Source organism: Ananas comosus, linkage group 4 (genome assembly GCF_001540865.1).
Source record: "Ananas comosus cultivar F153 linkage group 4, ASM154086v1, whole genome shotgun sequence".
NCBI classification, from domain to species: domain Eukaryota; kingdom Viridiplantae; phylum Streptophyta; class Magnoliopsida; order Poales; family Bromeliaceae; genus Ananas; species Ananas comosus.
The window spans coordinates 12,273,493-12,417,209 of NC_033624.1; the positions used below are offsets into that span (position 1 = coordinate 12,273,493).

A 143,717-nucleotide genomic window follows, 5' to 3' on the forward strand; every position below is an offset into this window, starting at 1 on the left:
AAAATTTTAAACTTATAATTTTAAATTGAAAATTTTAATTTTTAAATTTAATTATTTTAATTCACTCTGAAATTAAACATTAAAAATTTTTAATTTCAAAATTAATTTAAATATCAAATTTTAAATTTAATACGGCAAATTTAAATTGTGAAAGATATAACGAATATCAAATTTAAATTTAAAAACTAAAATTATCACATTTAAATTTAAATTTAAAAATATCAATTTAAAATTTAAATTTTAAAATTTAATTTTAATTTAATAAATTTTAAATTTCTGAAGATTATAATTTTTACAACATTTAAATTTAGATTTAAAATATATATATCTTCTCTCTTCTACCCGGCAGATATTCGCACCACTGGGGTGGGAACAGTTCGTTCCCAACCCATGAACCGGTAGGGTACTTGGGTGGAAATAACTTGTTACCACACCCACCCAAATAGTGTGTTTGAGTAGCAAAAGCGGGATCAATCCTAATCTAATGCTGTGTTTGAATTGGGTAAAACAAGAGGGGAGGATAAGGGGGTTATCCGCCCTCTTGTACCGAACACCATTTGGGTGAGTAGAGCGAACATACTATTCCACCAGGGGTGGGAACACCCCCGGATAGAGAGAGAGAGAGAGAGTAGAGAGAGTAATTTATTTTAAATTTAAATTTAAATTTTTTAAAATTTATATTTTAAATTTTATTAATTTATAATTTAAAATAAATTTGATGTTAAATTTTAATTTTGATATTTTTAAATTTAAAATTTTAATTTGATATTTTTAGTTTTTAAATTTTAAATTTGATATTTTATATCTTTCAAATTTAAATTTGGTCTTAAATTTAAAATTTGATATTTAAAATTAAAATTTTGAAAATTAAAATTTTAAATTTTAATTTCAGATTTTAAAATTTAAAAGTTAAAATTTTTAATTTAAAATTATAAGTTTAAAATTTAAAAATTTAAATTCAATTATAGGGGTAATATTATTATTTACTATTTATAACCATCAACTATTTCTCTTATTCTCAATAACCATCCAAACACAATTTTTTTAGTTCCGGCTTATACTCATATTTTTATCCAAACAAAAAAATACTTTTGTTCTTATAAAAATTCATACTTGTACCTATCCCCGTTATAACTAGTTCCTACTAATTTTCGAACCAAATGAAGTTAGTCTCTAAACTTTACAAATTTTTTCACTTTGGTAACTTGGTTTGTAATTAATCTCTTCTCCTATATGCATATCCCATCATATCAAGCCTAATTTTACCCCTCTCGATATCGTCTTCTATACCTACAGCGATCTCGACCTTGTATAAGACATTAATTATGTTTTTCAGAGTATTCAATAGCTTGATGAAGTTAGTGAAACTACCTAATTCTTCCAAATACTTAAAAAAGTTGGTGTTTAAATTGAACAAAGTTATTTGATTATTATCGTGGTTTATATGATGAGACAAAACAGACATGTCTTATTTTACCAGAATTAATAAGAATTTTTATATGATTGGACCTAACTGAAATAATATACAATTATTCAGATCGCAAAACAAAAAAGATAGAGACCAAAATTAAAAAAAAGAAAAAAGGTTGAGAGCCAATTGTTCACAATCTAAATGAATGAAGTCGTAGCATGCTACCTATTTTTCAAAAAAAAAAAATCTTTTTTTGAGTGTACAAGTTCCATTTCTCTTGCTCATCTATCATGTTCAAACCTTAGTTAGTTAATTCGCATGTAATACGCGAATAATTCGCGACTAATTGGAAAAACGTTTAAAACGTCCCGTCTACGAATTTTTTCGAAAAAATTGGAATAAAACGTGTTTTTTTTCCATACTCAAAATATTTGCGATCAAAACGGTATTCGCGAATTATATTCGGAAAAATTCTGATTTAGCGGCGGTGAAACGATGAAATTTTTCAAAAAAAATTGGATTGGGCTGCCGTGGAGATGTAATTTCTCGAACGGGCGTCGCACGACCACCGCTCCGCAGATCCGTACATCTTTCCCGAGCAGTCGGGCAATTTTGCTTCTTCTATTTTGAAGAAACCATGGAGATGCAGCAAGCGGACACGGAGCAAGCGAAGAAGAAAAGAGGTGGGACAAGGGCGACGAAAATCACGGTGCACCGTGTTGGGAAGAAGGGTGGTCCCCGAGGACTCAGCCTCGTGGACCGCGTGGGGTGGACACACCGCGTTGGGAAAAAGCGCAGTCCACAAAGTTGAGTGCAGCCTCGTGGACGCGTGGGGTGGACGCACCGCGTTGGAAAAAAGCGTGGTCTATAAGGCTCACTCAACCTCGTGAACTGTGTGGAGCACTCTCCCTTTGTGTTTAACTGTTTATACTAGTAAATTACCCGCGCGATGCTGCGGATATAAAATATTTTAATAATAAATTTTAATTAAAATATTCATATTATTTTAATTTTTAATTATTAATTATATAAATTTAAAAATAATTTGAATAAAAAGAATGTAAATTGGTTTATGTGCTACAAAATTTTTTGTAAGAACTTGCAAGTAACTAAATAATTTTATAAAGAAATATATAAGCAAAAAATTATTAAAAAATTCATAAGAAAAAAAGGTTGTTGGGAGAAGCTCTTTTAGTCTTCAACTCTTCATACATAGGAAAAGAAAAATTTTCTATAAGATTCACTATTCAAGGTTCTATAAGGTTTCACCATTTAAACTAAAATATAATTTAATAAATATAATCTATATCATATAAAAATACATTTGTAAAAAATATTTGATCAAATTTTGTATAAATTTTAATAAATATTTTATTTAGTTAACCAAAATTAATCATAAAAAGTTAAAAAAAACTATAAAAATCAATTAAAAAATTAAATTTGAGCAGTCTATTGCAAAGGGTCTTAATAGTTGAGAGGGTCCTCACATTTTTTTTGCCAAAACATCTTTTGCTAAAAATGTATAGAAACTTCCTAAACTTTTAATTTTTTAATTAAGGTAATTTTATCAAAAAATTTATAAATTTTGTTAAATTCATTAGTAATTTCGTTAGATTTAGAATTTTAATTTTTTTTGGTCATTTTAATGTAACTAAGCATAAAAATTACAGTAAGAAATAAAACTTGATTGGGTCTTAATTCAAAAAAATTATAGTTGGGGGTTATCTATATATGTTTATTTATATTAAAGGAAATGATACTATTTGATGCACCAAGTGTATAAATAAATTTTGTGCACTTTATTTTTGAAAATCTGATATAAAAATTTAAACTCTAGTAAATTTTGATATATAGACATTTTATATAGATAGGTCGCATTTATAAAATTATATTTTAATTTAATAATACTAATTATAAAAAGTTAGGATTAATATATGTAATATTTATAGACCTAATTATAAAAAGTTAGGATTAATATATATAATATTTATAGACCTAATTATAAAAAGTTAGGATTAATATATGTAATATTTATAGACTGGGTGCGGGCAAAGTTTTTCTATAAATAAAGAGTGGGTAGGGAAGAAATCATTCGGGTCTATACTTGTATTTAACATCATACTAATAAATCCATATTGCTGGAACTTAAAGCCTATAATATTTTGTACATAAACTTATTATAAAATGTAAATTATATTTATTAAATTATATTTAATTTTAAATTGAAAAAATAGATTTGATGTATATTATATTTGTGTAGATCGGGTGCATGCAATTTTTTTAAAGAGAGACAGAAGAGCTTTAGGAGGACACTTGTCACCTCCTAAGGGCCTTGAGGTGACCCAACTCTCCTTTAATGGAGTAGTAAAGTAATAGAAGTAATATATATATATATATATATATATATATATATATATATATATATATATATATATATATATATATATACTATGCTATCGGATGCATTGAGGATCTGATGCTTCCAACTTTTTGACCATTGAATTAAAAATTATACGGTTGGGATGATTGCGGTCCTCTAGAGTTGAATTGTATCCCTAGGGTTGAGTTGTCCCCACATGGTAATAGTATTAATCCAAAAATTAGAAATGATCAAAGGAGTTGATCTAAGGGCCAAAAAATCGAAAGCACCAGATCCTCTATGCTTCCGATAGCATCGCAGCTTTACTATATAAATAGAGAGAGAGAGAGAGAGTGAGGCTACTATGCTTCTGGAAGCATAGAGCCTTTTGTACTTTCAGATCGTTTTCGATGTTGCGGTTTTCGAATCGTCGATCGGCTCTGTTAAACTTGATCTAGAGTATTTGAAGTACTTAGAAAATAAATTTTATAATTTTTCGATATCATTTGCCTAGTGATCGAAGGGACTCAAATCATTAATTTTAATGGCCGTGGTGAGCCGTTTGCAAGTTTAACGGCGTAGAAATATCCAAATCACGTGAAATTTTGATAGAAAATTCTTTATACTATATAAAATAAGATCAATATCTTTGAACTAAAATTTTAATGTCATATTATCACGTTTTATAAGATTTTTATTTTCAGCTGTTGATTTTGAACCCCTTAGTTCACTAGGCAAATGATATTGAAAAATTACAAAATTTATTTTCTAGATACTTCAAATACTCTAGATCAAGTTTAATGGAGCCGATCGACGATTCGAAAGTCGCAACATCAAAAACGACCGTGCTTCTAGAAGCATAGTAGCCGCACTCTCTCTCTCTCTCTCTCTCTATATATATATATATATATGAGTCACATTGCTATACTCTTATGAGTACGATCGCTTCGTACTCATAAGTCGTTTTCGATGATAGAGCTTCCGAATCGGCGATCCATACCATAAAACATTATCTAGAGCATTTAAAACTTCTAAAAATTAAATTTCATAATTTTTCGACATCATTTACCTTACGATCAAAAAGTCACAAAATTGACAATTTTTAACGACCGGTATGGGATACTTGCTAGTTTAACGGTGTAAAAGAATCGAAATAGGTTGAATTTTTGATAGAAAATTTTATTCACTATCTAGATAAAGATGAATAACTCCGATCTTAAATTGAAGAGTCCGATCATCTATTTTTAGGACGTCGTTTAATTTTGACCATTCATTTTATGCCCGCTTGATGGACTTTATTATGATTTCGAAAAATTACGAAATTTATTTTCTAAAAATTTTGAATACTCTAGAATTTTTAACGGTGTCAGATCATCCATTTTTAGGATGTCGTTTAATTTTGACCGTTCATTTTATGCCCGCTTGATGAACTTTATTATAATTTCGAAAAATTACGAAATTTATTTTCTAAAAATTTCAAATGCTCTAGATCATTTTTAACAGCGTGAATCGTCGATTCGGAAGCTCTATCATCGAAAACAACTTATGAGTACGCAGGGCTCTATACTCGTAAGAGTATAGTAGCCCTACTCTCTCTCTCTCTCTCTCTCTCTCTCTCTCTCTATATATATATATATACACACACACACATTATTTTATATATTATTTTATATTATTTTATTTTTATATTTGTAAGAATTATAATTATTTATGATAATAGCATAATTCTAAAGAAAAATAATAATTTAGTAGACGAATTTTTATTTCTAATTTTTAAATAATAAGAGTAAAATTCTCGTATAAATCGCGTATATGAAGTATTAACGAATTCGATTTTTAAACCGTATTTTTTAACGAATTTAAAAATTAAGATATAAATTTTAGTCGTATTTTATCCGTACCGAATTTTTACCGTATCCGAATTAACTAACTATGATTCAATCAGGAAATATGTACAATAATCACGACAATTATGACTTAGAAGTTTTTAACCTATGATGTTGACCATCGAGGTTGGTTTACTATATCTTTTATTATTTACTGTAATTATGTTGGCCAACACGACCCACAGTTGCATATTATGAAATAATACGAAATAATATTGTACTTTAAAAGCTTAGCCCGATAAAAAATAATATTTAAATATTTTTATATTTAACATTTTGTTCCACGTTTGGTCTTGAAACTTTTTGTAAGATCAAGACTGAACTTTAATTAAATTTAAATAAAAAAAATTAATAATGCTAGGAGCCATGGGGTACTATTTTGACCACCAGAGTAATCCCAATGTGATAAAAAGGCGGAGTTAATCGAGAACTAAGGATATTCCAGAAGCATCACCCATTAAATTTAAAGCAAAAAAAAAATCTTTCGCTCGTTTTTCTTTTGGAAGAACAGTAGCAGCAGGTGAGCACTCCTCTTCCACACTGTTCTCTGATCTGATGGGAAGAGGGGGTTGGCTATTGGTCTCCTGGGTCTAAGGGAGGTTGCTATCCACCTAATCTTATCTTGGTCCATGAATAAGCACTAGCTCACGCATGTACTCGCCGCACCTTTTGCCTTCCCCCACCTCACCCCTAAAATAATATTTTTTTGATTAAACAGGAATATACCTTATTTGATAAAGAGAGTACAAGTTTAGACTGCAAAGTTTAGCTCGGCTTTGCCCAAGTAGGGTCAGTAAGCTAACTTGTGAAGATACATCAGAATCAGTAATAAAAGCTGGTAGAATCAAACAATCGAGCACACTAGGACCCCAGGATAGACTTCCAGAGCTTAACAACTGAGACAACAGTCGTTCCCAATTCTCATACGTAGAATGCCGATTACTGAAGATTCTTGCATTCCGCTCTTTCCAAAGTTCCGAACAGGCTCCAACAAAGTAAAGGTTGAAAAGTGTTTTTGCTGCTGCCGCCAAGGACTCTCTACCTCGCGTCCATCTAGTCGAGGTGTCTCCAACTCGATTGACCGTTAACTACCTCGCGTCCATCTAGTCGAGGTGTCTCCAACTCGATTGACCGTTAATTCAGCAGTGACTGGGGTGCTAGAGAGGAGTCGGTTCCACAGAGACCTTGCATAGTTGCATCGAAAGAGGAGGTGATCCAGGTTTTCTTCGTTGGCGGAGCATAACACGCGTATGGATGGTCCCTGTCAACCTCGTTTTGCTAGTGAATCAGCTGTCAAGATCCTGTTCCCCGTTACTAACCACATGAAAACTTTAATCCCGGGTGGGATCTTTAGTTTCCAAAACTGAGGTGATCTGCAGTCATTCACTCCACTGAATGCGAAGAAGTCATAAGCACTCCGTGTCGAGAAATGGCCAGCTGAGTTCCACCTCCAGACAATGGCATCTTCTGATTCCCCATGTAATGTAATGTTGGAAACTAAGGCTTCCAGATCTTGGAGTTCTTCTTGTGCTGCGGTGCTGAAAGGTGACCTGAACCCCAGCGTAGAGTGCGTGGCGAAGCGTCGAAACCAACATTTGACAGAAGTCTGCTTATGCACCGATATAGCATGTAATTCTGGAAATTGCTTTTGCAGCGAAAGTTCTCCATACCATCTGGAATTCCATAAGGATGTTACCTTTCCATTACCTAGAGTAAAGTTAATCGAAGTAGAGAACGCAGCAGCTGTGCTGAGCATCGCCTTCCAAATTGGGGAGCAACCAGTTGGCTTAGAACGATCAAGCCGAGGTGGTCTATGTTTGTAATGTTTCAGCCTAAGTAACCAGACCCAAGGGAGAGATGAAGAGTTATAGAATTTTCAGAGGCCCTTCATTAAAAGGGCCGCATTAGTGTGGCGCATGCTTCGAATGCCAAGGCCGCCTAATAGCTTTGGGCAACACACATTCTCCCATTTGACTAAACAATGAAAGCCATTAGTAAGCTTTGCACCCCTCCAAAAGAATCCTCTGCGTATCTTGTCAATCGCCTTTGTTACCCAAATTGGTAGTAGGAAGGTAGAGCAAAAGTAGGTGGGTATAATAGACAGGACGGAATTGAGCATAACAAGACGACCCCCCCCCCTTCCAACCTGCAGTCTGTTGTCACATTCTCTCCCCTAAAATAATTTGAACAAAAAAAAAAAAAAAAAAAAACTAAATTAGGAGGTTAATTTATTTTGTAAAATATAATCGGAATCCCTTGGGCACAACTGTACAACATGTTTGGTCAATTGTTTCAAACATTCTTAAGATTATTTTGTTTGCTATCTCTCCATTATCTTGGTTCCAAACAAGCACTAGGTCATGCATATATGCAATCACTGCACCTTTCCCCCCTAATAATAATAATAATAATAATAATAATAAAAGAAAAAAAATCTAAGATGTTATTTTTGAAGAACACATTTCGTACTCTTTTGAAAGTGTAGAGGTTTTTATACTTATAAGTTGTTTTCAATGGTGCAACATTTTCGATAATCAATTCAATTAGGCATGATGTATATATTATTATTAGAACTATTTGAAAATTAAATTTCAAAATAGGGTACATCCCTGTTTAATCAAAAAAAAAAAAGAAAATCAAATTTCATAATTTTTCGATATCATTTATCAAATGATCAAATAATTTAAAAAATAACTATTTTATTAGCTAATGTGGCGAGTTTGCAAATTCGATGGTATAAAACAATCGAAGTTATGTGAAACTTTAATAGAAAAATCTATATAACATCAGGATCAATACTTTCGATTTGAAATTTAAGTTTTTTATTTCTCTTCATTAGTCAAACTTGTTCTAGCTAAGTCTTGAGCTAATATGAGCCAGTAGGCCACATAATTTGCAACTATGACCACAACTCGGATCAAATCGCCCCCAAAGTACCTCTTTAACTCTTCTGAGTAGAAGTCCTGACAAGCTCAAATTCTCCTCCGATAATGCTTTACGAAATTCTTTCAAGTGTTGCATTCGGTCCAGCATAACGCAGAGTGCCTCGAGGACTTCTCTTGATTCGCAAAAATGTTTTGATTAGATCTTGCCTACTAGTTTCCTTCCTCATAATCTCCAGCTTATACATAGTTGGTCCTCAAGTTTTAAGTCCTTTGAGCTCCCAGAATACGAACTTCTCAGCAAGCGCAACAAGCCGTAGTCTTCAAAGACAGCAGCACAGCATTCTACTCGCGAAGGCATGGTCGTCAAGTCACGGCAACCACCATCCATAATAATATATGGTTGAGTTGTCATGCTTTTCATGCTCACTGGTAGCTTGTCAATGAGCTCGTCTAAAGCGTGACAACACCATAGATTGATCGATCGAAGATTGGAGAGGTGACAAACAGTTTCAGGTAACTTTTGGACTCCAGAAAATGATAGGTCTAAGTGTTGCAAGCTCCTTAGATTACCGGTCGAACTTGGTAGGGAAAAAAGGCTCTTGCAGGAAGAAAGGTTCAATGTTAACAGATTGGAAAGGTCACCAATGGATTCTGGTAGTTCTTTTAAAGATTCGCATAGCATTAGGTTCAAAATCTGTAGATTTTGGAGGGAGCCGATGTCGAATTTGACACTTCCGGGAACCCGTGTTCGTACAATTATCCGGCGATAATTGTGTAGTGGTGTTATCTTGTGTTTGCTGCCAAAACATCCAAATTGGAGTGTTTTAGGGCAGTAGGTGACTCGTGACAAGAGTCGGTGAGTTTCGGGACACTTAGTGGGTCCCGACGGCGTCCCGGTGTGGTTTTCGGGACTTCCGGCGTATTACGACGATCGGTTTGGGAAACCGATTCTCGTGGGTTTATTTGTGGGTTTATGCTTTTAGGGTTTCTTAGCTATGGGTTAGACACTAACCCAGTGGACCCTCCTTAGGTCCTGTGTGACATTCTTTGCAGTCAGGAGACAGCCGGAACAGTTTGTCGACAGGTGGGTACTTCGATCCGATCTGTCGTACAGTGGTGCAGCCCATCGGTGATGGTTTCTTACCTTGCCTCCTTTGTTTATTATCATGCATATGTTATATTGTTGAGCTTTGTCACTCTATTGATTACATTACACCCACGTCTGTTGATTATACTCTAACTCGTGTGTTTGGCATACTTAGTATCATGAGTAGGAGTAGAGTGGTTCTATCCGCATTCGTATCTGTTGACTCAGTTTGGTCTGTTGTGCATTCCGTATTGTTGACCTAGTTGGTCTGTTTGTGCATTCCGTATCTGTGACCTTAGTTGTCTGTTCTACCATTCTCTACTCCAGTTATTTCCATATTGATATCATACTTAGGATAGTAGTTGACTTTATCTGCTTACTATATCTGTGATTTGTTGGCGAGTTCCCTCATTGTGGATATCTATGACCTATTCGGATCGAGTTGCTGACAGTTCACTAATATCTGTGATTTGGCTTGGGCGGTTCCCGCTATTGTGATATCTGATGACCTAATTCGGTTTGATTATGCTACAGTTCTATCCTGGACATACGTAGGCCGATATTGCTTGATCGGCTATTCGTCGGTGGCCCTGAGAGGCTGGATCTGTCGGTAGTTGCCGATGGAATGATCCTTTTGAGCCATACTAACATTGATCGCCACTGCAGATACGCATTCACGAACACCAAAGCGGCTTAATCCACCGCAAGAGGGTCGTTCTTTTCCCGGAAAAAGTGGTTGGAATTGCCAACCGTGAGTCCCAGGGCTTTATTGCGAGCGGTATATGCTTCTGACGCCAGGGCTCGTCATTTGCGTAGGAGTCAGGTACTGATGCTTCTGACCCAGGGCTTCTATTGCGAGCGTCAGGTACGTGGCTTCTGACCAGGGGCTCATTGCGAAGGTCAGGGTTACTGTACTTTGACCAGGGGCTCATTAGCGAGGGTCACGGACAGGTTGACAGTGTGGCATGGGCCTGAAAGGTCTTCGGACAGATAGCGCGCGAGATTTGGTACTTTTGAGCTTATCTGTCAGTTGACGCCTGCATACAGTGACTGTATGTTTATTTTCGAAAGTAACATCTCTAATCTTGTTATTGAGCTACTGTATTTATTTTAGCTGCATCTATACTTGTCGCTCCTTATTACTTTCATGCATCTTACTGTACACATTATGTCTATCTAGTTCTACGTGTTTGTTGTGATAGCTCTTCCTGATCTGGGTGAGTATCCATAGCTTACATCGCTCTGCGTATCCAGGGAGGGGAGACATGTTTACATGTTCTCACCTCCCCACATTTTTCAGGTATCTGCGGGCGTGAGGGTTGAGACGAGGCTGAGGTACGCGTGTAGCGGTCGATAGAGCTTCCGACCCAGGTTATTCGGTTTATTTTTACCCTTCTTATTTCGGTTGATGTTAGTTTAGTTGGTTCATGTGGTTCAGTGTTCTAATTTACATTTGAAAATGTGAATTTCTGAATTTTGTAAAATAAAAGGTTTCTTACCACCGGGTAGCGTTTTAAAAGATAAAGGTTTCCGTTGTAGGAAACAGTTTTCAAAAGAATTTTTCGTGAATTCTATTTAAACATTGAATGTAAAACTGTGATGTTAATGGTGAATGTATGATGTATAGGTATTCTTTTATATCTCATTTGGTTGTGTTGTTTCCTGGCTATACTCTTGTACTTGTGCGACGCGTGCAAATACAGGAGAACTCTGTCGCGGTGAGCAGTGGATTCCCTGTATTTTGTGCGGATCTGGCATACCCTGGGATCAGGTTTCCAAAAAAAAAAAAAAAAAAAAAAAAATCGCTGTGTTTTAACCTAAAAGGGACCCCGAGGCGTGACACTAAACGAAAGGAGGAAAGGAGACCAGTTTTGGGCTGTGAGCTTGAGGATCCAAGCATGTCCGTGGGTGATGGGCATGATAATCGAAAAAGTCACACAAGAAGAAAAATGAAGGGTGAAACATCATCATTCTCGCAAGAAAAATAGAAGGGAGGCCAACGGTCATTCTCAGGTTGACCAAATCAACCTGCGTACTCTTTCTGCAATATTGTGATTAGGACTTTCCCTAAGACCTCTATTGTGGTTCAAAAACTAAATTTTAGAAAGTAATAGGGAAGTCTAATATCATAAATACCCTTCTAAAAAAATATATTATAAATAATCTTCCAAAAAAGAGAAACTTTTAAAAATAACCTTTACACTGAATTACAGTCAATTTTGAATTAATGGTAAATAAAATTCCAACTTTACTCCTATTGTCATTACCATCTTAAAATATTTAATTGGCTATAAAATCATATATGATTTTATAAACACCCTTTTAAATTTATAAATAACCTACATTAAGAGATAAAATTTTGTCAATTAAAAAAATATATATAACCTGACAAGTTAAACTAAAAAAATATAAAAATAAAAAAGTCAAAAAATATCAGGCAAAAAATTCTTTAAAGTATTAGTTGACTCATAAAAATAAGGTTAAGCACTTTATTTAAAATATAACCTAAATATATATGCATGATGTGAACTAAGTTATTTGAACATGCACGGATTTCTGTGCTTTGGCATATAGAATTTTAAGATTTTCACTTTATTTCAAAAGAAAAAATTGCGTAAGATTTGATTTCATACAACAAAAGAAGTTCCACTTTTTGCTCTAGGTTTTCTATCTTAATTTTTCATATAAATATGCTGTTAAATAAAAGAGGAAAATATATGCTCACCATACAGTAATAAAATGATGTATTTTCCTCTGTATTTTAATATTTTAAAATAAATATTATCATGCTAAAATACTTTTGTAAAGGATTTTGAAGTTAAAGACAAAATGGACATTTCAACCACATTTATGATAATTAAATATAGGGATATTAAGAGTATATTTGAAAGATAGTAAGTATTTGTAGGGATATTAATTTGTGATATAATTAAATTTATAGTGGTATCTATGATATTTTTGAAGTTTAGAGAGGCACGAATGAAATTGACCCAAAATAATATTTGCCATCTTGAGAACAAGAGACATTCTGGTATAAGTTAGAACAATAATAAATTTGTATTTGGATGTATTTCGAGGGTAAAACTGTACGTAGACCCCAACACTTTGAAGAGATCTGTTAATTTGAGACTTAAAAAAATAGATAAATAATTTAAATTAAAAAATCTTTTATATTTTTAATACTCTCAAAATTGATAGTTTATTGATTTTTTTTTTTTTCAATTTATATACTTTGTTGCATAACTTATAACTAACTTAATCTGCAAACTTATTTTTGCTAAGCTTTATAATTGAATTCAACAGTAATTCTAAATAGCTGGATCCATTTAACGCAATTATGGCAAAGTGCAGTACTAATTAATTATTATCTTTTTACGTAGAGTGTTCACGAGATATGAGATAAAATACAAAGGATCTTTTTGTTAAAATAAGTCTTTATTTCACTGTAATGCCCTATTTAGATACATAATAAAAAAGTTCCATGGAGTTTATATTCTGTAATTTTGGTTTGAATGAAACAGAAAATTCGGTAACTATAAAAAATTTTCATAGCTTTGATTTTAAACTGTTTGGATACATATCATATAATTTCAGAAAAACTCTAACAATTAAAATTTTATGTAAATTTAAAATTTAAAATTTAAAGTTTAAAATTTAAAAATTAACTATTTTTGATGACTCGTTTCCAGTTTGGAACTTTGTGTGTATAGTGAATTTGATGGCTTTATTTGCACAATAAGAAAATTGAATTTGATTTGAATTTAGAATATACTATTTTGATTTGAAGTTAAATAATATAAAATAATTGTTTTTCTTCAAAATCTTCAACTACCATATATTAGGATTTTTAATATTAATATTCAACAATCTCAATTACCTATTTGCACAAAAAAAAAAAATTCCTTTATCTCATAAAGGCCGGCGCTGGCTACAGCGACAGAGGAGGAGGAGAGCGAGGGGCTCTTTGTTTAGAGTTTCAGTAGATTAAGTAAGGGAAGAAGGGGAGATGGTGATCAATTTTTCTTTTTTCTTTTTCTGTTTGTATTTAGGTCGAATAGGGTGGATGGAATGAGTTGAATAGAGTAACATTTTATTTTTGGTTAGAGTGGACTTTATATTTAGGCCTTTGTAGTTTTTTTAAAAAAATTTTGTATAAATGGAACACTTACATAAAAATATCCAAAAAATATGTTTATATAACTAATTCTATTTTAGTGGCAAAGAAAAAATTAGAATAATTATTAAAGCTAATTTTAAATTGAATAAAGGAAATAATAGAATACATAAGGGTGTATTTGGTTCCGAATAAAATCATCCTGTAACGATCCAGCCCACTAGCAACAATAACTCGTTGGGCCCAACAACCGGCCAAAATGCTTAAGCTCAGTTACCGTTAAGGCCCTGACGTCCTCGTCAGTCCAATCACACACACACAGTCCAAGATCACCAAGCGATGTGAGACTCGTCTCGCTAGCCCGTCATCCAGACCCTGGCTCAGCCGAGACTCGCCACACATGTCCAGCTGGTGAACCGGCTCTGATACCAAATGTAACGACCCAGCCCACTAGCAACAATAACTCGTTGGGCCCAACAACCGGCCCAAAATGCTTAAGCCCAGTTATTATTACTAGTGTCTAAGTCTCTTATAAACCCAATGACAACCCCATTTCCATCCGATGTGGGATTATTGGGGTGTCACACACCCCGAAATTTTTTTCATTTGAAAAGTCAAATTCCCGTGTTTCATTACTCGTAAAAATATTTTCTCGAATTCTTTTTTACATATTATAAAGAGAATGAGGGTTTTTGTTTCCCCTTGCTTTGAGAGGAAACACGCGGCGTTGAGCATGCGCAACAAAAGCACACAGTTCACGAGGTCTGCTCCACCTAGTGGACCGTGTGAGAAAGGTTCACGGTGGACTTATTTCTCTCATTTATATATACTAGTTGAGTGTACGTACAAATGCACATATATAATAATTATTTTAATATATTTTTAAATCAATAAAAAATTTATAAATCATATTTATTCAACATTTAAAATAAAATATTCTGTAAATTTATATATTATATTTTATTAGAAAATATCTACAATATCCTATATTATTCTTTTCTTTATATACATTAAATATTTTTATATATTTTTGGATATCTAATAAATCTAAAATTTAAGTAAGTGTTTTAAACTAAAAGTATAAAAATTTAATTGACATTTCTTTCAAAATTTAAAATTTAATTTTGATCCATTATATAATTAAATTTTTTAATTGTTAATTCAAGTTTGATATCAAAAATCAAAAGTAAATTTAATTCACAATTTAAACTCAAATTTAAATTTTAATGTAAAATAGATGGATAGATTTAATATCAAAAATTAAAAATTTAATTTAATTTACGATTTAAACTCAAATTTAAATTTTAATATAAAATAGAAGAATAAAAGTGCTATTTTTTAATAGATTGATCATAACTGTTCATTTTTATTTCAAATATTTTTTATTAATTGATCATAACCATTCATAGAATTGAATTTATAGATTGGTATAAATATTTTTTTAAAAAAAATTGATCATAACCGTTTCGTTCTTATTTGAGATAACTTTTTACAAATTGATTATAAATTTGTACACCATATTATTCCAAAAATATGATTTACAAATTTATTAACCAATCTATCTTTTAAACTATTTCCATTGTAATATGTTGATAGTTTCAAAATTTAAAATTTTAAATAATTTTAAATTTTGAGTTGAAATATAGATTTATAATAGATATTCTGGCAAAAATTTGGATAAGCATGAATTTTTTTCTATTCTAGAGATAAAAAAATTTAATAAACTTTGAATTAAAATATAAATTTACAATAGATATCTTTCGGTTGGCAAAAATTTGGATAAATATTTTTGTTTCTATTTTGGAGATAAAGAGAAATTAAATGTTTGTTTCATTACTTTATTTATTTTACGTGAGGAAAGAAGAATCATTTTTTTTTTCCGCCAAAAAATTGGTATGTCGATAAACCGAAATTTGAAATACGTGCTTTTATATATAGTGTAGATAGATAAATATAGAAATAGATATAGATTTTATCAATTATATAATTAAATTTTTTTAATTGTTAATTCAATTTTGATATCAAAAATCAAACATTAAATTTAATTCACGATTTAAACTCAAATTTAATTTTTAATGTGAATAGATCGATAAAAGAGCTATTTTTTAACAGATTAATCATAACCATTCATTTTTATTTCAAATATTTTTAATTTATTGATGAGTTTAAATTTTTTTTTAACAAATTGATCATAAATTTGTACATCATATTGATTCAAAAATATGATTTACAAATTTATTAATCAATCTATCTTTTAAGTTATTCCATTGCAATATGTACATAGTTCCAAAATTTAATATTTTAAATTAATTTTAAATTTTGAATTGAAATATATGTTTACAGTAGATATTCTGGTAAAAAATTAGATACGCATGAATTTTTTTCTATTTTAGAGATAAAAAAATTAAACAAATTTCAAATTAAAATNTCTGCCAAATAAAGAGTCTGTCGATAGACCGAAATTTGAAATACAGGCTCTTATATTTAGTATAGAGTAGTTATAGTGCACATGCGATATACATCAAATTTAATTAAATTAAATTTATATTTATATTTTAAATTTAAATTATTATTAGTGGTATATGTCTATTTATTATTTAATTTTTTTTCATACTTTAGTTTATTTCTAAATAAGAATTATGTATTTTTAATTTAGTTATACTGTAAATATTTTTCATATGTATTTCATAACAAGCAAATTTTTATTGAATTTGATCTTGATTCAAAATTTGAATTAATTAAAAATATTAAATTAATAAATTCACATTTAAATTTATGAACGAAACTCAAAATTTTAAATTTATTTTGATTTCATAATTATAATATTAGTAGTTATTGGAGATATAGATCTATTTATCAATTCACAGTAGATATTCTCTAATTGGTAAAAATTTGGATAAGTATAAATTTTTTTTATTTTAGAGATAAAGAGAAATTAAAAGTTTGTTTCATTACATTACTTATTTTCCATAAAAAAAGAGGAACCAATTTTTTTTTCTAACTAAGAAAATGGGTTTATTGACCGACCGAAATTTGAAATACGTGTATTGATATATAATATATATATATATATAATTTTTACTATATATATAAATTATACAATATTTTATTTATAAATATTATTTATTAATTATATAGTAATTAATTTTATAGTATCGATTATATATACTATTATATATTATATTAAATATTTATAGTATAATATATTTTAAATATATTTTATTTATAAATATAAATTATAATACTAATGTATGTAACATGATAATTATTATATATCAATAATTATATAATACAAAAAATAAAAAAGTATATATAATTGTTTTTATTTATATATATATATATATTTTTTACTTTTCAACCAAACAATCGTAATAGAAATCTATTTTTTTTCCTACAAATTAAACGCAATGTAAAACTTATTATTCTCCGAAAATTATTTTTTACTGAAATTTTTCTTATAGTTTTATGTGAAATCAAACAGCCCCTACGTAAATTTGATGGTTTTATTTGCGGATGAAGTAAATTACGGTGTAGGCGAAACTGCAAGAGTTTTTTATTTCAAGTTGGCCGGACATTCCATACAATCGGATATAGTTAATATAACACTATAGAAAATGAGCAATGATTGGACTAGTATTAGAAAAGTACCCACTAAAACACATTTACTAAATACAAAGTCATAAAATAGAAACTTGCAGAAGAACAAACATTCTGACCAGCAAACATCAACACATTTTCTTAATTTCTTTTATGGCCATTGTATTGATTGCCTTTTTTTCTTTTTCTTTTTTTTTGCTTGAGACCAATATAAGTAGTACAATATTCCAAATCAAAAGGCTACCGGAATTCCGAAATGCGCCTAATGAAGTCTAGATCATCAGCGTCCATGGGATCCCACCAGTAGAAGTTCAGACATTTTACGAATGTTATGCGCTCCGCAAGAGTTTGTAGAACAGATGGTCGAGCAGGGTCGTCAGAACTTGCCAAGTGCACAATCTTGAGATTTGGAAATGCGCAGCGCGGCAGAGAAGATAGCAGCAGCTCACTGTTAGCGCACAAATATAGCTGCTCGACGGATGGAAAAGATGAGGGCAATTCTTTCAGTTTTGGGCAGTCTAGTAGCCTCAACTCCGACAAACGAGGAAAAGATCGTTGCGCTGCTGACGCTTCACACCACCCCTCTAACTTGGGCATGTGTTCTAATCTCAAGTTCTCCAATACTGGGAATGCATCATCACCTGCACCATAGAACTCTGAGTCCAGGCTCGTGACTGCTAGGAGAGAAACGAGATGCAGGACTTTAAGAGCAGGCAACTGCCCAAGCGACGGAAGAGACTTGACAACAGGAAGCTTCTCGAGAGAAAGTGTCTCTAGGTTATGCAATTGACTTGTTCTTGGGAGGGCCTTACATCTGAAACAAAAAGATAAGTGAAGCAAAACAAGATTTGGAAGACTGGACTCCAACCATTTCGGAAAAATTTTGCCCGGGTAGCGATATATCCCCAATAGGGTCAAATTTTCGTGCGGTTGGAGGCCGTTGAGGACTTCTTCGGCTACCCCAAGTGAATTGATAAGACCTTGCCTGGCTTTTCCTTCTACCTCAGTGCGCACGCAGGCTTCCATTTGCTTCTTGTAAGTATCCAAGTCCCATGCTAATGATAGTGCATTAAGGCCATCCATTTCTATTAAGTTAGCCTCTCTAGCCTGCTGGAAATTCTTCACATTTTCTAGGCTAGTAATCAATAGGATGCCTTCAAGATTAAGTCTGTTGAGCTCCTTGAGGCCGCACTCTCTCTTTTCGTAGACATCAAAGAGCAGTAGGTCCCGAAAGTAGCTTGGCTGTGTAAGTCCAGCAGGCATGCACGTTAATCTATGGCAATGACCTGTGCGAAGACATGTGAGATTTTTCGCGTTCTTCTTGTTCTCTGAGAGCTTGCGTAGAAAGAGACAGTGTCCTAGATTAATTGATCGAAGATCTGAGAGGCAACATATGCTTTCGGGAAACCTTTTTATTCTGGTATTTGCGAGGTTTAAGGTCTGCAAACTCTTTAAATGACCAATGGAATTTGGTAGGAAGACAAAGCTTGTGCAATATTCAAGATTCAGTGCAAGTAGATTAGAGAGATTGCCAATGGAGTCTGGTAATTCTTTTAAAAATCGACATCCTTGTAGGTCCAAAACTTGCAGATTCTGCAAGAAACCAATAGATTGTGGCAGTATTTCAAGGTTTGTGTATGACAAATTGAGATACCTTAGGTGTCTAAGATTACTAATTGAATTTGGCAATTCTTTGATAGGGTAGTATTTAAGATAAAGTGCTCTTAGAAGCTTCATACTAGAGAAAACAGTTTGAAGAATCTTTAGCATCATATCTTCCTTTCCTATCTGCACAAAAGGATGTGATTTGAGGAAGTAAAAGGTTCTCAACTTTTTGGCTTTATTGACAATCTCTAAAACCGATGGTATTATCTCTATTGTGTAGATAAAAGATGAATAACGTGTCGAAGGATATATGTCTCTTCTATTGACAACTTTGCCGATGCTTGAACATTCTTCACCTGAAACAAATTGAGCGAGATCATGAACAAGATCATGAATCACGACGGCACCTATCATATGCCTAGGTTCCTCGAAAAGTGATCTCGATAATAGCTCTTCAATATATTGGTAACCCACGTCTTCCAATTCCATACTCTCGTTGAGTGACCGAACAAATCCTTCAGCAATCCAAAGTTGGATCAGGTCCTTAATTATTATAATAGTATCCTTTGGAAATATGGAGCAATATGCAAAGCATTGCTTCAGGTGCGACGGCAAATGATTATAACTCAACCTTAGAGCTGGTAAAATCTCATTCTCTTCTAACTTCCAACTATCATTGTCCCGAACAGCCAACCACTCACTTTCCCTTCTCTTAGAGCGCATCAAGCTACCTAAAACCTTCGCTGCCAGCGGGACACCACCACATTTTTTCACAATCTCCTTTCCAATGGTAACTAAGTTTGCGGTCTTCTCACAAGCACCTATCCCAAATGCTCTTCTCTCAAACAACAACCAACAATCATCCTCAGATAAAGTCTTCAAAAAGTGTGGCTCCACCGTGGCCATTACTGAGGCAACTCTACTACTACGGGTGGTCACTATAATTTTACTTTCGGTCGCACCAATAGTTAGCAAAGTCCTAAATTTGTCCCACTTCTCATAATTTTCATTCCACACATCATCCAGCACGAGCAAAAATATTTTTTTCTCAAGCTCCTGTTTTAGTTTAGACTGCATCGACGCCATGCTTGTGAGATCACAAGCATTTCCCGTTGTATGCTCTATTATCGATCTGACAAGCCTTTTATGGTCAAAATCATCAGAAACACACACCCATATTCTCTTCTCAAAGTGATCGCTTATTTGTCGATCATTATAGACTAATTGCGCGAGTGTCGTCTTACCGAGCCCTCCCATCCCAACAATTGCTATAATCCCGAGATCACCTCCAGGTGTGTCCACAAGAAATTCGATGATCTTTTTCTTATCTTCTTCCCTACCATAAACTTCCGATTCAATTACGAAGGAGCTAGTTTCTTCTCTCACCACATTCTCTTGCCTACAGCATGTTACTACACATCTCTCTTGCAAATGAAACTTAGATCTCTCCTCTGCAAGCTCATCTAGTCTCTCCCTTATTTCCCTTATCTCCCTAGCTATCTTTAACTGAAACATAACTGAGTTAGGCAATGATAGCACTCTACTTACCGTTCCCTTCATCCAGCTAGTAGTACTGCTTTCCGGATCAGTTAAACTCCTCTTCCAGTTCTTGGCGAAGTCCTCGTCCAGCAGATCGTCGATATCGTAGGCCACATCTTTGATGCGTCCCAGCCACCCTCTGAGAGCTCTCTCCTGCACTTGCCTCCCCTCCGCATCCTCGAGCACGTCGCAGATGGTGGAGAGGGTGCCCTCCAGCTTCTTCAGCTCGGCGCCGACGTCCATTACTTGACCAAACTCGCCTGTGATTCGTTCTCTCAGTCTGTCGACCAGCGAACTCAGGACACCGGAAGCTACTACGTCTGCCATTTTTTTTTTTTTGATGTAATCAATCAATTGATCGATCAAAAACTGAATGAAACTAAGATGAATAAGACTAAACGAAAAGAGGAGAGGAGACCAATTTTCTACTTCAGAGTAACTATGTAAAACTAGAATGGTCAAATTGAACGAAATTAAGCTCGAATAAGACAAAAGGAAAGCAGGAATGGAGGCCAATTTTGTTCTGTAAAAAAGACTTTACTTGTGGGGGTGATTGGCCTGAGAATATAAAAAGTCATTCATGAAAGAAGGAAAATGGAAGGCGGCGAAGCATCATCATTCTCACAAGAAAAATAAAAGGGTAGCCAAAGGGCATTTTCAGTTTGACCAAACCAACCTGCGTACTCCTTCCGCAATATTTGATTAGGACTTCCTCAATAACTATCGCCGCCGCCGCCGACGACAACGCCACCATCCAACAAGGGGGGGGCGCCCGCCTGGAAGCAAAGACGAAGGCTAGGAGTAGAGCACCGTTTGTTTTGAGTACATGCAAGTGTACCCCAAACTAGGCATCCTAAGTGGCTTTTTAAAATTAATTTTCTGTTGAATCACATTTGGGATCATAATTTGGCGAGCTTTGTTAGTTACATGCAATATTAACTCTATTCAGGAAACGCATGTGACTCTTTTGTTACTGTTACTCCTTTTGTTACTAATTTTATTTAAATATTTTGCTTTTTTTTAAAAAATAATAATAATAATAATAAATCCTCACTTTTAACAAATTATCAGGAGCATAAACCCTCTATGATGGGGGTGCATATAACTATATTACTATTTTGATTAACCTTTCACATGTCCCATTATATCAAGGTGACCGCATATACCAAGTTTTTTATCAAACTAGTATAATTAAATTGTGATTTTATGCAACTATGATTAGTTTTTTTTTATAGTTTTTTTTTACTCGTAATCTAATATCTTATTTGGCCCCCGAGTTGACACAGGTAATGATTGTCCAGCCTTTCAAATTTTATAAAAAAAAGATTAATTAATATCAATTTTAAAGACAATAGTATCCGGTAAATAAAAAAAAAAAACTGTATATCCCCTTAGTCTTAAATTTTGGTTTTTGTTGCTTCATATTTTGATCTCCCAACTAGGTTAAGTTTTCAATTTGACTACTTTACTAATTACCATTTTCACCTAATTAATTGGAAGGGGGATATTCTAATCATGGCCAGCTTAATCGGAGGTAGCCCGAATATAGCGAGAGGGCGTAATTAACCGGGTACCTGCGGGTATCCGGGAAGCATGAACTTCTTAATCTTTGGTTCTTTTAAGTCTATTTAGACTAATAAATAGGAACATTTTCTCTTTACTTATTTAAAATTTCTTTTTGTTTTTCCCTTGTTCATTTTTCTGAAAAAACAATTATAAATAATATTCCAAAGGAGAGGAAATTTCAAAAATAACCTTTACACTAACTTACCATCAATTTTAAATAAACAACAAATAAAATTCCAACTTTACTCCTATTGTTATTACCATCTTAAAATATTTAATTAGCTATAAAATCATATATAATTTTGTAAACACCCTTTTAAATTCATAAATAACCTACATTTAGAGGCTGTTTGGTTGCACGTATTTGCAACTGCACTGTAGTTATAAATACATGCAACCTCAATTCCTGTATTTGGTTTAATGCAGTTGAGTCCAACTGCTGCAGTTACAACTGCACAAAAATGTTCAAATGCTATAGTTGGAACTACATTCAAATTAGCTGCAGTTCCAACTGCAGCAGTTGGTGAGGAATAGAATTACCCACAAATTAACAATAATAAATAAATAAATAAATAAATAATATATATATGGATAAATAAAAATATTTGTAAATAAACACATACTAATAAAAACTTTTAGGCGACATAATAAAAATTTTTAGGCGACACAAGTTTCGTGCAAAAAATTAAATTTTATTATTATTCGTCCAAAAAATTAAACTCATCCAGCTAGTAGTACTGCTTTCCGGATCAGTTAAACTCCTCTTCCGGTTCTTGGCCAAGTCCTCGTCCAGCAGATCGTCAATATCGTAGGCCACATCTTTGAGGCGTCGCAGCCACCCTCTGAGAGCTCTCTCCTGCACTTGCCTCCCCTCCGCATCCTCGATCACGTCGCGGATGGCGGAGAGGGTGCCCGCCAGCTTCTTCAACTCGGCGCCGACGTCCATCAGCTGACCAAACTCGTTTGTGATTCGGTCCCTCAGTCTGTCCAGCAGCGAGTTCAGGACGTCCGAAGCCACTACGTCTGCCATTTTCTCTTTGATGATTCTTTTCTTTTCGTATCAATCAATCAATTAAAAATTATCTGTTTCAATGTAATATATAAAACTGCAATAGTCAAATTGAATGAAATTAAGATGCATAAATATCTGACGAATGAACGAACGTTGCCGGTTGAAGAACAGGACTAAACGAAAGGAGCAGAGGACACGAAGTTTGTGCTGTGAAAAAGACTTTTGACTTGTGGATCCTAGCATGTCCGTGGGTGATTGGCCTGAGAATATAAAAAGTCATACATAAAGAAGAAAAATGGAAGGCGAAACTTTATCAATCTCACCAGAAAAAAAAAAAGAGGCCAATGTCATTCTCATGTTGACCTTATCTGCTTGCGTACTATTTCTGCAATATTATGATTAGGTCTTTCTCTAAGACTGTGCGTGGTTCCACAACCAAAGTTTAATAACTCTTGTCTTTTCAAAAATAAGAAATATTCTGATATAAGTTAGAACAACAATAATTGTATTTGGATGTGCTCTGATGAGGATAAAAATGTATGCCGACTGCTCAACTATAGAACATTTTAGCATTGACCCCTCAACTCCAAACCTTTTTTTCTTTTTTTCTTTTTTTTGATTAAACAGGGATATACCCTATTTACAGGAAAACCTTTTTTTCTTGGTTTGACTCTCTTTCGACTTCTAATATTTTTATAATTTTTTTATTTCGTTAAATTTAAAATCTTTGTTAAATTTAATAGTTCAATTAATATTGGCAATTAATTAATTTAATTTTAGTTGCTATCAAATGGTAAAAGTTATTAAATTTAATAAATTATTAGTAAAGTTAATAAACTTTTAAATTTTTTGATTAAAGTTACTTGATTTGAAAAACCAAGAAAAATTAAGTATGGCCTATAGTTGAGTACATGTGATCTCCCTACATTCTTTGTTTTTCAAGAGCAGTTTAATTATTCTTAGTTACTGAAGGAAAAAATTTAGAATGGACCAGGTATAATATTGCTGATGATATGGCATCCCCATCCAGTCAGATAGCTCCCTTTCGATTCACCCGTCCCATCTTGATTATTAGAAAAATATTTTTATTATGCTTTTCTCTTAAAAAGAGAGATGTGATTTGCTAATTATTGATAATATAGTGCAAGTGTAACACAGTAAACTTTTTTTATAACGGTAGAACCAACAATAATAGTCGCCCTATCCATTCAGATTTCAAACACTCCGGCTTCTGCCACTCCTTTCGCAACTTTCAGCCCATTTCGTGTAGTAGAAGAGCAAAAGCTCTCGCGCGCGTCGTGTGACCACCCTTCAGGTTGAAATTTAGGTTGAAATTTGGGCGGGAATGTGGGAACAAAATTTATAGGAGAAATGCTACCTATAAACCCAAAAAGGAATTTATATCACATATCCCATTTATCTAATAGATTAAATTATTTTATAAAATAATTTCATCCATTAGATTGGTGGGTGTATATCCTCCAAAATAAAGTGTATAAGTAGAATTTACTAATTTCTAAACACACATTTATATCTATACCATGGTAAGGTTACTACGAATACTCCGAATCTAAAGGTGGTTAACCAATATTAAACTGGTATGATTTCATTTATGGATATAAAAAATAAAATTTGACTAATTTGGATTGAGGTATGATTTTTATCTGCGCCCTACCCGATTCCAAACACAAACCAATTTTATAATATATAATATAAAAAAATTTAAATTTATGCTTTGAAAATTTCAAATGATATGTTTTGAAATTTGATAAGAGAAATAGTCGCTTTCGGGTTTGGACTTTCATGTTTGGTTTCGGATTTTGATTTTTTGTCGGGTTTCGGTTTTGGTTATAGATTTTTAAAATTCGACTGTTTCAGATTTGTCTCCAGATTTCGATTTTAGCTGTCCAGTTCGGATTTGAATTTTGGAAAACCAGTCCCAAGTCCGACCAATTGGCATCCCTAATACCACGACCCCTGCCCCTTTGTTTGGTAGTTAGATAAAAGAGATTTATTAATTCAAAACTTAAAATATATATATAAATAATTAAAATAAAAAGAGATCTTCTATATAATTTTCCAATACTATAGTGCATTAAATAATTTTATTCAATTTATATAATTCTATTGCCCTTTTTATAAGCAATTTATTCTGCAAACTTGTTTTTGTAAAGTTTCACAGCTGAATTTACAGCTAAATTCAACAGTAATCCTAAAAGTAGGATCCATTAAAGACAATTATAACAAAGCGCAGGGGACATTAATAATATAATATTTGATGCGGAGGGTTAACGAGACACGATGTAAAATGCAATGGGCCTTTTTGCTATTTGACCAATTATTTTAGTGTGAATTAAATGACGGGTTTTATTTTTCAATTTCTAAGAAAATTTTTAGTTAAAAGTTTGTTTGGGTGGGAGTGAGGTGGAAGTGGAAAGGGAGAAATCGTTTTCGTCATGAAAGATCATTTTCATTGTTTGGTTCGTCGTAAAATATTTACGGTCGAAACTCGAGTTAATCTGAAATTGTGTAATTGACTTCGGCCCATCGCAAGCCGAAATCAATTACTATGAAATAAGATGAAAAAAATATAATAAAATAATATACTAGGTAAAAATCGTTACATTTAAATATATTTAATTATGGTACTAATTACTCTATTATTCAGTTGGCATATTTAAAATATTATAAAATTTGATTAGTTAAGTTTTAATATTTTCGTTATTTAGTTTGTAAAATTAAAATAAATAAAAATTTATTAATTAAGTATTAATATTTATTTTACTTTAATTTTATTGTAGTATTACTATAATTTATGTATAAAAAAATAATTTAATTATTTTAAATTAAATTTTAATTATATAAAAATATAATTATATTATTTTTATTTATTTAAGTCAACAATAAAGAAAGAAAATGGAGGCCGAAACTTTTATTCAATGCTCACAAAAAAAAAGTTACAAAAATTCTCATAGTTGCCTTATCTGTCTTGCTACTATTTCTGCAACTATTTCTTGATAGGAATCCTCGAGCACGTCGCGGATGGCGGAGAGGGTGCCCGCCAGCTTCTTCAGCTCGGCGCCGACGTCCATTAGCTGACCAAACTCGTTTGTGATTCGGTCCCTCAGTCTGTCCAGCAGTGAGTTCAGGACGTCCGAAGCCACTACCTCTGCCATTTTTTTTTTGATGTTTCTATTCTTTTCGTATCAATCGATCGATTAAAATTTATCTGTTTCATCGTAATATATAAAACTACAATAGTCAAATTGAATGAAATTAAGATGAATAAATATCTGACGAATGAACGAACGTCCCCGGTAGAAGAACAGGACTAAACGAAAGGAGCAGAGGAGACCAATCTTGTGCTGTGAAAAAGACTTTGACTTGTGGATCCTAGCATGTCCGTGGGTGATTGGCCTGCGAATATAAAAAGTCAAACATAAAGAAGAAAAATGCAAGGCGAAACATCATCACTCTCACACGAAAAATAAAAGGGAGGGCAAAGGTCATTCTCAGGTTGACCAAATCAACCTGCTTCTTTAATACTATATTTGGCTCGAAAACTAAATTTTAGAAAATAATAAGAAATATTTTCTCACTATCCTTCAAAATAAGTCTAATAACATAAATATTCCTATAAAAATTGTAATATCATAAATAACCTCCAAAAGAGACGAACTTTCAAAAATAATCTTCACACTAACTTACCGTCAATTTTGAGTACACGGTAAATAAAATTCCAACTTTACCAATTTTACAATATATAATATATAAAAATTTAAATTTGTGCTTTTAAAATTTCAAATGATATGTTTTGAAATTTGATAAAGAGAAATAGCCGCTTTCGGGTTCGGATTTTCATGTTTGGTTTCAGATTTTGTTTTTTTGTTGGGTTTCGCTTTTGGTTATAGATTTTTAAAATTTGACAGCTTTAGATTTGACTCCAGGTTCTAATTTTGGCTGTCGAGTTCGGATTTGAATTTTGTAAAACCAGTCCCGAGTCCGACCATTGGCATCCCTAATACCACCAGGTCCCCCACCCCTGCCCGTTGTTTGGTACTTAGATAAAAGAGATTTATTAATTCAAAACTTAAAAAAATATATTAATAATTTAAATAAAAGAGATCTTCTATATATTTTTTTTGAATACTATCAAAATTAATAGTGCGTGCATTGACTAATTTTATTCAATTTATATAATTCTATTGCCTTTTTTATAAGCAATTTATTCTGCAAACTTATTTTTTAAAAGTTTTACAGCCGAATTTTCAGCTAAATTCAATAATAATTCTAATAGTAGGATCCATTAAAGATAATTATGATAAGGTGCAGCCGACAATTAATATAATTTTTGATGCAGAGGGTAAATGAGACACCACGTAAAATGCAATGGGTCTTTTTGTTATTTAGCTAATCCATATAGTTTTGTATTTTCTCACTTTAATATCTTGTGGTTTAAACTGTATCATTTTAGTATCTTGTGGTTTCATTTTTCTTCTTTCATTATCTCCTCCGTTAATTTTTTCATTAAATCAACGAGAAATTTAAAACTATAGGGTACTAAAATAAAATTTCGTAAACCACAAGATACTAAAGTGAATATTCGATAAATAATAGGGGGTATCTGAAGTTTTTTTTCTACATATTTTCACGGGGAGTTAATGAAAAGGATAAGGGAAATAGGAAAGAAAAACCATAGGGTACTAAAATGATATACTTTATGCCACAGGGTATATATTTTAACGGAGAGTTAATAGAGGGTATAACGGAAAGAAAAAAACGAAACCACATGATACTAAAGCGGGGGTTTTTAGTGCAATAGTTCTCTTCTAAAATTTTATTTTAAAAATAAATCTATTAAATTTTTATTTATAGATATAGTTCTATAAAAGCGGTAAATGATTCACCGATTTTAAAAGCGGTGAACTATTCACCGCTTTCTTTCTTTCTCTCACTTCTTTTTATAATTTTATGATGGTAAAAGCGGTGAATGGTTCACCGCTTTTTCTGTTTTTCTACTCTTAAATAAAAGTTATGAATGCGGTGAATGATTCACCACATTTAAAGGTTTATTTTTATAATTATTTTTTTAAGAAAACTATTTTTATAATTATAAAAATTGATAAGATTAGTTATAAAAAAAAATTCTACTAAAATGATACACTTTTAATCACAGTGTACTAAAGTGAGAAAATGCTAAACCACATGGGGATATTTGAAATTTTTTTTATTATTTTAGTCTGAATTAAGCTCACTGGGAAGTTTGGATAAAGAGTATAATTAAATGCCTACACCGACGTACTGTTCATTTCTCAGAAATTAGAAATCATCTTGTATATAGAATACATCATCCTAAAAAATAATGATAACTATTAGCATTTTGAAAGAATCAAAATCTAAAACTATATTTTCTTTCAACGAAACAACTGTAATAGAAAACTATATTTTTTTTCGTACAAACCAAACACAACATAAAACTTACTTCACTACAATAAAACTAAGCTATAGCGACACTTTTTAGTGTTCCTAAAATCTAAAAAAAGTGTTGCTGGCAAAAAAACCGACACTAAAAATAGTGTCGCTATATGTGCAGTCCCTAGGGTATATAGCAACACATAATAAAGTGTCGGTATATCCCAAATAAGTGCTGCAGTTTAGTGACACTTTTTTTTGCTTTTAGTGACACACATAAGTGTCCCTAATTTTTTTTTAAAAAGTATTATTTTTTTTATATAGTGACACTTTATAAGTGTCCCATTGTCATTCAATATATAATATTTTATTTAAACATCTATTCTAGTATTAAACTTTAGTTAAACTAATCTCATGTACATTAAATCGATGAGACTAAAAAAAAAGAATCAACAAAGTTCCTTAAATTCTCGTTAAAATGATAAAACTAAAATCAAATATCTATACGTTACAACAATAATATACACTCATATGTTGTAGTACTTATAACAAATTAAACTCTCTAACTAAAAAAAATATAAAAAATCAAAAATTGTTTGATAACAAAAATTAAAAAGTGCATAAACGAATTTTGATCGGCCCCACGACTATATACTTGAACCTGCACATTGAAAAACATTTGAATTAATTCAAATTTTTGCAATATCCTTGATTTGCCAAAGCATTAAAAAAAAAAAGAGACTTGTTGAAATTCTGTCACATGCATCTATTAACAAAGTGTACACAATTGTTGCAGAACTTGAACTATAACGGAGCTTCGAAATAGACTTGTCATTGTTTGTCGGCACCCCCCCAATATTTTTTCTTTCCCTTTTGATTTGTGTTATTTCTACTAAATTGGTTGGGGGTTAAGTTAAACATAACTATCAGTTAACTACCTAATACTAATTGTCAACAAATCCCACAATTTTGACAAACAGAACTTGTAAAGCCACTCAAATTAATCAAATCACCATTAAACCTAACAAACTTGCCACAATTCAACACGCAAAGGAAACAAATTAATCAAAACAAATGAAAGTTGCGGAGGATGTGCGTACATTCAGGATAATTACGGATATATATTGGGGGGTGGCACATTTCTATAGATTTGTTGGATAATATTTATGTAATATTCTAGAATAACCTAGTTTGACCAGAATAATTATAAGTTCTGACGAACGTCTTACATATTCTTTAGCTATAAGAGGATAAATCCAATTATCCCTCATTTGTCCCACCCAAACAAATTTACATCATAATCAAATTAGTATTTTAAGAAAAAAAGGCACAGATCAAACTAACGATAGCAACTCAATGAAGTGATTGTTCCAATAGAACATATCAACCTATGTTATCATGGTGTTGGAGGAATAGATCAAACTAATTGCAAACAAAATCTAGAGAAAAGAAATTACTTTTTCCCTACCTCAGTTAATGCTGAATGGATACTTTCCCTCTAGGCATCTAAGTGGCCACTTAATGCTGAATGGATATTTGGGCTTTGATTATTTTTTTTAAAAAAAATTGAATATATATGGGACACTTGTACAAAAGTGTTTTTAAAATGTGTCGCTATAACCTAGTTTTGTTATAGTGCTTTTCTTCAAAAAATTTTTCTATTCAAATTTTTGTTTCATAGTTTTACGTGAAATCAAACTGCCTCCTACCTGAATTTAATGGTTTTATTTGCCAATGAAGAAAATTACGATTCAAGCGAAACAGGAAGAGTTTTTTTTTTTTTTTCAAGTTGGCCGCACATTTCATATAATCGGATATAATTTATTAATATAATACTATAGATAACAAGCAATGATTGGATTGGTATTAGAAAAGTACCCACTAAAACAAATTTACTAAATACAAAGTCATAAAACACAAACTTGCAGAAGAGTAAACAATATGACCAGCAAACATCAACACATTTTCTTAATTTTGGCCATTGTATTGATTGCCAATTTTTTTTTTTTCTTCCACTTGAGACGAATGTAATTAGTAGTGCAATATTCCAAAACAAAAGGCTATGGGAGTTCCGCAGCGTATCTGATGAAGTCTAGATCATCATCGTCCATGGGATCCGACCAGTAGAAGTCTAGACATTTTACGTATGTTAAGCGCTCCGCGAGAATTCGTGGAACAGATGGTCAAGCAGAGTCATAGGAATTTGCCAAGTGCACAATCTTGAGATTCGGAAATGCGCCGTGTGGGAGAGAAGATAGCAGCAGCTCACTATTAGCGCACAAATAAAGCTGCTCGACTGACGGAAAAGGCGAGGGCAGTTCTTTCAGTTTTGGGCAGTCTAGTAGCCACAACTCGGACAGACGAGGAAAAGATTGTTGCGCAGCTGATGCTTCACACCACTCCTCCAACTCTGGCATGTGTTCTAGTTTCAATCTCTCCAATACTGGGAATGCACCATCACCTGTACCGTAGAACTCTGAGCCCAGGCTCTTGACTGCTAGGAGAGCAACGAGATGCAGGACTTTAAGAGCAGGCAACTGGCCGAGCGGCAGAAGAGACTTGACGGCAGGAAGCTTCTCTAGATAAAGGATCTCAAGGTTATGCAATTGACTTGTTCTTGGGAGGGTCTCACATCTGAAACAAGAAGATAAGTAAAGCTCAACAAGATTTGGAAGACTGGACTCCAACCATTTTGGAAAATTTTTGCCCGGGTAGCGACATATCTTAAGTAGGGTCAAATTTTCATGCGGTCGGAGGCCGTCGAGGACTTGTTCGGCTACCGCAAGTGCATTGATCAGACCTTGTCTGCTTCTTCCTTCTACGTCAGTGCGCACGCAAGCTTCCATCTGCTTCTTGTAAGTATCCAGGTCCCATGCCAACCCTAGTGAGTGAAGACCATCCATTTCTATTAAGTTAGCCTCTCTAGCCTGCTGAAAATTCTTCACATTTTCTAGGCTAGTAATGCCTAGGACGCCTTCAAGGTTAAGTCTGTTGAGCTCCTTGAGGCCACATTCGCTCTTTTCGCAAAGGTCAAAGAGCAGTAGTTCTCGAAAATAGCTTCCCTGTGCAAGTCTAGCTGGCATGCGCGTTAATTTATGGCAATGACTCGTGCAAAGACATGTGAGGCTTTCCGTGTTTTTCTTGTTCTCCGGGAGCTCGCGTAGAAAGTAACAATGTCTTAGATTAATTGATCGAAGATCTGAGAGGCAACATATGCTTTCGGGCAACTTTTTTATTCTGGTAGATGTGAGGTTTAAGGTTTGCAAACTCTTTAAAAGACCAACGGAATTTGGTAGGGAGACAAAGCTTGTGCAACATTCAAGATTCAGTGTTAGTAGATTGGAGAGATTACCAATGGAGTCTGGTAATTCTTTTAAAAATCGACATCCTTGCAAGTCCAAAACTTGCAGATTCTGCAAGAAACCAATAGATTGTGGCAGTGTTTCAAGGTTTGTGTATGACAAATTGAGATACCTTAGGTGTCTAAGATTACTAATTGAATTTGGCAATTCTTTGATTGGGTAGTATTTAAGATAAAGTGCTCTTAGAAGCTTCATACTAGAGAAAACAGTTTGAAGAATCTTCAGCATCATATCTTCCTTTCCTATCTGCATAAAAGGATGTGATTTGAGGAAGTAAAAGGTTCTCAACTTTTTGGCTTTATTGAGAATCTCTAAAACCGATGGTATTATCTCTATTGTGCATATAAATGATGAATAACGTGTCGAAGGATATATATCTCTTCTGTTGACAGCTTTGGCGATGCTTGAACATTCTTCACCTGAAACAAATTGAGCAAGATCATGAACAAGGTCATGTATCACAACGGCACCTATCATATGCGTAGGTTCCTCAAAAAGTGATCTCGATAATAGCTCTTCGATATATTGGTAACCCACATCTTCCAATTCCACGCTCTCGGTGAGTGACCGAACAAATCCTTCAGCAATCCAAAGTTGGATCAGGTCCTTAGCTATTATAATGGTATCCTTTGGAAATATGGAGCAATATGCAAAACATTGTTTCAAGTGCGACGGCAAATGATTATAACTCAACCTTAGAGCTGGTAAAATCCCATTCTCTTCTAACTTCCAACTTTCATTGTTTCGAACAGCCAGCCACTCACTTTCCCTTCTCTTAGAGCGCATCAAGCTACCTAAAACCTTCGCTGCGAGCGGGACACCGCCACATTTTTTCACAATCTCCTTTCCAATGGTAACTAAGTTTGCGGTCTTCTCATTAGCACCTATCCCAAATGCTCTTCTCTCAAACAACAACCAACAATCATCCTCGGATAAAGTCTTCAAAAAGTGTGGCTCTACCGTGGCCATTAGTAAGGCAACTCTACTACTACGACCGGTCACTATAACTTTAGTTGCGGTGGCACCAATAGTTAGCAAAGTCCTAAATATGTCCCATTTCTCGCAATTTTCATTCCATACATCATCCAGCACAAGCAAAAATCTCTTTTTCTCAAGCTCCTGTTTTAGCTTAGACTGCATCGCTGCCATACTTGTGAGATCGCAAGCTTTTCCTGTTGTATGCTCTATTATTGATCTGGCAAGCCTTTTATGGTCAAAATCATCCGAAACACACACCCATATTCTCTTCTCAAAGTGATCGCTTATTTGTTGATCATTGTAAACTATTTGTGCAAGTGTCGTCTTACCGAGCCCTCCCATCCCAACAATTGCTATGATCCCCAGATCACCACCAGATGTGTCCACAAGAAATTTGATGATCTTTTTCTTATCTTCATCCCTACCGTAAAATTCCGATTCAATTACGAAAGAGCTAGTTTCTTCTCTCCCCACATTCTCTTGCCTACAGCATGTTACTACAGATCTCTCTTGCAAATGAAACTTAGATCTCTCCTCCGCAAGCTCATCTAGTCTCTCCCTAATCTCTCTAATCTCCCTACCAATCTTTAATTGAGAAATAATTGAGGTAGGAAATGATAGCACTTTACTTACCGTTTCCTTCATCCAGCTAGTAGTACTGCTTTCCGGATCAGTTAAACTCCTCTTCCGGTTCTTGGCGAAGTCCTCATCCAGCAGATCGTCGATATCATAGGCCACATCTTTGAGGCGTCGCAGCCACCCTCTGAGAGCTCTCTCCTGCACTTGCCTCCCCTCCGCATCCTCGAGCACGTCGCGGATGGCGGAGAGGGTGCCCTCCATCTTCTTCATCTCGGCGCCGACGTCCATTAGCTGACAAAACTCATTTGTGATTCGGTCTCTCAGTCTGTCCAGCATTGAGTTTAGGATGTCCGAAGCCACTACGTTTGCCATTTTCTCTTTGATGATTCTTTTCTTTTCGTATCAATCAATCAATTAAAAATTATCTGTTTCAATGCAATATATAAAACTGCAATAGTTATGTTGAATGACGTTAAGATGATTAAATATCTGACGAATGAATGAACGTCCGCGGTAGAAGAACAGGACTAAACGAAAGGTGCAGAGGATGACCAATTTTTTGCAGTGAAAAAGACTTTGACTGGAGGATCCTTGAATGTTGGTGGGTGATTGGCGTGAGGATATACAAAGTCAGAAATGGGAGGCGAAAGGCCAAATATCATTCTCATGTTGACCTTTTCTACTTGCGTACTATTTCTGCAATATTTTGATTTGGACTTTCTCTAAGACTCTGTCCGTGGTTCCAAAACCAAAGTTTTAGAAAATAACTCTTATCATTTCAAAAATAAGAAATATTCTGATATAAGTTAGAACAACAGTAATTGTATTTGGATGTGCTCTGACGAGGGTAAAAATGTGTGTGGACTCCTCAACTGTAGAACATTTTAGCATTGACCTCTCAACTCCAAACTTTTGTTTTTTTTTGTTTGACACTCTTTCGACTTCTAATATTTTTTAAAATTTTTTTTCTTTTGTTAAATTTAAAATCTTTGTTAAATTTAATAGTTCAATTAATATTGGCAATTAATTAATTTAACTTTACTTGCTATCAAATGGTATAAGTTATTAAATTTAATAAATTATTAGTAAAGTTAATAAACTTTTGAATTTGTTTGATTAAAGTTATTTGATTCGAAAAACCAGGGAAAATTAAGAATGGCCTATAGTTGAGTACATGGGATCTCCATACATTCTTTGTTTTTCCGGAGCAGCTTAATTATTCTTAGTTACTGTGGGAAAAAATTTTAAATATAATATTGCTGGTGATATGGCATCCCTAACCAGTCATATAGCTCCCTTTGGGTTCATCCGTCCCATTGTCATTATTAGAAAAATATTTTTATTATATTTTTCTCTAAAAAAGGAAGATGTGTTTAGCTAATTATTAATAATGTAGTATAAGTGTGACACAGTAGACTTCCTCATTACTGTAGAGCCAACAATAATAATTGTCCTATTCATTCAGATTTCAAACACTCCCGCTTCTGCCATTCCTTTCGTAACTTTCAGTCCATTTCTTGCAAAAGAAGAGCAAAAACTCTCGCACGTGTCGTGTGACCAGCAAATTTGGGCGGGAATGTGAGAACAAAATTTATAAGAGTAATGCCACCCATAAACCCAAAAAGGGATTTATATCATATATCCCATTTATCTAATAGAGTAAACTATTTTATTTGTTATATAATTTAATAAATAAAATAATCTCACCCATTAGATCGGTGGGTATATATCATACACTCCAAAATAAAGTGTATAAAGAATTTACTAATTTCTAAACACACATTTATATCTATACCATGGTAAGGTTACGAAAACTCGGAATTTTATATAAGTTCGAATCACAAGGTGGTTAACCAATATTAAACTGGTATGATTTCATTTATGGATGGATATAAAAAATAAAATTCGACTAATTCGATTTGAGGTATGATTTTTATCTGCGCCCTACCAGGTTCCAAACACAAACCAATTTTATAATATATAATATATAAAAATTTAAATTTGTGCTTTGAAAATTTCAAATGATATGTTTTGAAATTTGATAGAGAGATATAGTCGCTTTCGGGTTTGGATTATCATGTTTGGTTTTGGATTTTGATTTTTTGTCGGGTTTTCGGTTTTGGTTATAGAGTTTTAAAATTCGACTGCTTCAGATTTGTCTCCAGGTTTCGATTTTTGCTGTGCAGTTCAGATTTGAATTTTGGAAAACCAGTCCCAAGTCCCACCAATTGGCATCCCTAATACCACCACCCCTGCCCCTTTCTTTGGTACTTAGATATTTATTAATTCAAAACTTAAAATATATATAAATAATTTAAATAAAAGAGATCTTCTATATAATTTTCTAATACTACCAAAATTAATAGTGCATTAAATAATTTTATTCAATTTATATAATTCTATTGCCCTTTTTATAAGAAATTTATTCTGCAAACTCATTTTTGTATAGTTTCACAGCTGAATTTACAGCTAAATTCAATAGTAATCCTAATAATAGGATCCATTAAAGACAATTATAAAGTGCAAGGGGCATTAATATAATATTTAATGCAGAGGGTAAACGAGACACGACGTAAAATCCAATGGGCCTTTTTGCTATTTGACCAATTATTTTAGTGTGAATTAAATGAGCGGTTTTATTTTTCAATTTCTAAGAAATTTCTTAGTTAAATGTTTGTCCGGTGGAAATGGAGTGGAAGTGAAGAGGGGAGAAATCGTCTTCGCTATAAAAGATTATTTTTATTATTTGGTTCGTCTTAAAACATATACGATCGAAATTCGAGTTAATCTGAAACGACGTAATTGATTTCGACCCATCGTGGGTCAAAATTAATTACGGTAAAAATATATGAAGAAAATATAAAAAAAAAATAATATACTAGGTAAAAACAATTATATTTAAAAATATTTAATTATGATACTTATTACTCTTTTATTTAGTTGGCATATTTAAAATATGATAAAAATTGATTAGTTAAGTTTTAATATTTTCGTTATTTAGTTTGTAAAATTAAAATAGATAAAAATTTATTAATTAAGTATTAATTTTTTTTACATTAATTTTATTTTAGTATTACTATAATTTATGTATAAAAAAATAATTTAGTTATTTTAAATTAAATTTTAATTACATAAAATATAATTATATTATTTTATTTATTAAATTATTTATTATTTATATATAAATTATAGTCTTATATCATACACTTTCTACCAAACAAACAATAGAACTAATAAAATTTTATTTTAATAACTACGAAATAAACAACGAAAAAGAAGTAGTTTTAACTGAACTCCACTTCAACTCAAAGTTCAATTTCGATGAAATAAACATTCTATTTGTTTGATTCCATATAAAATAACCTCGAAAAGAAATTTTTAATTGAAAAGTAGAATTCCAATATTTATTTGCGCGTAAATTTTTTTTTTTACATGTATGGTGAAAAAGGGGGGTTTTTGTTTTCCGCTCTAAACCAAGAGAAAAATGAAAACCTCGTCGGAAGAAAACGCGGCGTGGGAGGGGAAGTGGGCACGAAGTACAGTCGACCTCCTGGACCGTAAGAGAGAGGTCCACCGTGAACCTATTTCTCTCCCCCACTCTTTTTCTTTTATATATACATATTAAAAATTGTATTTTATTTTTAATATAAATATAGTATTATAGAATATTGTATTTATAAATATATAATAATTTATTTTATAGTATTAAATATATATTATTATATATTATATTTCATACTTAATTAGGAATTAATTTCGTACAGATCCCTGTAAATATAGTGAATAATAAATATATTTCTACAAAGTTTAATTTTTATATATTATCCCTACAAAAGTTCTCATATTTTCAAATTAAAATTTATATATAAATTTAAAATTTAAAAATTAATTATTTATGATGGCTTGCTTTCAGTTTGGCACTTTCTTTGTATGGTGAAATTGATTGCTTTCTTTGCACAATAAAAAATTGAATTTGACTTGAATTTAGAATTTACTGTTTTGATATTAAGTTAAATATTATAAAATATTCTGGAATGCGCGATGGTGTGGCGACGTCGCACCGAGATACCGTTTCCCTCACTTGTATGCTGCCGCGCATCACAAACACCTCGCTGTCGCAACCTGGTTTCGACGTTTCGCTGCGCGACCAAACTTGGGTCATTCTGTACCACTTGGAATCCATGAACAAGACGAACTACACCGACTTGAGATATTGATCCACAACGTCACTTTATCGGCTGAGGATGACACCCCCTCATGGCGCTGGTTGAACTCCGGTACGTTTACCGTTCGAAGCGCATACAATTTCCTTATGTTTGATGGAGTCAATGCTTCAAAAACTGTTTTCCTCTGGCGTCTTAAAATCCCTCTTAGAATCAAATTGTTCATTTGGCTAGCTGCACGAAACAGACTTCTCACGGCCGAATTTCTTGCAAAGCGGGGCTGGCACGGCCCCTCAATATGCCCTCTCTGTTGCAGGGAGGTAGAGACACTCAACCACTTGTTCTTCCTATGCCCTTACGCCAAGTCACTTTGGAACCGACTGCTTCGCCGACCGCTGCTGCTCCAAATGTTGACGTCTGACTACGCTGCTGAGTTAGCCGACCGCTGGAGCAGAGCTAGAAATCTACTCTCTGGCCAATTCAAGGACCATTTCGACCTCCTCTTCACGGCTTCATGCTGGGAATTATGGAATGAACGAAATAAGAGACTATTCGAAGATCAACTCAAGCAGCCTACCTTCCGGAGCCAAAACATTCTCTGCACGGTGCGATCATGGAAAGCCGCACTCGGGGACATGGACAGCATCTAGGAGTGTGCGCTTTTTGGGGTTTTTTGGGGCTTTGATTTTGATTTTTGGTTTTTTTGGTTTCTGGGTTCCTGCTCCTAGATCTTGATTGCGATCAACCCATGCTGTTCTTGCCGTTCTGTTTTTTCGCCTTACTAGACTGCTCCTATACTCTCAGTTCTGACTTTGTTAAAATAGGGTATACCCCTGTTTAATCAAAAAATATTATAAAATATTTTTTTTTCTTTAAAAACTTAAAAACTACCCTATAACAGTATTTTTAATATTAATATTCAACAATATCAATTATCTATTTGCTCTAAAAATTCATATATCTCAAAAAGGCCAAGATAATTGGATAACTTATTATATTTGAATTTAAATTGGATAAAGAAAATAGTAGAATACATAAGTGATTTTAATGGTTTTATTTGCAGGAGAAGAAAATTACTTTGCAGGCGAAACTGCAACAGTTTTTTTTTTTTTTTTTTTTTTTTTGGCCGAACATTTCATATAATCGGATATAATTAATATAACACTATATATATAACGAGCAATGATTGGACTGGTATTAGAAAAGTACCCACTAAAACAAATTTACTAAATACAAAGTCATAAAATACAAACTTGCAGAAGAATAAACGTTATGACCGTTCAAACATCAACACATTTTCTAATTTCTTTTATGGTCATTGTATTGATTGCCATTTCTTCTTTTTTTTTTTGTTTTTTCTTGAGACGAATGTAAGCAGTGCAGTATTCCAAAACATAAGGCTACGGGAGTTCCGAAATGCATCTGATGAAGTCTAGATCATCATCGTCCATGGGATCCCACCAGTGGAAGTCCAGACATTTTACATATGTTAAGCGCTCCACGAGAAATCGTGGAACAGATGGTCGAGCAGGGTCATAGGAATTTGCCAAGTGCACAATCTTGAGACTTGGAAATGCGCCACGTGGGAGAGAAGACAGCAGCAGCTCACTATTAGCGCACAAATACAGCTGCTCGACGGACGGAAAAGACGAGGGCAGTTCTTTCAATTTTGGGCAGTCTAGCAGCATCAACTCGGACAGACGAGGAAATGATCGTTGTTGTGCAGCTGACGCTGCACACCACTCCTCCAACTCGGGCATGTGTTCAAGTCTCAACTTCTCCAATACTGGGAATGCACCATCACCTGTACCGTAGAACTCTGAGCCCAGGCTCTTGACTGCTAGGAGAGCAACGAGATGCAGGACTTTAAGAGCAGGCAACTGCCCGAGCGGTGGAAGAGACTTGACGGCAGGAAGCTTCTCGAGATAAAGGATCTCAAGGTTATGCAACTGACTTATTCTTGGGAGGGTCTCACATCTGAAACAAGAAAATACGTAAAGATGAACAAGATTTGGAAGACTTGACTCCAACCATTTCGGAAAAATTTTGCCTGGGTAGCGAAATATCCTCAATATGGTCAAATTTTCATGCGGTTTGAGGCCGTCAAGGACTTCTTCGGCTACCGTAAGTGCATTGATCAAACCTTGCCTGCTTCTTCCTTCGACGTCAGTGTGCATGCATGCTTCCATATGCTTCTTGTAAGTACCTAGCTCCCATGTTAATGATAGTATATTAAGGCCATCCATTTCTATTAAGTTAGCCTCTCGAGCCTGCTGGAAATTCTTCACATTTTCCAGGCCAGTAATCAATAGGATGCCTTGATGATTAAGTCTGCTGAGCTCCTTGAGGCCGCACTCGCTTTTTTCACAAAGATCAAAGAGCAGTAGTTCTCGAAAGTAGCTTGGCTGTGTAAGTCCAGCGGGCATGCGCGTTAATTTATGGCAATGACCTGTGTGAAAACATGTGAGGCCTTCCGCGTTCTCCTTGTTCTCCGGCAACTCGCGTACAAAGAAACAGCCTGTTAGATTAATTGATCGAAGATTTGAGAGGCAACGTACGCTTTCAGGCAGCTTTTTTATTCTAGTATATGCGAGGTTTAAGGTTTGCAAACTCTTTAAATGACCAATGGAAGCTGGTAGGGAAATAAAGCTTGTGCAGTATTCAAGATTCAGTGTTAGTATATTGGAGAGATTACCAATGGAGTCTGGTAATTCTTTTAAAAATCGACATCCTTGCAGGCTCAAAACTTGTAGATTATGTAGGAAACCAATAGATTGTGGCAGTGTTTCAAGGTTTGTGCTTGACAAATTGAGATACCTTAGGTGTCTAAGGTTACTAATTGAATTGGGCAATTCTTTGATGGGGTAGTATTTAAGATAAAGTGCTCTTAGAAGCTTCATACTAGAGAAAACAGTTTGAAGAATCTTCTGCATCATATCTGCCCTTCCTATCTGCACAAAAGGATGTGATTTGAGGAAGTATAAGGTTCTCAACTTTTTGGCTTTATTGAGGATCTCTAAAACCGATGGTATTATCTCTATTGAGTAGATAAATGATGAATAGCGTGTTACAGGATATATGTCTCTCTTATTGACAGCTTTGACGATGCTTGAACATTCTTCACCTGAAACAAATTGAGCGAGATTATGAACAAGATCATGTATAACGACGGCACCTATCATATGCCTAGGTTCCTCGAAAAGTGATTTCGATAATAGCTCTTCGATGTATTGGTAACCCACGTCTTCCAATTCAACACTCTCGGTGAGTGACCGAACAAATCCTTCAGCAATCCAAAGTTGGATCAAGTCCTTAGCTATTATAACTGTATCCTTTGGAAATATGGAGCAATACGCAAAGCATTGCTTCAAGTGCGACGGCAAATGATTATAACTCAACCTTAGAGCTGGTAAAATCCCATTCTCTTCTAACTTCCAACTTTCATTATCCCGAACAGCCAGCCACTCACTTTCCCTTCTCTTAGAGCGCATCAAGCTACCTAAAACCTTCGCTGCCAGTGGGACACCGCCACATTTTTTCACAATCTCCTTTCCAATGGTAACTAAGTTTGCGGTCTTCACAGAAGCACCTATCCCAAATGCTCTTCTCTCAAACAACAACCAACAATCATCCTCGGATAAAGTCTTCAAAAAGTGTGGGTCTACCGTGGCCATTAGTGAGGCAATTTTGACACTACGGGTGGTCACTATAACTTTACTTGCAGTGGCACCAATAGTTAACAAAGTCCTAAATATGTCCCATTTCTCGTAATTTTCATTCCATACATCATCCAGCACGAGCAAAAATCTCTTTTTCTCAAGCTCCTGTTTTAGCTTAGACTGCATCGCTGCCATGCTTGTGAGATCACACGCTTTTCCCGTTGTATGCTCGATTATTGATCTAACAAGCCTTTTATGGTCAAAATCATCCGAAACACACACCCATATTCTCTTCTCAAAGTGATCGCTTATTTGTTGATCATTGTAAACTATTTGTGCGAGTGTCGTCTTACCGAGCCCTCCCATCCCAACAATTGCTATGATCCCGAGATCACCTCCAGATGTGTCCACAAGAAATTTGATGATCTTTTTCTTATCTTCATCCCTACCGTAAAATTCCGATTCAATTACGAAAGAGCTAGTTTCTTCTCTCCCCACATTCTCTTGCCTACAGCATGTTACTACAGATCTCTCTTGCAAATGAAACTTAGATCTCTCCTCTGCAAGCTCATCTAGTCTCTCCCTAATCTCTCTAATCTCCCTACCAATCTTTAACTGAGAAATAATTGAGCTAGGTAATGATAACAGGTTACTCACCGTTCCCATCATCCAGCTAGTAGTACTGCTTTCCGGATCGGTTAAACTCCTCTTCCGGTTCTTGGCCAAGTCCTCGTCCAGCAGATCGTCAATATCGTAGGCCACATCTTTGAGGCGTCGTAGCCACCCTCTGAGAGCTCTCTCCTGCACTTGCCTCCCCTCCGCATCCTCGAGCACGTCGCGGATGGCGGAGAGGGTGCCCGCCAGCTTCTTCAGCTCAGTGCCGACGTCCATTAGCTGACCAAACTCGTTTGTGATTCGGTCCCTCAGTCTGTCCAGCAGTGAGTTCAGGACGTCCGAAGCCACTACGTCTGCCATTTTCTCTTTGATGATTCTTTTCTTTTCGTATCAATCGATCAATTAAAATGTACCTGTTTTAGTGTAATATATAAAACTACAATAGTCAAATTGAATGACATTAAGATGCATAAATATCTGCCGAATGAATGAACGTACACGGTAGAAGAACAGGACTAAACAAAAGGAACAGAGGAGACGAATTTTGTGCTGTGAAAAAGACTTTGACTTGTGGATCCTAGCATGTCCGTGGGTGATTGGCCTGAGAAAATAAAAAGTCATACATAATTAAAGAAGAAAAATGGAAGGCGCAACATCATCATTCTTGCAAGAAAAATAAAAGGGAGGGCAAAGGTCATTCTCAGGTTGACCAAATCAACCGGCGTACTCTTTCTGCAATATTTTGATGATGACTTTCTTTAATACTATGGGCCTGTGTGGCCTAGTTTCTGAAAAAGTGATTTCTGAAAAAGTGATTTTGGTTTGAAGAAGTGATTTTGGTTAAAAGCTGTAGAGTGTTTGGCTGAATTTAGATAAAAGTGTTTTTTCTGAAGTGATTTTGAAAAGCTGTTTGGCAATATTTTTTTTGATATTTGCATAAATTAATATTTTTGTTAAATTTTATTTTAAAATAATATAAAATCTAAATTTAAATTTGAATAAAATTAAAATTTTTAAATTTCAAAATAATTTAAAATTTTAAAATTTTAAAATTTAAAATATGATATTTTAATTTAAAAAATAATTTAAAATTTTAAAATTTTAAAATTTAAAATAATTATAAAATTTAAAATTTAAAAATATATATTTAAATTTAAATTTTTAAATTTTTAAAATTTAAAATTTAAATATTTAAAATTTAAAATTTAAAATTTGAATATTTAAAATTTGAATATTTAAAACTTAAATTTTAAAATTTAAAATTTAAAATTTTAAAAATTTGATATTTATAATTTAAAGATTAAAAATTATAATTTGAAATTTGAAATTTGAATTTAAATTTGAAGTTTTAATCCAAAATCAGAATCAGATTTCAAGAGGCAGCTTTTTTCTGGTTCTAATTTTGGAGCTTTCAAAATCAGTTTTCTTATTCTAAAAAGCAGAATTAGATTTTAAAAGTGAGTTGTAAACGCTCTATTAAGCAGCAAATCACTTTTCAGCCCAAAGGCGCTTTTTAAAAGCTAGGCCAAACACCCCTATATTTGGCTGGAAAGCTAAATTTTAGAAAATAATAAGGAATATTTTCTCACCATCCTTCAAAATAAGTCTAATATCATAAATACTCCTATAAAAATTAAAATATCATAAATAATCTTCCAAAAGAGAGAGGATCTGTCAAAAAATAATTTTCACACTAACTTACCGTCAATTTTGAGTAAATGGCAAATAAAATATATTATATAAAAATTTAAATTTGTGCATTGAAAATTTCAAATGATATGTTTTGAAATTTGATAAAGAAAATAGCTGCTTTCAGGTTCGGATTTTCATGTTTGGTTTCAGATTTTGATTTTTTATCGGGATTTGAATTTGTAAAACCAGTCCCGACCATTGGCATCCCTAATACCACCAGGTCCACCACTCCTGCCCCGTTGTTTGGTACTTAGAAAAAAGAGATTTATTAATTCAAAACTTAAAAAAATATATAAATAATTTAAATAAAAGAGATCTTCTATATATATATTTTTTAATACTATCAAAATTAATAGTGCGTGCATTGACTAATTTTATTCAATTTATATAATTCTATGGCCTTTTTTATAAGCAATTTATTCTGTAAACTTATTTTTTAAAAGTTTTACAGCCGAATTTTCAGCTAAATTCAATAATAATTCTAATAGTAGGATCCATTAAAGATAATTATGATAAGGTGCAGCGGACAATTAATATAATTTTTGATGCAGAGGGTAAATGAGACAAGACGTAAAATGCAATGGACCTTTTTGTTATTTAGCCAATTACTTTAGTGTGAATTAAGCGACTGGTTTTATTTTTCAATTTCCAATAAATTACTTTAGTTAGATATTGCACATGCCTTCACTGAACTCACTGAGAAGGTGAACTAGTGCACGGCCTGTTTGGATTAGGGGTGGCAAACCAGTTCGCTATTCGCGAGCCGGCTCGTGTTCAGCTCGAAATAAACTCAAGATCGAGTCAATCGTTTAGTAAACAAGCCGAACACGAGCTGAATTTTTCAACTCGTTTAATAAACAAGCTGAATACGAGCTGGGGTCAGCTCGTTCATGTTCGGCTCGATAACCGCTCAAATACATATATTTTATATTTATATAATTTATATTATATAAATAAATAAATAATTATATATATAATATAAATTTTTATTATTTAATTTTTAATCCAACCTAAATATAAACTCCAACTTAATTATAAAAATGCCCATGTATATGTAAAGTTTCAACCATTAGATCAAAGCTTGATGAATACGATCTCATAAATTTATTTTTTATATATATAATTTTTAATCCTTTTAACTTATTGTTGGTGAGCCAGGTCATGTTCTGCTCATTTAGCTCATGCGAACACGAGCCGGCCCAGCTCGCTCGTATTCGGCTAGTTGACACTCCTAGTTTGGATGAAGAGTATAATTTAATGCCTACAGTGACATGCATACTGTTCATTTCTCAGAAATTAGAAATCTTGTATATAGAATACAACATCCTAAATAAAAAAAATCATAACTATTAGCATTTTGAAAGAACCTCAAGGATTTTTGTTTTTTTACATTGCAGTTACCAAAAAAAAAAAAAATCTGGATAGCGCGTAAGTTATTACTGACAATTTATTCAAATAGTCAAATAAGGAATTACATACACGATAGTTTCCTCCCATGAACAAGAGATAGAATAAGTCACATAAAATCTTAATTCACATTTACTCGAATATCAATTACCTATTTTCATAAATAAAAATTTTCATATATCTCAATAAGGCCCCCAAAAAAACATGGAATTATTATTAAATTTAAATTCAAATTGGAATAAGAAGTAGTGGAATACAGAATTGGATTTTTTTTTTTTTTATTTTTTTTTTTTGAAAGGAAGGTATAAGCGCAAATGCAAAAAATATTAACAAGTGACAACAAATAGGTTCAGCATTTGAAATACAAAATAGGGTGACGAAGAGAAAGAAGTAAAGAAGGAAAAAAAAAATAGAAATAAGCTATTAACTATTTACGGAGGCTCGCTTTTTTTAGGATTTTCTTGTTAAATTAAATTTGATGGTTTTACTTGCGCAAGAAGAAAATTGAGATACGGGCCAAACTACAAGAGAGTTTTCTTATATAATTGCGCATAATTAAGAGACCACAATCCATGCAATTACTTGTATGTAATATTTAACTTCGAAGATGATCAGCAGTTGCACTGGTATGTCAAAAGCACTTCAATAAATTTACTAAACACAAAATTCGTCTCACATATAAACTTGCAAAGAACAAACATAAGAATGGACATTAAGACCCGCAAACATCAACACTTGATTTTCTTAATTTTTTTAAGTGCCAGTGTATTGATTGCAATACCTTTCTTCATTTTTTTGCTTGTTGAGACGAATATTAGTGCAATATTCCCAAAACAAAATTGCTACGGGAGCCCCGCAACACTTCTGATGAAGTTTAAATCATCAGCATCCATGGGATTGCTCCAGTCGATGCCCCGACATTCTTGGAATGTTAAGCGCTCGGCGAGAACTCGCGGAACAGGCGATTGAGTCTCATCGAAATTTTCTAAGTACACATTCTTGAGATTTGGAAATGCGCCAGTTGGGATAGAAGATAGCAGCAGCTCATTGTTAGCACACAAATGCAGCACTTGGACGGATGGAAAAGATGAGGGCAGTACTTTCAGTTTTGGACAGTCTTCTAGGCTCAACCAGTACAAACGAGGAAACGATTGTTGCCCTGACACTTCACACCATTCCTCCAACCCAGTCATGTATTCTAGTTCCAAGCACCCCAATTCTGGGAATGCACAATCACCGGTACCATAGAACTCTAAGCCCAGGCTCTTGACTGCAGAGAGAGATCTGATATATAGGTAGATAAGAGAAGGCAACTGCCCGAGCGACGGAAGACGCTCGACAGCAGGAAGCATGCAGAGATGAAGGAACTTAAGGTTACGCAATTGACTTATTTCTGGGAGGATCTTGCATCTGAAACAAGAGTTCAATTGAAGATGAACAAGATTTGGAAGGCTCAACTCCAACCATTTTGGAAAAATTTTGCCCGGGTAATGAAATATCTCCAATTGGATCAAATTTTCGTGTGGTTGCAGGACCTCGAGAACTTTCTCGGCTTGTGCAAGTGCTTTGATTACATCTTGCCTACTTTTTCCTTGTTGGTCGGTGTGCACGCAGGCTTTCATTTGCTTCTTGTAAGTATCCAGGTCCCATGACAACGTTAGTGACTTAAGACCATCCTTTTCTATTAAGTTAGCCTCCCTAGCCTGTTGGAAACGCTTCACATTTTCCAGCTTACTAATACGCAGTTCCCCTTCAAGATTAAGCCCGTTGAGCTCCCTGAGGCCACACTCGCTCTTTTCACTAAGCACAAAGAGCGGTAGTTCTCGAAGGCGGCTTAGCCGTCCTATTCCAGATGGCATGCCTGTTAATTTATAACAATTACCTGTGTGAAGATTTGTGAGGCTTGTCATGTCTTTCGTGTTCTCCGGGAGCTCGAGTAGAGAGCTACAGCCTTGTAGATTAATTGATCGAAGACCTGAGAGGCAGCATAAGCTTTCAGGCAACTTCTCTATTTCGGTATATCCGAGGTTTAAGGTCTGCAAACTCTTTAAATGACCAATGGAAGTTGGTAGGGAAACAAATCTCACACAACTCTCGAGGTTCAATGTTAACAGGTCGGAGAGGTTACCAACGGAGTGTGGCAATTCTTTTAAAAATCGACATCCTTGCAGGTTCAAAAAATGTAGATTCTGCAAGAAACCAATAGATTGTGGCAGTGTTTCAAGGTCTGTGTATGACAAATTGAGATACCTTAGGTGTCTAAGATTACTAATTGAAATTGGTAATACTTTGATCGGGTAGCGGCTGAGATGAAGTGCTCTTAGAAGCTTCATACTAGAGAAAACAATTTGAAGAATCTTCAGCATCATATCTTCCTCTTCTATCTGCACATCAGGATGTGACCTAAGGAAGTAAAAGGTTCTCAACTTTTTAGCTTTATTGAGGATCTCCAAAGTCGATGGTGTTGCCTCTTTTGTGTAGATAAATGATGAATAACGTGTCATAGGATGAATGTCTCTTCTATTACCAGTTATGTCGATGCTTGAACATTCTTCACCTGAAGTAGATTGGGCGAGATCATGAACTAGGTCATGAATTTTGATATTGTTTGACCATATGGTACTTCTCTCGGAAAGTGATCTTGCTAATAGCTCTCGCAAATACTGGAAACCCACCTCTTCCAATTTCACGCTCTTATTAGATGACTGAATGAAACCTTCAGCAATCCAAAGTTCTACCAGAGTCGCATCTTCTACAATAGTATCCTTTGGAAAAATGGAGCAATACGCAAAGCATCGCTTCAAGTGTGAGGGCAAATGCTTGTAACTCAACCTTAGGGCTGGTAAAATATCATTCTCTTCTGACTTCCAACTATCATTGTCTCGGACAGCCAGCCATTCACTTTCCGTTCTCTTAGAACGCATCAAGCTACCCAAAACCTTTGCTGCCAGCGGGACACCGCCACATTTTCTCACAACTTCCTTTCCAATGGTAACCAAGTTTGGCGTCTTCTCGCAAGCACCTATCCCAAATGCTCTTCTCTCAAACAACAACCAACAATCATCATCGGATAAAGTCTTCAAAAAGTGTGGCTCCACCGTGGTTAGTATTGAGGCAACTCCACTACTACGGGTGGTCACTATAATTTTACTTCCCGTGGCACCAATAGTTAGCAAAGTCCTAAATTTGTCCCATTTCTCATAACTTTCACTCCATACATCATCCAGCACGAGCAAAAATCTCTTTTTCTCAAGCTCTTGTCTTAGTTTAGACCCCATCGACGCCATGCTTGTGAGATCGCAAGCATTTCCCGTTATATGCTCTATTATTGATCTGACAAGTCTTTTAGGATCAAAATCATTAGAAACACATACCCATATTTTCTTCTCAAAGTGGTTGCTTATTTGTTGATCATTATAGACTAATTGCGCGAGCGTCGTCTTACCGACCCCTCCCATCCCAACAATTGCTATAACCCCGAGATCACCTCCAGACGTGTCCACAAGATATTCAATGATCTCTTTCTTATCTTCTTCCCTACCAAAAACTTCCGATTCAAGTACGAAAGAGCTAGTTTCTTCTCTCACCCCGTACTCTTGCCTACAGCACGTTAATACAAATCTCTCTCGCAAATGAAACTTAGATCTCTCCTCCGCAAGCTCATCTAGTCTCTCCCTAATCTCTCTAATCTCCCTAGCTATCTTTAACTGAGTAATAATTGAGCTAGGCAATGATAGCACTTTACTTACCGTTCGGTTCATCCAGCTACTAGTACCGCTTTCCGGATCAGTTAAACTCCTCTTCCGGTTCTTGGCCAAGTCCTCGTCCAGCAGATCGTCGATATCGTAGGCCACATCTTTGAGGCGTCGCAGCCACCCTCTGAGAGCTCTCTCCTGCACTTGCCTCCCCTCCGCATCCTCGAGCACGTCGCGGATGACGGAGAGGGTGCCCGCCAGCTTCTTCAGCTCGGCGCCGACGTCCATCAGCTGACCAAACTCGTTTGTGATTCGGTCCCTCAGTCTGTCCAGCAGCGAGTTCAGGACGTCCGAAGCCACTACGTCTGCCATTTTCTCTTTGATGATTCTATTCTTTTCGTATCAATCAATCAATTAAAAATTATCTGTTTCAATGTAATATATAAAACTGCAATAGTCAAATCGAATGAAATTAAAGACGATTAAATATCTGACGAATGAAGGAACGTCCGCGGTAGAAGAACAGGACTAAACGAAAGGAGCAGAGGAGACCAATTTTTTGCAGTGAAAATGACTTTGACTTGAGGATCCTTGCATGTTGGTGGGTGATTGGCCTGAGAATATAAAAAGTCGGAAATGGAAGGCGAAACATCATCACTCTCACAAGAAAAATAAAAGGGAAGCCAAAGGTCATTCTGAGGTTGACCTGATCTGCCTGCGTACTCTTTCTGCAATGTTTTGATTAGGACTTTCTCTAAGACGTGTGGTTCCAAAAAAAAAAGTTTAGAAAATAACTCTTGTCATTTCAAAAATAACAGATATTCAGTTAGGACAACAATAAAATTGTATTTGTATGCACTCCGATGAGGGTAAAAATGCCCCACCTCAACTAAGGAACATTTCAGCATTGACCTCTTGACTCCAAACTTTTTTTTTTGTTTGACACACTCTTTTGACTTCTAATATTTTTTTAAAAAACTTTGTAGTTCGTTAAATTTAAAATCTTCATTAAATAGTTCAATTAACTATGGCGATTAATTAATTTAATTTTACTTGCTATTAGATGATCAAACTTATTAAATTTAATAAACTATTAGTAAAGTTATTAAACTTTCTAATTTGTTTGATTAAAATGAGCAATACTTTAATACTCCGTTTTAACGTTAGTTGCTTATTTAGGGCTAAAATTTATGTGTCAAAAAAGATGACTTGCTATTCCACAACCAGTACTGTTCACCAAGTATGTGAAACTAGAGGGTTTTAGAAAAAAAAAAGAGCCAATATTGAAAAGTTTTGCATACTATAGCTTTGAATTGTGGAGAGAATAAATTTTTTATTGAATTATCGATTTTGAAAGTCGATTTTAATAACAATTTGTGATGACGTTGGGTCATAAGTTTTAGTGATTTATAATTTAAAGTTAATTTTCAAACACAAAAACTTTATGTTTAAATAGTTAATAAAATTTATTTTTTTAACTATAATATAAATTAAATCTAAATTTAAAATTTAAATTTGATTAATATTTTTGAACTTTAATGCCGTTTTTCAATATTGAATTAACAATTTGAATTTACTTTAAAACATAGAAACCTTTTATTTAAATAAATAATAAAAGTTGGGTTTGTAGGTATAATATAACTTAAATTACAATTTAAAATAAATTAATATTGTTGAACTTTGATGTTATTTTAATATTGAATTGACAATTTATATTGAAATGTATTACTCATTTAAACATAATTTTTGGCTTTTTCAAATTTTATTTAAATTTAAATTTTATTTTGATTTTAATCTACACAATTATAAATATAAAGTTTAAATCAAGTTAAATTTTAAATTTGAATTTATAAAGATTTCTCACTTATCAAATTAGCCATAACTAATTTGGTAAATAACAAAATTAAATTAGGAAACGAAAATTTGGTGGATATTATCAAATTTGGTTATTGGCTAGTGTATATTTTTCAATATTGCTTTTTACGATTGATTTTGATTGGTAACTAGCTTGTTGAGTAGGTTACTGTTATATAAAAGTCAATCTTAACCTTAAAAGACAAACAGCAGATTTAATTTGACCAGTGTATTAAAGCATTTTTTTTATTAAATTACTTGATTTGAAAAAAAAAAAAAAATTTAAAGGGTTATTAATTTTTTAAAAAAAATGAAGGGCAATTCCACAATGGCCTATAGTAGAGTGCAAAGGGTCTCCAAACATTCTATTGGATTTTTAGAATTAGTTTTTTTTTTTTTTTTAAGAAGACAACAGAGATAAGGTATTAACTATTTATGAAGTTGAATTTGATGGCTTTCCTTGCGCAAGAAGAAAATTGAGATACGAGCCAAACTGCAAGAGAGTTTTTCTTAATTGCGCATAATTAAGAGACCACAATTCATGTAATTAATTGTATACAATATTTAACATCGAAGATAACAAGCAATAGTTGTATTGGTAATTCAAAAGCACTATAATGAATTTACTAAATATGGAAGTCGTTACAAACAAACTTGCAAAGAACAGACGTAAGAATAGACATTAAAACCTGCAAACATCAACACATTTCCTTATTTTTTATGGCTAGTATATTGATTGCAATACCCTTCTTTTTTTTTTTTTGGGTTGTTGAGACGAAGAATAATAGTGCAATATTCTCAAAACAAAGTGCTACGGGAGTTCCGCAGCACTTCTGATGAAGTCTAAATCAGCATCGTCTGCGGGATTTGTCCGGACAAAGCCCCGACATTCTTGGAATGTTAAGCGCTCAGCAAGAACTTGCGGAACAGGTGGTTGAGTCTCGTCGAATTTTTTTTTTTGATTAAACAGGGGTATACCCTATTTGAGAAGAAGAGGTACAGAGTCGAGAAAGGCAAAAGAGGAAGAACCCAAAACTGGATAAAGAGGGACCAGAAAAGCTAAATAAGACCAAGCAAATCTCTACAGAGCTAGAAAAGCTAAATAAGACCAAGCAAATCTCTACAGAGCTAGAAGTCCGCACCCCGGTTTGCAGCGAGTGATCCGCAGCAACACAGTTACCAGAGCAGCCGCGGTAGTAGGAAGGATCTACGTCCCTAGCGCCTTTTGTCGCGGTAGACACGGCAGTAGTAGTATCTACGTCCCCAGCTTCCCTGAAGCCTCGTTCCACAGCCGCACTGTTGCGATAATGTTCCGGCCCAAGGCTCTATGATGGCAGAGGAGATTATCAAACAGTCAGTCGCCTATTCCGCTCGTTCCAAAGTTCCCAGCAGCATGCAGAGAAGACCACATCGAAAAGTGCCCGTTGCGGACTTGATAGAGAAATGCTAATTCGGCTCCAACGATCCCCCAGCTTCCCAGTTGAACTGGCCAATAACTGTTGAGTCCAAGTGCCGGGTCCGAGCAGGAACATCCAAAGATCTCTAGCATAGGGACAGAGGAAGAGTAGATGTTCTAGCGTTTCAGCCTCGGAAAAACAAAGGACGCAGATGGAGGGCCCATGCCAACCTCGCTTGGTGAGGAAAGAAGCAGTGAGGATTCTATTCCTTGCCGCAAGCCACAGGAAAAGCTTGACTCTGAGAGGGATCTTAAGCTTCCAGAGGAAAGCTATTGTGGAGTTGTTAACGCCGTCGTAAGTCAAGAAGGCATAAGCGCTTCGGACCGAGAACTTACCGGATTGGGTCCAGCGCCAAGAAGGAGAGTCGTCGATGTTGTCCGAGAGCAAGAACGAGCTGGTCAAAGTGGCGAGGTGTTGGAGCTCGATATGCTCTAAGAGGCCGAGGGGGGCAGGAAATCCCGTGTTTACACAACCGGCGAAGCGACTGTACCAAACTGCGATCGAGAGGTGCCTGTGCTTAGCCGCAGCAAAGAGATTAGGGAAACGATCTCTAGGGGCTAGGCCTCCACACCAGCGCGCATTCCAGAACGACGTTGCAATTCCATCACCGAGTTGGAAGTCAACGGAGGTGAGAAATGGCGCTGCAATGGAGAGAATATCGCGCCAGATGGGGCAGCAATCTGCAAGCTTGGGCGCACCCAGGGAAGGAGCCATGCGCTTGTAGTGTTTCTGCAAAAGAAGACGAACCCAGGGTAGACAGCGTGAGTTGTAGAAATTCCATAGCGTCTTCATCAATAAGGCGACATTCATGGAATGGAGATTATGAATGCCGACACCGCCATATCGCTTGGGGCGACACACTTCGTCCCATTTAACAAGGCAATGGAAGCCATTCTGGAGTATTTTCCCCCTCCAAAAAAATCCCCGGCGAATTTTATCAATGGCTTTAATAACCCAAGAAGGCAAAGCAAAGGCGGAGCAGAAGAATGTTGGAATGCTAGTGAGCGTCAAATTAAGCAGAACATGACGTCCACCTCTCGATAGCATGGCACCCTTCCAGCCGGCAAGGCGGTTGTCCACTTTTTCAATCAAGGGGAGGTAGTCAGCCTTACGAAGTTTCTTCGGGGAAAGCGGCAGGCCCAAGTAGGTAAAAGGGAAGCCATGCGTGGAACACCCAAAGATATCTGTCAGGGCTGAGGTTTGAGCATCAGATAGATTGATAGGGATGATGGCGCTTTTCTGATAGTTAATCTTCAGGCCAGAGTATTCGGAGAAGGCGTCGAGAATAAGTTTAATAGCCGCAGCGGACCTACAGGACCCGTCAAAGAACAGTAGTAGATCATCAGCAAATTGTAGGGTGTGAAGCTTGGCGTCACCAATTCCCAAGGCCGTTAGGGAATTCGAGGTAAAGGCTAATTGCAGCATTACCTTGAGATTTGGAAATGCACCACTTTGGATCGAAGATAGCAGCAGCTCATCGTCGGCACACAAATGCAGCCGTTCGACAGATGGAAAAGATGATGGCAGTACTGTCAGTTTTGGGCAATCCAGCAGCCTCAACCTGAGCAGACGAGGAAAAGATTGTCGCCCAGCTGGCGCGTCATGCCACTCCTCCAACTGGGGCATGTAATTTAGTTCCAAGCTCTCCAATTTTAGGAATGCACCATCACTTGCAGCATAGAATTCTGAGCCCAAACTCTTGACTGCTAGGAGAGATTCGAGATGCAGGAATATAAGAGAAGGCAGTTGTCCGAGCGGCGGAAGAGACTCGACGGCAGGAAGCTTCCTGAGATAAAGGCACATGAGGTTACGCAATTGACTAATTTTTGGGAGGGTCTTGCATCTGAAACAAGAATATAACTGAAGCTGAGCAAGATTCGGAAGACTCTGCTCCAACCATTGCGGAAATGTTTTGCCCCAGTAGCCCTGTATACGCAATTCCGTCAAATTTTCGTGTGGTTGGAGGCCCTCGAGGACATTCTCGGCTAGCGCAAGTGCTCTGAATAGATCTTGCCCGCTTCGTCCTGCAGGCTTCCATTTCCTTTTTGTAAGTATCCAGGGACCATGATAACTCTAGTGACTCAAGACCATGCTTTTCTTTTAAGTGAGCGTTCCTTGCCTGATGGAAATCCTTCACATTTTCCAACTTATTAATACATAGCTCCCCTTCAAGATTAAGTCTACTGAGCTCCGTGAGGCCACAATCACTCTTTTCGGTAAGCACAAGGAGCGGTAGTTCTCGAAGGCGGCTTAGCCGTCCTATTCCAGATGGCATGCCTGTTAATTTATAGCAATTACCGGTGTGAAGATTTGTGAGGCTTGTCATGTCTTTCATGTTCTCCGGGAGCTCGAGTAGAGAGCTACAGCCTTGTAGATTAATTGATCGAAGATCTGAGAGGCAGCATAAGCTTTCGGGCAACTTCTCTATTTCGGTATATCCGAGGTTTAAGGTCTGCAAACTCTTTAAATGACCAATGGAAGTTGGTAGGGAAACAAATCTCACGCAACTCCCGAGGTTCAATGTTAACAGGTCGGAGAGGTTACAAACGGAGTCTGGCAATTCTTTTAAAAATCGACATCCTTGCAGGTTCAAAAAATGTAGATTCTGCAAGAAACCAAGAGATTGTGGCAGTGTTTCAAGGTCTGTGTATGACAAATTGAGATACCTTAGGTGTCTAAGATTACTAACTGAAATTGGTAATACTTTGATCGGGTAGCGGCTGAGATGAAGTGCTCTTAGAAGCTTCATACTAGAGAAAACAATTTGAAGAATCTTCAGCATCATATCTTCCTCTTCTATCGGCACACCATTGCATGATTTAACAAAGTAAAAGGTTCTCAACATTTTAGCTTTATTGAGGATTTCTAAAATCAATGGTATTGCCTCTTTTTTGTCGACAAAAGATGAATAACGTGTCCTAGGATAAATGTCTCTTCTATTATTAGCTATGTCGATGCTTGAACAATCTTCACCTGAAGTAGATTGGGCGAGATCGTGAACTAGGTCATGGATCTTGATATAACTTGACCCTGTGTAATTTTTCTCAAAAAGTGATTTTGATAATAGGTCTCGCAAATATTGGTAACCCACGTCTTCCAATTTCACACTCTTATCAGGTGACAGAACGAAACCTTCAGCAATCCAAAGTTCGACCAAAGTCGCATCGTCTATAATACTACCCTTCGGAAATATGGAGCAGTACGCAAAGCATTGCTTCAAGTGTGATGGCAAATGGTTGTAACTCAACCTTAGGGCTGGAAAAATATCCTTCTCTTCTGACTTCCAACTACCATTGTCTAGGACATCCAACCACTCACTTTCTCTTCTCTTAGAACGCATCAAGCTACCTTAAACCTTTGCTGCCAGCGGGACACCGCCACATTTTCTCACAATCTCCTTTCCAGTGGTAACCAAGTTTGCCGTCCTCTCACAAGCACCATTCCCGAGTGCTATTCTTCCAAACAACTCCCAACAATGATCTTCCGATAAAGCCTTCAACAAGTGTGGCTCCACCATGGTCATCAATAAGGCAATTCTTCTATTGCGGGTGGTCACAATAACTTTACTTCTCGTAGCACCAATAGTTAGCAAAGTCCTAAATTTGTCCCAATTCTCATAATTTTCATTCCATACGTCATCCAGCACAAGCAAAAATTTCTTATTTTCAAGCTCCTGTCTTAGCTTAGACCCCATCGACGCCATGCTCGTGAGATCGCAATCATTTCCCGTTGTGTGCTCGATTATTGATCTGACAAGTCTTTTGAGGTCAAAATCATTGGAAACACACAGCCATATTTTCTTCTCAAAGTGATCGGTTATACGTTGATCATTATAGACTAATTGCGCGAGCGTCGTCTTACCGACCCCTCCCATCCCAACTATTGCTATAACCCCGAGATCACCTCCAGATGTGCCCACAAGAAATTCGATGATCTTTTGCGTATCTTCCTCCCTACCGTAAACTTCCGATTCAATTACAAAGGGGCTACTCTCTTCTCTCACCACATTCTGTTGCCTGTAAAATGTTACTGCAGATCTCTCTCGCAAATGAAGCTTAGATCTCTCCTCTGCAAGCTCATCTAGTCTCTCCCCAATCTCTCTAATCTCCCTACCGATATTTTTTTATTTTATTTTTTTTTTTTGAGAAATAGGTAGCTTGCTACCTGCTTCATTCATTAAGCAAAATGAACTAGGCTTACATATTGGAGGTAGCCAGGGCCTCCGAGGCGAAACCAACAATTACAAAGAAGAAAAGAAAATCTAGACTACCATATAGCTACCCTTACAACTAAGATACGAAAGGGCCCTATAGCAACCCTTACAAATAAGATACGAGAGGGAGAAACTCCTCAGTCCGAAGAACTGGTTACCTGGCCTCAATCCAATCTGTGATCAAAGAAGTGACTCGTTCAAGAACCCGGATAGCATTAAGGCTCCCCTCACGGAAGATCCTGTTGTTTCGCTCTGTCCAAACCACCCACCAGATTGCCGCCAATCGGGTTAGACTTTTTGCTCTCAACTTGGCATTGTGGATGTTACCTAGAGGGTTGGAAGGCAAAACTCCTCTCTCACGGGGGTAAACTGATCCTGGTCAACTCAGTACTTTCGAATCTACCGCTATTCTACTTCAGTATATTCAAAGCGCCGCAATGGGTGCTGAACCGTATAGAAGGCTTGAGAAGAGCGTTTTTCTGGAAAGGTAGTTCGAAAATTACAGGGGGCTCATGTCTGGTGAGTTGGAAACTAATTTGTAGAAGCAAAAAAGAAGGGGGGCTAGGAGTCAAAGACATGGAAGCAGCGAATACGGCTCTACTAACCAAATGGTGGCGGCGCTTCTTCAAAGAGCCGAATCAGCTATGGGGGAGGTTGATTAAATCTTTATATTATACCAGAAGAAGGCTGTTATATGAGGGAAGAGCCTTCCGACTCCACTCCCAGTGGTGGAGAAGTGTGGTGAGATGTCGAGAAGTGTTCAGATGTGGTGTTTCGCACGTGCTCGGCAACGGGAAAAATATTAGGCTGTGGTCTGATATTTGGATTGAAGAAACCCCTCTCAGTACTAGATTTCCAGGTATTCATTCCAGCGTTGCCAACAAGGAGGCCACAGTTTCAAAATGCTGGAATGATAAAGGGTGGAGATGGCGTTTTATAACCAGAACCCTTACTGCGAATACAGACAGCGACGCCCGCCGGCAGAGAACTTTGCTCAAAAATCTGATTGCTCAGTATAGTCCATCGGATGCACCAGATCGCTTTACGAGTTCATCACTGATGCAGGGCAGAGAGACTCCGTCTACGTTCACCTCTGGAGGCTCAGAATTCCGGTCAAAATCAAAATTTTTATTTGGATACTTCTCCGCAAGAGATTGCTTACCGCAGACAGAATTATCCGAAGAGGGGGTCATGTCGATCCGTATTGCATTTTTTGCGCTATGATAGCAGAAACCAGTGATCACCTTTTTCGGGAGTGTGTATTCGTCAGATACCTTCTACTTTGCACGGGAGTTGCAGACATAAGCAGATCGGAAGTAGGGGGTGCCAGGAGGATATGGGCTGAATCTCCCTACCGATATTAAACTGAGAAATAAATGAGTCAGGCAATGATAACAGGTCACTTACCGTTTGCTCCATCCAGTTAGTAGTTCTGCTGTCCCGATCAGCTAAACTTCTCTTCCGGTTCTTGGCCAAGTCCTCGTCGAGCAGATCGTCGATATCGTAGGCCACATCTTTGAGGCGTCGCAGCCACCCTCTGAGGGCTTTCTCCTGCACTTGCCTGGCGTCTGCGTCCTCGAGCACGTCGCGGATGGCCGAGAGGGTGCCCGCCAGCTTCTTCAGCTCGGTGGGGACATGCGTTAGCCGACCGAACTTGTCGACCATTCGGTTCGCCAGCCTGTCGAGCAGCGAGCTCAGGATGCCCGGAAGCCACAACGTCGGCCATCGTGTTGTGATGATTAGGTAATTTCTTTCCCTGATCAATAGACAATAACTGCTTCTCCGTGGTTTCTGTGGTGTATTCTACATCACTAACAGTTGACTTGACCTTGTGAGTCCCATATGGATGGTACACACTATGGACACAAAATTTAAGTTTAAAAATTTTAAAAATTTAACTTGACCTCGTGAGTCCTTTTTAAAAATTTAAGTTTAAATATTCAGTCAAGTCAATGTATTCATTCATCAGGACTGGATGAGTCAAAGATGTTGTCACGCCCGCCATCTGACGACTGAAAATTCCGACGAAAGTTAAAATTTTTCTCTGGCTAGTATAAAAAAAGAGACTCTCTACTGTGGATAACCTACTTAAAAAGGGTTGGGCAGGTTTCAATGAATGTGTCATGTGTGGTAATGAACTGGAGACAGTTGACCACTTATTGGAGGAGTGTGAAGTCAGCAAGTTTCTTTTTCTTGCTAATATAAAAAAAGAGACTCTCTACTGTGGATAACCTACTTAAAAAGGGTTGGGCAGGTTTCAATGAATGTGTCATGTGTGGTAATGAACTGGAGACAGTTGACCATTTATTGGAGGAGTGTGAAGTCAGCAAGTTTCTTTTTCTTTCCCTTCTAGAAGCGCCCTGCGTCTACCCATCATGTGAGGATGTCAAGTTCTTTTGGAAAGAGTTGGTAAGGAGGGGGACAAAGACGGACACTTTGAAGAGTTGGTGAGGAGGGGGTCACCTTGCGGCGGGCATCTGGTGGACGATTTGGTGCGAAAGAAATAATGTTATTTTTCAAAACTTACACATGAATGCTATTTCTACTGCTCATCATATTAGAGCTCTAGTGAAAGAGTAGACCGATTTTTGCATAGTAGGGTGACGTTGGTTGTTATTCTTTGTTGCTCCTTTTTTGTTATTCTTTTAGTTTTTCTTTTTTGTGCTTTTCTCCTTTGTTTAGTCGCCTACATGAGGCCCTAGTTGCCTCACCTTATGTAGCTAAGTTCATTTACCTAATGAATGAAACAGGTAGCGTGCCACCTCTCTCAAAAAAAAAAAAAAAAAATGTGTGCATTGCACGAGTCGCTAGAATTCACGTACTTAGAAATGCCATTCAAATTGAAATTATTTTAGACATTTTTTTCCTTCCCTATCATCAATTAATTAAACTGCAATTAATACTTGGAAAAAAGAAAAAGAGGAAACAATCCTTGAGTAAACAAGAGGGGATAAATTTACTTAGAGGAATCGCACCAGCATCCGCACACATGTACAAGTGTCACATACCTCCCAAATTTATTCATCCAACTTAAGAGTAATTTTATTATAAGAACTATGACATTTAACGATTACATTTTAACAGAAGTTAAAAAAAAAAAAATTACACATTTGGTTCTCAAATTATACGACAGATCATACTTTAGTCCTCAAATTTTAATTTATTATAATTTCTAACTCGAACTTTCAAAATTGTTTCAATTAAATTTCACAACTTAATTTAGTTGACAAAATATTGACAAATTTCTTATATAAAACTGATATAGCATCTTACTGGCGTACAATCAATTACAATACTACTACATCAATTCTACATTAATGATTCATCAATATTTAATCAACCAAATTAAATTACAAGGCTTAACTACAATAATTTTAAAATTTCGAATCAGAAATTATAATAAATTGAAGTTTGGAAATCAAAATGTCTCCGGCCTTGTAGTTTGAGAACCATAAGTGCAATTTACACACACACACACACACACACACACAAAAGAAGCTACAAAAGATATATTATTGTAGCAAATTTAAAGAGCTAGCTCTACTTATAAACTGGAGCTTTAGTAGCCATTATGGCTTCTTTCTTGGCAGTAAAGAAGGCAAGAAGCCTTTCTCTAGCAGGTAAGAACTCCTTCACAGCAGGATAGTTCACATAATCTTCAACCCATCTGCATAAGTTTGGGTGCTTCTCTTCATTGATCAAGCTTATTCCTGCCACCTCCTGCAACACCCCACACCAGTGAGCTATAAAACTCGCGACTATGTCGACGAGTCCGATCGAGTCGCCGCCGAAGAACCTCTTCCCTTTGAGCTGGTCCTCAAGAATGTTTAGGTTTTCGGTCGACTGCGCAATGAAGCCCTTCTGCGCCTCGCCTTGGGTCCAGCAGGACATCCACAATGCTAGTGTGCACTAGGCACAAAAGAAAACATGCATCAGAGCTTTTCAATCTACTAGTAAGATTGGATTTTAAAAGAGTATCTTGGGTATTGAAAGATACGTTTAAAAATTTTGAATAGTAGTAAAGAATAAATAAGCAAAAACTCTTTTTGAACAGCAGTTGGACCAAATACGCTAACGTAGTTGTACTAACTCGATATATTGAATCGATCTCGAAGCATCTCTATAAGCAATTACCTTCTCGTCGATGAACTTAGCCCAGAATCGCGCCATTGCCTTCTCGTAAGGATCGGCAGGCAATATAGGATGCCCTTCGAAAGCCTCCTCGATGTATTCGAGAATAACTAGCGACTCTGCGATCGGCTTTCCGTCGTGGAGGAGCACGGGGATCTTCTTATGGATTGGATTGTACCGGAGCAGCAACTCACTCTTGTTCGCGAGGTCCTCTTCGAATGACTCATAGGAAACTCCCTTTAACCGTAGCGCGAGCTCGACTCGAAAGCTAAAGGGGCTCCCCCAGGCGCGGAACACCTTAAGTTCCTTAGCCATTTTGCGTCTTTCCTTAGCTTATTGAACTTCGACGATCTTGGTTTTTTGTTTGCACAATGTATGTGACTTTTTATAGGACCTATACATGATCTACCATTGCTTAGAGATTAAGGTTCTTGAGAAAGTTTCACATTCAATGTTAGCTAAGAAATCTTATTTTGGTGTTTTTTTAATATTTAAAGTCAAAGAATCAGTCTACTTTAAAATGTGAGCTCAATGGAATCTCTCATCAGTGAAGGGAAACTTCATCAATAAGTGATTTTTTTTTAAATTGCTCCAAATAATTTGGTGGTATTACATTTTCTTTTTCTTTTTCGAAAAATGTATTATTTCATTGCATATATATATATTAAAAGCCATGCTAGCTGTGGTAACTGGTGAGGTCCTGCTTGTGGTCAGATTCTTTTTTTTTTTATTCCTTTTGTTTTTTTTTATGAATAATTGAATTAGTCAACTGCAGCTTATTTCATCTGCGTGCGCTAAACATTATTGATCATATATTTAATTGATGAATGTTCTCGAATTACAAAATTAAAGAAGTAAAATCAGATGTTAAAATCCACAAAATTGTAGAAAGTTCGTATACTTATTTGTAATTACAGTAATTTTGAATAGTACAGTACTAAAGTTGCAGCCTAAGGAAGAGATGACAACAGAGGAACAGCTAAGTAACAAAATTAAATAAAAAATTTAAAATTTATAGGATACTAACAAATTTAGTATACATTACTAATTCTTTTCCAATATTGTCATGTTAACTAACCCAAATTGGTAACCTGTTCAGTACGATTACTTTATGAAACTCAAGTAGATAACTCCATTACTAATTAAGAGCTAGATTTTAATATTTAATTAATATATATCCTTAACTATAGCTTATAAAACAAACCTTTTACATTATACAGAAGCATAAATTTATTTTTGGACGATTTGCATAAAAAATCCAATAATTTTGCGCTTTTGCAAATATGGGCCGCTTTTTTTCGTTTTTACAGATTCGGCCCAAATTTTTAGCAAACTGACCAAAATACCCTTATTACTTTTTCTCTTTTTTTTTTTTTTTTTCTCTCGTTCTTTTTTTCTCTATTCGAAGTAGGCAGCAGAGGTGGAGGCGGAAACAACCCACCTCGCCTCTGCCGGCACGCTCTCGCCCTCGCCCTCGCCCGTGCACCCCCACCCTCCTCGCCGCTGCACCGCGACCCTCCTTCTCCACTAGGGCACGATAACATCGAGGCACATGCTCTTCTCCTCCACCGCGCGTCGGAGCACCGCGACATCGTCGGAGGTGGTGAGATCGTCTCCAGCAACGTCGCGGTGGTTACGATAGAGAGTAAGAAAGAGATAGTGACAAAAAAAAAATTATAGAAAAAAAAAAAAAATATTTTTTTTTTACAAAAAAGATTAAAAAATATAGAAGAAAAAAGAAAATGATGAAATTACACTATTAAAATAATATTACACTATTTTTTAAAAAAAATTACACTATTTTAATAAAAATGGTACTATTTAATATAAAAATTAAACTCTTTAGGCCAAATATTTTACACTCTTTATGCCAAAATTGCAATATTTAAAAAAATTTTGCATCATTTTTTTTTCTCTCTCTATCTTCTTCTTCTTCCCCCGCCGCCTCCCGCCAGGCCTGAGGCCCGCCTCCTCCGCATGCCCCGCCCCGACCCTGCCTCCTACGCCTCCGTCCTCCTCGCCCTCGCCTGCTCCGCCGCGCCCCACCGTGCCCTCCACCTCTATGCCCATCTCCACCTGCTCCGCCGCCGCACCGGCCCGGCCGCCACCTTCGCCCTCCACGTCGCGTGCGCACGCCGCGCCTCGTCGGTGAGGAGGGCGCCGAAGACGACGACATGGGGCGCGGCGGAGCGGGCGAGGGGCTGCGAGCTTTCTTAGTTTTGAGCTCACAACAAACTTATTTGCCCTACAACTTTCCAAATGATACTCGCAAAATGCTTGCTCCATTAAAGACCTCTGTTCCAAACATTCTTTAGTTTTCCCAGAAGGTCAATAGTAAAGCATTACCATCTAAATTGCTCAAGCATTCATGCATGAAGAATATGTTAAACAGAGGACGCTCAAGCCGTAGTAAACTAATGCGAAATAGTGTCCTAAAATCAATATTCCTATGATTATCGGCATCAATCGAAAGCCGAGCATGATAAAAAAATAAGTTCTAACAAGTTGCTTGAACACAAACATCAGGAAGAAAAAAGAAAACCAAGAAATATAGCTCTTAGGTGCCCCCGCCTCCTACGCCTCCGTCCTCCTCACCATCGCCCGCTCCGCGGCGCCCCACGTCATCGTCTCCGGCGCCCTTCTCACCGACGAGGCGCAACGCGCGCACCTGACGTGGAGGGTGGAGGCGGCGGGGCCGATGAGGCGGCAGAGCAGGTGGAGGTGGGCGTAGAGAGGGAGGGCGCGGCAGAGCAGGCGAGGGCGAGGAGGACGGAGGCATAGGAGGCGGGGTCGGGGCGAGGCATGCGGAGGAGGCGGGCCTCGGGCCTGGCGGGAGGCGGCGGAGGAAGAAGAAGAAGAAGAAGAGAGAGAGAAAAAGAAAAGAAAAAGAAATTGTACAAATTTTTCAAAATAATGCAATTTTAGTATAAACAGTATAAAATTTTTTACCTAAAGAGTGTAATTGATATATCAAATAGTATAATTTTTATTAAAACAATGTAATTTTTTTAAAAAATAGTGTTATCTTATTTTAACATTATAATTTCATCATATTCTTTATTCTTTTATATTTTTTGATTTTTTTTTTGTAAAAAAAAAATTTACTTATATTTTTTATTGTTCTTTTTTTTTCTCTATAATATTTTTTTTGTCATCACCTTCCCCTTACTCTCTATCACAACCGCTGCAACGTCGTCGAAGACGATCTCTCTATCGCAACCACTGCAACGTTGTCGGAGACAATCTCGCCGCCTCCGACGACATCGCTGCGTTCCGACGCTCGGTGGAGGAGAAGAGCATGCGTCTCGACGTCGTCGTGCCCTAGTGGAGAATGAGGGTCGTGGCGCGACCACAGCAGGGTCGGAGGGGAGGAGGGTGGGGGCCCATGGGCGAGGGCGTGCGGGGCAGAGGCGAGGTAGACTTTTTCCACCTTCGCTTCCGCTGCCTTCTTCGAAGAGAGAAAAAAGAACGACAAAACAAAAAAAAGAGAAAAAATAATAAGAATATTTTGATCAGTTTGCTGAAAATCCAGACCGAATCTGTAAAAATGAAAAAAGTAGCCCACATTCGCAAAAGAGCAAAATTAGTGGATTTTTTATGCAAGTTAGCCTTTATTTTTCTATCCATCATGAGAGCCTAATATTCTTAACAAAAGTAACATAGAAGCACGCCCAAATTAAACAGTGTTTAAACAATAGCCCACATATATATATATATATATATATATATATATATATATATAGAGAGAGAGAGAGAGAGAGAGAGAGAGAGAGAGGCTACTATGCTATCGGAAGCACGGAGCCTTCCGTGCTTCCAGCTCGTTTTCGATGTTGCGACTTTTGAATTGTCGATCAGTTTGCGGTTTAAACGTGAGTCTTAGATTATTATGTATAGGTACTCTAGAAAATAATTTTATTATTTTTTTGATATCCTTTGGCTAGTGAGTAATGGGCTCAACAACAAATTTTATGGGTTGTAGTGAGCCGTTTGCCAAGTTAACGGCGTAGCAAATATCCAAATCACGTGAAATTTTGATAGAAAATTTTATACTATATAAACAAGATTCAATATCTTTAATTTAATTATTAATATCATATTATTATATTTTGTAAGATTTTTATTTTCAGTCGTTGATTTTTGCCCCTTCGTTCCCTAGGCAACTGATATCGTAAAATCATAAAATTTATTTCAGATACTTCAAATACTCTAGATCAAGTTTAACGGAGCGATCGACGATTCGAAAGTCGCAACATCGAAAACTGACTGGAAGCACAGAAGGCTCCGTGCTTCCGATAGCATAGTAACCTCACTATATATATATATTAGTATATATATATATATATAGTTGAGCTAGAATACTTCTAAAAGCATCAAGAGGATGGTGCTAGTGAGTTTGTAACCCTTGGATAGAGAAATGTAGGGTTAGGATTATGGTGGTAGGTGGTGGTAGGTGGTGGTAGATGGAATAGTGTTTGATTCAAGGGCTATTAGTAATTAAGGAGTAGATCCAAAGGCTAAAAACCTAATAGCACTAAAGGGGTGATACTTGTAAAAGTATTCTAGCTCAATTCTATATATATATATATATATATATATATAAATTTGTTCGACAAATTTAGAGTTAACACTACTTATAAACTGGAGCTTTGGTGGCCATGATGGCTTCTTTGTTAGCTGTAAAGAGTGCAAGAAGCCCTTCTCTAGCAGGTAAGCACTCCCTCACAGTAGGATAGTTCACATAATCTTCAATCCATCTGCACAAAATTGGGTGCTGCTCTTCATTGATCAAGCTTATCCCTGCCACCTCCTGTAACACTCCACCCCAGTGAGCTATAATGCTCGCGGATATGTCGACGAGCCCAATCGAGTCGCCGCCGAAGAACTTCTTCCCTCTGAGCTGATCCTCGAGAATGTCTAGGTTTTCGTTCGACTGCGCAATGTAGTTCTTCTGCTCCTCGCCTTCGGCCCAGCAGGACATCCAAAATGCCGGCGAGCACTGAGCACACAAGAAAATTGGTAGATGTGTCTCGAAATTTGGCTATCGACTTTCATTTTAGGCCTCCAATTCATCGATAGTTTTACGGTACGACAAATTTGGAAAAAAAATTTGTAAAGAAAAAATTATATATCTGTGGTGGATAATAGAGAGCTTGAGTTTATAGACCCGAACACGTTAAGAAATCTCTTTTTTTTTTGGCCCTAGAAACGATACATTGTTGATTGTACTTTTACGAAAACTTTGTACTCCTTTTTTTTTTTTTATCGCGAAGTCTCTTCTTTTTTGCCCGTGGTTTTTTTTCCTACAAAATATTTTTTACGTAAATTCTTATGTTCATTTTATTTTACTGCTTTTATGATTTGTCTACTTTGTCATTGTCATTTTTCGTTTCTATTTGTGCGCTTGTCGTAACAAAAATAACTTCAATGCACTAAGACATCATCTATTTCTAACTTGTTTTTTCTTCTTTGGAGTTGTCCGTATATGTCCCATATATAAATCAAACCCCCCCCCCCCTCTCCCACTTAATTAAAACATTAGATTCAAATTAATTACCAATTTATGAGTGGAGCACCGAGTATGTTACCATATATAAATCCTCCTCCACCTCTGTTCATCCTCTCCTTTTTTGCTCCTCTTTTTTATACCTTGTATCTACTTTTTTTTTTTTAAGAGAGATAGGTAGCATGCTACATGTTTCATTTATTTCATTTAGAAATAAATTTAGTTAGAAATGTGAATCAACTAGGATTTGAACTTAGGACCTCGAATACCAACCATCAAGTCATTTGCCATTTACTCTAGGGACGGTCGGTTATCTACTTTTCTCTTCATAGCTATGAACAAGTCTCATGATGTTCCTTTCAAAAAAATATTGCTCAAGATATGGGGAACGACGTGAACCTCGTTTGGAATAGGTGGTCTGGTAAAAAGGATCAATTGAAGAAACATACTGGACTCACTGATCTAATTGGCTGCTGGTAGATTACTCGGAAAGTTAGGAACGACTCTTTATTTCGGAATATCCTCCCTAACCCGGGCTAGCGGTCCACAGACTCAAAAGCTCCTCGTGAAGGAGTGGGACTTTCTCCTGGCGTCTTGACCTTTTTTTTTCTTTTTTTTTCTTTTTTTTTTTTCGGGGCCCGGTTGCCCCACACTTGTAGCTTAATTCATCTAATCAATAAATGAAGCGGGTAGCGTGCTACCCACGCTACCTCTTTCTCAAAAAAAAAAAAAAAAGATATTGCTAAACTAAACGAGCTCAAAGCAGAGGTTACAAAGTTGAAGCTTGCGCTTTTGCTACAATAAAAGTTGTTGAAGATATCTAGCTAAAAGAAGTACTGTAGTTTTTCCGAAGAATTTTTAAGTAACTCTACTCAACAGTACTCGTAAGTTTCGGTTAGATCTATATCTGTTTACTGGTGCTATAAGTTGAATGGATGTTGAGATTTCTCTAACAATAAGCACATGATTACCTTCTCGTCGATGAACTTAGCCCAGAATCGCGCCATGGCCTTCTTGTAAGGATCTGCAGGCAAAATAGGATGCCCTTCGAAAGTCTCCTCAATGTATTCGAGAATAACTAGTGACTCCGCGATCGGCTTTCCGTCGTGGAGGAGCACGGGGATCTTCTTATGGATTGGATTGTACTGGAGGAGCAACTCGCTCTTGTTCGCAAGGTCCTCTTCGACCGACTCATAGTCGACTCCCTTCATTCGTAGCGCGAGCTCAACTCGAAAGCTAAAGGGGCTCCCCCTGGCGCGAAACACCTTAAGTTCCTGAACCATCTCACTCCTCTTTCTTAGCTTCTTTGAACTTTGATGATCTTTTTCTCTTGCAATGTATGTGGCTTTATACATAGGATCAAGCAATGCATCTAATACCATTCAATGCTAGCTAGCTAAGATATCTTATTTTGGTGTTTAGTTAATGTTTAAAGTCAAAGGGTCTACTTCATCATTTGGTGAATTATTATTTTGAATTGGTCCAAATAAGTGGGTGGCGCGCAGTGCATTATTATTATTTTTTTTTTTCTTTTGTGGTAATATTACATATATTTAAATAGCAATGCTTGCTGCGGTAAATGGGGGGCCGTTTATGTGGTCAGATCTGTGCGTGCGTGTGTGAAGAAAGTCTACTATATCATACTTACATCGCATCATCAATAATCAATTATTTTTTTTTGAAAAGAAAATATAATGAAAATATTTTTCTAATAACCATAATGAAATGGGTGATCCAAGAAAAATAATCTGATTGGTTGGAGACGCTACATCAGTAATATAACTAATGCATTCTATACTTTTTTGCTGGGTGTATGCGTTATAATTTACTATTGAACTAGTCAACTGCAGCTCCTTTCCATCTGCAGATGAACATGTATATAAACAGATATTTTATCACTGATGTTCACAAATTACAAAATTAAAAAAAAAAAAATCAGCAGTTCGGAGCCGTGAGATTGTAGAAAATTCATAAAGTTATTTGTAATTATAGTAATTTCAAAGTTTAGGCCTAAGAAAGAACGATGACAGAGAACAGGTAACTATTATTTGTTAGCTGTTCCATTTTTATTTTGTTAAAAATCTAATAAAATCATCAAATTGAATGCACTCATAAATAAAGTTGATAAAATTCTCAATTTATCTGCTTTAAATTATATAATTTCAAAATCCAAATTTAAGAAATTGTTGATAAGCAAAATGAAGTAAATGTAAACTTCTAGGCAAAATATTCATATATACAAAAAGTTTTCTAGCTAGGGTCAAAATTTGACTTTATCAGCTTAAAGTAAGATCATGTTACATCATGGTTTGTTAGTTTAATCTGATGCTTAATAATCTAACCCTCTTACATCAATCATTGCTCTTAAAAAATTATATAAAGACCAAAATTTTCTTCAACAATACTATTTATGAAGCTTCAGCTCAAATTACCTCAACTGTATAGTATATAGGAATACAAACTCTTATGAATAAACTTAATAATTTTCAAAAAAAAAAGGACTAACCTGAGTTTATAAAGCTGCAACTATCTCATAAGAGATAACATGATCAAGAAGAGAAAGAACGAAAAATGGCTAAGGAAGTGAAGGGGTTTTTTGCTTATGGCACCCCCATAAGTCACCGATCGAGTCGAGCTCGCGCTATGGTTGAAGGGTGTTCCGTATGAGGCACTTGAAGAGGACCTCGCGAACAAGAGTGAGCTGCTTTTGAAGTATAATCCAGTTCACAAGAAGGTCCCCGTGCTCCTCCACGGAGAAAAACCGATAGCAGAGTCGCTAGTTATCATTGAGTATATTGATGAAACATTCGATGGGCATCGTATATTGCCCGCCAATCCTTACGAAAGGACTGTGGCTCGGTTCTGGGCTCAGTTTTTTTTTTTCTTTTTTTTTTTGAGAAAAGGTAGCACGCTACCCGCTTCATTCATTAGGATGAAGAACTAGGCTACAAGAGTGGGGCAACCCGGGCCCCGAAAAAAAAAATAAATAAATATATAAAAAACTGTTAACGAATAGAACTTAGATTGGGAGCAGTGAATCCCACTCCAGCACCAACTCATTGAGAGTCCGAACAGCCATTCCCGGGTTTGGCAGGGTTTTCCTAATAATACAGTTGTTTCTGACTTTCCAAACGGTCCACCAGCAGCCTACCAAATCTGTTAGGCTATTTCTCTTCAGATGATGGTTCTTCCTAGCCGTCCATCTATCCCATACTATATTCACCTCATCCCCCATGTCTTGTGATTGTACGCTGTCCACCCCGATTACAATGATAAACTTGGTGAAGACGCACCGAGTGAACAGGTGGTCCACAATTTTGTCTTCCAATCCGCATAGTACGCAGATTGCGTCTTGAATCCATCCTCTCTTAAAGAGCTTATCCTTCGTAGGAGTTCGCTGTTTGAGAACCCGCGAGCAGAATACTTTAACCTTTAGGGTGCGTTTGGTTCGCACTATAAAAGATTACTAGTAATAAAAAGATGTCCGAAAATCTTATTCATATTCATCCTATTACTAAGAATGTGGCATTACTGTGTTTGGTTTACACGGTCATATTATTTAGTCATGTTATTTAAGTTTACAAAAAATATACAATTAATTAATTTATTTATTTATTTAATTTTAGATAATACTATAAAAAATTTTAACATCTTTTTAGAAAAAAGGGAGAGAGAACATATGTTAGAGAGAGAGAGAGCATAATTAAAGAAATAAAAAAAAATAGAGTCAAGATTAGAGGGAGTGAGAGAGTTGAGATTTTAGAAAAAGAGGGGAAGAAAGAGCTTAGTTTAGAGAGAGAAAAAAAGTTGAAGTTTAGAGAGAAAAAGATAAGTTTAGAGAGAGATATGAGGTTAGAGTATGAAGAAAAATAATACTAACTAGCCGGCGGGTAGGAAGAAAGAAAGAGATAAGACATATTATGATTATTCCAATCCATTAATATGAGGATACTCACCCTCTCTCAAGAGAATGAGATTAATACTTTGGAATGAATCGCATTCCCAAGTAAATCTAATATTACCAACTATCTTACTTAGTGCGTTTAGCTAAACACCGTCATATTTTTTTATTCCTATTGGATTACTAAGAATCTTTAAAAGATAGCGCGAACCAAACGCACTCTTAAAGGGATTTTGAGTCTCCATATTCTAGGGGCTCGTGCGTCCCTCGTCCCCCCATCCGTTAATGCCACATAGGTCGATTTCACCGAGAAGAGTCCATCGGCACCTCATCGCCATTGTATTCTGTCCGATGTAGGCTCAACCGAGAGAGGGGAAATCCTTTCCTCCAGCTCCGCGAAAGTGGACCTCGTCTCAAGTCTCTGGTTCGCAGCAACTCCCACAATCCTTTGCTAGTTCCAACTACCCCTCAAAGAACAATCGCTAACTTTTAAGTTTTTCCCCCCAAACAAGAGGTAGGCCGTCGGGAACAAAAGTTTCAGTATGTTATCCCCACACCATCGGTCGAGCCAAAAGTCAGTAGTACGACTGTCGCCTAGTTTGTAGGCCATTCCCCAGGCGAAAATAGAGGTAAGGCTAAGCACCCCCGTCCACTAGCTAGAGTAGGGTCTGAATGTTTTGCCTTCCTTTAAAGGTATTCGTCGTCGATTGTACAGGTCGCGGATCAGCGTATTCCACTGCAATAGGGGAGCTGTGTGAAATTTCCACCACCATTTCATCAGGAGAGCTTGATTCATACTCGCGACGTCCAAGATACCTAACCCTCCTTCCTTCTTACTTTTGCACACATTCTTCCAAGCCATCAAACAGCCCTTGCCTGCGGCACTGCGCCTTCCGTTCCAGAAAAAGTCCCTTCTAAGTGCTTCAATACTCTTAATCACCCGCTTGGGTGCCTTGAACACTAAAAGGAAGTACAATGGTAAGTTGGTTAAGACCGTGTTTACCAGAATAAGTCTGCCCCCCCTTGAGAGAAGTTTAGCTTGCCATCCATCAATTTTGCAATGTAGCTTGTGGATTATCCCCCTCCAGGCCTCTTTAGACGGTGGTTTGGGGAAAAGGGGTAGTCTCAAGTACTTGGTGGGGAAGGTTCCCACTCTACATTTCAGGATTTTTGCTAGTCTAGCTGCTTTATCGTCGTCGCTTCCTAGGTAGAACAATTCCGTTTTCTCTTTGTTGACTTTCAATCCAGAGTCCCATTTGAACAGGCTCCAAACAAATCTGAGATTCCTCATGTACCTTTTCCTTGCCTCGCAAAAGAAAAAAGTGTCATCCGCGAATTGGATAAGAGAGGTCCTACTTGCCTCAGAAGGTCCCAATCCTTTGAGCAGCGAATTGGAGGCCGCTATGTTAGTCATGCGGGTTAGACACTCCGCTACCAGTAGGAAAAGGAAGGGTGACAACGGATCCCCCTGCCTTACACCTCTCTTCGTCTTGATCCACTTGGTCGGCTCTCCGTTAACAAGAATAGCTACTTTCGCTTTACAGACGCAAAGTTCGATCCACCTGCACCACCTCTCGTCGAATCCCCACCATCGAAGTATGCGAAAAAGAAAAGGCCAGGAAATCGTATCGTAGGCTTTTTCGAAATCGACCTTGACCCCCACACCCTCCACAGCCTTTTTGGTACCCCAAGCGACAAGTTCAGAAACCGTCGCATATGCTTCTGTGATGTTCCTTCCTTTCAGGAAGGCAGACTGCAATGGGGAAATAAGATCCCTCATGACCAGTTCGAGACGGTTGGCTAGAACTTTGGATAGGATCTTTTGAATCTCGTTTATCAGGCTTATAGGGCGAAAGTCATGAGAAGGTACTTGATGATCTTTTAGAAAGTTTGGGTTACTGATCTTCAATCATATTTCAAAAATGATCAGTGATCTTAAACTACACTATAAATTCTTGAAAGATTGTACATAAAATTCTACTCTTACCCCTAATATCTTATGCATGTGTAACAACATAAAGAAGACTACATGAAGTAGTAACAAAATTGTAACTACTCGAATGCTTCTTCGCGCAGTGCATCTCATCACTGTGGACATCGTGCTGGACCGACGGCGACACCCAGAAGAATTTGATCAAGCAATCAGAAGAAAACTTGAGCAATTTAGAGGGGCTACTCGAAGGGAAGAGGTTCTTCGGAGGCGATTCGATCAGACTTGTGGACATTGTTGCGACTTATGTAGCCTATTGGTTCATGTTGGCTCAAGATCAGGTTGCAGGAATAAGCTTGATCAATGAACAGAACCACCCCATTTTGTGTAGGTGGGCTTAAGATTTTGTGAGCTCACCGGTCGTGGCGTCGAGCTTACTGACTAAAGAACGGCTTCTCCCCTTTCTTATGGCTCAAAAGAGAAGCCATGTCTGCGAAAAAAGATTGAATTCTAGTAGTATATATTTTGAGTCAATTTTGATGATATAAACATGGCTATGAATTAGAGGAACAAATTGTACGAAGCGTGTAATCCTAAACTCCTTACATGATGAATTTCCTCTAACCTCATATAAAATGAATGAGTTATTCAGGTGTAATGTGTTATTATTAACCCCTTAAAAATTTCTATGCTGAAATTTATCCTTCAAAAATTCCAAATTCTTTCAAATAAATCATCAAATTAGGAATATATATAGGAAAAAAATAAAAAAGAGAAACTTTATAGGAATAATTTGAAACGAAAGCTAATTATGAAATTCAGTAATTTTCCAAGGATACAGAGGTAGGTAGTGTACGATAGGTTACGGAAAAGTGTGGTGTGTAATAGTTTGATGGGAATTGAGTTTGATCCTTCCACAGCATCTTTGAAATTTCAATCCAAAGTTGATCCTCGGTGGTGCCAGCACGGGCCCTTCTCGTTTTGCGTCTCCCTCTCCCTTTTCCTCAGAATCCAGCCACATCGAATCCGACCGATCCTGCCGATCCCGCGCATCCCACCGGAGATCCAGCTCCAGATCTTGCCGGAAATCAAATCCCGCCTGGTGGACACCATCATCACCGGACTTTTAGGCCGTTTGGGACAAAAAAAAAAAAAAAACTATGGCGTGCATCTGATGCATTCGCACATTCGTACACCGCACTTTTATTCTTCATTTATTTCATCTTATTAACAAGAGATAAAAAGAACATGTATTCTATTACATAAAGATGGTTCATTATATTATCCAAACACAAATATAGGAGTTCCAATCAAAACCCAAATGATACTAAAAAATATGTATTAAAACAACACAGTGCGTACTCCATGTAGTGATATTCCAGCATAAAACAAGGCGAAAAAGTTAAAACTAAGAACATTTCACTATTCAGGATCCATCAGAAGTATAGCTTTCAAATTTGTATTGGACTTCCAATTACCTCAGACTATGGATAAGCTTTCCCTCTAAGAAAGGACAAATTTTAATCTCTTACAAGTATAGCAAAATCCAAAAGCCATTTTGCCACTACAATAATAAAGATAAGCTCAATTTACAAACTTCTTTATCCCAACTAAGTGATGTTAAATCTCAGCGTTCACAACGTTTCTAAAAGCCCAATAAGAGCAAGTTCCGTGTCACAGCTGCGCGAAAGAGCCGCAGTCACTACATGAAGAAGGGTCCCTTTCATCCAAAAGCTTTTGTGGGCCATGTATATCTCAGAGGATTCAGTGTCTTATAATAGCTTTCCAAGATAGGGATGGTGCATTTATGTGTGAAAATCTCGGGATTCAAAACATGTTCAGATGATATTACTAGTGGATCCATTGCTTAAATTACTGCATCAATCCTATCCTTTCACATTCTCAGTGGGGAGTGATTTGGACCTGATAAATGCCCTGGTACATTATCTATTTATCTATTTATATCCCACATTAAGCACTTAGTTGCAGTGTTGCACCACCACCATACAACTTAGGCTATATATTAACCACTAGCCAAGAACATTTTAGATCATATTCATCAGCAACCATGGTGAAGGAAAGCAAGGTGAGGCTATTCGGCATGTGGGCGAGCCCGGCGGTTCGTCGAGTCGAATGGGCTTTGAAGAAGAAGGGGATTGAATATGAATACGTCGAAGAAGATCTCTCGAATAAGAGTGCTTCTCTTCTTGAGTTCAATCCGATCAACAAGCAAGTCCCGGTGCTCGTGCATGACGGGAGGCCTATTGTTGAGTCGCTCGTCATCATTGAGTACATTGACGAAACTTGGAAGGACAGACCGCTATTGCCGAAGGATCCTTATGAGCGAGCCAAAGCGCGTGTTTGGGCCACATTTACTGAAGATAAGGTGAGTGAAGATAAGGATAGTTCTTTTACTTCACAAAAAGAACTAACCGATGTTTAACTGTGTCTTTGGCAGTGTCGAGATGCGGCAAGAAAAGCCTTCTTTGCAGAAGGAGAAGATCGAGCGAAGGCCATAGAGAACTTGGAGGCAGTGCTGAGAGTACTTGAGAATGAGATAAAAGGAAAGAGGTTCTTCGGCGGAGACGGCATTGGATACACCGACTTGGTTGTGGGGTGGATAGCATTTTGGTTAGGCATCGCGGAGGAGATTGCCTGCTTCAATGTGGTGAATGCTAAGAGGTTCCCTGGAATCGCTTCATGGATTGATAACTTCCTCGAAGATCCGGTGATCAATGCGAACCTTCCTCCCCGCGACAAGGCGGTCGAGTTCTTTCGCAACTACCGCCGTGTTGGTTTAGCTGCATCTAAGTGAATACTCATCTTCTGTTCTCTGTGAGACAAAGATGAGCTTTCTTAGATACTTTGTTTGAAAGGTTATTTCCTCCTCCAAACTTTCGAAGTCTTGTATTGGCCACGTCAGTATCATGTATGCAACATCTTTCAATGTGTGTAGTGGATGGATATGCAAAAATGTTTCATTTAGCTTCACTAGCTAGCACTTTTACGTGTAAAAACATGACTTTTGCTCACAAGAGAATGAAGAGCGTACTAACAAAATACCAATGAAGGCTCAATCGGACGTGTTCATCAACTCAAAATAGAATAGATCAAACAGGTCAACTGAGATTTGACTGGGCTGGGCTAAGTCGACTAAAGCAAATAAATCCAAACCAACCTGAAGTTACTTGGACCATGGTTTTTTGAATTAGGTCCAGCCCATTAAACCGGGTCGAACCTCGTCTAATCAATAAAAAAGTCAGGTATAGTGGGCCAAGTCGGGTAGGTTGGATGTTTTTAATTTGCTCATATTATATGAAAATAATAGAGGTGTAAATGACATATGTCAGTATGGTCCTGGGTGTGATTGGCCCACAGTAATAATCCCATATGAATTTGAGACCATTTTTCGCAAGACCAATCTAACAATTTTCCATTGAAATATAACTAGGAACATCAAGCCAAGCATTGTTCACTCCAGGTATATAATGAGCACATTTTCTGAAAGAACCAATAGCTAAATGACAGAGAAAAAATTTATATAATTGCAAAATATAAAGAATTGTTTTGACTAGCCTTGGATCTCCTACAAACATGAGGGCAAACAGATACCAACATATCAAAGTGCATCGACAAGAAAAAAAAAAAAAAGCAGGCAAAGATACCTACAAGAAGGAACATTAATTGAAGCATATTCCTACTTACATATATATACAGCAACAACATTTGAAAGAAGCAATGGCAACAGGAGAAGTAAAGCTTCTAGGAACATGGTCGAGCCCATTTGTTCTTCGGATCAAATGGGCACTGGGAATGAAAGGAGCTCAATATGAGTTCATAGAAGAAGATATTTCAAACAAGAGTCCTATGCTTTTACAATATAATCCAGTGTATAAAAAGGTCCCCGTTCTCGTCCATGATGGAAAACCAATTACAGAATCGCTAATCATACTTGAATACATCGATGAGATGTGGAAGGAGAACCCGATCTTGCTGAAAGATCCCTATGAAAAAGCCGTGGCCCGTTTCTTGTCTAATTTTGGAGATAGTAAGGTATGCATCACTGCTATTTACCTCTTGTTACATTGTTCCTTTCGCTGAATCTCTTAGTTGCAGCAATTTTTATTTCTTATTATGGGCATAAGAGTAAATGATTTCCTACTTGTATTTTTGGTACAGTTTTTCTAGTCAACCTAGGAGTGAAGGAAAAACTTTCAGATTAGACGCATATGAAACTGCTTAAAAAGTGGAAAATAGGATATGGCTATGTAGGCTTTTACTTAAACAAGGTTATTCTTGGATATTCCAGGCTCCTTATAATTAGTAAAGTTGGATCTTATCATTAACTTAGCCCTACTATCTTTCTCTGAATAATTTCCTTACTGTCATTACAATTGCTTAAAATCAAACACAAATAAAACCCCTCAGTTATTGTAGGTTAGCAGGATAATCTAGGGATAAAAATGTTTATTGTTCCCAAAATTCATGATGCATTATTTGACCCTAAGCAAACTAAATTCTATGTTCCAGTGTCTACCTTCAATTTGGCAAGTATGCATATCAACAGGAGAAAAGCAGCAGGAAGCAATTACCTCAGCAGCAGAGAACTTAAACATTTTAGAGGAAAAGCTAGAAGGGAAAAGGTTCTTCGGTGGAGAGACAATTGGTTATGCAGATATATCACTTGGTTGGATATCATACATGGTGAGTTTGTTGGATGATGTTACTAATGTAAAGCTGATCGATGAGGTGACGTACCCGTTGCTTTCGCAGTGGATAAGTAACTTCACAAGCTCTCCACTCATAAAAGACAGTTTACCTCCTCGAGATAGAATGGTCTCAAAATTCCGTATGCTTCGTGAAGCCTTCCTCGCATCAGCAGCCACGGCTTGAAACCCTAGAATGTTGATGTCGTAATAAATCAACTCACAGGAGAATAACAAAGATAGATTTACTTCTGTAAAGAGAAGTGAATGTTATCGTTGAAGTCATGCTTCTTTTCTTTTGATAAGTCGTGTTGTTTGTGAAGTACCGTGATTACAATCATGTGAAGGGTGTTGAACTACTTCACTAGTTATTGATTGCAATCTCTATGTCAATTTGACGGTTTCATTCATAAATAAATCAATTGATGTATGATTCAGTAATAGCTAAACTAACCACTATTTGGTGAATTCCATGAAAAAGAATCTTCATGGCAAATTTGATTAAAAAATTTATGCAACTGCGTGTCACCATCGAATTTCCGCACTTGAGAGTACATACCTGCAAGAAGATTCAGTACTGTAAAACTTTCTATTTCTCGAAGCGTACTGACGAAAACTGAACTGTCTAAACCCAATTCTCAACAAGATCATATTTTGATGCCCTAACGATCTCCCGATACAACCGAAAAGCCACGTCTATCCCTACGACCAGATTAATTATTTTCTAGTTCATATATCATCTCATTAACTCCGATCTTATGCATAAGCCCATGAATCATTTTACCTGATTGAAAAGCACCCAAACCTCCATAAGTAGTAGAAAAGCTCTCCATTGTATTCCCCACTCCCCATTTTGCAGTCAATCAAACCTCCACGAACCAACATTTTTCACAGGCTTTTCATCGAACACCTGCTGAGCATGAATCAAGCGCTGAATGCTCGGTTCCAACACGGTGATGGATCGATCCTTCGACTGGAGATGATGATTTGTAGGGTGGATTCAATATAATTGGAGAGAAGTTCTCACGAAGGAGAGTGATTTGGAGTTAGGAGAGGTAGGAGGCAAGCTCAACTTTTCTATTTCATAATATGCAAACCTCAATAAATCACTACTACGGTGATTTGTTACCTGATGAAGGTGTTATGATGAGTTTTGCGAACTCCACTTCAACCACATCCCACAATTAATTTCTATATATATTATTACGAGGGAGCGTTCGGATGATAGTGTCGAATTAAGCGCAGATATTTATCACTTTTTTGTAGTCACGAATACAATCATTAAAGATCCACACAAAATAAACTTGCCATGAAAAATGCTACATATAATAATAAGACAAATGAATTTAATCCAAGGATGATACAATCTCTTTAGAATTTTTACTTTTAATAAAAGAATTCAAAAATTTAATAAGACCAATGAATTAATGTGGACCACAAGACGATCAGTGAATAGCATTGGCTTCAGCTCAGCAAACTTTCAAAACCAAATTTCAATATTAAAAATTTTAATCCATATTATTATTTTATTATTTTTATTATTTTATTATTTATTAACAGCGAATAACAATAGCTAAGAAGTTTAGATATATTTTATTTTACTTTCCGTGTTTTTTTTTTAAAAAAATTAATTTTTAATTTTTTTTATGCAACAAATAATTTAGCCCGTTATATTAGGCCTTAACAAAAAGTGAAAAGGGACATTAATTTACACGCTATTTCGGCCTATTTAGTCCTTAGGCCTTGGGCCTTCGGCCTTGGGCCATCTCCTTCCACATGACCCGCTTTCTCGAACACGTTCATCATCGGAACCTTTACAGCTTCTCCCCTCTTCCCGCCTACGCTCTCCGTATAGCAAAAGCCACTTTCCACATTCCCTGCTACGCACACACCCTCTCCTTCTCCCTCTCCCTCTTGCTCGCTAGGGTTAGGATTTTTAGGGTTTTTAGGGCTTCGGTGCTCCTCCGATGGCCCAAGAACCCGACGACCACCTCATCCGCCTCGACGAGGAGATCGAGGGCGACCGCGGCGCCTCCGCCGACTACGTCTTCCGCCGCATCGGCGAATCCGTCCCGCTTCTACCATCGGATTCCCGCTTCGACCTCCAAAACCCTCCTTCGCGGCCCCTCGCGGTCTCCGATCGCTTCGGCACGCTGTTTCTCGCACATTCCGAAGGTTTTGAGTCCTCGTCATCTTTCTCCTTCTTTCCAGTTGTGCGGTTTCTTAGGGTTTAAGGTTTTGGGGGGGCTTTAGGGTTTCTGGTTGCGAGGACGAGGGATGTTATTGAGAAGGCGAAGGCGATCAAGGAGAAGGGGAAGGGGCCCTGTGTTCAAGATTCGGCTGTCGTCGATGTGCGGATCGGTAGGGTTTCTATTCTGTCGCTGTCGAGTGATTCTTCGACTCTTGCAGCGACGATTGGTGGGGAAATTCACTTCTTTTCCGTTCCTTCACTCCTAAGTAAGGTAGTCTTTGTTTTCTGAGCTTTCTCTCTATAATTAGCTAATGATTGGAGGGGAAGGGGTCTTGTCTTCAAGATTTGGCTATCCTAATTTTCATTAGCTTTCTTTCATAAGTAGCTACTGAAGCATTTCTTGATAGCCTAGGTAGAAAAAAAAAAGGGGAAAAAACACCATGTAGTTGGAACTTAAAGCATTCTTGATCACGTCATAAAGTGACTTAAGAGTATTCTTGGATTCGTCACAAAGTGACTAGAGGCATCTATTCCTTTCGAGTGGACGTGCCAGTTTAAATTTGATTGGCAACTTCATACCAAACATCAGTTTTACTCTAGCTCTTGATGGTGGTTTTATGAAATATTTTTTGACCAAGTTAAGGAATTTAATTTCCCTTTTTGCTCAAACTGTTATATAAAGTTTAAATGATCGTAAGCAAAGACATAGACTATATTTTCTTTTCCAACTTATTTGGTTTTGTTGTTATGTTATCTTAGGCAATTCAATTTTGGGCGATTCAAGAAAACAGATCAGGAAAAGGGGGATCCTTTTTGACAATTATGTGAAATATTAACTCCAAAGATGTATTTTAGCCATTAATGGTGGGAAATCAAAATATTATAATGTTCTTTGACATGTTTCTTATTGATAATATCACCTTTTTTTCTTTTTTTCTTTTTTCTGTTGTACGCTGTGGTTGTTATTATTAGTATGATCCTGGACCTCTGCAAACATTTTTTTTTTTGCCATTGATCTGCATGGGCATAGATGCCATCATGCAAGTTGCTAGATGATGCTAAGTATAGGTTACTCTCATTGATTTGATACAGATAATTTATAATATAGATATTAAAATGCTGTCAAAATGTTCGTCTCTTTGCCCTTGCATTATCTTTGTGCTACCTATAAGTAGGGGTGGCAATTCAACTCGCTGTTCGTGAGCCAGCTCGTGTTCGGCTCGAAATGAGCTCAAGATCGAATCGCTCGTTTAGTAAACGAGCCGAACACGAGCTGAATTTTTCAACTCGTTTAATAAACAAGTCGAACGTGCGCTAGGGTCAGCTTACTCGTGTTCGGCTCGATAAATAGCTCGAATATATATATTTTATATTTATAATTTATTTAATTTATTTATATATATATATATATATATTATTTGATTTTTAGCCCAACCTAAATATAAAGTCAAACTCAATTATAAAATAATTCATTTATATGTAAAATTTCAATGTATAATAGGTAAAATTTTATAAATTTATTTCCTATATATAGATTAATTCTTTCTAATCCTTTTAAATTCTTATGTATAAGCCGGCTCGTATTCGGCTCGTGTTCGGAACACAAGCCGAACTTTTTGGCTCAATACTTTAACGAGCTAGCTCGTATTCGGCTCGTTTATGAAACGGGCTGAACACGAGCCAACCTCAGCTCGATCGTGTTCGGCTCGTTGACACCCCTACCCATAGGAGCTATGGCCTCCCTCAGATTTTGAAAATTTACATATCAGTCCCTAATAAGAAATAATTAGATACAGTAAATATTAGAATATAATAAATTCTAGTCATTTGGGGACCAAAATGTTGCGGGCCTTCTATAAAATTATCGAAAAGTTGTAGGCTGAGAATTTCTCTATAATCATACATATTGAAAAAAAAAAAATTANGCATACTATATATATATATATATATATATATATATATATATATATATATATGCTTAATTTTGATTCTGAAGGCAGTCATAGTTGAAATAAATGATGTATAACTATCTTGTCCATCAATGGCTCAACTGATATCTCTTAAAAGAGAAGATGTATATTTTTTCCATGTATTAGCATACTGTGCTTCGTGATAGTTTGTGTGTTTTATTGATTTTGAATTGAAAACTAATTGTTGGCCACTGATTAACAGTTCCTGTTGTCTTTCTACATGATGCAGGAGCAGGAGCCGTCCTTTTCATGTTCTCTTAATGGATCTGTCAAGGACTTGAAGTGGCAAAAAAATGCTGGGTTGTCTTATGCTTCTCTTTCAAGTGATGGCTCACTTTATCTTGGGCGTCAAAAGGAACAGCTGAGGAATGTAATGGAAAATGTTGCTGATGGTTTGTACATATACTTGTATATCATGAATAGGTCATATTTTAATTTTATTGAAGTGCATAGGCTAGCTCCTTGAATGTTTCTCTGTTCTTGAGCACCACAATATGAAAAGTTTTGAGCACCACAATATGAATAGTTTTGTTTTTCTCACAATGATTGAAACTAGGTTTTGAGACCGTCTACTTTATAATATATCTTTAAGCTGTTAATGATCCTATATCTCTTTTTCATTTCTTCAATCTGAGATGTGTTTTCTTTGTGCTTTGACTTAAATGCTTTTCCAAGATATTTCATTATAAAGAACATGCGAATGATACATCTTTAACCTGCTGAAGCTGGTCTCTCTGAAGAGCTTGAGCCCGTTGTCACGGACTTAGCGTTTTCGTTCGCAAAGCCCGTGCGGCGCCCACCTTTCCTGCTCGAAGATGGACAAGCCTTTGTCCCTGTTGCTAGCCCAGACCTTCGCGTCCTACGACTAAGTATGCAAAGGGAAATGACAAAGAGAAAGAGGCAGAGGTTCTCTCAAAAAACTAAGTACTACACTACTTAGAAATGAGAATTACAACCTACAAACAGCATACAAACACACTCTCTCTTGTGTGTCATGGCCTTAGCCAACCCCACTATTTATAGGCCTAAAGGTGCCTTTTCAACTCACCCACACACATAACTCACCCATTATCACATACATAATGAACCCACATTATGAGCCCTCATAAATGCCAAAATCTCAAGAGTCACCCATAACTCCCATGAGTTTCATGGCTCTTGAGTTTCCCACAGCGGGTTGGGTTTGGGCCTCTTTGACAACCCGATTCGACCCGTCTTCAACCCGAACTCGCTAAGCAGATTTGGGCCAGGGACCGGGCTGCATAGAAATTTTTCTAAGTCCCTAACACCGTGCTCCTCTTTCAATAATGATTGTCCTAAATAATTTTGACTATTATCCCAAATGATGCTTCAATTAATTATTATGTTTATTTTATTTTTTGTTGTCTCAATCTAATTTATTTGCTGCTATGCTCACAGTTGATTGGAGTCCGCAGAGTGATTTTATTGCGGTTTCAAAAAATAATTCTCTAAGCATTGTATCGTCCAACTTCAAGGAACAACTCTGCATGTCACTCTTGTTTCAATCATGGTCTAGTGGCAGTGATTCAGAATGCACTATTAAAGGTAAACATTTTTAGCATTTTATTCCTTATATCTGCAAAATTTGTCCCAGCAAGATTTGTCCATGAGCACTTGCTGGCTTCCGAAAGATGTTTATCAGTTATCAGATTTGTTAGATATTCTATTATTGTATATTAAAATCTTATTAGTACCAGTTAGAGGATTATTCCTTATATATTATAATCAAGTCATTGTTTTTCATGTTTTATCAGTGGATTCCATCGCATGGGTGCGTGATGATAGTATTATTGTGGGTTGTGTTCGATTAACTGAAGATGGAGATGAGTATGGTTATCTAATTCAGGTTATAACTGACAGAGTGGGCAAATTCTCTGAGGTTAGTGTACTACATGCTTGTGTCTTTTACGACTGTTTTGCTAAAGCAGATAGTGAGTCCTTGTATATCATGTTTAATATTCATTTTACTTAATTTCTTTCTTGGTGCCTTTTACATATAGTTATTGAATAAAACGTGAAGTCATTTATTTAATTTCCTGTGTTATTGGGTGATCTCTTGTAACACAGAAAAGTGCAAGTGTTTTTTTTCTCATCATGTCATGTTAGAAAATATTTGTGGTTGTGTTGTTCCTGTCAATGGAGGTCTTAACCTTGGTGGCTTTTGAACCGACTCAATTTCAGTTGGGAGACGAAAAATATCTCTTCGTTTTAGTGTATTATTGAATGTTAAATGAAGTTGCTAAGTCATAGTAGCTCTATAATGTGTTCTTGAAGTTTTGCTCGGATATTCCATGTTGTCAGGGTTTATAGTAACTGTAAGTTTACCTTTTCAACTTTTGAGCTATAGAAGATGATCTTTAAGTAGGAAATTGGCAATTCTTTTGCTCCTTGAAAGGGAGAAGAGAAAGGAGGATGAAGGGGGAGGAGAGAAGAGANGTGGGGTATCGGGGAGGTATGGAGTTTACAACATGTTCTCTTACTTTCACTGTTTTTAGTTCCTTCCTTTTTTATGTGACAAGTATAATCTGCTGGGCTGGAGTTCCATTCAACCTCTTTTTCTGGGCTCGAGATAAATACCCTTCACAGAAACTGAGTTCATGTTGTTGTCCTTTTCGCGAACTTCATTTCATGTTTTTATGGAAGAACTGATTTGCAGTTCCTTCTCTTAACTTGTTCGATATCCTTTGTATATCTGTAATTGCTGTACAGTTGATATTGAATTATTTGTATATTTGGTAGGGGTCATCCAAGCCAGTTGTCTTTTCCTTTCCTGATATATTTGAAGGTATTTTGGATGATATTTTGCCTGCTGGGTTTGGTCCCTATTTGCTATTGAGCTATCTGGATCGCTGGTATGCAGAAACTTGTAACTTACAATTTTGCCGCTTTACTTTCGAAGTGTTTCCTTTTGTTTTTGCTATTTTGTGCTATAATTCTTGTTCATTACAACTAATCATGCAATTCTTTTTTCTGGTTCAAAACATTGCCTTTATGATACTGGATGAGAGTTATTGGAAAGGGGTGATCAAAATTAAATATCGTACTAGCATATTTTTATGCTTTAGCAATCTGGTTGTGAACAGCGCACTTCAGCCCATTTTCTAGTAAAGACATACTTGTATCTTTTTGAAGATTTCTCTAATGTTCTATTCTCATGTGTATTGTAAGATATTGTATGATTTCTTATGAATCAACAATGTTTTTTTTTTTTGGGGGTTCTTGTAGGGAGCTTGTGCTGGCTTCTAATAAGAAGAATGTAGATGAACATGTTATATTGTTAAAGTGGTCACTTAAAGATGACAAGACGGAAGTGCTATCCCTTGAATTCCAAAGCGACAAATATACCCCTAGGATTGAATTACAAGGTAAATAGCTTTTGCCGGTTCTTTTACGGTTTCTTCTGCCTCTTGTTTTGTTAAGCAAATTACAATATCTGCAATCAATCTTTGAAGCTTTTTCCATCTTACAGAAAGCTACTTGTAGGGAACAATTACCATCTTTGTTGGTAATGTTAGCACAAGCACCCTCGTTTATTTTATAGTTTATGTGGTCATGATATTGATATGTAATTTAGTTAATTTGAAGTTAACTCGATTAATTTAGGGATTTCCTGTGATCGTTTTGGGTTAGTTCAATTAACATTAAACTATAGAATATGTTTAATTGATCAACATTTTCTGTACTGGTTTTAGTCAAATCAAATTGGCTCGGCTTGATTATGCAGCTTAACGTGTTGGGTTTGAAGTTCAGAAAAAGTAGAATTATTAAACATAGACAGCCACTGTCTGATTTCGTTGGATTCAATAGCCACTTGCTTCTGTCGTTTGGACTCTTTATCTATTAGCTTCCCATTGGTTTTTTACCTGGATAAATCTATGATGAGCCCTCATAACGGCTTACCATTTGGATGCTTGCTTGCTAGGCACATAACACTGTCAATGTGATGTCAGTAAGGTTCTTTATGTTTAAATTATCATCTAATTTAGTATGGACTATGAACTATATTTCAATGGATGATATGAATAGCTTAAAACTATTTATACATAGCAATGCTTCATTTGAAGTTACAAACGGAAGATCTACTAACTTGGTAAATTTTTAACTTTCCCACATTAAGCATGATTTTAGTGCTTTTTTTTTTTCTTCCAGAAAATGGTGATGATAATGTGATACTGGGGTTTGGTGTTGACAAAGTTTCCTTATTTGAGAAAGTCACTGTACAAGTTGGTTCAGAATTTGTGGAACTGTCCCCACAATATATTCTTCTTTCTTTGACTGCTGAAGGAAAGCTAATTATGTACCATGTTGCAAGGTAGTATTATCGCTTTGATGCTTTCTCTTTGTTAATGGTTCTTGGCATATTTTTCTAGTCATTTTTTGGAGAACTTCAGCTGTTCCCTTTCACACTTATAATATTAGCCTGTTATTTAGGGTTTCTGATCCTTCAGATCTTCCTCAACCTACTCTACCTTTAAACAACTATGATGCTATGAAAGAGAAATCACTAGGAGATGAATTGCTTGGATCTGTTCCGAAACGACAAGGTGAAATTGATAGTTTTGTTACAAATAGTAGCCCGAAGGAAGCTAGTGAACCACTCACTCCACCATCAGGTAATAGCACCTTGCAGCTACTAATTATTGATTTTATGAAGTTTATTCTGTTTTCTTTTAGTTTCCAACTTTCCATATGATGATCATTTTGACAGAGGAGAAACTCTGGTACTCTGTCTGGACTTTACTTTGATAGATGGTTAACAGTGCAAGTAGATATTTGCAGGTAAGTTAGTGCAAAAGCCCCCTGAAAAGAAAGAGGAAAATGATGGTGGTTTGTTGTTCGGGTCAAGAAATAGTCAGCCTGCTAATTCTAGTCAAATTACCATGGAGTCACATCATATACATGAAGCTGGCTTGGCTGTAAGTAATAGCTTGAAACCTGGAAATCAATTAGTTGATTTATCTTCCACTGCAAAAAGTGCAAGTGCCAATCTTTTGGGAAGTAAGCCATCAAGTGAACCAGCTGCTGTGTTGCAACCAAGTACTTCGAAAAACTCAGTTGGTGATGAGTTAGGTAAAGGGCCTTTTGGTTCAACTGGAAGTGAGGGAAAACTCTTTGGTTCCGATGGTCTCACTTTAAAATCGTGGACATCTACTTCCGGAGGATCAGCCATGAGTAATATCACAGAAAATGCTGGTTTGGGTATGGGTAATAACTCATTGATTTTTCCACAGAGCACCCTCTCAAAAGATAGTAAGACTTTCAGTGCTTCAAAGGGCTTGAGTCGCGATTCATCACCTTTGACATCTTCCTGGCCTAGGACTGGGAATGCTGAAACTATTCCAGCGAGTCATGGTTCTGTTGTATCATCCCAGAGGGCAGGAAAATCACATCAATCAAGTGCTCATACTTTGCTTGACAATTCTAGAAATTCCAAGCCACCACATACTTTGCTTGACAATGCTAGCAATTCCAAGCCACCTCAGATGTTCTACTCTGAGAAGGATCTGGCAAAACAGTTTTATAATGTAAGATCGGTATAATTTATCGTGAATTTCAAAGTTCTTGCACAATTTGTTGATCGTGTCATGATCTCCTTATCTGTTTCATAAGCTTTGGTACCTTATGCTCTATCCTTATGCTGAACAACATTATTTGCAACTTTTCTAGTGCTTTATGAACAACTAGCTTTAATTTGACCTGGCTTAGTGCATTCATATAGAAAGGAAGTGGATCATTACGTTCTCTGTTAATATATGACCGATGTGCACTCCGGTTTGTCTAAAGAAAAAGTTGGATAACCTTATTTAGTGAACAATACCATGATATGAATAATTGATCTTTGTGATGTATAAGTGTCAATTAAGATGAATCCTTTATAATATACCAACCTTTAGATTTATTTTTTAATGTTCTATTTTTTATTTTATTTATTTTTTTGGGAGTGGCAGTTTGGATATCTGATTTGACATATTGCTTGCATTGATGTTGTGGTGGCTCAGCTTTTTAATTCTTCTCTTACTGGTAAACTAGTAGTTAAATTTCCCAAGTAGTCCTGATATGTCCTTCTCTTCTAGTTAAGATGCTAAAAGTATTGTCTGATACTGTTAAGTAGAAAAGAGTGTAAAAAGGTTTAGTTGTTAAAGAAGAGTTTAGATGAGTCATTTGACAACATACCACATGGAGAGGGATTGAGATTTGTTTTAACATGTAAGCAAGTGCAAGATGAATGGAAACATTTAAAGAGGAAACTATGGTTGGTATATTGTGGAAATCAAAATGAGGTGGGTTCAAGAACCTAAATTTGTTTTAATTTTGGCAGTGCATTAAGAATTTATAGAGTTTATTTATGTATAGGTTGAATGTAAAATATGTAGCACTGGACATAGTAGAAGATAGAAAATTGGGAAAAGTAAGCAGTATATCAGTTGTTGACTTCGCATATTTAACCAACACTCACTAGTTCCATGTTATGCTGTTTTCAGTTTATGAACTTGTCGAAAGATGTTGTTATGATGAACATTTTGGTACTCTGATGGCTGTAGCTTCAGGACCACCAGAAATGGTTTCTCTTATGAAGATTTTGTGCAAACTTATAGATTATGAGTTGATTGTGATTGCTGTTATTTTAATTAAGGTTTATTTATGTTAATGTTTTTAATATGGTCTAGCTTCTCTGATTGGCTATTCTTTTGACTTCCTAAATAGTAAGTTAGTAACATATCATGTAATATATACCATTTTCCAGTCTGGCTTTGATAAGTGAGGATATATGTTGACTGAAATAGTACTTCATGTTTAGAAGATTTTGGTTTGAAGGATCATAAAAGTGATTAAACTTGCTGCGCTTACTCTGTGTTACCGGATAGACCACATGCTCTTTCTCTCCTTACCTTTCTATAGACTAATGTGTACTTATGTTAATAGATATTCTGTGTGCTCTCTCCGATAAGCCCTATATCCTGATTCCTGACACTCTTTCAACTCTACTTGTTATTGCTCTTGAGGCTTGAACTTTGAAGGTGCAAAATTTCAACTATTCTGATGGAATTTGGGTCAAAAATAGTCCATACTTGTTTTTCTTTTTGCTTAGTAGGCGAGATGTTTTCTCATCAACGATATGGAAATAACTATTACATTTGGCCTGATCAGGTTAATGATATGGCAAAAGAATTGGATATCCTGCTATCATCCATAGAACAAGAAGGTGGATTCTGGGATGCCTGCACTGTCTTGCAGCAAACTTCAGTTATGACATTGGAGGAGGGTCTACAGAAACTTTCAGCGATATCTCGGATATGCAAGGTAGCGTGGACTTCCCTAAAATCTTAGATTGCATTTGTTAAGTGATTTCTTTTTCATTCAGGCATTCTTTCAAAAATTTCAAAGGCCTTTGCTTTATTATTCTAGAACAAAGTAGAAGATCAACTGATGAAGATTCAGGAGCTTTGGAACAAGAAGTTACAGAGTATGTCCTTGATGAAAATTCAGTTCATTTAACTTGATGTGCATTAAATGTTTGGATTGGCTCAACTAAATAACTGAACTCCCTTTTTATGCGTCATTGGCTGCAGGAAGTAGTGCCATAAATATAATGGACTGCCAACTTTGCTTAATTATTTTGAAGATTGTTGTAGAAAATTCTGCAAAAGCTTCATTTATAATATTACTGCCTATTTTGCTATTTTACATTAGCTGCTAATAATCTCATAGATGCCAACTAATTCTTTATGTGCTTGTTGACTTGTCAAAGTATTTTGAATTAATATTCTTGCTTATTCTTCAAATCATACTATGCTGCTACCTAGCTAGGGATCATACTTTCTACTTTTTCAAGGATTACATTTTTCCTTTAGGAAGGTCACTTGCTGCTAACTTTATACTTCTTTGCTAGCAATTTGTTTCTTGTCTCTGTTGATAAATATGGCATATTATGGTGAATCGTTGCAAAGTTATAATTTTTATTGGACTGACTTTTAGGCTATAAATAGATTTATGTGTTGTTATTAAAATACCTAAGCCTAGTTTTAAGGCGTACATATCCTGAAGAGTTCTACTCATTTAGACTGTGCATTGAAGTTGAAACTAAGTGCTCTTCCAATCAACTCTCGTGGAAGATATCTTGGCAAATTTAAAGAAATTCGCTCAAGTCAGAAGGTGTTCCTGCAACATGATTTTATAGATAAATTCTGTATGAGCTTTTGGTTGCGTAATGTATGTTTGCATTTTAGATGCATTTTTGGGAAATTGTGAGGTGTTTGTTAGTTTCAAAGTAATGCTTTTTCCCTTGAGCCCTGGTGCATGGTTTGTGCCACAAAAATTTTTGTAATATGGAGCCAGGTGCTTTGCAATCCTCTTTCACTTAGGAAGCAGTAGAATGAGCAGACTTAATGCACTAAACTTTATCATCCGAGAACATTCCATATCGTCTCTTGAAACGAGTATTTATTTTGAAACTTGGAGAAAGCTAAGAAATTCATTACTTGCAAAAACCTGGCTGCCGAATATTGCGCCCCCAAAGGGCTAAAGTTGGTACCTTGCTTTCCCTCTTGCCAAGAAGTATGCCATCATACTTTCAGAATCTAAGGGGGCATTTGTTTTGGTGTTAGTGGACTGTAACCGCCAAAATCGTGTGTTTGTGTTGGCCTAACTTCACTGAAAATGGCTTCAGCAGGAGGCTCTGAAGTCATTTACCAGAATGTCAACCTTCGGCTGATCGATTAAAAAGATAGCCTTTTTCATATTCTTAGTCATTCTCCTTCAAAGCCTAGCCATCCCATGGGCAGCTTATGTTTGACATAACTTGCAGCCTCCCCTTACAATATATAAATAATTATAACAGAACGTAGATTTAAAGTATAACTAAATTTAATGTATATCTAATATGTAGTATACATTAGTTTGTTAATATGTTTGTCAGTATGTTAATATACATGTTTTCTACTTTTGTCTGCCTATTGGTTTTTAGCCAACAGCAAGCTAGTCTATAACAACAGTTTGGCATGGTTTGGCACATTATATGTACTTTTAGAAACACCGGAGTGAACTTCCAGCGTCTGATTGGCAACTCTCGCGTGATGTACATTACTGTTATATCTAATTTTTCTTCTTGTTTGCAAGATACGTAACCAGAAATCTTAACTTGGACCTTTTTGTCGTGTAATAATCTCCTCAATATGTTGAGGTGGATGTTGCGGGTCGATTTGACATTTAACCATATTTGGTTATTGTCCTCTTTTGTTTGCCAGTGTCTGCTAGGCTAATCTACATGGAAGGTATCGTTAAACAAGCTTCAAATAGTCAATATTGGGATGTATGGAACCAACAGAAGTTGAATCCTGATTTTGAACTCAAGAGGCAGCATATAATGAACGTGAACCAGGTCAACTGGCGTTAGTTTTGGTGAAGATCTTCTCAGCTTACTTACATGTAAGAAATCCTAAGGTTCCTTTTTCATTTCAGGACTTGACAAACCAGCTTGTTGAGCTGGAGAGGCACTTCAATACTCTTGAGATTAACAAATTTGGTGAAATTGGGAGAGTTGCTTCTGGTCGTAGAGTCATGCACAGTAACATGGGATTGTCAAGGTACAAGTACTGTTAACCAAATACCTGAGTAGTTATGATTCTTGGAATATAGCAGTCACGTGATCATGTTTACTGGTTGTTAATGTGAAACAGATGTCCAAGTAGTTTTAAGCTTTTATTTTCTTTATAAGACTAGCATTACTTTTTCCTTTTATACCTGTTAGCAGTATGCTTGAAAGACTTGTTATTTCATGCTGAGTAGTAATATTTGTTTCCGTTTTCTTGAAGTTGGAGACATTTATCTTGTTTGTCTGCTCGTTGCTCTTTTGTTGTTCTTCAGTTTATAAACCAATAGACCAGGATAAGTGCTGCTATGAAAAGTGCAGACTTTCTTTTTTTTGCGAATTTATTTGTGGCTGATAGCTGTTGAAAGGAAGTTATTGGTTGTTGGCACTGACCCAGCTGCTTGGCTAGAAAAATGTGTGAATTCTAACAAAGTGTGCTTGGTTAACTGTGGCCAGCCATCATGTAGTGAATAGGATTTGGTGCTAGTATAAGGAGTCTAAGATGCTACTTTTGATCTTTGAAACTTACTGTGGATATCCCTTCATAGATTAATGTACTGTAATGAATTGCCATGTTATATTTTTCCTAAGAAGTGGAACTCTTTCTTTAGTTGTGTTACCTTTGGGTTAAAGTTAAACAAATTCCTAAGAGAGCCACCCGGATATGCTGTTCCACCTTGAACCATCTTGAATGCTTCTCCTGGACATAGTTTGCAACTGTCCCAACTCCATGATTTTCTGACTAGTCACTGTGTCATCAGCATCTTTTTAACCTGTGAAGGTTTTAAAAGTACTGTTTTTACAAAAAAAAAAGAAAAGAGGCATGCTTACAAAAAATGATCTGCAAATACCTACTCCAACCAATTTTAGGTTGCTTAAGTTTGATAATATGTGAATCAGTACATGTGCCATCATCAGTTGTACCATTACGTGTTCCATCATTATTTCTTTCTATTTCAGCACATTGTAGTTTGTCGCTCTCTCGAGAAGTCGAGATCTTTCATTTCTAATAGGCGAATTTGTTGACATTGTTCAGGGACTTTTACATTTTGAACTGTATACAGTTGAACCAAATATTGAATCAATTTCATATTGTTTTGAAAATAGGAATGGTCTTCTTCAATTTTGCTATTTTCAGATTGTCAGCAAGCTTTATATTTACGTCATTTGTTTGACCGTAAAATAAACAGAAATGTGCTGCTTATTTGTTTTTGTTTTTTTCTTTTTTCTTTTCTGAAGAGAAATTTGCAAACTTGTGAACTGTGGCGAGAATACAGAAGTCTTTATTTAGGTGCCTTCAACGGCTTAATTAGAGGAAGATAAAAACATGAAATAATAATAATGCCAAAAGCCATTTTTAACTTCTTGATAAATTTAGGGGTCGTTTGGTTCAAGGTTTGTAATATTTTGAAAATATTGTATATTTTATTTTTGGAATGGCATATTTGTTACTAACGTATCAAGCCCCACTTGGGTTGGAAGGTTGTCAAGAACTAGTATATTTTTATTAATGGACTACTGATGATTCCCACCAAGTATGGAAATGAGAATACCTTCTAAGTCATGATAAATAGTATTCCTACCATCTAGGAATCTACAATGATTCGACATACCTTCTAACTCAACAGAAAATATGGAGGATTACCAGAATATTACAAACCGTGAACCAAATGGGCCCCTTAGTATAATAATATGTGACCTAGAGGATTGCTAGAATCACATACATATTGCTTTGGTATATATTATTTTTGGCCATTTTCATGGTGTATTTTTCATAGAACCAATTTGCCAGTGTTACTAAAGAACTATTTGCCATTTAATTTACCCTGTTACTTAAAAAGTATTGCTAGTCAATAGCCTCCTGATGCTTTTTTGATGACTGCTATGCTCATTGTTTTTTTTCTATAAATAGCCTTGCATCATTTTTTTTTTTCATTTATATATTTTGAGATTTGGGTGTGCTGCTATACTTTGCATTCGCATCCGTCAACTCCAATGCATGCTTACGTTTATGTTAATAATTAAATATGCAGGCGAACACATTCCTTGCACAGTGTGTATAACACACTGAACTCGCAGTTAGCAGCAGCTGAGCAACTTTCTGAGTGCCTTTCAAAGCAGATAGCTATGCTTAATATCTGCTCTCCCACTGTAAAACGAGGGAGTGTAACGAGAGAATTATTTGAGTCGATTGGTCTTGCTCACGAAGCCAACATGTTCCATTCTCCAGATGTTAAAAGGCCTAGCTTTGCTACAGATTCTCTTAAGGGAGTTTCTTCTTCAATGAAAGAGTGCCAGAAGAGAAGTTCACTGGGTTCTGCAAAGGTTTTCGAGCCAGAGACAGCGAGGAGGAGGAGAGAATCATTGGATAAAGTAATTTTCTGAACTGTCTTTATGTTTTTAACTCTACATATTGCATATACTGTTCTTTGCTTCTCACTTTGGTGCTTGTTCTGATCATGATATATCAACATCGTTTCTGCATTATGGGATCATATTTATACCATTTACCGTGGTATATTGTTTGGCTTTGGTGTTAGGCGTGCTCCTCATGTATTGCCTTGTGTGCCTGCTGTTGCATTGTGCCTTATCAGAAATGTGAAATATTTTGGCTGGCTGTATTTATGTAAAAGAATGAAATTTGTTGCAATATATTTCTGATTTGTGAAGATGATGATAGTTGAAGAACAATGTGTAGACTGGTTGGTGAACTTGATACCATGATATTTTGTGCTTTGTACTGTTAATAAGGCCAAAGGCACTATGATGCTAATAGTCCTGCCATTGATTCAGCTCTGCCTAGATGTTTGGTGCCTATATACAAGTACCATATGGCAAATTTTAATTATTACTTCACTTTTGATTGTTTTAGTTTTTTCTGGAGGATTAAATACATTATGTAGATTATACGCAGTTTGCATCATACACAGGAGTTGTTTATGGAAGACATTAAGTCAAGAATATTTTTGATTTTTTTGCATTCATGAGTCATATCTTGGAAAGTTAGGCAGTAAAGTAGCATATCGACCAAAATATGAGGAACACAGAAGATCTATCGGACTTTTAAGAAGAGTCCACTAAGAACCAACATGCTACTTAGTGCCAAAGTGAGATAATAAATGTCAGCGGTGATTTGCTTTCTGCCTATTGCCAGATTGTTCTCATTGTTCTAGCTAACATTGACCAATTTTGAATGTTGACAATGATGCCATGTAACCTCCCATAGAAACATCTGAAATTTTGGATGAATGTAAAAAAATTTAGTGCACAATGGTGCATGAACTTTTACTACTACAGTAGTTTATACAGCAACTTTACCAATTAACTTCTACCTGCTACTTGAGTGGTCATAGTATAAAACTTAATTTTAAAAAAGGAATCTACTGTTCAGAAACATATAATATGATTCATATGTAAGACTGTAAGAGTTTCTCCGACAAGTATTTTGTCCAACATGGCATTGATGTTCTATGTATTTCTTATTGAACTTTTGAGGCACTGCTAAAAATCTATACCAAGACTTTATGCATTTGGTATACATAAAATTGGTAACATCCAAAGTATCAACTAGAAAATATAATTTGGTTCAACTAACTGATGAAATGAATGTTGCAGTTACTTGTTCAAAAAATTGGTATGCTTTTACATGTCAATGGTAATGTTATCGGTATGTTAAATTTTTGATAAATCCACTGAAAATCATGTCGTATTTGACCAATACGAACCTAACTGATACATGGTATTCTAATCTATTTCTTGTTTTGCTTTTGTGGTTTCTGATATCTACTGAAAATCATGTCGTATTTGAGCAACACGAACCTCACTGAGACATGGTATTCTAATCTATTTCTTGTTTTGCTTTTGTGGTTTCTGGTAGCAATTCTCTTTCTGTAGGCCTTTATAAGATTATGTTGTAGACTATTAAACTGCTTTTGTTGGAATTTTCAGGCATAGTTTGTTTTCTGTTTACTAATAATCTTCTTTATCAGATCAACTCTTTTTTCTTTCTGTACTCATCTAACTTTCATATCTTCCTCTGCACCCTTTATGTTCTCATAGATACATTGCTGACGCTATGCTAGGCTGTATAGATATATCTGTTTTGCTTCCTTCGTTTGATCCTGTAACATCAGGAATCTGCTTTCCTTTGAGATTCTCTGAACTTTTATTATGTCCGAGTAATCTTTATGCCACCGAAATTGCCTATGCTTTGCATGAGGAGATTGTTGGGCATGTATGACACCTTATTTCTGTTGTATTTATGGTAGAATCTGACATCAACTAAAAAGTAAAATGGCTAGACATCATTAGTTTTAGTCTTGGACATTTTTCTTTCTGATTTAAGATTCTGCCTAGATGGTCAACAGTTTTATGAATCAAGGGAAAAAGAAGGGAATTTGTTCAATTTGTTGAACCTTTTGCAGACTTGGAAAAATTTGGAGCCTCAGAAAACTACTGTGAAAAGAATGTCACAACATGACCACTTCAAAGTCAGTAGTGGTAGCCCCTTCAAGTCAAGCAAGGAACGATTTGATTCTCAAATGGAGGCTCTCATACAGAAAAAGGATAGTGGTACTCTTTCAGCTTCTTCCTCTGAACCATCCATCACCAAGTTTAAACCTCAAACATACACTCTGACTCTGAATGAAGGTACTTTTCTATAATGGCATTGTAAATGAACAGTCAAAGAAAAACTCTCTTGCAGTTATTTTTCTTTTACAGGCAGATCATTATACTTCTATTTATTTTTGCAGGAGCTCAAGAGAAACCCTCGAATCAAGGCTTTGGATCTCAGCCAAGTTCAGTATTCAAATGGGCTAGGGACTTGTCTGCATCATCACAAACTATGGAGTTGAAATCTCCTCCCTTAGAAGAAGGGCCGAAAAGTGCTATTCAGTCATCAGAGTTTAAAGTGCCGTCACGACCGTTATTTATTAATGCCCAAACTGTTGTAAAGGAGAACATTCCTTCATCTGGTATCAAAAGCACTGGAATCACACAAACAGGGAGTCAGCTAAATTCTTCGACTGTTGAAAATATTTCAAAACCCAAAGCATTTTCCAATTTGCAGCTAGAAAAATCTACTTCAACACCGTCATTGAATTTCTTGAGCAATGTACCACCTATGAAGACCTTAACAACAGAGGCAAAAATTCAAGCTGCTTTGAATTCGAAAAGTAAAGACAGTCTTCCTAATCAATTTTCAGGTAGTATGAAACAATTGGGTGACACTATGCAGAGTTTCTCAGGGTTTCCAAAACAGAGCAGCGCATCATCTGTTTCCTCAACATCTGCTGTTGCATCTGCTGCGACAAGCAGAAAATCTGTTCCATCCGATACACCGATAAATAAAGAACAATCAACTCCAGCTGTGTCTATGGCATCATCTAATCCCATTATATCATCATCGAGCTCTCCGTTTCTTCCTGCTTCTTTATCAGCTCCTAATACATCTTTGAAGGTTGTTCCATTCACTCCATCATCAGCATCCTCATTCGTTGCGACTCCTTTTGGAGGATCATCAGTTAGTACAAGAGCTGTGGGAGAAACCAGTCAAACAGCCTCAATATCACCCTCATCACCAGTTGTTTCTTCTCAGCCTGTTTCTATTTCTGTTCCCGAGTCAGTACAAGCATCTATTCTATCTGTTTCCAAGAGTCCAGCATCCACCCCTCAATTGTTGCAACCAATCGAGGTTAAGTCTGGATCAGTGTCAACTCCCAAGTCAACTCAGGAGTTGACTGAAAATAGTTCCAAGGTTGAATCAGCTATAAAGCCTACAGTTGCAAGTGAGACTTCTGGTGGATTGACCTCTGGTAAAGAAACCAGTTTGCTTCCAACAAGCGGTGTCTTATTTTCTCCCGCATCTGATTTATCACCTCAAATGCCCTCAACCACGGCACCTCCTGTGAGCACAGCAAACACAAAAGGTGATGAAAAATTAGATGTTAGTTTATCCCAAGAAGATGAAATGGAAGAAGAAGCTCCTGAAAGCAGTACCGAACTCAACTTGGGAGCACTTGGTGGGTTTGGCCTTGGATCTTCTGCACCTCCGAGCCATCCGAAATCAAACCCTTTTGGTGGTTCCTTTGCTTCACCTATCACGAGCAGCGTGAGTTCTCCGATTTCATTGACAGTATCCCCAGGGCAACTCTTCCGCCCTTCTTCTCTCAGCCTTCCAGCAGCTCAACCTGTTCAGCCAATACAATCTGCGAATCCATTTTCCAGTAGCACTTCTGGTGGCGGATTTAGTGGTTTTGGACAGCCCGCGCAAGTAGGAGCTGGGCAGCAGGCCCTTGGGTCAGTTCTTGGTTCTTTTGGCCAATCTCGGCAGTTAGGTGCTGGTTTTGGTGGGTTCTCATCTACAGGTCCTGTTGGAGGATTTGGTGGGTTTGCTGCTGCTGCTCCAGGTGGTGGGTTTTCTGCTGCTGCAACGAGTGGCGGTTTTGCTTCTGCTGCGACAGGTGGCGGGTTTGCTGGTGCCGCTACAGGGGGTGGGTTTGCTGGTGCTGCTACAGGGGGTGGGTTTGCCGGTGCTGCTACAGGGGGTGGGTTTGCCGGTGCTGCTACAGCGGGTGGGTTTGCCGGTGCTGCTACAGGGGGTGGGTTTGCCGGTGCTGCTACTATGGGCGGGGGCTTTGCTCCAGCTGCTGCCAATAGTGGCGGCTTTGCTGCTGCAGCTACTAGAGGTGCTGGCTTTGGAGGAGCTGGCCAAGGTGGTGGTTTCATGCCAGGTGAGAATAATTTGAATATTTCGGATACATCTGTCTTAAGTTATATATTTACCACAAAGCTTAGGAAATTGCTAACAAAGTGAGCACACCAAGGGAGTCACTGGCCTTGAAATGTTAGTTAAATTGCCAGGTTGTGTCTTATTGTCTGATTGGACCTCATATGTATTGCCTGATGTTAAGATGTATGCCCATTGCTAGCTTGTTCCCTTAAGTGGGTGGTAAATAGGCAGCCCCCATGTTAGATGCAAGGGGATGCCTGCAAGGGGATGCCTCATCCTAATTCAAACTAGACTGATGACTATCAAACATAAACAGATGTAGAATTTAAGGGGCGATGGTGGTTGGTTCAAATCTGATTGTTTGTATAGTGGTCCTGATGGTCAGTTTGAAGCAGGCTTTACTTTTGATGATGGGTATGACAGGTGTCAACTTGTGCCACATTTGGATGGCATAGGCTGTGTTGGGGGCTTAGGTTGGAACATGGACCTCATTGCATAGGCACCGGGCAGAGGAGCTTGAGATGGCCCACCCGCATTAGTGTTTCTTTAGATCAAAGCCAAATAGCACTTGCATTGGGACAATTCTATACACACACACACACACACACACACACACACACACACACACACACACAAATATATATATATTTATATACATGTATTGAATACATGTGCACGCATGCACGCACACAGGAAAAGAGACAGTTACATATGCTTCGGTAGATAGGTCCACATTTGAAGTCGAAACCACCGGTTCACATTTGAAGTTCAAACCGGAAAGGAGTTGGGCTGAGCTCAATCCGGTTTCTTAAATCAACTTTCACATCGGGTACTTTGGAATCCCATATTTTAACTATCTGGACATACTGGTTTACTTTCCAACTGGTTGAAATTTTTTTTTTTACTCTTACAACAATTTGGATTCTCTCTGATTTAGTTAAATACTTTTAAGATGGTCTAAACTGAACGTGGAGCTTTTCGAGCTTATGCAGGTGGATTTGGATCTTTTAGTAACAATCAGGGAAGTGGTTTCTCTGCATTTGGCGGAAGCAGCGCTGCTGGACCCGGGAGACCTCCCTCTGAGCTTTTGACACAGATGAGAAAATAATCAAATTGTAGTTCTGAGTTTTGATAAAAACTAGTTTTCCCACTTGCCTGTGGAAGGGCAAATTATATAGACAGTTGTATGTATCTGTATATTTCTCATCCAGTCAACTAACTATCATCAGATGATATTCCTTTTCGTATGCTACTATGTTTGTTTTGTATAGGTCGAATTAGATGTAATGCCTTCTATGCTTCTTCTTGGCTTTTGCATATAGCCTCCACACGAGAGTTAGATGCCCAAATAGCGGCAAATGGATATGGTAAGTGATCTAGGTAGTGGTTGAGGTATTTAACACTTTGTAGCTCTTTTCTTTTTCTTAGAGTTGCTCTCCCTTTTATTACTCGAGAAGAATTCGCAATTGTTGAATAGATATGTTGATATCTAGTTTTTAATTTAGGGGTCTTTTCGGTTCCTAAAATTGTCTTTTTTTTTTATTAAAATGTCCTTTTTTCTGTATTTTTACGGTATATTGGAGGGACGCCATTAGCAAATTGCTACTGCATTGTTGCCACTGCGAAGTAACGGTGCATGCTAGTTGAGTTTTACTATCTTCCTTAAATTTTGATCTTGGCGTTAGAGATCCGTTTCAATTCAATGTTTTATTGAAGCCTCCGATTAAAAATAGTTGCTAGCATCAAGCTCATATGTTTGTTTATGCATTGTAGATTTATTGTTTATCATTTATCTCATACTCTTAATTTAGGAATTGTTTTTATAGAAAAAAAAAATTTATAATGCAATCAATTGTAGAATTAAAATATGTGATTAAATTAATAATCAATAAATATATAGTATATATATACATTGAGATTTGAAAGGCGTCAGATTTATGCAGTAATTATCTTCTTATGGTAAATATATTATTATACAAGGGCCCGTGCGAAACTCTTTTAGCGATTCAATTTGCTGATACATGTGTAATTAAAAACAAAAAAAAAAAAAAGGAAAAGGTAAGTGAGCGTGCAACTATTTGCGCATACGCTTATCTAAGCTTTCATTTATATAATAATAATAATAATAATAATAATAAAAGAGGAGGAAAAAAAAGGACTTTGTGTAACTGTTTATATTTTTGAGAGATAGGTATCATGCTATCTGCTTCGTTTATTTTATTTAAAAAATAAATTTAGTTAAAAATATAAATCAATTATAATTTAAATTTAAAATTTTAAATATTAATCATTAATTTCTTTGCCACTTTCTCTAGAAACTTTGTGGAACTGTTAAGCAAACTCAACTGTTGAGCCCACAGGGCAAACAACTTTCAGTCTAGGTCAAATCCCCGTTTGCTGATCTGTAATTACTGACAAAACCAAAGCGCAACTGCAAGTAGACAGTAGACACTGGACACGACCCTCCTTTTACTCCTCCTCCTCCTCCTCTTTCTCCCTCCTCTCCAAGTTAACAACTTTGAAACCCCCCAACCCCAACATTCCAATGTAGAAAGAGAGAGAGAGAGATGCCCTGGTCCTCTTCCTCGTCGCTATGCTCGCGTGTTCGCTCGTGGGTTCGCGATTACGATCGGATCCAATCCCTCGCCGTCACCCTCCTCTACATCCAAGTCCCTTCTCCCACCATCCTCTCCCTCCTCTTTCCTTTTTTCTTTTTTTTTTTCCTCGGCCAAATCGATCGTTTTTTTCCTCTTTTTTTTTTTTTCTCTTCCACAATGTATATTTCCCCAATGTTCTGAATTTGAATTGCGTCTCCTTCTGTTGTTGTATTCGCTGATTGTTGTGCTTACTCATGTTTAAACCTTTTTTTTTTAGGTTATTAATCTCATTATCGTTGTTTTTGAACTGCGATTATTTGTGTGGAGCCGGAGCGACTATTTTTCTGTAAAATTTAATAGTTTTACATGCAACATTGGGCCTCATGTCTCGAGATCTTTTGACAGGTTCAAGGCATGAATTTGAATTAAATGCGAGAAAATTAGATGAGAGCGCTGATCCCATGTAAAACGACTGCTTTGTCTAAAAGTTTATTTAACCTATTAATGAACACCGCTTTCATATTTGACATTCAACAATTAGTTTATAAAAAATTAAAAAATTAAAAAAAAAGAAGTGCAATTTGATGTTTTTGTGCTGTGGATTTGGTTTGGAATTGGTTTCTTATTGCATTAGAAATAAAAGTGAACACATTGCCTATATTTGAATTCTTGTTTTTTGTAACAAAATTTCAGATTGGTTGCGCTCTTCTTGGATCACTCGGTGCGTTGTTCAACGGCGTGTTGTTGATCAATTTGGTCGTGGCGCTCTTTGCTCTCGTCGCCATCGAGAGCAGTAGCCAGAGCCTCGGCCGGACCTACGCCGTGCTTCTCGTCTGCGCTATCGTGCTGGATATCTCTTGGTTCATATTTTTCTCACGCACCATATGGTATGCTTGCTTGGTTTATCGGACACTTACAGGGCAAGTAACTATAAAATTCTATTCATACCTTGTCTATTTTGTGTTTTTTAAATGCCCAAATATGTTTGTTTACTTTGTTGAATTAGTTAGTTTAATTATCAAAGCAGCATAATGAAATGCAAATTGTAAAATTTTCTGCACTGAAGTGTTCCTACCACGAAATCGCACTTAAAACTTATCATATTGTGGTCATTTCGATTGTTTTCTAAATCCTTTTTTTTTTTTCTCAGTTTTTGGTCTATGCCAAAGTTGTCTTTATTAAACTTATTAAAGCTTGCATTTCTTCATAGGAGCATAGCTCCGGAGAAATATGGGCCGCTCTTCGCTTTCTCCGTGAAACTTGCTTTGTCAATGCAAACTATTGGTTTCTCTGTAAGGCTCTGTTCATCAGTCCTATGGATTCAGATGTACAGATTGGGGATTCCAAGTTTCAATAGCATCCGCGAAGAAGATTTTGACGTGAGGGAAAATTTTCTGAATTCAAATTCTGATGACAATTTAGATTGTTTCCTCAATGATTCGGCTTAAATTTTTCCTCTTTTCCAAGATACTTGTGACAAAGGGGGACATCATCATAAGGTAACTTTGCTGTCACGAAAAATTACAATACTGTGATATTCTTATTAATTTATGCATGTATGTATCTTTCGACATGTGGATTTACCTATTTTCATATATTAGAAATTGTTCTAAGAAAAGGGTTAGGGAAAACATGAAAATTTAAGTGAACTTTCGAACTTGTGATTTTGCCTATGTACTGGTGAACTGGTCCTATTTCGAGCAAAACACAGATTTTGTATATGCATAGCTAATAAGTTGCAAATGTTTTGCAAAATAAGATATGGTATTTGGTCATTACACCATTTGGTCATTGGGTTTCTGGACTTTAGCCTGATTTATGAACCTAAGTTCATAAATCAACTTCCATGATTATATTGGCAGAATATGCAGTGTGTTTGTGTATGCACAAGTCGTTATTCTATCAGCTCCTTCTCTGTATTTTCGGTGCTGAATGAATCTCATATGCTTGGTTATCAGTTACTGGTTCTGGGATTCCCATGCATGCTACATGGCAAGTCCGTTTTGTGTTCTTGATCAGAATTTGGTAATCATACAGACTCTCATATTTGTCTTTAGTTAGCTCAAATAAGATTTTCGGCGCAACCAGATAAAGCTTTAAACTTTACTCTCTGGGTGGTAAGCAAATTCAGTAATCGTAATGAAACTGTATCGTGTACTGGCCTGCCTCTTCAGATTATATCTTTTTTACTACATTTGTTCATTTCCATGTGAGTTTCTTGACATAATTTAAGTTTTACAAAGAACTTGAATATACTTCTTTAAGAATTTTTTTTTTTTTTGTGAAATCCTTATTCCACGGTAATCTCATGTGAATCATTGCAATGACCTAGGGTTGAGGCACAGCACGTTAATCTGTTTGGTTACTGCAATAGTGATGGCTTTTTTTAATTATTTGGCTTGTATGCTTTCTTTCCATGTGTACTTGAGCATGTGGTCGGAGGTTTTAAAACAATGACCGTTGGATTCAAAGTTCGAAGTTTGCTTTCGTAGAGGTAGCAAATCTTTGTAACAATTTGAACTTTTTTCCGCAAGCTGCATACTGCTGCTGATTCTCTGCTATCTCTGACTGTTTTATTTTCACTGTGCAGGCTGATCCTTCATTGGAAAAGCTGCGAACAAATACTGCATTATTAACCGACATTTGGATTTTGGGCCTTGCTCGATAACATCTATCGTGCTCGTATATGTACAGTTCCTATCTTTTGAGCCATTTTACCCTGCATACAGTGAATTTATACAGAGAGAACCACACCCTTCTCTTGCTTTTCCATATTATGTAAATAGTCAAGTTGTAGTTATCGTCTTATCGGTACTTCTGGTCGGCACATTTTGAGTGAAGAGATTTAGGAGATTTGATGGCAATTTTTCTTCGCATATTTCTTGCAGAAGATTTAAGCTTTTCTCTTTTAACATCTGGTTTTTGCACCAGATGAACATGTTTTTTTTTTTTTTTTTCGTTTGATACTTGAACAATTTACAGAAGGTAAAAATGTATGAAGATCCCTCAACTACATGCAGTTTCTTTTTTGTCAGGTTCTCTTCATAACTTTTGATTGCTGTGAGTTTAATTATTATTCTAAATTGAGCTAGAAATGTGCGTAAATTAACGCCTTTATTTGCTCTTAGTCGTTAATTATTAACAAAAATTCTAGTTGCATTGCCTGAAAAACGGCTTTCGGAATGGTTATATATTTAGGGTAATCTTCAAGTTGCTCTCCTGTGGTGCAGCGCATTTTCACTTTGCCTCCCCTGGTTCAAAAAATTGTGCTTTACTTCTCTTTGGTTTAGCTCGTTTTTATTTTTCCACACTGTAGTTTAAAAAATTGTATTTAACTATTCTTTGGTTTAACGTATATTTTAATTTGTCATCTTGTGATTTTTTTTAAAAAAATTTACTTTACCATCTCATTTGACATAAAGTTTTTTGTGAAATAAAAATTAAACTACAGAAATGCAAAATCTATTTTTTTTGAACCATGTGGTGGCAAAATAAAATATATGTTGTACCACAGAGATAATTTTAGTCTGCGCTTGATATAATGGTAAAATTGTATATAATTTATTTGAATTATGGATCATTTTGAATTGGCTATCTAATCTTTCAGAATTTTACTTTTATTATATATTTTTTAAAATTATTTGATTTGAGTTAGTTACCGATACTTTGACTTAAAATTTTAAGTTACTTTAATAAATTAATAATTACAAGAATTATATGGAGTATGTTGACTAAATCCATAAAAATAAACAATGTATCAAAGTTTAAAGGCAAAGGCAAACTGTCTTTGATTGACTTAAATCAAATAAACTGAAATGTCTTAATAGTAAAATTTAAAATTTTGAAAGATTAGATAGTCAAATCAAAATTCTTTATAGTTCAAATAAATTTAGTACGTTTTTATCTAACAAAATATAGATTGGTTAATTATAACTTAAAAAGATGCATAAATTTAAAAAATAGTAATAATTAAAGCACAATAAATGAGGTGCGCATAAATGTTGCAGTGAGATTGGCCAGAGAATTAAACATGCCAGGTTGGACCACAATTGTGGCGAATGGGTCCCATAAGACTGAATCTTAGTATGCCACGTGGCGCTCTCTGGTCGGTCATAGATTTAGTGCTACAAAGGGGCCCACAAAGGAAAAAAAACTATTGCCTAGACCAAGTCTACGACTATTCTAATACCATATCAGACACCATGTTAAAAAAAATTTAGAAATAGTCTTAACAACAGTATCCTCGAGAACATCTCTGATACCATATCACCCGAATATATAAATTTAATAAAAAAATGATATGAAAATAGTTACAACGATGAAAATCTCGTCTACGGTGTGCTTGAATTGTGATTTCTTCGTCAAGTTACAGCGATACGATTCATGTGGCCAACATTGTCACTGTGTGGACGTTTTTGTCGCATTATCAAGCGATGAATTGGCCACCACTAGTCTTAAACTGCTAAAATGGGTCGTTATATCTACAGCAAATATGAATGTATGGGACCGCTATATATTGTGTGAAGCATAGGAAATTTGAATTTGAATCTATGTTTTGAGTGAAAGGTGTGCATGCTTTGTGGCCTTTTAGCATCTTCAATGGAGAAAAAAGTGCCCGAGAAACAAGAATTTAAGAGAGAGATGAAATTATTGCGTGCACATGTGTATTCGTAGGTTTGTGTATCAAAATGACTCTACTGTCCATTTCATCACTTATTTTAACTTTAATAATTCAGTTTATAAATAATGAATAATTTAATATATATATAGTAAAATATGATATGAGACTAAAAATAAACACTAATATAGCGCACTATTGCATTAATGCATCAAGAGTAGAAAAAAAAGCTTTCTGTATTTATTTATTTATTTATTGAGAGAGAGAGAGAGAGAGAGAGGTGGTTGGTTGAGAGGAAAGGGAAATCCCACCACTGCAGGCCATTCAGAGAAAAGCAAACCAAAGATTAAAATTAGAAAAAGAGACAGAGCATTGAGTGAGTCATTGACAAAATAGAACTCTCTCTAAAACAAACATTAATACAAGTAGAAAAAGAACATGTACCAAAAATATTGAGAACCTCCTAAAATAAAAGAAGAGAGGAACATTGGCTTTGTTCCTCCCCTTCTCCTCCCCTCCCCACCAAACCCAACCACCATTCATAACACACACAGGATTATATTACCCAAGGTGAGAACTTTGTTTCTCTTTCTTCCTTTTTTTTAAAAAAAATTTTGGTAGGAAAAAGTCTCACATTAATGCCGATATAAGTTGGTAAGCATTGAATCCATCTATTTCTCTTCCCACTGCAACCTTTTTTTTACTGTAATCATACGTTGAATCTTTGTGGAGATGAACTTTGTCTTTTTGCGTTTTCATTTTTGTTTGTGCCATGAACTGTTCTGTGATTTTTTGATAAGATAACAATAGAGAAATATTTGATTTTGAGGAGCATATTTTTCTTTGCTTTTTTCCTGTGATTCCTGAGAGATTTGCAGTATGGGTTCTTTTCCTCCTTCATTCCTGCTGTGTTCTCGAAGAAAAGAATCTCCTTTCCCTCAGATCTATGATTTTGGTGTCCAAAGTAAGAAAAAAGACAATTTTTTTATGCTCATATCCTCTGCACATCACCAAAAAACCAACACTTTTGGTTATATATTCATCTGACTCATTGGTCTCCTCTGCTTCACCCTCTCACATCATGTCTCTCTTTTCTACTTAGTTGAATAGGAGGAGGGGGGAGGGATATGGATGGTGCAGCTATGGTGGGGAGATATTGGTGCCACAGGTGCTCACAAATGGTGTACCCTGTAATGGAGGTGGAGATCAAATGCCCTCATTGTGATAGTGGTTTCGTCGAAGAGATCAGCGGCAGAGGCGACGACGCAGCAGATCTCAGCTCCGATCGCGCCCTCTCCCTCTGGGCCCCGATCCTCCTCGGCATGATGGGCAGCTCCTCCCGCCGCCGCCGACGCAGATTTCGAATTGCAGAAGCAGCAGCAGCAGCAGCAGCAGCAGAAGAAGACGATTACGATGACGACCGCGAACGCGACCGCCAATTGGAAGCTGTCGTGCGGCGGTGGCGGCGGAGCTCGGCAATCCTGCAGTTGCTCCATTCCCTGAGAGACAGAAACAGGTTAATGGATTCTGACAATTTTGACAGAGAGAGGGAGAGGGAGAGGGAGAGGGAGGGGTTGTTCCTCATCAATCCTTTCAATCAGGCCTTGATTCTCAGCCAAAATGATCAGAATCAGAATTCAAGAAGCAACGAGAGCGCAACCATTTCGCTGGGGGACTACTTCCTCGGCCCGGGACTGGATCTCCTGCTGCAGCATTTGGCCGATAATGATCCGAACCGACACGGGACGCCGCCTGCAAAGAAGGAGGCCGTCGATTCGATGCCCGTGGTGAAGATCGGCGAGGCCGCCAGCTGCTCGGTTTGCCTGGAAGAGTTTGTTTTCGGTGAGGAGGCGCGGGAGATGCCCTGCAGCCATAAGTTCCACGGCAAATGCATACTGCCTTGGCTGGAGCTGCACAGCTCGTGCCCGGTCTGTCGGTTTCAGATGCCGGTGGACGAATCCAAGGAGCCGAATGCAGGCGAGGGGAGTGAGAGTAGTCATAGTTCGGGAGGTCGAAATGGCGGCAACAATGAAGATGGTGGAGGAAACAGAAGGCGATTCTGGATGCCGGTGCCGTGGCCTTTCAGTGGACTGTTCTCGCTGTCGGGGTCGGACGGCAACGCAAACTCTTCCCCGACACAGCCGTCGTCGTCTTCTCGGGGAGGAGGCGACGATTCTTGGCGCGACGAGCACTGAAAATGCGGCGTGTTCGATTTTCGTAAATGGCGGGCTAACGAGGACAAAGTGCTTGTTTCACACTCTTTCTGTGGCTTATAACTATGTTGTGTACATATTGTTTCAATTCACGTAATATGATGCATCATAGAAAGTATTTTTAAGTTCTGAAGTTTTCAAGTTCCCCGAATCTGAACACAAACATTGCACTGAGCTGTGACCCCTTTAGAACCAACATTTGAAGCAAAAGGAATAAACAAAAAATTTAAAACTTGAGCATTTGCCTTTTGATTTTGAGTGCTTTGAAGTTTCTTGTAAAGCAACAAATCGCATTTACAAGTCACATCTATTCGAGGACAATTATACACGCAAAATAATTAAAAGCACCCGCGTGAGTTGTAGGCGAAAAGAAACGCCCAGATTCAAGTTCCCACTCAATAACAAGACAAGATGATGCAGTTTTCAGAGCACACACAAATGCCCACAATATCCATAAAAAAGAAGATTTTTCCGTACAAAACTCGAGAACATGTTTAATATACATTATTATTATTAGTATTCAAAGTTAAAAAAAAATTATCATTAATAGAACGATGAGTGCTATTCTATTCGGAGGGCATATCCACATTCAGAAGAGGATGTTATTAACAAAGCCACGTTCATCATCTGTGAGAAAAATCTAATGAACCTACTCGCCACCCACTAATAAAGTTTGATCAGATTCAATCAGCGTCTGTAACTAGTAAAAGAAGTGTTAAATAGATGCACCCAATTTTAAGCCAATTTTTAACTCCGCAACAAGAAATGAAGAGCCTTCTTCCTTTCTTGTAGAACAATCTGAACGGTTTCAGCACATAGAAGAGTTCTGAATGTGCAAAATGTGACCAACTATTTGGCCATTGTCCTCTAAGAATATTAAATAAGATATTGATGAATGTGATCTTTAGCAACACTAGTTTATCAGATAAATTAAATGATTGCAAAATCAGAAACAATCGTACAGTTTCGCTAATGATACTGTAACCAAATACAATGTTTAAATAAGAGCATCGTCGGATCTTTTGGATAAATTAGGATCTTTTGGGATAAATTAACAAAACGAATTGGCTCACTATCTCCATCTATACCAGCATTTCTTCTGAAAGGGAGGTAAAATTAGACTACCTGGCATGAAGTGAGCCCAAAAAACTATTTTAACTATGTGGAGGCCACTTCGTCGCAACCAACCAATATCAAATTGTTCAACCTCGAAGTCTCTAAAATTGCTTCTCTCAAAAGCCTCCCCAGGAGAATGACCTAGAGTTCATCATGAGTTGAGGGTTGCCTCATCATGTCATCCAATTTCTGCTGCAGTTCCTGTTAGACCACAAAATTTGCCATCTTGCATTAAAAACCACAGTATTGATTTTGCAAATTTGGTCTAGAATATCCCTGCCCGGACCAAAACGCTCCTAACTAGAAACTCTAGTGCACTGATTTATTGTGAGGTCGGCAAAAGAGCATTTCAGTTCATAAAATGATGTTAGTCCAAACTCGCCAAAAAATAAAAAAGTGGGTCGAAGTTGCAATATTGCAAAATAGATGGATTATTTCTGCAAAATCCCAAATAATTTGCTACTATGGCCAAACACCAAGAAAGTAGACACGTATTAATTTCAGAGAAAGGAAGTACCTTTAGCCTTTCTTCGTAACATAGCAAAGGAGTTGATAGTATAGCCACATATCTGCCAGTAACATCAATAATGAGTTAAGAGGAATTACAAGTGGAAATGGAAAGGTCTAAAGTAAGAAAGAAACATATGACATACTCGCATCTGCTCGGTTCATCAACCTCAGTTAGCTCATTCTTTAATCCACATCTAAGCCTGACCTGTACAATAATGTGAAACATTGAGGACCATGGCCACCGAAATAGATCACACATTCTTTGTAAGACATTATAGGAAGTTACCTTTAGGCTTCTGTCGGGGCCATTCCAGCATCTATCTCCATTAGAAAAATGCATGATGCGATAAGACTCCTCAAATTTGTCCCACCGCCTAGCGAAAGCAAGTATTGTAAGCCTTTCAGATTCGCATGAATCTAGTAGAAACTTTTCTATTTTAGAAAGGTATAATTTCCTGCTTCTGGGATCACCATTGTTGACAAAACATAAAATAGCATGTTTATGTCGCGTTTGTACCTATACCCCACCCTCAACCCCACTCCCCTGAAAAGGGGTAGTAGGAGATGAAAGAACTCATGACCCCACTTCTTACTGACTGAAAGTATTAAATCATTCTCCTGCTGCATCTTGTCAGTCTAGTCAAATTAATTCCTAAAACCCTCGTCTCTATCATCCATGCTCATATTCTTTTGTCTTTTATATGATGAGGTCATAAAAGAGATGTTTTCTTTTTTTATTTTCATTTAATCATTGCAGGCATCTGTACATGATCGACAACAGAAAGTATAAAGAAGGGCAGCAATGAAGTAGTTTTCCTTTCTAATGTTTTCTTTCTTCCATTTGGGCTTGGGCAGCCGCGGGGGGGAGGCATGCTGCATGCTTGTGAATTCTCAATGTTATTCATAGATAAAAAGCTATAATAGATAACATAAATGATTTATTTCACCCTTCAGTCAGCAGAATTCATTCGTACCAACTATTGTTATTCCAAAGTTGCTTAATTAAGACAAATTCATTTGAACAAATTCTAAGCAAATAGTGTAAAGAACCAACTGCTTACACTTTGCATAAGTTTAATTGCAACAATTACGTATATCAGAACTTGCTAACCAAAATCTCATCAAGTGTGGAGAAGGTTGAGATGAATATAACAACATAAATAATCTGGTCTTCATAATTGCAGACGAAATAACTTTAAAGATGACATGAGACTTTCAATGTGAGGTACGACTCTTAGATCTTACAAAGGCGGGACAATTCATTGGTTGTACTACTACGTAGTAACAAAGATCATCATGAGAACTTACCCCAATTGAGTCGAACTGTGGCCTTCATTCTGGGATGCTTTTTTGAACGGACAGACTTTGTAAACATACCTAACAAGAATAAATTCCAGAAGTCAGTATACCAATGATCACCCTTCAAGTACATCACATAAAGATGAAAACAAATATATTATTTACATACTTGTTCTGCTTGCTCTCAAAGCATTGGTCATAAAAGGAGTAGAATTCTTTCTCCTTACCTAGTAAGCAAAGAAGAATAAACAGTAATTATTGGAGTTTATATATAGCACGAGCATCAGAGAACTTTTGCATAAGAAATTAAAGCTAACTAAAGTAACTGGCTGGCACTATACTTCTATGACATTTTCCTGCAGTAAGATTACAGAAACACAAACACCAGTGGACAAGCACTTGAAAAAGACAATATTATTATATGCTTATATTTGTGGACCCTAAAGAAGTAATTTAGTTAGGCACTTAGGCAACAGAATGGAGGCACAAATGAGAAACTTTAACAACAAAGATATGGCTAAATTATCTGATAATTGCAGATTTCTCTACCTTTTCCATCTACCACTATCCTATTTTATTTTCTCTGTTGTGATCCAAACCTGTCTGGACCTGAGGTCCCACAGGTTGGATATGTGAATGAAAATAAAAGATATGCAAATAAATTTCATGATGGTATGGATTCCCATTTTTCCTCACCAAAATCATGTTTTAGCTTCTCCGTCAAGCTGGAAATTCTCGATCGTAACTTGGACAACTTTGAACTGGAGTCATCATATTCCTTCCTGACATGAGAAGCCTCTAGAAAAATACATACCTCACATTATTCCAATATAAATTCTTCTCTTACATGATTTTGCGAGAACTATAACTCTTACCTGATAGATCCACTGGGGTCTTGAAAAAGTTAAAGGCTTGAAGAACACTTTGCACCTTTTGCTGAATCTTTTCCAGCCATGATGAACCCCCCGAATCAGTCAAATCTGTAAAAATGAGCAATAAAGTAGAAGTCATGCTCCTTACTCAGGACTAACAAAATATCTGCTACTCTAGTTGCCACAAAAGTGGTTTTGTGTATATACCCCTCAAGATACATATACTGCGCTCGTATGCCACCCTAAAGTTATAATTTGTACCTGTACTACTAAAAATAACCAACATTTACATGTATTAATTATATTGGAAATCATTAAATTATGGTTATAATCGTGATTTCTTTTGCATTATTTAGTTTTAATAATTCGTCATCAAACTTGTAATGGGAAGTTGGCCAGAGGGGAATACATACAAATATGGGTTTTCTAAGGGCATAGTTGCAGATTTCAAGTTTTAAGGGTATACAGGCAAATACAGATATTTTTAGGGTATATATACAAATTCCTTCGAAATTAATTTGAGAACAATATATGTTAATAGGAAGATTACACATTAAGAACCTGAATGGTCACTTTTGCCTGCTTCATCACTGTAATAAGAGTCAGCAGGATCAATATGGTCTTCATTGTATTCCTCATCTCGTTCATCCTCGAAGTCATCCTCCTCATACCTGTTTGCTTCTTCATCAGTTTCTGAATTATATCCATCGTAACTCTCCTCTGCAGGCTCTGGTATTTCAGTATCCAGCCTATATTCATCTCCTTCCTCTTTGGCATTCTCTCTTACTTCATCTGTTTTTGGCGCAACATTTTCACCAGTCCAGCGAGAAGCTATCAGTCGACCTAGTTCCTCTTTCGATAAGCCTTCGGTATCAAGAGGAGCATGATCCTGCGTAATTCTCATGCTGTTAAGAAACAGCATACCAATCACCAAACATTTTCTCATATATGAATGAGACGAATCAGATTCTAATTTAGCTCAAGTCTTGATAGAGAGAAAGAAAGAGATAAACTAACTTCATAATGTGTCACACTATGTTAGCCTCTCTTTTGTTCTAAAGCATCTAAATCGGTTTGAATAAACGACCACAAGTGACCTGATAAACTTAATCAGTCACATAACTCGACCCTCTAAGACAAGAGTGTTCTACTAGGAACTTATGATTATCAAATATTCTTGACAGATGCTCCACGTGAGTTTATTGTTAGATAAACCTGTGTCTTGGCTAGCCATTTTGGGAACCATGAATTAACTTTTTTTCAACTATCAAAGTACAAAACCTCAGGTAGACGGATTTAGATGAGTCAAATGTCTGCCTAATAAACACAAACATACTGAACTAGTTCATTACCTGCCACAGCAGAATTAAAATGCTTTAAAATAGCTCATATATTTTAGTTCCAAAAATATTCGCAAATGTCACTCTTGGTGATGGAATCATGAACTTTGCCCTTTACCTGTTCCTCTGATGTTTTAGAAGCCGCCTTAGCTGCAGAATCATCTCTACTAGCAGCCTTGATCATGTTGTCATCTTCGCTTTCCACTACATGCTGATAGAAATATCCAAAGTAAGCATTAGGATATCAATCAAATTCTTTATGACATGATAGCTCAGGCATAAGAGTATTGCCACACAGCTTATACCTCTTCAAGTGTAGGGGTAGAAGATAACCCATCAATTGGTTCATCATCTCCAATATACGATTCGATATTTCCTTGATCGTCAACCTCATCTCCTTCATCAGATTTGGTGTTTTCTTGATTATTTCCATCTTCAACTTCGGTTCTGTGATCATTTCCTTCCTACACACATTTAGAAAGAACAAAAAGGACCTTAGCAAAATGGTAGAATGCTTATACGTGTTACAGTCCATAAATTCAATCAAGTGGACCTAAAGAAAAAAAGCACAAAATGATCACCATCTGGAACTTTGACCCTTTTTTTTTTAGAGAGATAAGTAGCATGCTACCAGCTTCGTTTATTTCATTTAGAAATAAACTTAGCTGGAAATGTGAATCAACTAGGATTCGAACTTGGGACCTCGGGTACCAACCACCAAGCCCTTTGCCACTTGCGCTAGGAATAGTCGGTAACTTTGACCATTTTTTATCAAGCCAGTGCAAGCAAGATGTATCAAAACATATATGTCCTCTATATTCTCGCGCATTGTCAGACTGATGGAACTTCATATTACAAAACATATATTTTTCCCAAACAGAAATTCATTTAACGGGCTGAGCCAAAACAGGCAAGTAAAACTAGGGTGTTAAGCACTAAATTAGGTTGGGTGTTAAGAACATTAAATGTATAATGCATTTGACATAGACTGCTTATCAACAAATTCAGTAAGACAAAAAGACAGATGCTGCCTGGACAATGATGCGAAGTTTGCAAATACATGCTGACTTGGTGTCGCAATCTAACAAATTAATTTAATTTGCTTTGCATGCATTATGTTCAATAAAATTGAAAGACAAAAAAAATCAGACGTATAAAAACTTGAAAATAAAAGGTAAATCTATAATAAAATTAAAGTGATTAACATAACAGGTGCCATCACCTCCACCTTTTGGGGAAAATTATAGTAACTATAAATAAATTTTAATTTTTATATAGGTTTGATTTGAATATTTTTTGGTATAGACTGGGATTGCTTTTGATTTTGGTCTATTTGGCCCTATTTCTAGTTTCATTAGAATTTCAGTAGATATTGCAAACATTTTTTACATTTTCTAAGATTGAGTTCTGGATAAAAACTAGGAAAAAAATATTGCATAATGCACCAAGAAAAAGAAAACAAGAGAAATTAAATGGAATTATGGTGACTACTAACCTGTAATTGGACTTCTGACGATTTTTCAAGAGTCGCATCAACATTTCCCTCTTGAGAATCCTGAGTTGCTTTCTTATCTTCGATGGCTTGCTTTTCAGCTTCTTCTTTTAGCCTCTTTTCTTCCTTCTCTTTCTTTAAGCGTTCTTCTTCCTCTGCCTTTTCTATTCGTTCTTTTTGTTCTAAATGAGAGGAAAAAGCAAAATCTTAATAAGCTGCAAGAGGTTCTTCGACAACTTTACGTATCCTAAATGCACCTCAGAATCCTCTAAACTGTTCATCTATTTTTGAATCGAGAAGATGAAAATGCCTAACATAAGATAAATGATTGAACAATTGCCTAAATAATGAACTCAAATAGTTCCACCTAAAGGCTTAGACGCCACTATTGTGTCACACATTTCCGAACCTCTGCTGCCCCTTTGCCAATAAAATACACAAAATGTCTGAAAAATTATGGTGTATAGCAGCACTTCTAACGTTAAACCTATTTCCAAAAGTAAGGGCATATGTATCATCCAAAAAAGCAAGCCCTAGCTTCAGACAATATGATCGGAATCATATATAATGCAAAAGTTCATAAAACTCTAACACTAAAGTATGTCAATGTTGCAAACACTAAAGTATGTCAATGTTGCAAACTCTTAAGTTACTAACAAGATGGTTTCATTAATTAACCCTAGAACCAGCTACAACTCCATTTTGTATGATCTTTCCTTCCTTGAATTTCAATTTGACTAATATTTCCTTAGATTTCATATGTGCTACCATTTACTCATTATACTTAACAAGAATTAGTCCAAACCTGCTTTAGGAACAAAAGTATACTCGAGTCACCATATCACTATACAAGCTTATGTTAGGAAGAGAAACCAGCCTACTTAATTCCTAAGTAGTATAATTATAGCATATTAGAATAAATAGCTTAATCTATTCTAAAATCAGGGATGTAATTTAAACAATTCAATAGATATAGAGAATAGAGCACCTTTAAGCTTCTCCACCAGGCCGTTAAGTATTTTCTCTTCATTTTTAAGTTTAGCTAACTCTGCTTCATCTTTAGCAAATGCCTGTTTCGCCTTTTCGACCTCCTGGTTCCGAATAGCAACCCCATCTTTAAAAGTTGCTATCTTTTTCTTCAATTTCTCCCTCGCTGCTTTTCCAGCCTCCCAGCATGTATTCTGGCAGTTGGCCTTGCCATCATATTCATCAGTCCCATCGCAACAATCTGCAACAGCATTATGACAATTACAATGAGAATACTTCAATGTTAGATTTTATGGTTCTTAACAGACCAAGAAGTTATAATGACGGAAATAGCAAAAACTACAAACTATCATAAGGCGGGACTATGCATACCAATATCCTAATAAAAGGAACAGTTTTTGTCAATGCCATATGTTGATTTCGGAGTTCCGATGTGGTGACAGTATTTTCTTTGATTTTTCTTTTCAAAGTTCTCATATACTCGTTGTTATATAATTGTCGTCTGAAGAAGTAAAAAAATTAGCCAATTTTACTTCATTACAAGGAGCCGTAATAGTACAAGATGATACATAAAAACGAGGACACATCTTATAATTACTTTTTTCTTTTAACAATAGCATTGCACACTAATGAAAAAGGGCATCACTCTTTCATCCATACCGCATATTCCATCATTCACTCTGGACGAGAAGATCGTGAGGGGAGCATGACCCACATTGCGGCAATAGAATTTCCCTCCTGGGCACGCCGATGTTCCTGCACAACCATAAACACAACAAAGAAATAAATTTACGCATAAAAATCCAATTTTGAACAAGTATCTCTCTTTCTACACCTTGCTATGAAAGAACCTCGCTGCTAAACCGAACTAAACAGCTAACATTTGCAACACCCATCTCAGGAAACTCCAAAATACGTCCAATAGTTCAAATTTTGTGAAGTTTCGCGTACAAATTTTTACCAGGTTCGTCGGTTCCATCGGGGCAATCGCAGAACTCATCGTTGAGCTGATCCCTGGTGAACTGCTTGGATCCGTCCTTGCATTTGATCACGCTGGATCTAAAGTAGTTCTCATCTACCGAATCATGACGTTGCACAAAAGAAACAATTAGGGTTTCCAACAAGATACAGATTCAAAAGAAGGGAACAGAGGGAAGGGCGATCGAGGAGAGGGATTCGTACCTTGCGGAGCGATTCCGAGCGATTCCCGAGGGGGAGGGGTGGCGAACGCGGCGATCCAAAGGAGGGAAACGCATGAGACGAGGAGCGAGAGGCGGAGATGGGGCTTTCGCATGGCGGTGTAGAGAGAGAAAGAGCAAGAGAGAGAGAGAGAGAGAGAGAGAGAGAGAGAGAGAGAGAGGCCCGGGAGGAGGACGAAGCGCGGCGTGCTCCCTCTTTCCATGTGACAAATCGGGGCGGAGTAATTTATATTGGGTTTATAGGCCCATTAAAACTTAAATTGGGCTTTGTGGGCCCAATATGTAAAACCAATTGGGTTCGTTGCCCTATTCGAATTAGACTTGCGACGTTGGTTGGGTTTGATCCAAACCAAAGTGGGTGAACTACTTTAGACATTTATTAAAAAGTTAAAATTAAAAAAAATACTTTCTTTGTTTCGATATGGTATTGAAATTACGCTAGAAAATACAGAAGCATATTTTTTTTATATATTTTTGCCTCAATGTAGTTTTATTTAAATGGCCCTCAATACCAAATGCACACAATAATAAGAGAGAAATGAAAACAGAGAAAACTTTTGATGACTATTTCCAAAACCTAAGCTATTTACAGAGAAAGATTTAGAACAACAATTGCCAAAATTTTAGTTCATTTTGCCTAATGAATGAAACAGGTAGCTCGCTATCTCTTTCTAAAAAAAAAATAATTCCCCAATCCAAGCATTTGAAACCATATCAAGCTCATGACATTCAACTCAAAAACTGAAGATCAACATCCATCCCTGTATCACACTCAGCTCAATCCAATCACCTGGTCAATGGGAATTAGTTTAGGGTTTAGTGGGAGATGTTTGTTGTAGTTGCGTCACGTCATCCTTGTATTAATGGAAAATGCTGTAGTAAATAAGCTTTCCATTATAAGACATAAAAGTGGAAATCGTATCCAATCTGAATCTAACTCAAATCCAATTCGAACAAATTTTCGACCGCTGTTTGAGGTCAAAGCACAGGTGTTAACAATCAAGCTTTGGCCATGAGGATTATGCATGATTTGACTTTTAAGAGAAAGTTCGATCTATATCCTATTATATAGTAAGAGAAAAAAAAAAAAAAAAAAAGAACCAAAATCGAACTAACAAATTGAGAAGGTTGAATGTAATGATTCAATTAAACTCGGTTAATCACTTAAATGATTCAGCAGTTCTTCTACTAATTGTACAGTGAAATTCTTTTGTGGACTCAAGTTTGTATGCTTAAATATTCATATAATGGAAATCATATAATTGATTCGTTCAAGGCATCTAAAGCACAAGTGTTGTTATCTTTGTTTTCTAAATTTTTTTATCTGAAAGATGAGAGCTATGAAAAACTATATTTTTTATAAAAATCTTTCTTTAAAAAATATATTTTTTTATTTTTCTTTTTCTCAGTAACCAAACATTTCCTTATTAGTGGCTCCTTTGCTTTTCCCTATTGGCCAACACATTACCCACACAAACCTAGTCATCTTAGCCAAGCAGCTTAAAAATATTATCATTCATATTCAACATTGTTACTATTGCAAGCAGCCTTTTGTGATGGTGATTGGCCATCACTACCAAAATCGGCCACAGTGACCAAAACAGTACATTTTTTTTTTTTTGAGAGAGAGAGAGACACCAGGTTAATTTCATTCCATTGATCAGTAATATTAAGAGTTACAGAGTAATGTGTAAAAAGCATATGTGGACAAAAATAGCTATTAACACAAAGCTGATTAGGCATGAAAGTGTTCTCCCCGATTCGAGAGATTCACAGATGCAGATGTATGACTCTATTAATCATCAAATCATTTCAGATAAAAATATGATCAATCGGTTCAGAAATATACCGACCAACGGTTAAAAAAAATAAAAATCGGTCCAGCGAAGATGCTCACGCATTTGTCCATATTGCAAATTGTTAAACTTATTTTTCGTCAATTTTAATGTCGATCGAGCCAAACACCATAAGTTACCACCACGCATGTTGCCGCTGCGACTGTTGTCACTGTAAATCACCATCGTAGTGAATAATTATTTGTTAGACGCCTCCATTAATTGGCTATTACAAATATCTAATACCACCATCACTGCCACTGTTGAGTGTTGAGTATGCTGATGCGTCACCATCATATTTATTGGAACAATGCTACCGATATATCTTACATCTTTTTCATTTAAAATTTACTGTCCTTCTTGTCGTAATAAAATTAGATATGATTTATGAGTTTGGAGAGAGTGAGAGACTCAAACTATCCTCATATTCCAAGGTAAAATTAAATAAAGTTAGGAGTCTAGCAAGACAACATGAGACATGCATGGTGTCGAAAAGTCAGGACCTACTGTTTCAATACTATATGTTAAAATAATATGAAACAATCGTTTATCTTAAAAACTTTAGTTTCCAGAAGACGGTGTTGTTGCATACTGGCGTTCAAATTCATCAAAACAATCGCAAGAAGTACAAATTAAGCGAAAATATGCAAGTACACATATATATAAGTCCACAAAAGTGAACACATCATCTCAAGCACATAATTAACCAACATGCTAGCTAGCTACATAAACTAACAACCAAAAGTTACCATCCTAGAACTTCTAACAATTAAGATGAACATAAAACCTACTTCTCCGAATTAACTATTATATATCCTCATTACAACTTGTGTTTGCTCTTCTAGATCAGATTAACAATAATGATCTATATTAATTAATGCGCTTATGGCTTTCCAGGAGGTTTAGGATCATGGTTGCTATTTGCATGCGAACCCGGATAATCGTTTATTTCGAAATCCATCCTCTCGTTCACTGAGACATGATCTTCTTCCTTGAGAATATTTTGGGTGATCACCTCCTGCAGAATAGATCATATACAACAAGAAAAACAGGATTAATTTTCCGCGCCTCAGTAATTAAACTTTTGCATTTATACCCTCCAAACAATTTAATTACATTGGCTTTAATTTATGCAAGAATATATCTATTTGTCTAAGTCCTCAATAGTCAGAATTTGCCCTTTATGCGATTAGAAATAGTATATACATTGTGACACTCGCAGGATTTAGAATATCTCTAAATATAGAATATAATAGAACTAAATTTTTTAATTAACTCGATTATAAATAAACTTTAGTTCTAGTACTACTCTCGATTATAATATTCTAGACACAAATTCAGTAATTTAAAAGTTTTGAGGGGTACATATGTAATTACGTGTGTTTTGAGGGGTATATATGCGAAAATTCCTCATTTTATTCCCACTAGCAGTTGCAGTACATCATCTTATTAAAAACCAGCTATCAGACAACTTGATGGCATGCCTTTCTGTTTTTTCTGAAAATGATGAAAGGGACAGCCAGGCTTTGTTTGATAACAGTAATTAAGTTATTAATTACAAGAACAGCATTGCCCTGCCTATGATCCAAAACAGATTGTAATCCTAACTTATATGTTTTATTATTATCGTTTTAACTGGAAAACTAAAAACGATCGAGTTTGGTAAATCCTTGGATTCTTGGGTACAGAATTGTAAAAAACAACAAATCCTTTTTAATTATAGATATCGGCTTCATTCGGGATTGCGAGGAGATTACGTTACGTGTGGTGAGAAAGTACGATAGAAAAATACCTTATTTATTTTCGCATGTAATATTAAGTTCTGGATATTAGAATGAGCCGGTTACGATATATTTTCTACGGTTCCAATAGAAAACGCAGAAGTATATTTCTATATACTTTTATTCCAACTCCATTTTATCTAATAGCGACAGATAAGCCTCAATATCAAACTAATCCTTGGTATATCTCTTACACGCCAAAAAAAAAAAAAAAAAGCCCATAACAGGCGGTAGAATAGTGCTCTGCAAGAAGGTTAAGAATTCAGAAATGCCAATGCAGATAAATAAAATCCCTAATTATAGCTTATATCAACAGTTTCATTAACTTTTCTTGTATATATACATGGCATTAGATCTCTGCATATCTCATAACAAGCTTTTTGTCCATGTAGTGAGAGAGAGAGAGAGAGAGAGAGCGAGAGAGAGAGAGAGAGAGAGAGAGAGACCTGATTTGCTGCTAATCCTGTTTTTAGCTTTCTTGGTTCAGAACATCCTGAAAAACAAAAGCCCAAAAAAACCTCAAATTCATAAAAGCATAAAATAATTAAAACAAAGCTAATTTGCTTCTCTAATTCTTATATTAGAAAATAGGCGACAAAAATATCAACATGAATAAGAGAAATATATAGTAACTAAAGAGAGGCCACAGTACGTACCGAGAGAAAAAAGGCATGAAAAGAGCAACAACAATATGAAGAGACGAAGCAGAGGCTTCTTCTGATCCATCCGAGAAATTAACCTCTACTTTGATATATATAGATATCCTGAGTGGTACAATAAGCTCACTACTACTCTTTGGCTTCTTAATTATGCCCTGGTGTTGGAGCAGTGGTGGGTGCGAGAGGGGGTTTATATATATATATAATGCCAAAAGATGGAGTTCACATCTTGTAGTCAACTTCCCCATTATCTTACAGAGGAAGTGTCCCCTCATCCTTTCAATCAACTTTTTCTACTAACATTTTCCTCTCTTTGTTTCAGACCTTCTGTCGCCTCACCCCTGTAATTTAGCTCATCCTTTCGATGAATAAAGCAGATAGTAAAAAACATTTCCTTTTCTATGACTTTTCTCATTGATCCTAGAGTAGGGGTGGCAATCCAGCTTGCTGTTCGTGAACCAGCTCGTGTTCGACTCGAAATGAGCTCGAAATCGAATCACTCGTTTAGTAAACGAGCCAAACACGAGCCGAATTTTTTATCTCGTTTAATAAATGAGCCGAACACGAGCTGGGGTCAGCTCGCTCGTGTTTGGCTCGATAACAGCTCGAATACATATATTTTATATTTATATAATTTATTTAATTTATAATTATATATATTTATATATAAATAAATAATTATATATATATAATATATATTTTTAGCAAAATAAAAATATAAAGACGAGCTCAATTATAAAAAGACTCATTTATATGTAAAGTTTCAACCATTAGATCAAAATCTAATGGATAAGATTTTATAAATTTATTTTTTATATATATCGAATATAATTTTTTTAACTTATTGTTTGTTGGCCAGCTCGTAAACCAGCTCGTGTTCAGCTCGTTTGTTAACGAGCCGAATACGAGTTGAATTTTTCGACTCGATACTTTAACGAGCCCGCCCATATTCGGCTCGTTTATTTAACAAGCGAGCCGAACACAAGCCGGCCCAGCTCGCTCGTGTTCGGCTCGTTGACATCCCTATCCTGGAGAATGATCACACACTCTCCCATACATGTGTATGCAACAAAAATTTAGGTTATGAATGATTGAGGCCACTAAAACGTGTCAACCTCCTGATAAGCAATTGGACCGCGCTACTTTGATGAGATGCTAGTCTTACTTTTCCCCTCCCTCTCGCCCTCTCTTTCTCTACTGTTTTGCTCTTTTTTCGTTACCTTTCTTTGCCTGAGTTTTCGGAGGCCTAAATTGCTTCCATCATGTACGCTCAGTATATTTTACTTACTGAATGAAGCAGGTAACTTGCTACATTTTTCTCAAAAAAAAGAATGATTGAGGCCACAGTCTAGTGAACTTCCATTGCGACATGCACATGTGTATCACTCTTGACTTAGTTAAATTTGTATCGCACCTCTAAATTCACTTGCCATATTGGGTATACAATTGTTACAAATTTTAGGTAATGAATGTTGGTCTAGGCTCTAGTATGTTCTTGTGACGGACGCCAAACAGACCCACATTGTGAATGAAAATTTAAGGACCGAGAATAATAATAACTCAGTTTAAGAATCTTTGATCAGTGGTTTGAACACAACAAATTAGATATAAAAAATAAATTTCTACTGCTTCTGCCTAAACAAAATTAAAATGTAAAAATAAAAACTCCAACTTAAAGCTTTTACATCTACCTCCAGCGAAAAGTTTCTAAATTACTAGAATTCCACAGTGGTAAGTTATAAAGAGGAGAAGGTGAGAATATAAGTTCAAATAGTTCCACATAATTAAGTAGCACCTTAGCAAAATATCCATGGGAGCTAAATTAGGATCCCTAACACACTGCTTGACTTTAAATCTCATTAATAATTAAAAATACGCAGGAAATAAAAAAATAAATACTCAAAAGTAGAACTTGTGGATACAACTGTACGCATCATGGGAGCTACTGGTTAATGCTCAAAAAGTTGAGTACACCAAAGGTGTTCTATTGCGCATTGTTATTAATTTATCATACAATAACCCCCTGTACACCACAATCGTAGTTAATTGATTGCTAAACAGCAAATTAAGCTTGTTAAAATATGTAAACAACTGCTTTTTTCTAAAATCTTAAGGTGCTAAAGAACAGTATATTTATATAGAAAATAATGTTTTCATATTTTTTATATGTACTCAACATTTCTTTCCATGTATGAGCTCGAGATTCTTTGATAGACGAGTTAAATAATGCTACAAGCTTAATTAGCAGGGCTTGAACTCAGAACTTGCTTTGATGTACTAAATTATATAAAATAACTATTTATTTTCATAAGTTGAAACTATTCTAGAATGATATTTTTATGTTTTTATAGTCAACAAATGTAGTAATTAAAACCAAAAGCAAGAAATGGGGCTATTGGTGGAGTGTTAGGCCCACCATAAAAGAAACATTACTGTGGTGCAGTATTAAAAAGTAAAGTAGATCGCACTCCTAGTGTGATAGTAACACACCAAAAATGGTGGCTGTTGGATCTTATATATAAGGAGGGAGAGTCCAATAAGCCAAGGGAATATCATATAGAGTTAGTCTCAGTGTTCAACTTTTGTATATGAGTGATTAGGTTTTGCACTGTTCCCTATTGTGAATATAATTACCTACTTTCACATGTTTTCAATTCAGAGTTTGGTTTTAATTTTGATTTATTTGTCAGAAAACAGTAGTTGAGTGGTAAGTACTAGTTTGTTTAAGGCAATGTTTGTACACGTACGTATATATCACTCAAATAAATAGCTATAAAAATAGCCCAAAAATCATTCTTCAACTTATAATAAGAGTATTTTGTAAATACTATTTTGTAGAAAACTGTAGTTTCAAAGGATACATATGCCGTTAATATTCAGATTTTGTAAGAGCATACAGGTGTAAAAAGCCCTTGTATTATATACTTCTACTAAACAATGTTTATGGAATTTAATAAAACAAAGTTAAGATTTAGATTCCGTCGAAATCTCATGTTGACCTTTCACGTGGAAATATATGGTGTACAGTATAGTTTAAGCTACGATTTTTAATTTTAAAATCTACTTGCACCAAGCTGTGGTTGATGGACAAATGAATAATTTAGAATGCATCTTTAACCAATTGAGAGCACTAAGACCAACCCCTTTGGCAAAGAACTTCCTTTACACCAGCCAATAGTGGGGTACTAATTAAGAAACGAAGGTGCATGTGTTTTCTAAAAGCTTAAGAAGCTTAATTTTTATGTTTAATACTAATTGATGATGCCTGGCGGCACAGTACATTAACTAAAAGATTAGTGGTTGGTATCCGAAGTCTCTAGTTCGAAGTTTAATTATTTTATTTTTTTATTGAGTTTATTTAAAAAAAAATTAAATAGCTTACTATCTTTCTTTCAAAAATATAAACATAAAAAAAATTAATATTTTGATCTCTTATACTTAACATTGTACAACATTTTGTGACCTACCTGGGAAAACCCTCTTTCATGATGGTTTCTTTATAACCAACTTTTTGGTACTCTGTTCTTGCTTGTGACTTATTGCACTGCCTGTTTGGCATGTCTTCTGTCAAAGCTTCTTAAATAAAGTATTTGAAGTTGTAATTAAAAAAATATTTAAAATGATATTTTTGGAAGCTTAGGATTTTGAAGATAAACAGTTTATTTTACAGTATTTCATACGGTATCGTATCAAAAGGTATTAAGTTCGAATATCACCGGACGTGAAAAGGAGTATTGAATATATATATATATATATATATATATATATATATATAGATGAGGTCTATGCTATCGGAGCACGGAGCCTTCCGTTCCAGCTCGTTTCGATGTTGCGACTTTAGAATCGTCGATCCGGCTCCGTTAAACTTGATCTATGAGTATTTGGAGTACCTAGAAAATAAATTTATTATTCTTCTGATATCATCTTTGCCTAAAGTGATCGAATGGACTAAAAATCACATTTAAATTTCAATGGCCGTATGAAGGCGTGTTGCAAGTAACGGTGTAAAATACAAATACGTGAAATTTTGATAGAAAATTCTTTATATATTATAAAACAAGATGCAAGTATCTTTGATTAAATTTTAAATGTCATATTATTATATTTATAAGATTTTTAATTTTCAGCCTTGTTGATTTGTTGAGCCCCTTCGTTCACCTAGGCAAATGATATCGTAAAATCATAAAATTTATTTTCTAGGTACTCAAATACTCTAGATCAAGTTTAACGGACCGATCGACGATTCGAAAGCCGCAACCATCGAAAACCAGCTGAAGCACGGAAGGCTACGGCTTCCGATAGCATAGTAGCATCACTCAATATATATATATATATAATATATATTATATAATATATATATATATATATATATATTGAGAAAATGAGAGAAAGCTTTATGTTTTATTCATTAAAAATATAAACTAGACTACAAAAGTGAGATAGCGAAATCTCAAGACGACCAGTAATAAAAAGAAAAAAGAAAAAGAAGAAGAAGAGAGAAGATTCGAGAAAAAACAGTTAATAAAAAAAGAAAAAGAAATCAAAAAGCAAAATAAGATGAACCGCGGAGTTAGGGGTGTCAACGAGCTGAACACGAGTGAGCTGGGGCCGGCTCATTTCATAAACGAGTTGAACACGAGCTGGCTTGTTAAATTATCGAGCTGAATACGAGCTGACTTATGAATAAAAATTTAAAAGGATCAGAAAGAATATATATAGAAAATAAATTTATAAAATCTTATCCGTATACTTTGATCTAACGATTGAAATTTTATATATAAATAAATTATTTTATAATTGAGTTGAGCTTTATATTTAGATTGGGCTAAAAATCAAATAATAAAAATTTATATTATATACATATATAATTATTAATTTATTTATATATATATATATATATAAAATATATGTATTCGAGCTGTTATCTAGCCGAACACGAGCAAGCTGACCTCAGCTCGAGTTTGACTTGTTTATTAAAAGAGCTGAAAATTTCAGCTTGTGCTCGGCTCGTTTACTAAACGAGCAATTCGATCTCGAGCTCATTTCGAGCCGAACACGAACTGGCTCGCGAACAACGAGTTGGATTGCCACCCCTACGCAGAGCCCCTCCCAATCTCGCACAGTGAAGTGATATCCAAAATCATCCGCCTTGGGCTTTACACACGTATCAAAAGAAATTATTTCTCTGTAGTCAAATAGCTCACCAAGTAGCCGCTAAAATAATATCCTTTTTTTATACTAGGGAAGATCTTATGGCTTATCAAATTGGTTTAGATCTTGTAAAACAATCGTTATACTTTAAAAGTTTAAACTATTAGAGAACAATATTTATATATTTAACACTTTTCCTTACGTCTAGATTCGAGACTTTTTGCAAATCCCATAATATGGACTTGAATTAAATAAGAGAAAATTAATAGTATTAGAATATTTACGTGACTCGAACTAAGAATTTTCTTCTCTAATAACGTGTAAAACAATGGTTACTTTAAAACCTTAAGCTTTTAGAGTACAGCGGTTATTTCATACGAATTTTTAGAGTACAATAATTATTTTACATAGTATTAGAATAGAAGGTTATGAGTTCGAGTCACGCTAGGTTCCTACCTCTCGACCCTCTATAAGTAAAAACCTGATATAGAGACTTGGTCGAGAACTTCTAATTGGCTTTCTATCGCCAGAGAAATCCATCATTTCCATTATTTACTACCATCATTGAATATATAATTTTTATTGAATAATATAATATTAAAATACTATTTTCCTGTGGCTAATTACACTGTTTCAAAATGGACAATTTTATTATACTGAAAGAAAAAATAAATTTTGGCCTTGAAAGTAGCAGTTTCAATTCTACAACTCTACTTTTCCTACAACCAAAATATGTTAGGATGATTTGTAAAAGTTGGTCAATTTAATTGATTAAATCACGTAGCATTTTGTAGGAAGCTTCATCCCAGAAAAAACCGGAAACTTCGAGCATATATATATATATATATATATATATATATATATTCTTTTTTAACTTTTGAACTGTTATATCACATAATTCTAATGTTTGTCCCTTTCCCAAAAGCTGCTTTAAATTAAGTAATAATTCTTGGTCAATAAGAAGGGACATTGGCTTTCCAGGAAAGTTCAACTTTTAAATCTCATCACTGTAACGCGTGTAAGCTCAACTACTAGGATTTCTAGGTTCTCCTATTCTTTATCTTTTTTTAAAAAAAAGATATAGGAATATCTATCGATCATCCACTCAAATAGCATAATAAATACACCAACGAAAAAAAAAAAAAACAATTGACAGGCTCTAATTCGTTTATTTTTAAAAATAAACTCAAATAGAAATATACAATATATAATTAGATTTTAAATTTAGGACCTCGGAGTACTAATCGTCCAGCCCTTAAAACCTCTGGGTAGTAAAAAAATTAATTTTTTTTAAAAATATATATAATTTAGCTATTTGTTTGGTTTTATTTTTGCTTTTATTTCTAAGGGCAGTTATTTTTAGTAAACAAAAAAATAAAATTCGATTTTGAGCCTCAAAAGTAAAATAATTAATCCAAATTTTATAAACTTACCGTACATAAAAACTGTCGAAGAGATCGATGTTAATATAATGCTTCTTCTAATAATATTTTCCATGCAACATATTTTCAATTCAGTAACATTTGATGTTAGCCACCCTAAATTACTAAATAAAAGAGGGAAAATATAACAGACAAACTAGGAAATGCAATATACAATACAGAGTCGCTATTAAATATAAGAAATAATCGTTATTATCTAAAATTTAAGCCGATAGATAAAAATAATTTTTATATTTAACACTTCCACTCACATCTGAACTCAAATATTTTGACAGATTTATGATGAGGAGCTCAATTAAATAAGAAAAAAATCAATTATGTTAGAAGTTTGACATGACTCGAAATAACCGTTATTCTCTAAAATCTTAAACTCATAAAAAAATAGTAAATTTTTTTTATATATATATTTAACAGTTGCATCTTTGAATTTGCGCGAAACTGTGCAAAAGTAAAGAGGATTAAATAGGTACAGTAACTGATGCAAGGAACATATCTAAAGCAACTAGGGCAAAAAGAAGGTAACAGAGAATCCAAAATATATGGCTCTAAAAGGTCAAACTGGAGCTAAGTGGGAAAGCCAAAACAGAAACCAAGTACTTCAGTGGGGAATCTTCGCATCATGGTGCAGGAAGATTGCAATCTCCTAAAAATGTCTGCATGTATAGTAGTAGGTCGATCTGAAAATGACCAGTGGAATTCCCACACTATTTTGATTTGAAAATGTTGATCATGTTTGCTAGCATGAACTTCAAATGTAGGTGTCACTTCTGTCTGGGGTGGATCCAAGTGTGGGCATGCGCGTGCATGTGCGGTCGCATATCCATGCTAATTCGTTGACATACAGAAATCTTTTGGTTAGATTCGGTGCTCACCAATTCTTAAGCTTTTAGAAAACAACGGTATTTTTATACTTCTACATTCAGCATCCTCCTCACGTCTGGCTGCGTCTGAACTTGAAACTTTTTTATATACTGAAGAAGCGAAATTAAGCAAAGCAAGAAGCCTGATTAGACTCAAACTTAAAACCTCTTGTTGACACATGTAAAGCAAAGTTTACAAGAACGCGACTATTGAAATATATGCCCTATACTATTAGCTTAATATGTTTTAATTATATGATTCAATAAATATGTACATATGTAATATAAATAGGCTTGAACTGCACTTCATCTTCCCAAACATGCATGACAATATGACATGCTATGATTAAGAAAGTTAAAGTAGGAAATCGACATTAGCTTTTGACTTATATATATCAAATGTCTAATTTCTCGTTCCTTTATCCCATCTTATCAGTGTTTTGTCCTCATTTTACGCACATTTTATCTCTTGATCAAACTTACGTAGATTTTTATAATAATGATCACTTAACAACATAGGCGATTCATTGAGCACTCAAGGGCTATACACTACGCACGTGTGTGTGACACGAAAACTTTTTGCGATGTTAATTAGGCCCATGTAATAAAGTGGCCCACTATTACATTTTCGGCCTGTTTCGACTACTGCTTAATTTGCCCTCTCTCATTCCAAGAACATATTTTGGACGACGCTTAAAAAAAAAAAAAAAATCGTTTCTAAGTGTTGCTACTATATAGTAAAAACCGGTGCTTCAAAATATTGTGTCATATGAACGGTCTATTATATCAAACCTTTATTACAGATAAAGTGCACTATTATTTTTAATTTTTCGACGTTCTAGAGCGTCAAGATTTTGGTATATATATCCAGACACTTTAAAGTATTGGAATATATTTCACCGATGTACGACGCTTTCAAATGTAAGACTATTTTGAGATGTTTTTAAAGATCGTCAATTACTAAATAAAGTGTCCTTAAATATTATTTTCCTTGTAGTATAATGAAGCTGCTGGTGCTATGAGTATAATCCCATGCTGGTTATGATCCGAAGTAAGAATTTTGGCCTGTATTACTGTATATAACATAAAAGGATTTTTTTTTTCTTTTTTTTCTTTTTTTTTTTGGCTACTTATAAGAATCATTTGAGTTGGTTTTGAGTCATTTGAGTTGGTTTTAAGTAAACTCCGACAGAGTAATTAATCCCTGAAAAGTTTTCGATTTTCTGATTTACCTCTCTTAGAAGGCTAATATTGAAAATGTCTTTTTTATGTTCCAACATATTTCAAATATACCTCTAGAGTTAAAATCTGTTAATGAATTATGTTATCTCTATGAAATTACTATTTTACTCTTTCAAATATACCCTTCTACCAGCACCCACTTTTCTTATTTGTCCTTAAGTTAGGGGTATAAAAAGTATTTTGCTATTTGATCTTTTCAAATATACCTTCTATCATCACCGACATTTTTTATTTGCCCTTAAGTTAAGAGCAAAAATGATATTTTAATTCTTTTTAACTGTGGTAGATATTTAGCTCACATTTAACTCAAGTTAACTTAACGAGTGATAACTGTAGAAATATTTTGGAATAACGGAGGAACATATGAGGGGTATATTGAAAAGAAAAATAAAGTAGAGGTAAATAAAATATTTTTGAAATTTTGAGGAATATATAGATAATTATTTCTATAAAGTAAAACTAAAATGAAAAAATGATAAATATTACTGCTGACGAATTCAAACTTACGCGTTGAAACTTTTGGATTGGATATATGGTCTTTAAAACTGGATATGATGATTATATCATACCATAGTTCAAGTGGGCTTGTACTAGGCTTGAAAAATTTTACCATGTGATTGACTAAGTGGTCAGCTTTTGAGAATATGATAGGCTCGTACAGGAACATGATACACATGCGATGTAACTCAAAAGAGTATCGCTTTGATCCAGTTAGGCAAAAAGTAGTAAGTTAGGTACACGAGCTCAAAAAACAAAGAGTTTGAAGGGACCTTTCAAAGAAAGAAAAAGAAGAGAAAACGAAAAGAAAGAAAGGGAGTACCGATGTGACGTCACTAATCAATCAGATTATTTTTATTGAATTTATTCGTCCCATCATGATTAATAAAAAATATTTTTATTATATTTTTTATTTAAAAATAAAAATATGATTTATTATTAATAAATGATGTAATGTGACTTATGTATATTAGAATCTCTCAATTTGAACAGCATGTACCGGAAAAGAGTTGAAAATGATTCCATGCAAAATAATAACCAAAGTGTACTTGAACTGTTGATGTATATATTCTACTAAAATCTAACTTTGAGCTTAAGTTTTTCTATTGGAATATGGGTTCCATAGATATGTCATAGATTGCTCAAAATAGAATTTACTAGCGAAGCTTTGAATAAGATGATTTCATATCTATATCATATACCATGATTACTAATGAAATTTTTATTGCTTTACTTGAAATATAACCTATTATCACACTTAAGCTCAAACCCTTCATTCTGAAAATTAAACCTTGAACATTTCTGATGATAAGTAACTTGGATATGATCATTAAACTAGCATGAAAATAAAATTCATAAGTTTTAAATTTTTTAATCAAATGAAGGCAAAGATGATCTCATTTTTTTTAAACAAAAGTAAATTAATTTAACTATTTTCGATGGCTCAATGAACTGGCATGTAACAAAAACCTTACATAATCATCCAAATTGCCAATAAGAAACATCTAGAATGATATATGTTATAATTTTAACATACAACACCAACAAATTCTAGCTAATTAAATGTGAAAATAATTGTGAGTGCACTAGAGAAATAATTAATTTGCAAGAGCAGATCAACTGAAACACATGAAGTCTATAATAAAGTTTAGACTCATGTTCAGACACTCTAAACAACATAAATTCTAAAAGTTACAACACGGCATTATGATCATATATGGTAGCTCTTGAGTAACAACTTAATTTCATGAAAATATCCATAGACATTAGCAACATGCATGCAAGCTTGCTTCTTCTATGAATGTTGATTATTGAAGAGCCAAATGCCTTGTTTTTACTGATGATCATAGCTCAGCGCTAATTAAGTAGGCCTCGGAACCTGTCAGAAATAAATCGACGCAAATGATCAATTTGGGGTGATTTTGGAGTCTGTAAAAACGTAAGAAATCAAGAAGATAATGTTTCTGTATAAATTTATGTATACGGAAATATGAAATAACTGTTTTTCACTAAAGTCTTATGTTTCTAAAGCTTATTTAATCTTCTTAGGCTTGTCAGATAGTTTCAACCCAGGTGTCGGTGCGAGTGGTGAATTTATAAACTAAGTAGAAAAACCGTTCTCCAGCGGCTTAAGTTTTCCAAATAAAGATGAAGATTATATATATATATATATATATAGCAAATTAATTGAACTCACCAAGAAGTAACTTTCGCCCATCTGCAAACTATGCATTAGAATTCCATACTCATTGACAGGAAGAAGATCACCAGAGGAATGAACAAGCATCACACCTTGGCCAAACATGGTTCTCAAGTCTATAGGACCCCTCGGAACTTCCGAAGCAATCCCATTAATGAACACAGTGATGGTTCCTGCTATTCATGAATTTTAAGGGATTGAGCACATATAGCACAAGTGAAATCCTTGATTTGATATATTAACAAGAAGTTCAGAATTGGAAGAATATTGCATGTGGCAGATCGAAGATCATAAAAAGCCAAGTTTAGGAGCAATATAGCTTGTGCATGCAAGATTGGAATGTATTAAGTTGTGCAAGAAGCGTAAAATGAGACAATAGAGGATCTCCTATAACATAAAAGCTACGGAAACCGAAACAAAGAGGAATAGAAGAAATATAAGAAAATTGTAGCTAGAAATGTACATTTGAAAGAGGTTAATTAATTGGCAAAGTATGTACTTTCACTAAACAAGATCTCAAACAGAATATTTCAATCCTTGACCAGGGCTTAACCAAGTGGCTGGTACTACCAACTCTCTCTCCTCTATGAGGGGATCATGGATTCAATCCCTTTCATGTGTCATCAATATTCTCCAAATAAAAATATCATAAAAATCTCGAAAATCTTGGACTAGAGAAAATTTGTTAATTGTAGAACTAAAGGAAATTTGTTAATTATAGAAATAAAATTTTTCACTAGAACGAGAGAATTAAGAACAACTAAAATTTTGAGGTGTAACCACATGTAGTAGAGCTTTAATTAGAATTATTTGATTCAACCGACTGTCTCTAGCGTAAGTGACAAAGGGCATAGTGGTTGGTACCCGAGGTCCCAAGTTCGAATCCTAGTTGATTCACATTTCCAGCTAAGTTTATTTTTAAAAGAAATAAGCGAAGCGGATAAAACTTTGTATGGATCTTAAATGATTTAGATCCACAGTGGGACTCAATTAGAATATGAACTTTTATTATCAAGAAGATACTGATTAATTTATCAGATCAAATTTTAATTTCGGTGAGTTAAAAAGGTGCAAAATTGCAAAACATGTTATTTAGTTTCCATGAAACAATGACATATTATACATAGCATATAAAAAAATTCCTTAAATTTCTCATCATGATATATCGAACATGCATGGAGAGGGTGCAAAAGAGGCTTTAGCACATAGCCATGCATGCATCATCAACTAACCAGCTTGGTAGTGCAACTGCGAGGTCACATCTGAAGAAGCTCCGACGAACGCCGGAGCGAATCGATTACTCTCCACGAACCCCATCTGGCGAGAGATCGCGAAGAGATCGTCGGAGCTACTACAATCATCCCCTATGAAGCTCGAAGACGAACAAGAATTCGAAGAAGAGGAGGAGGAGGAGGAGGAAGAAGAAGACGCGAAAAAACCCCCGCTACTCAACGAACGACTCGACGACGACGACGAGGAGGAGCTCCCCGAACCGGCCACCGGATCGTTGAGTAGCCCGGCCTGCATCTGCCGCTGGCGCCGGCGCGACCGCGACCGGCGGTTCTGGAACCAGTAGAAGACGTTGGCGTCCCCGACGGCGCCGAACTTCTCGAGGAGCTTGCGAATCCGCACCGTCTCGTCCTTGGGGGGGTTCACCATGCCGCTGTTGAAGATGGACTCGAGTATGAGGATCTGCTCGGGCTTCGGCGTCCACCGGGTCCGGACCGGCTCCGCCGGACGGTCCGGGGGGGACCCATCATGGATAGGGTTTTTGGAGGTGGTGTTCTCATCATCCATGGCCAAAAGGAGGAAGGGGAGGGGGAGGGAGAGGGAGAGCAAAGTCAATAGAGTGTAGGTGGAGTTTTTGTGGTAGTGTAGGGAGGGGGAAGTAGCACTTAATTAGTAGAGTGTGTGTGTTTATATATAAATATATATAAAATCTAGTGAGGAAAAGATGAAACAAGGAATAGTAGGGGTAACAAGAGACAATGTTCTCACACATGCGTGTGTTGAGGTATTTATGGGATTAATATGTGGGAGAATGTTGAGCCTTGGAGTGGGTTGTTGCTGGAATTAAGGGGGAGGTATATTGAAGGATTAAGCTCTTGGGTTAGGCATTTGAAATGGCTAATACACCCTTCATTAGCTTAACTTATCTTCATAAGATAATACCAAAAGCACCCTTGCTGTTCCTAATTGCAGGAAAGCCTAAATTCCTAAACTTTAGATTCTCCAAATTAGCTTAAATCTTGAATTTAATACTAATTTTTCATTACATCTAATTTCAGAAAATTTCAATCATGGTCTATCAAAACTTACAATATTTTTGGTAGAAGTAGTAAAATATTATCTTATTAAATAACAGAATAGAATGGCTGATTGGTTACACAATGTTTTGTTTAATAATTCAAGTACTTACATTTCCAGATGTTGGTATTAAAATCAAATGTATTGTAGAGATCGTACCACAACTTTTAAAAAATTTATCTAAATTCGAAATACCAAATTATTGCTAAATATGGGCGACTAAATATGTGTAGCGCATGCATGCACTTGATTTATTCCGCCAGAAGAAGAGTAATTTGGTCACATGAAACTCCGAAAAATAGTTAATAATCACAATTCATTAATTAGGATGCTTTAAACAAGTCTCCTTCAATCTTTAGGAGAGAGAGAAAGACTCACTAGCCACCACCTAATTAATTATCCCCACTAATGATCGAGCTTATATATGTTAATTAAAGTCCACATTACATACATGTACACACATGCATGAGGAGTTAAGGAACTTAATTAATTAACAGGGGAACACGTGGGACCCACCTCTTTTGGCGACACCTGTGACCCTCGGAGGGCCCGGTGGGGTTCCTCTGTGTATCCTGGTTTCGTTGGGAGAGCACATACATGTGAAAAGGGTTAAGGGGCCAAATGGGGGTTTGGCTCTACAGTGACGCTATGTAACATGGGCATGTGACCATGAGGTGTTTGGGAGGGGGGAGGTGCATGGGGATATGGGTCCCCATGGGGGTGTATTATTTTAGAGAGAAAGGTTTTGGAACCATCCAAATCCCACGGTCAAAGTAGCGTAACCCTAATTTATTAGGGCTGACGTGCGTACGTGGTGTGAACACGGCGCTTTCCTAGCGGCCTACGAAGTTACTGCTTGAGCCTAGACCACCACGTCACTCCACTCATGAATAAAAACAAATATTATTATACATGAAGCATCAGTACATATATAACACAACAACATGATACGATCAACAAATAAAATTAATTTTTTATTAAACAAATAGCACAAGGTTCTACGTCGAGGGATAGATTTAATTTTATTGGTAAAATTACAACTCGGGAAAAGTAAAAAATATATATTCTTAATAAAAATAAAGTTAATTTATTATGTTTGAGAGAATAACGAAGGTATATATATCCACATAATCTTAGACCAGATACGTACTGCATGTGTATCTTAGGATATAACTAACTAACTGCAGTTGTCACAAATACGAACAAGACTTGCGAAAATCTCGTAAATTGTATTAATGTATATCATGTTTAAGATCATCATGAAAACCTAAAAAAAAAAGACCCCTTCCATTTAGAAGGATATATATGCACGGTCCGCAAATGACGTGGTGGCGCTGGTCTAGTAATAACAGTTTAATTTAATCCCTCTCGATAGGGCGCGATAGGGATTCGTAAAGAATTAGGGTTGTGGGGGGGAAGGAAGGGGGAGGGAGAGGGTTGGGCCAAAGTTCGGTTAGGGTTTGCCGTTTAGCTAGGAAGAGAGCAGACAGCAGAGGAGGGCTGGCTGCTACCGCGCGGAGACTGCGGAGGGTGGCGGTTCTGCCTGCTGTCCGGCTGTCCCCCTTGCATGGCCACCCGAGGGCCACGCTAGACAACCCACTGTCCCTCCCTCCAACTTGACATGACAGGAGTTTTTGGATTATCACTGCTGCCTAAACTAAAACACACCCCACGAATTAAGTTAACTGGGCTCCTCCCTAGCTACTGCAGGCAAAAGTAAAACATGCAGATCCTGTTTGGATATTACATAACATAACTAGATACTTGCGGGACATACAATAATATTACCCATAGTAGATAAATAGTATTTACTAGTTATTAACTTTTTAGTCTTTGGATTCATATATAATAATATCGCCATCAAATAGTAAATCCTATGCATTTTAAAGGAATAAAAAATAGATGTATAGCATGTTCGAATTTCTATAGATTGTGGTTTAATTAATCATATTTAAATTAGAATTTGCTATAGATAAAGATCAATCCTAACAAATATAGAACTACTTAATATGGTATATTTTATTCATATCCCATCTATTTTAAATTTAAATAGAATCCTAATCAGACTTTAATGGGAAGTCGATCTAGACTCTATATAAAAGGGTATTGGTCCTACCAGCTTCTCATACGCATTCTGGTGAAGAATTACCATCGGTATGGACCATCGGTTCCATACCATACGGCAGAGTGCCTAAGATAGGGGGAGAAACCAAATTACCCAAGTTCGGTTCATGATTTTCAGATCATAATCGAACTTCTCGCTTCCGCAGATTGATCAAGAATTTCTTCTCTATGTCGCTCTGTGAGTTGTTTCATTTTGATCCTGGATTTAGGTATGTATTTAATTTGCTATTTATTTTGCATACCTTGAAAAGCAAACACTATTTTTCCTCTGTTATCTAGCGTAAGTATATATAGCAAGGGTTTTATCCGAGGTTTTAAGTTTGAAGTCTAGTTGCTTTCTCTCAAAGTAATAATAATAATAATAATAATAATATAATCGCCTAGTTTTTTAAAATTTTATTGTTTTGGAATAAGATAAATCATCTCGTAGGTGAAATAGTCAATCTTCAAAACCATGACTGTCAAAATTTTGTAAAGAGCTAAAATCAAATTTTTATAGCGCAATCACAAAAGAAAATCCAAATAAGCTAGTTATTAGTACTTATTATTGGATAACTTCTTTCGATATCAAATTGAGGAGATAAGGTCATATTTGTTTGTCGGAACTACTTCGCATGAATTAGGATTATTCTTATTTTTTTTATGATTGTGATCTTAGAGTTTGCTTTTCATGTCTTGCAGAGTCTTGTTAGTCATGGTTTCTTGGGATAATTAATGCATTATACTTGTGAGATGATCATCTTATTCCAAAGAAACAACTAATAATTACTACAATTTCTTGAAAAATATTTCAAACAAGATACTCATGCAACTAAACTAAACAGGCCCCCAAGGACATATAATTGGGTTTGATATATGTAGTTGTACGACTAGTTACACGCGTTACATTTGCAACTATGATCGTGTTCCAGCATAATTTTTTTTTTTATTTGGCTGCATATAATTGGAAGATTACCTGCAAACCTTTAAAAGAAATTTTCTTTTGCATTTAAGAAGTGTATGGATGGCCACTCGTATACATATAGAAACTACTCGCATGCATCAACTTCTGCATTAATTTTCACCTACATAAAATATATATGGGTCTAATTAACTAAGTTGTGGTGCAACAGGACATTCACTTATTAATTATAGTCCATAAAATTTTACACTCATTATTAAGGATAACGTTTTTTTAATCTAACACTATACACGACCTAAATAGCCTCACAAGTTTTTTATGTAAGTGATCGATTTGGTAGTGAAGGGACCGCAAAAAGGAGATCTCTCTCAAGCTTTTTCGCCGCATGGAATCCACAGAGGAAGCAAAAAATTAGAACAAATAGTGGCTAGGGTTGTTTTAATTAGGTCCTTCATTATTTGATTAACTACAATAGATCATATGATTGCGCTGTTGTAATAGTGTTGCTACCAACTTAATTTTAAAACTAAGTAAAGAGATTAAAAGTGTGCACGTGCATGCATGCTATTCCCCAGTAAAAAGCTCTACTGGGGTATAATATTTTTGCGGATGTGCTTAAAAACTTATTAGGGTCTAGGGCACTACGTACCTTTTCTACACGTACGGCATGAAATAGACATTTTCTTAACCAAAGTTAAATCCTGAGTAATCTTATCAAGGCACATTAAGCGACAAAATGATGTCCTCTTATTTTACGTCTACAACCCTTAAAAATTTGACATAGATCACTAGGTATTAAAACTTATTAAAGGATCAGTAAATATATAATGGGTGAATAAGCAAACTCTACACATGTAGGGTTATGATGGCCATTTCATGAGTGTCTTTTAAATTTGTAATATTTAATCATTCTCAAAAGTAAAAAGTTGCAAGAAAAAAAGTTGTCCTATTTCGTGACTCGTGTTTTTTTTTTTTAAAGAGAAATATAGTAAATTATTTGCTTCACTTATTTCAAATCATAAATTATTTATTTTATTTTATTTTTTAAAAAGTAAATTTAACTAAAAATATAAAGTAATTCGATTTCAAATTTGGAATCGCAAGTACCAATTATCAAGCTCTTGGGTTGCTCTAGGTATAGTCGGCGAGACAAACATTTCAGTGGAAGAGAATTAATATATGCAACTTTAATACGGTATGGCGCATAAATAAAATATTTTTCATAATAACTATATATGTGCTAAAAAATAAACCCCTTCATTTTTTTCCTTATCGATCCCTTGTAAATAGCTATTTCATCATGTGAAACTATTATTTTTAAATCCTTCCTCCAAGTACTAGATGCTTTTGCCTGGTTGCCCGAATTAATTATATTTCTTCTGGTTTTGTTTTTTTTTTTTATGTTTTATTGTAATCTATTTCTTCTGTTAGCTACATCTTTATTGAAATGCTCGGTAAATATAAAACTTTGGAGCTTCTATTATGACCGTAGAAAGAAAAACAAGTTTGTAGCTCAAAATTTGGAGCTCCAATATAAAACTCCTGATTTTAGTACAAATTAAATAAGGCTATATATACTAAAAATGTCCAAATAATGTGTTTTTGGTACCATTATTTAAATATCACTTTCTCAATCTACGCCTACCAGGTCCCTTGAGAATAATGAACAAAATCAATCGTAAATATCGTAGTTGACTAAAAACTTGACGACTAGTATTCGAGATTCTGAGTTTAAATTTAGCTATTTTTATTTTTTAACTAAATTTATTTATCAAAAAAAAAAGAGCGAAGCAGACTCTCTCAAACACAGAAAAAGAAAACTTATCATCAAACCTACAATATGTGAATTAATATCGTAGGGCTTATCTAATATGTGAATTAATGTTGCTTCACATGTCCGATTGTTTGTACTAATCATTAATTTAAAAAGCTTGAGTTATTAGATCGATATATGCAAATAATTCATTTAAAGTATAAAGACACAGCGCCAACCAGTGTCAATTATGATTCAGCCCAACCAACAGCCTAATTAATGCCACTTCGAACATGACTCAATTCAACCCAGTCTTACATCATTTCGAACAAGACTCGGCTTAATATAATTACCTGGCCTTTCGTTACCGGACAGGATGCTAGCTAGCTGATCCATTTAAGCCAATATTACATACAGTAACTCGAATTTCTAAGTAACAGAGAATCATGTAACGTTATTAATTAATTAGAGAATACATGCACGATTCCAGATGAAACCCTAGCATGGTGTCCTTTACGTTCATTGCGGTAACAGTAAAGAAGGATGTGTACATCATCCTTGCCATATGCATCCCTCATCAAAGCATAAATAAAATTGACCAACCACAAAAATCCAAACGAGACCGCGGAATCTGTAACTGTCGATCTACTGTTACCATTTTTTCCTCTACCTTGTTAGAATTAGAAGAAACAAACAACACAATGGAATATATATATATATATATATATATATATATATATATATATATATATATATATATATATATATATATATATATATATATATATATATATATATATGTTACTGGATTTAATTGTTAATTTTTAATTAACTTTTTTTTAATAAGTTAACTGATCATTAAGCAAGATGAATGAATATATATTATTTTGGTACTCATGTGGTAATCCCGGATGTGCGCTGTGATCCAAATATTCGGCAGAGAAAGGACAAACCGCCACGAAGAATATGATCCTTCATCATACGCACCATTAATTATTATAATAAAAAAAAATTGAGCAAAAAAGAAAAGAAAACCATTAATTACTTGTTGTTTTAACAAAGCATAATGCCTACCTGCCTAACCTTGCTTAGCAAATAATTATAATTAAGAAGAGAAGTAAAAGTATTCGAGTTTGCATGCATGGCTTTTCACAGGAACCGCATATATATGTGCTTTGTTAATATTTATTTTGGAAAGGCTTATAAACTAAGGAAATTAAAGAGTACCCTAGTTAGTTGGTTATGACTAGAACCATATAATTACGAGTGCATAGAGCGTGAGTTGAGAGCTAATGATACCTTAAAGCAAAAAGAATTTTGTGCACTATATATTGTATAAAGTATACTAATGGTTCTTAAACTATGTAGTACATGTATGCTCTATATATAGTTTGGTCTCTATGTTAAAGAATGTGAAACAACTGAAAAGTGCGAAGTACTATAGAATTAATGGTTTTCTGTAATATTTATGTTCAACGCCCTAAACGTCGATCGATCTAATTGGAAAGTTCAAACCTTTTGCATGCATGTTTGCAATCTAGTTTTGCCATTAAAATTTCTTCGAAGGATACAAAATGCTGGCATGGCAATTAATAACGTGACATCCCAATATCACTGTCACGCATCATCACTGCATTGCTGCATTAGTGAAATACGAAGAATTAATTAGTGAAAGTATGAAGGTCTCTAAAATACATATTATTTTAAATTTTGTAGGCTTTTTAGATATTATATATATGTTATATATATCAGTTGAATTTGATTTTGATATGAATATTTTTATGCTTAAATTTAGTCTATAAAGTTGTACGCAGTGTAGGTAATAATATTTTAGAAAATGCTACATGTATACCCAAAATGATATATATATGATTTATTTACACCCCTTCATTCAAAGATTCATAGAATTTTTTGACTTTTTAGTATTTATCTATACTATATATAAAAATACGTATTTCAAATTTCGGTCTATCTACGGACCCATTTCAAAATTTCACTTGGTGCTATCTAACAGCTCACAAATATCTAGCCATTCTAACAGCTTAGACATTATAATTTACAGGCCAAAGTGTAACCTATATAATCAATAGTTGGGGGGACCATATTTAATTGTGCAATTTACCCTACAAGGTGTAGTGCAGGGAAGTCAGAGAGAGACTAATCTATTTAATTAAATTGAAACCTTTAAAGATATCCAAACTCAAGTAAGTGAAAAGTCCAAGATCATTATTTGCACAAGCATCCAACAACAGATATCTTGAGAAGAGAACATTTCTAGATTTGCTAACTGGTCCAACTGCTCAGACTAGAATGTGACAAACCCGGTCTACCCTACAGGTTTGTCTACTTTCAAACATCTATAACCTGTACCTGGTAACTTTAATTTACAAGTTTCCATAAAAAAAAATATTTTAATAATTGACTGTTCCTAGGGCAAGCAGCAAATAAGGATGTCAATAGATACAAATATTTAAAATTTTATCCGGACGAGAACCCGAACATAGCAGATTTACCCGATGCTAAACGGATTTAGTATTGAATACGTATATAAAAAACGAAAATCTCACTGTCCAACCTGAACCCGAATTACCTAGTACAAACCAGAATTGATTTTACATTATTATGTTTTATTTGAATTTATATTTTAAACATTTAGATTTACTATAATATGTTTTGAAATATGGTAAACAAAATAATCGTTTCAGGTTTGTGTTTTCAGATTCGGATATGTAGTTGGGCTAGGGTTCGGATTTTTGAAAATCCGTCCCGAATCCGACTCGTTGAAATCCCTACTGGCAAATGACTTAGTGGATGGTACCCAATGTCCCAAATTCGAAGCCTGGTTACTTTATAGTTACAGCTAAGTTCATTTCTAAATAAATAAATAAAACGGATAGTACGTTATCATTCTTTATATCTCAAACAAAAAAAAACAAAAACCCTATAATCTTTTCATTATTTGGCCCCCTTTGTTTTCTGTATGTGTTTTTCACTGTAAACCCTAAAAAATTTTAGTCTTTTTCTGGTATAAATTAATCTGAGAAATCTCAAGCTTCTAAACCCTTTTCGGTTTTTACTATATATTGTCTTGCTTTTTTCTTAGCTACTTTTTAAGATTGTCCCATGTTTATTAATTGGATGCTCTCTACATACTAAGTTAATGATCTTCTGACTCATCCTCTACAGGTACCTACTATATATGCAAAAGAAGTTAAAGTGATCGCTCATAGGCTTTAATTAATTTCTATTATTTCTCGCAAAGAATTAATATATGAAAGCAATTATGTAAGTAACCCGAATGTGGACCTTAATCATAGCTATCCTTATCACTTCAGTTAGAAAGAAATCTTTTACACCTATACTTTACTGAAAGGAATATATACAGAAAAATTACCCAGATCATAGAGGCAATAGAAAAAAGTAGGATTGAGATTGAACTCCTAATTTTGAAATCTAACTTTTGGCTGCATGTTGGGAGTGAGCTAACTAAAGTGACACAAAAAGCTATTGAAGATGATGGGTTTTGGTTGATCAACAATGTTCTTATTAGTTGGTAGCACTATAGGGAACACTGGTTAGCCATGTTAGGTTAGGTCGAGTCATTAAGTGAAATGATTGGTTTATTATTAAATACATTATAATTCAGTTCACAAGGGAATTGAGAGGCAAAAACAAGAAAGGGCAAATTGTATGGAAGTCCCCGAATTTTCTACTCGCTCAAGTTTCACTTTAGTTCTGAACTTTCAAGTCCGACGATCAACACTTCAAACTTTTAAAACTGTTTCATTTTACCTGTTCTTGTTTTCACTTTGCTTCCTACAATCACTTTACATTGTTAGATGAAAAAATTTTTCCTTCAATTATTGCATTTATTATACATCTATATATGCAGCACATTGTATCACCTTTCCATCCATGTTTGAATTCAATCATTAATTAGAATTTGATTTCTAATTAAGTAGAGAACTGATCACTTGGGAGCAAAGTGCACTAATTACTAACTCTAGTTGAAGGCTCTTTTTCCTTTTTTTCTCAAAAAAAAGAAAATAGGGAGATTAATGATCAATTATTATATATATCACTGTTAATGCTCTTCCATCTCTCATCAAATTGTCGTTTAGTCATAAATTTCAATTAAAGTAAGATGGGTAGCTCAACTTAAGCCATCACATTTTAGTCCGTTATAGAATATATATATTTGATTAGATAACTAGAAAAAGAGGTAAAAATGTAAAGAACTTGCCTAAATTATGAACCATTTTGATTGGTTATCCAATCTTTAAGAAGTTTGATTTTACTATCCAATCTTTTAATTTATTTGATTTGAATCAGTCAACAGCACTTTGGCTTCAAAATTTGTGCTAATTACTTACTTTAATAAAAGTATACTTCATACAAATTCTCACAACTATAAATTCACTAAAGTAAGTAATTAGTGTAAATTTAGAAGTCAAAATACCGTCGACCAACTCAAATCAAACAAATTAAAAGATTGGATAGTAGAATCAAAATTTTATAAGTTTAGGTATCCTAAAATAGGTCCACAGCTCAGATAAGTTTTGTACATTTTTACAAAAAAAGAAAAAGAAAAAAGAAAAAGTCAATAAAAAAAGAGGTTAATTGAGAAGATAGTAAAGGAGTGGCCAGGAGATGAGGTGAATTAATTAAATCAACCAAGCACAAAAAGCCTAATTAACCTATCCCCATTTAATTAGTTTAAAATGGTTTAATTGTGAGCTTGTGCTAATAATTAATCTTCACTAGCTAGAGACTAGTGTCTTCTCCTTCAATTTTTCTAATTAGGAATGTTCATTGATCCTAGAACAAAGTTAATTATTCTCTCTAGCTCTCTCACTTGTTTATTAGTGGATGATAAGGATGGTTAGCAAAAGCCAAGCAAATTAAGCCAAATGCAATTATGTGTAATCATATGGAGACTCAATTAAAAAAGGATTAATTTACCTCGTTTTGTTCGCGAGAAAGATGTAGAGAATAAAGTGGTCCAAGTACAAATCCGCACCAAAAATATACATGAACTGCGTATGTGATGACATCAAATTAATCATGTTTACTATTTTTATACCCTAAAAATTAAATAAATAATTAAATAAAATCTCTCCTACCTTTTCTCCGCAAATGGAGAGGCAAAATGGGCCCAAATTTGGCATGGGAGTTATTTGGTGCATGCATGATGCATCCCCCTCCCTTTATTAGCATATTAAAAAAAATGCGAAGGTGCACCGTTCTCTAAAGCTCAAATGCATGTGCCCTAAAAGCCAAACCCAAGGGTGGTGGTCGGTGTCTTTCAAGTTTCAACATCTATATTATATATCCTCTTACAATTAAAAAAAAAAAAAATTTATATATAGTCTCTGTACTATTCAAATAGGTTATTTGGTAAAAAAAATTTATATATAGTCTCTGTACTATTCAAATAGGTTATTTGGTTTTTGTACTTTTCCATGTGTAGAACAAATAGGAAGAATTCGTTGATATCTTATGCGGAACGCGATGAGTCCGAATCGTAGAGGTTGATTCACGTATTCTAGGATCGTCTACGGAGGTCTTCTAATGCTCTAAACTCGCAGTAGATCGAACTACGAACGAGCACGATTTCTAATTCACCGTTCAAGACCCTCTGAAATAATAGTTTAATGGAAGATGTGATTTCTCTCTCTCACACGACGACTGACAAATTATTCACGAAATTTTTTGAGTATTTTTCTCTTTTTTTTTTGTTATATTTCTATGAGGGAATAGCCCTTATATATATAAGGGATCATGAAATCTTAATAGGGAAGCAAAATATTGATCTAATCGGTTTATAATTGTTATTTAAAAGTAAGATTAAGTCTAGTCCAATTAGACAACATATATCGGATCGAGCCCAATCATGGACGCTCCCAATTCGGTTTAACCATATGCCAACACCATGCATCAACAGGTCTTAGTCCCATATACTTCAAATATATATGATAAAATATTATTTTCGAATAAAGTCTAATTATTTTTACTAGTAAGAGACTAAAATGTAATATATGTAAAAGTTTAAGAATTACAGTAAGTGTTTAAATTGAAAGTGCAGAAACTAAGTTAATTGTTGCACGGGAATTGTCCAGGGAACCGCCAATAAATTTAATTTTAAAAAGATATTACTAACCCTATACACTACAATAAAATATGTTTTAAATGATATTTTTTAGATGACACTTTATTCTAGCGTTTTCGATATTTGACGTATGCCGACACTATGATTAAACGTCGCCAATAAACATGTTTTTATTAAATACTAATAAAAATTTTCCGACGCTATATTAAAACGTCAATATATTTATCCCAACATGTTTACTTAATGATTCTTTGTTCGATATTTTTACAAGCATTGAAATTATTATTTCCG

General features: G+C 35.7%; 12 protein-coding genes and 1 pseudogene across 20 annotated transcripts; 5 read left to right on the forward strand and 8 right to left on the reverse strand.

Moving 5' to 3' along the window:
* On the reverse strand, positions 17,377–21,335 carry LOC109709286 (putative disease resistance protein RGA3). Of its 2 annotated transcripts, none has more exons than XM_020231445.1 (2): positions 21,160–21,335; positions 17,377–20,803 (listed from the first exon to the last, which is right to left on the reverse strand). In XM_020231445.1, exon 2 carries the CDS (start codon positions 20,724–20,726, stop codon positions 17,580–17,582), a length of 3,147 nt encoding a protein of 1,048 aa, XP_020087034.1. In that variant the 5' UTR covers positions 20,727–20,803; positions 21,160–21,335; the 3' UTR covers positions 17,377–17,579. The 2 variants fall into 2 exon arrangements, with proteins under 2 accessions (XP_020087034.1, XP_020087033.1); XM_020231444.1 differs by lacking the exon at positions 21,160–21,335 and adding an exon at positions 21,025–21,127.
* LOC109709111 (putative disease resistance protein RGA3) lies at positions 30,338–33,786 on the reverse strand. The gene has a single exon (XM_020231181.1). The coding sequence runs from the start codon at positions 33,762–33,764 to the stop codon at positions 30,657–30,659; it is 3,108 nt and encodes a 1,035-aa protein (XP_020086770.1). The 5' UTR covers positions 33,765–33,786; the 3' UTR covers positions 30,338–30,656.
* On the reverse strand, positions 38,738–42,231 carry LOC109709112 (putative disease resistance protein RGA3). Its single transcript, XM_020231182.1, has one exon. The coding sequence runs from the start codon at positions 42,187–42,189 to the stop codon at positions 38,956–38,958; it is 3,234 nt and encodes a 1,077-aa protein (XP_020086771.1). The 5' UTR covers positions 42,190–42,231; the 3' UTR covers positions 38,738–38,955.
* LOC109709287 (putative disease resistance protein RGA3) lies at positions 45,575–49,105 on the reverse strand. The gene has a single exon (XM_020231446.1). The coding sequence runs from the start codon at positions 48,993–48,995 to the stop codon at positions 45,771–45,773; it is 3,225 nt and encodes a 1,074-aa protein (XP_020087035.1). The 5' UTR covers positions 48,996–49,105; the 3' UTR covers positions 45,575–45,770.
* Positions 59,366–60,692, reverse strand: LOC109708568 (probable glutathione S-transferase). Its single transcript, XM_020230367.1, has 2 exons — positions 60,282–60,692; positions 59,366–60,056 (listed from the first exon to the last, which is right to left on the reverse strand). The coding sequence occupies exons 1-2, from the start codon at positions 60,591–60,593 to the stop codon at positions 59,688–59,690; spliced, it is 681 nt and encodes a 226-aa protein (XP_020085956.1). The 5' UTR covers positions 60,594–60,692; the 3' UTR covers positions 59,366–59,687.
* On the reverse strand, positions 64,860–67,178 carry LOC109708567 (probable glutathione S-transferase). Its single transcript, XM_020230366.1, has 2 exons — positions 66,753–67,178; positions 64,860–65,274 (listed from the first exon to the last, which is right to left on the reverse strand). The coding sequence occupies exons 1-2, from the start codon at positions 67,161–67,163 to the stop codon at positions 64,906–64,908; spliced, it is 780 nt and encodes a 259-aa protein (XP_020085955.1). The 5' UTR covers positions 67,164–67,178; the 3' UTR covers positions 64,860–64,905.
* LOC109709113 lies at positions 68,353–74,436 on the forward strand (annotated as a pseudogene).
* LOC109709114 (glutathione transferase GST 23-like) lies at positions 75,351–76,505 on the forward strand. Its single transcript, XM_020231183.1, has 2 exons — positions 75,351–75,699; positions 76,165–76,505. The coding sequence occupies exons 1-2, from the start codon at positions 75,351–75,353 to the stop codon at positions 76,503–76,505; spliced, it is 690 nt and encodes a 229-aa protein (XP_020086772.1).
* LOC109708546 (nuclear pore complex protein NUP214) lies at positions 78,080–98,270 on the forward strand. 4 transcript variants are annotated; one of them, XM_020230340.1, is made up of 20 exons: positions 78,193–78,493; positions 78,572–78,780; positions 80,709–80,871; positions 81,899–82,045; positions 82,255–82,379; positions 83,240–83,352; positions 83,726–83,865; positions 84,650–84,812; positions 84,932–85,113; positions 85,280–85,416; positions 85,732–86,025; positions 87,650–87,802; positions 87,908–87,965; positions 89,746–89,879; positions 89,960–90,084; positions 92,123–92,462; positions 94,514–94,739; positions 94,844–96,823; positions 97,516–97,625; positions 97,815–98,270. In XM_020230340.1, exons 1-20 carry the CDS (start codon positions 78,286–78,288, stop codon positions 97,911–97,913), a joined length of 5,106 nt encoding a protein of 1,701 aa, XP_020085929.1. In that variant the 5' UTR covers positions 78,193–78,285; the 3' UTR covers positions 97,914–98,270. The 4 variants fall into 4 exon arrangements, with proteins under 4 accessions (XP_020085927.1, XP_020085929.1, XP_020085926.1 ...); XM_020230337.1 differs by having other exon boundaries at positions 85,280–86,025; XM_020230338.1 differs by lacking the exon at positions 78,572–78,780 and having other exon boundaries at positions 78,080–78,493; positions 85,280–86,025.
* LOC109709351 lies at positions 99,156–102,357 on the forward strand. Of its 2 annotated transcripts, none has more exons than XM_020231542.1 (4): positions 99,156–99,491; positions 100,113–100,339; positions 100,630–100,918; positions 102,010–102,357. In XM_020231542.1, exons 1-3 carry the CDS (start codon positions 99,390–99,392, stop codon positions 100,865–100,867), a joined length of 567 nt encoding a protein of 188 aa, XP_020087131.1. In that variant the 5' UTR covers positions 99,156–99,389; the 3' UTR covers positions 100,868–100,918; positions 102,010–102,357. The 2 variants fall into 2 exon arrangements, with proteins under 2 accessions (XP_020087131.1, XP_020087132.1); XM_020231543.1 differs by having other exon boundaries at positions 99,164–99,491; positions 100,113–100,306; positions 102,010–102,354.
* On the forward strand, positions 104,346–106,380 carry LOC109709350 (E3 ubiquitin-protein ligase CIP8-like). Of its 2 annotated transcripts, none has more exons than XM_020231541.1 (2): positions 104,346–104,607; positions 105,148–106,380. In XM_020231541.1, the coding sequence occupies exon 2, from the start codon at positions 105,165–105,167 to the stop codon at positions 106,230–106,232; it is 1,068 nt and encodes a 355-aa protein (XP_020087130.1). In that variant the 5' UTR covers positions 104,346–104,607; positions 105,148–105,164; the 3' UTR covers positions 106,233–106,380. The 2 variants fall into 2 exon arrangements, with proteins under 2 accessions (XP_020087130.1, XP_020087129.1); XM_020231540.1 differs by having other exon boundaries at positions 104,347–104,607; positions 105,140–106,380.
* On the reverse strand, positions 107,154–115,224 carry LOC109709491 (glucosidase 2 subunit beta). Of its 2 annotated transcripts, none has more exons than XM_020231751.1 (16): positions 115,049–115,224; positions 114,828–114,941; positions 114,527–114,622; positions 113,868–114,107; positions 112,883–113,061; positions 111,693–111,851; positions 111,506–111,598; positions 110,609–110,936; positions 110,051–110,140; positions 109,872–109,973; positions 109,345–109,402; positions 109,185–109,253; positions 108,163–108,250; positions 108,020–108,081; positions 107,884–107,935; positions 107,154–107,567 (listed from the first exon to the last, which is right to left on the reverse strand). In XM_020231751.1, exons 1-16 carry the CDS (start codon positions 115,158–115,160, stop codon positions 107,508–107,510), a joined length of 1,902 nt encoding a protein of 633 aa, XP_020087340.1. In that variant the 5' UTR covers positions 115,161–115,224; the 3' UTR covers positions 107,154–107,507. The 2 variants fall into 2 exon arrangements, with proteins under 2 accessions (XP_020087340.1, XP_020087339.1); XM_020231750.1 differs by having other exon boundaries at positions 110,051–110,155; positions 115,049–115,223.
* Positions 129,590–132,112, reverse strand: LOC109709488 (WUSCHEL-related homeobox 11-like). Of its 2 annotated transcripts, none has more exons than XM_020231746.1 (3): positions 131,465–132,112; positions 130,230–130,405; positions 129,590–129,911 (listed from the first exon to the last, which is right to left on the reverse strand). In XM_020231746.1, exons 1-3 carry the CDS (start codon positions 132,027–132,029, stop codon positions 129,894–129,896), a joined length of 759 nt encoding a protein of 252 aa, XP_020087335.1. In that variant the 5' UTR covers positions 132,030–132,112; the 3' UTR covers positions 129,590–129,893. The 2 variants fall into 2 exon arrangements, with proteins under 2 accessions (XP_020087335.1, XP_020087334.1); XM_020231745.1 differs by having other exon boundaries at positions 130,230–130,408.

Excerpts from the sequence above, each read along its gene's own strand:
- LOC109709491 (XM_020231750.1), bottom strand. The coding sequence starts at position 115,160 with ATGCGAAAGCCCCATCTCCGCCTCTCGCTCCTCGTCTCATGCGTTTCC. Across the intron at positions 114,623-114,827 it reads CGATGGAACCGACGAACCTG|GAACATCGGCGTGCCCAGGA; the intron begins GTAAAAATTTGT and ends ATGGTTGTGCAG. Across the intron at positions 108,251-109,184 it reads CACAGTTCGACTCAATTGGG|GCGGTGGGACAAATTTGAGG; the intron begins GTAAGTTCTCAT and ends TGCTTTCGCTAG.
- LOC109709286 (XM_020231444.1), bottom strand. The coding sequence starts at position 21,061 with ATGACTTTTTATATTCTCAGGCCAATCACCCCCACAA. Across the intron at positions 20,804-21,024 it reads CAGGCCAATCACCCCCACAA|ACGTAGTAGCTTCCGGTGTC; the intron begins GTAAAGTCTTTT and ends AAAAAATGGCAG.
- LOC109709488 (XM_020231745.1), bottom strand. The coding sequence starts at position 132,029 with ATGGATGATGAGAACACCACCTCCAAAAACCCTATCCATGATGGGTCC. Across the intron at positions 130,409-131,464 it reads GCAGTTGCACTACCAAGCTG|CAGGAACCATCACTGTGTTC; the intron begins GTTAGTTGATGA and ends ATTCATGAATAG.
- LOC109708546 (XM_020230337.1), top strand. The coding sequence starts at position 78,286 with ATGGCCCAAGAACCCGACGACCACCTCATCCGCCTCGACGAGGAGATC. Across the intron at positions 78,781-80,708 it reads TTCCTTCACTCCTAAGTAAG|GAGCAGGAGCCGTCCTTTTC; the intron begins GTAGTCTTTGTT and ends TACATGATGCAG. Across the intron at positions 85,114-85,279 it reads ACCACTCACTCCACCATCAG|GTAAGTTAGTGCAAAAGCCC; the intron begins GTAATAGCACCT and ends AGATATTTGCAG.
- LOC109709287 (XM_020231446.1), bottom strand. The coding sequence starts at position 48,995 with ATGGCAGACGTAGTGGCTTCGGACGTCCTGAACTCGCTGCTGGACAGA.
- LOC109709112 (XM_020231182.1), bottom strand. The coding sequence starts at position 42,189 with ATGGCAGACGTAGTGGCTTCGGACGTCCTGAACTCACTGCTGGACAGA.
- LOC109709111 (XM_020231181.1), bottom strand. The coding sequence starts at position 33,764 with ATGGCAAACGTAGTGGCTTCGGACATCCTAAACTCAATGCTGGACAGA.
- LOC109709350 (XM_020231541.1), top strand. The coding sequence starts at position 105,165 with ATGGATGGTGCAGCTATGGTGGGGAGATATTGGTGCCACAGGTGCTCA.
- LOC109708567 (XM_020230366.1), bottom strand. The coding sequence starts at position 67,163 with ATGGTATTAGATGCATTGCTTGATCCTATGTATAAAGCCACATACATT. Across the intron at positions 65,275-66,752 it reads CTAAGTTCATCGACGAGAAG|TGCTCGCCGGCATTTTGGAT; the intron begins GTAATCATGTGC and ends TTGTGTGCTCAG.
- LOC109709351 (XM_020231542.1), top strand. The coding sequence starts at position 99,390 with ATGCCCTGGTCCTCTTCCTCGTCGCTATGCTCGCGTGTTCGCTCGTGG. Across the intron at positions 99,492-100,112 it reads TCACCCTCCTCTACATCCAA|ATTGGTTGCGCTCTTCTTGG; the intron begins GTCCCTTCTCCC and ends ACAAAATTTCAG. Across the intron at positions 100,340-100,629 it reads GTTTATCGGACACTTACAGG|GAGCATAGCTCCGGAGAAAT; the intron begins GCAAGTAACTAT and ends ATTTCTTCATAG.
- LOC109708568 (XM_020230367.1), bottom strand. The coding sequence starts at position 60,593 with ATGGCTAAGGAACTTAAGGTGTTCCGCGCCTGGGGGAGCCCCTTTAGC. Across the intron at positions 60,057-60,281 it reads CTAAGTTCATCGACGAGAAG|TGCACACTAGCATTGTGGAT; the intron begins GTAATTGCTTAT and ends TTTTGTGCCTAG.
- LOC109709114 (XM_020231183.1), top strand. The coding sequence starts at position 75,351 with ATGGCAACAGGAGAAGTAAAGCTTCTAGGAACATGGTCGAGCCCATTT. Across the intron at positions 75,700-76,164 it reads TATTTACCTCTTGTTACATT|TATGCATATCAACAGGAGAA; the intron begins GTTCCTTTCGCT and ends CAATTTGGCAAG.